The sequence below is a fragment of the Dryobates pubescens genome, chromosome 4 (assembly GCF_014839835.1).
Source record: "Dryobates pubescens isolate bDryPub1 chromosome 4, bDryPub1.pri, whole genome shotgun sequence".
Classification (NCBI taxonomy): Eukaryota; Metazoa; Chordata; class Aves; order Piciformes; family Picidae; genus Dryobates; species Dryobates pubescens.
Window position 1 is genome coordinate 11,409,777 of NC_071615.1, and position 134,039 is coordinate 11,543,815.

General features: G+C 56.8%; 7 protein-coding genes across 14 annotated transcripts in view; 3 read left to right on the plus strand and 4 right to left on the minus strand.

Annotated features, from left to right (window-relative positions):
• The first annotated feature begins 1,653 nt into the window (after positions 1–1,653).
• Positions 1,654–83,057, plus strand: TNRC6A (trinucleotide repeat containing adaptor 6A). 7 transcript variants are annotated; one of them, XM_054180562.1, is made up of 27 exons: positions 1,654–1,792; positions 29,010–29,057; positions 31,432–31,467; positions 42,087–42,177; positions 45,297–45,318; positions 55,647–55,979; positions 60,447–60,494; positions 64,346–66,925; positions 67,678–67,842; positions 68,005–68,180; positions 68,854–68,934; positions 69,554–69,605; positions 71,115–71,257; positions 71,598–71,744; positions 71,909–72,046; positions 72,526–72,654; positions 72,766–72,840; positions 73,087–73,297; positions 74,045–74,077; positions 76,579–76,710; positions 78,346–78,504; positions 79,374–79,514; positions 80,413–80,520; positions 80,723–80,944; positions 81,625–81,695; positions 81,827–81,966; positions 82,657–83,057. In XM_054180562.1, the coding sequence occupies exons 4-27, from the start codon at positions 42,118–42,120 to the stop codon at positions 83,030–83,032; spliced, it is 5,742 nt and encodes a 1,913-aa protein (XP_054036537.1). In that variant the 5' UTR covers positions 1,654–1,792; positions 29,010–29,057; positions 31,432–31,467; positions 42,087–42,117; the 3' UTR covers positions 83,033–83,057. The 7 variants fall into 7 exon arrangements, with proteins under 7 accessions (XP_054036537.1, XP_054036534.1, XP_054036536.1 ...); XM_054180559.1 differs by lacking the exon at positions 1,654–1,792 and adding an exon at positions 28,132–28,303; XM_054180561.1 differs by lacking the exons at positions 1,654–1,792; positions 60,447–60,494 and adding an exon at positions 28,132–28,303.
• Positions 83,058–88,239: 5,182 nt separating this feature from the next.
• LOC128899995 (proline-rich protein 36-like) lies at positions 88,240–95,711 on the minus strand. The gene is made up of 12 exons (XM_054180712.1): positions 95,693–95,711; positions 95,317–95,523; positions 94,427–94,546; positions 92,584–94,287; positions 92,285–92,397; positions 92,142–92,200; positions 91,846–92,003; positions 91,536–91,698; positions 91,270–91,461; positions 90,155–90,382; positions 88,982–89,135; positions 88,240–88,785 (listed from the first exon to the last, which is right to left on the minus strand). The coding sequence occupies exons 1-12, from the start codon at positions 95,709–95,711 to the stop codon at positions 88,711–88,713; spliced, it is 3,192 nt and encodes a 1,063-aa protein (XP_054036687.1). The 3' UTR covers positions 88,240–88,710.
• Positions 95,712–96,899: 1,188 nt separating this feature from the next.
• On the minus strand, positions 96,900–100,945 carry NDUFAB1 (NADH:ubiquinone oxidoreductase subunit AB1). Its single transcript, XM_054161336.1, has 5 exons — positions 100,758–100,945; positions 100,534–100,656; positions 100,262–100,349; positions 98,984–99,095; positions 96,900–97,069 (listed from the first exon to the last, which is right to left on the minus strand). Exons 1-4 carry the CDS (start codon positions 100,908–100,910, stop codon positions 99,004–99,006), a joined length of 456 nt encoding a protein of 151 aa, XP_054017311.1. The 5' UTR covers positions 100,911–100,945; the 3' UTR covers positions 96,900–97,069; positions 98,984–99,003.
• Positions 100,946–102,038: 1,093 nt separating this feature from the next.
• PALB2 (partner and localizer of BRCA2) lies at positions 102,039–111,908 on the minus strand. Its single transcript, XM_054180565.1, has 13 exons — positions 111,831–111,908; positions 111,670–111,729; positions 111,484–111,568; positions 109,141–111,015; positions 107,596–108,407; positions 106,937–107,020; positions 106,673–106,834; positions 106,124–106,209; positions 105,696–105,857; positions 105,410–105,526; positions 104,983–105,070; positions 103,651–103,799; positions 102,039–102,270 (listed from the first exon to the last, which is right to left on the minus strand). Exons 1-13 carry the CDS (start codon positions 111,906–111,908, stop codon positions 102,039–102,041), a joined length of 3,990 nt encoding a protein of 1,329 aa, XP_054036540.1.
• A 150-nt stretch (positions 111,909–112,058) lies between these two features.
• DCTN5 (dynactin subunit 5) lies at positions 112,059–116,845 on the plus strand. 2 transcript variants are annotated; one of them, XM_054180566.1, is made up of 7 exons: positions 112,059–112,160; positions 112,323–112,391; positions 112,845–112,963; positions 113,358–113,469; positions 114,041–114,143; positions 114,337–114,428; positions 116,489–116,845. In XM_054180566.1, the coding sequence occupies exons 1-7, from the start codon at positions 112,113–112,115 to the stop codon at positions 116,507–116,509; spliced, it is 564 nt and encodes a 187-aa protein (XP_054036541.1). In that variant the 5' UTR covers positions 112,059–112,112; the 3' UTR covers positions 116,510–116,845. The 2 variants fall into 2 exon arrangements, with proteins under 2 accessions (XP_054036541.1, XP_054036543.1); XM_054180568.1 differs by lacking the exon at positions 116,489–116,845 and adding an exon at positions 115,069–116,478.
• Positions 116,846–118,484: 1,639 nt separating this feature from the next.
• Positions 118,485–123,920, plus strand: PLK1 (polo like kinase 1). The gene is made up of 10 exons (XM_054161337.1): positions 118,485–118,874; positions 118,991–119,159; positions 119,278–119,422; positions 119,742–119,835; positions 120,359–120,578; positions 120,967–121,125; positions 121,317–121,394; positions 121,886–122,040; positions 122,439–122,621; positions 123,659–123,920. The coding sequence occupies exons 1-10, from the start codon at positions 118,485–118,487 to the stop codon at positions 123,863–123,865; spliced, it is 1,800 nt and encodes a 599-aa protein (XP_054017312.1). The 3' UTR covers positions 123,866–123,920.
• Positions 123,921–125,577: 1,657 nt separating this feature from the next.
• ERN2 (endoplasmic reticulum to nucleus signaling 2) overlaps positions 125,578–134,039 on the minus strand; it is a 12,278-nt gene continuing 3,816 nt past the window's right edge. Inside the window, exons 5-22 of the mRNA XM_054180718.1 lie at positions 133,809–133,881; positions 133,589–133,711; positions 133,402–133,503; positions 132,904–133,165; positions 132,718–132,796; positions 132,491–132,641; positions 131,205–131,326; positions 130,845–131,018; positions 130,126–130,356; positions 129,748–129,866; positions 129,097–129,286; positions 128,368–128,467; positions 128,075–128,274; positions 127,272–127,419; positions 127,052–127,179; positions 126,478–126,601; positions 126,217–126,284; positions 125,578–126,147 (exon numbers count right to left, since the gene is read on the minus strand). Coding sequence (XP_054036693.1) covers positions 125,956–126,147; positions 126,217–126,284; positions 126,478–126,601; positions 127,052–127,179; positions 127,272–127,419; positions 128,075–128,274; positions 128,368–128,467; positions 129,097–129,286; positions 129,748–129,866; positions 130,126–130,356; positions 130,845–131,018; positions 131,205–131,326; positions 132,491–132,641; positions 132,718–132,796; positions 132,904–133,165; positions 133,402–133,503; positions 133,589–133,711; positions 133,809–133,881 — 2,586 coding nt within the window. The 3' untranslated portion in view covers positions 125,578–125,955. The remainder of the gene's footprint in view (positions 126,148–126,216; positions 126,285–126,477; positions 126,602–127,051; positions 127,180–127,271; positions 127,420–128,074; positions 128,275–128,367; positions 128,468–129,096; positions 129,287–129,747; positions 129,867–130,125; positions 130,357–130,844; positions 131,019–131,204; positions 131,327–132,490; positions 132,642–132,717; positions 132,797–132,903; positions 133,166–133,401; positions 133,504–133,588; positions 133,712–133,808; positions 133,882–134,039) is intronic.

Consider the following 134,039-nt stretch of genomic DNA (forward strand, 5'->3'; position numbering starts at 1 on the left):
CCCGGCCCACACCCAAGGCTCTTGCCACCAGCAAGGTTGCTCCTGCAGCCTTTGGTCTCCTTATTTGGTGTTTCTTTAATAATTAGTGGCAGATTTCTGTACTTATGTTTGCAATTATCTCAGTGCCTCTGGGACATGTTCTGGCAGCTAATTGATTCTCCTTGGTCGGCGCTGCTGAGGATGCTGGCAGCGGGCGCGGGCTGGGGCTGGGCAGTGTGCTGGGGTTTGGTGTCCAGGCACATCAGGCTGCTCCCTGCTGCAGGACGGCTGGAAAGGAAGAGCTTGGCTTTGCTGTGCTCAGCGGAAGCTGTGCAGGGAGAGGGCAAGACAAGGCTGTCAGTAATTAACTGGCTGCACGTTTTAATCACCCGCAGTGGTTGCTTCCCGGGTTGCAGCGAATCCTCCCCGTGCTCAGTGCTGCACCGACTCGGGAAGGGCAAGAGGTGGGGAGGAGCACTGGGGAGATGGGGGATGGGACAGAGGGGCCTCTGGCTGGACAGACAGACACTGTGTGTGAAGCCTTGCTGGGGGAGGCAGGAGAGAGGGTCCCCGTGCCCAGCACGGGAGGTGAGGAGGCTGAGGGGAGAACTCACTGCTTTCTGCAAAGCCCTGAAAGGAGGTTGGAGCCAGGTGGGGGTTGGTCTGTTTGCAATAGTCTCAGGTGGTAGGAGGAGAGGAAATGGCCTGGAATTGTGCTGGGGGTTTAGGTTGGAGATGAGGAAAAAGTGCAAGAGTGGTCAGGGATTGGAACAGGCTGCCCAGGGAGGTGATGGAGTCCCCATCCCTGGCAGTGTTTAAAAGACACCTGGATGTGATACTGAGAGGCCTTTGCTGGGCTCTGTTGGGGCAGGGGTGGTGAGTGTCAGAGAGTCACAGACTGGTTTGGGTGGGAAGCTCATCCAGTCCAGCCCCCCCTGCAGTCAGCAGGGTCAGCTGCAACCAGAGCCCCAAACAACCTGACCTGCAATGGTTCCAGGGATGGGGCAGCTCCCACCTCTCTGGGCACCCCGGGCCAGGCTCTCACCACCCTCAGTGTCAAACATTTCTCCCTCCTCTCCACTCCGAATCTCCCTCTTCTAGTTCAAACCATCACCCCTTGTCCTGTCACGACAGGCCCTGCTCAGGACTCTGTCCCCAGCTCCTTCCATGTTCCCTCCTGTATGAGCTGTGACATGTTACACTGGGGAGAGCCGCAGCCCCTGGCCCCCGAGGCCTCAACTTGGTTATTAACGACGGAGAGACTCCAGCAGTGCTGGCACGGCTCCAGGGAGCTCCCCAGGAGCGTGGAGGGGGGGTTCCAGCATTCTGTGACTGAATTCAGCCACAGCTTGGCGTCTGGCTCCCGTCTCTCGCTCTCCCACCTCCCCCTCCCCAAAATGCTTCGGTCCAGAGGCTAGGTGCCTGCCTCACAAACGAGCGGATTCATCAGCCCGTGGCAAATGAGGTTTCCACAACCAAGTTGTGTGTAGGGTTGGCGCCAAGCGGGCATTGGTGGCACCTCCTCAGGTTTGCTCATCACGTGAGGCCTGACCCCGGGCACGTGACGGTGCCACCCGGTGCTGGCAGCAGCAGCATGTGACCCCAAATGCTGCCTGAGCTCCAGAGAGAGGAGAGCAGAGCGACCACCAGCTCAGCACCAAAATGTGAGCAGCTCGGGCTGCCGCCTTGCTCTGCCCTGCTGCCCGCCGGCCGGCCCTGCCAGCGGAGCGTGGCGGCGGGCACGGGAGCTCCGCAGCCCTGCCGCAGCATCGCCAAGCCCTGCCCTCCCCCCTGGCACCGCGGCTGCCGCTGGGTGAGTGAGCAGAGGCTTCCAGCAATTAATTGGTGCTGCTCGTTAGCATGCGGGGCACGGGGCGGGCGCTCGCCGCGTGCCGCCTCGCCGTGCCAGGGGAAGGGCTCCCCGGCCCCGATGCCCGCACTGCTCCCCTCCGCGGGGGCCTGGCCCCGGGGGGTGGGCTTGCAGCGGTGTGTGGAGCCGGCGGGCGGTGTTGGCATCTTCATCATCGCACCTGGCGCGTCGCTGCCAACCGTCGCGATGTCCCACAAAGGGCTCCCTGCGGGCACGGGTGAGGGTGTGCCACGGCTGCCAGGCACTGCCGTGTCCACGTGAGGATGGAAAAGTGACGTGTCCTGAGTGGGGTGGGTCTGGGAGGGGGGGCTGCTCCCCTTTCCTTCTGCATCCGAGGGCTGGGCGGTGCTGGCAGCGCTGTAGGTCCGTGCCCGCCGTGCTGCCGGCAGCTCCCACACAATGCGGATCTCACCCGGGCGCTCGCGCGGTGCCTCGGTGCCCCCTGGCACTGTGTCCACCGGGGTGGGGTCGGTGGAGCAGGGGCTGAATCCCTAATGCCGAGGTGGCCAGCGGCAGCCTGGAAGGGGCCGGATGGGTGGCCGCGGGCGCTGCCGGCCCCGTCATTAAGATGCAGGTCCAGAGCCATCTCCCTGGAGACGCCGGCAGCGTGAGGCTGGGTGGCCGCTGGCTGGCACGGCTGGCAGCCACGCTGGGAAGAGAGCAGCTGAGTGCCGGCGCCCCGTGAGGGGCACGGGTGAATTACTGCCCCTGCTCGGGAACCAGCCGTCGAGCCTTTGTTCTTGTCACTGTCACAGGGAACAGGGCAGGGACACGAAGCAGCCTGAGCACAGCCCATGGTGAGGGGACCACGGGCCTGGCCCCTCGCCCATGCCCCACCGTGCCCCGTGTACAGGCATCACTGTCGAGTTCTTTTTGCCCATCCTTGAGCTAATTCTCCAGAAAGCCTCTTTGGGGCTGCCACCCAACATGTGCTGCCATCCAGAAGGGGACCTGGGGGTACTGATTGACAGCTGGCTTAAGATGAGCCAGCAGTGTGCCCAGGCGGCCAAGAAGGCCAGTGGCATCCTGGCCTGTATCAGGAATAGTGTGACCAGCAGGAGCAGGGAGGTCATTCTGCCCCTGTACTGGTTAGGCCACACCTTGAGTCCTGTGTCCAGTTCTGGGCTCCTCAGTTTAGGAAAGATGTTGAGATGCTGGAAGGTATCCAGAGAAGGGCAACAAAGCTGGGGAGGGGTTTGGAGCACAGCCCTGTGAGGAGAGGCTGAGGGAGCTGGGGTTGCTCAGCCTGCAGAAGAGGAGGCTCAGGGGAGACCTTCTTGCTCTCTACAACTCCCTGAAGGGAGGTTGTAGCCAGGTGGGGGTTGGTCTCTTCTCCCAGGCAAGCAGCACCAGAACAAGAGGACACAGTCTCAAGCTGCACCAGGGGAGGTTTAGACTGGAGGTGAGGAGAAAGTTCTTCCCAGAGAGAGTTGTTGGCCATTGGAATGTGCTGCCCAGGGAGGTGGTGGAGTCCCCATCCCTGGAGGTGTTCAAGAGGGGATTGGATGTGGCACTTGGTGCCATGGTTTAGTAGTCCTGAGGTGATGGGTGACAGGTTGGACTTGATGATCTTTGAGGCCTCTTCCAACCTTACTGATGCTATGACCCCGGCACGGCATGGTGCCAGCAGCGATCCCGCAGGGCTGACCGGGGGCGGTACCGGGCGAGCCGCGGCCTCTTGGCGCTGCTGAAGGCAGCCACACGGCTCGCAGGCAGCTCTAAGACGCTTGCCGAAGCGGCACCAACAAAAGGGGTTTGGAGCCGCGCTGCATGCAGCTGCCAATCACCCGGCGTCCCGCCCGGCTCCCCGGAGCTCACCGCGCCGCGGCTTCGGCGCGTCCAGCATGCTCTCTGTAGATTTGCTGGCTGGGGGAATGAGCTGTGCCAGCTTTTAACTGGCACCAAGGGCTGCCCCTTTCCTCCCCCTCTGCTGGCTCTCCCCAGCTCGCCCAACGCTTCTTCAGTTCCATGGCGGGGAGGTGGCCGCCCGGCTGGAGAGTGGCTTTGCTCAACTGCTCCCGCAGGCTGCAGCCGGGTAGGGGCTGGTCTCACATGCAACAAGTGAGAGGACAAGAGGAAGCGGCCTCAGGTTGTGGCAGGGCAGGTTTAGATTGGATCTTAGGAAAACATTGTTGTCAGGCACTGGAACAGGCTGCCCAGGGAGGTGGTGGGGTCACCATCCCTGGAGGGGGTTAAGAGATGAATGGATGTGGTGCTGGGGGATGTGGTTCAGCAGTAGTGGTGGGGGTGTGAGCTCAAGGTAAGTGGTCGGACTTGATGATCTCGGAGGTGTCTTCCAACCTCACCAGTTCCAGCAGCAGCTGTCCCCTCAAAAGGGCATGAGATGAGTGACCCAAACCCCGCAGTGCCAACCCCCAGCTCTCCCCACAGCAGTTTGCTCACACCCACCATCTCTCTCTGGCTTGACTGGCCATTTCCCTCTTCATCTCTCTCTTCAAGATGTCCTTCAGGGGCACCTTCAGCTGGAGCAGGTTGCTCAGAACCCCACCGAGCCTGACCTAAGGAACACCGACAGAGCTCCTAGCACTGCCCCACCAAAGGCTGCACACAGAGGGGTGAGAAGCCATGGGACAAGCCCAGGGTGTCCCATGCCTGCCCCCAGCGCTGGGGTGGTGGCTGTCATCCTGCTGCTGTCCCCCTTGCCTTGGTGTAATCATCGTTTCTGTGTTGGTGGTGCCTCTGGAAACCCAGTCTGGTGGGCATGGGTTGATGGATGACGTGTGAGAGCCAGGTCAGCACATCCAAGTGTTACTGCCTCATAATTTGCTGCACCACAGAGGCCAGCAGAGATGCTTTGTGTTATTAATTACACCAGTGGATTTTCATGAGCAAAGTGATTAATTAGCTGTGCACACAACGGTCACAGGCCGGCTCTGGGGCTGTTTGCTCTGGGATGGAGCTCAGGGAGCAGCAGTAGAAGCTGTAGCTTGGACTTGGTCTCATTTCTTCTCTTCCAGAGCACTCAGGGGGAAGCATAATTCCACAGCAGGATTCCCTGGGTAGGCAGGAAGGGAACTGGGGCTGCCCCCGGCCATGGTTGAGGGTCCTAGGAAAGGCTGGACACTGCCTGGGCTGGCCCCAGGGATGCCACCAGGCTTCAGCATCAGCTTCCAGGACCAGGAAACTCCTTAGAATGATGGAATTGTTTGGGCTGGAAAATCCCTCTGAGATCATTCAGTCCAACCTTCAACCCAACACCACCATGGACACTAAACCATGTCCCCAGGTGCCATGGCCACAGGTTTCTTGAATGCCTCCAGGGATGGTGACTCCACCACTTCCCTGGGCAGCCTGTTCCAATCCCTGACCACTCCTGCAGCAAAGAAATTGTTCCTGCTTTTTTTTCTTAGCAGGAGCAGGATGAGCAGGGAGATGCTGAACAGGCTGGAGCAGGGGTCCTGGTGGGATCCCTGCCCTGGGGCTGTGGGAACAGGCAGGATCACACCCACCACAGGATGCTCCCACCAGCACCTTGGAGCCTGGCACCATGCTGGCCTCACTTTTAGCACTGCAAGGTGGGTGACATCTCAAATGCATAGCAGAGGCTCCTCTGTTCTCCCTGAGCTTCTGAGATGTGAGCACCAAAATCATCCCTCTGACTCGTTTCTGTTTTCCCTTCCCAAGTTCCATGTGCAGGCTCTGAGGGGTGCTGAGCATGATCCCCCAACACCAGCAGGGTTCAGCTTCACAGAGCAGCCTTAGCCCTGGTGAGCTGCTCTCAACCTGCACAAAGTGTTTGCAGCTTTGCTGCGCTGTGAAAATCTTCACAGAAAAGCAGATTTTGGACAAAAGCAGCAGTTCCCCACCTGCTGGCCCTGTCTGCTCCCTGGCCAGGCTTCAGCCTCCCTGACCCTGTCTGCTCCCTGGCCAGGCTTCAGCCTCCCCGGCAGGGCTTCAGCCTCCCCAGCCGGGCTTCAGCCTCCCCAGCCGGGCTTCAGCCTCCCCAGCAGGGCTTCAGCCTCCCCAGCCGGGCTTCAGCCTCCCCAGCAGGGCTTCAGCCTCCCCAGCCGGGCTTCAGCCTCCCCAGCCGGGCTTCAGACTCCCCAGCAGGGCTTCAGCCTCCCCAGCAGGGCTTCAGCCTCCCCGGCAGCAAGCAACGCGTGTCCCTCATGGCCACACTGGGACCTGGGAGGTCCAGGGTCCACCAGCTCAGCATTCTGAGAGCTCCACAAAGCTCATCCAAGCTCTGCCAGTGGGGTGAGAGGAGCCTGTGCCCCCCGGAGCTCTGCTCCCAGCACCGCAGCAGAGCTGAGCCCTCTTCTGTCTTTTGTTTCCATAAAGGTCAAGGAAGAGTCATTGTCCTTTAAGTGCCAAGAAGAGGCCTCCCACCCTCTGCTGCAAGAAGCCTCTGCACAGTAAGGCAGCTGCTTTTCTCCTGGTGCTTGCTGCTCAGTGCGTGTTCATTGATCTGCCTCTGGCTGGCTCTACCTTCTTGTCACCACCTGCACTGCAGGAGGTTGGGTCTTTGCTTCTTGATGCAGTTTAGCCCTGGCAGCCACAACCCCAAGCCTGTTGTTGATGAGGTCTTGTCCTCCCAGTGATGCTCCAAGATCTCCATTTGCAATGTTTCCATAGAGTTTTTCCTTCCCTGGGAATGGCAGGAGCTGGGGGAGGGCAGTCCTGGCTTCTCTGGAGCCTTGCTGACCCCTCTGGGAGCAGCTCTGGCACAGGCAAGGGACAAATTGTAGCTCCATTGACCTGCAAGGACCTAGCCTGGTTCGTAGGGTGAGTTTCAGGCTGGGAGACCCCATCTCTGTCATCACCATCTCTGTGTGGCTTCACTGTCTCACTGGAAGGGGGAAACTGTGCAAGTCCCCACGTTGGGGGATGAGGGCAGTGAGTTGGCAGGGTGCAGGACCAAACCCAGTGAGATGGGGGTGGGCAGAAGCTGCTCCTGGTGGTCCCTGTGCATCCCTGCCTGCAAAGGGATGCAGGTCTGTGATCCTGGTGAAGTCTCTGACGTTACCAGAGTGCTCTTCTTGCACTCTGGGGTGAAGCCCAAAGACTCTGTGGTTCTTTAGTGGACCCTGGGGTGGGCAGAGCCTTGATCACTGGAGCCCAGTGCAGGAGGGTGGCACAGCCCCATCACAGGCTGGCTCAGAGCTGGAGCAGCAGCAGCATAGGGGATGTTCATAGAAAGTAGAGAGCAGCACAGACACACCATGGGGTCAGCTGTGGCTGGCTGGCCATGCAGGACCTTGATTTAATTCTGCCAGTGGCTGCAGCTGGCAGCCAGCCCGACTGGTGCAGTCCCTGCCAGATTGCTGGCAGGTTTCCAGGAGCAACCTGCAGCCATCCAGCAGCCTGTGCTAGAGGATTGGGTTCCTCATGAGCTGTGCCATCAGCTAGGGTCTCTGATCCCATGTGGAGGTGGGAAGAGGGCTGGAGCAGCACCTGCATCCTGCAGGCCAGGAAGGGTGTGTGCTCCTGTGTGCACCTAAGGGTGGCTGTGAGGAGATGGCAGAAAAGGGGCAGGTGTGGGGTGCTGGGATCACCTGGCACTGCCAAAAGCTGCCCATGCTGAAGCCACACTGTGCCCACTGCAGCCATGCCCCTGTACTGGGCAGGGGGTGCAGGAAGCCCAGGAGGAGCTTGGTGGCACAGCAGCACACAGCCCCCAGCAGCCAACAGTTCAGTGTGGTGAGGGCAGGCTGGGACAGGCTTGTGGCTGATGAGCTCTGTCCAGGTCCTGCTGAGTATTTACCTGTGCTGGGGCAATGGGGAGTGTGACCCCCCCTGCCCAGCAGCCAGGGGCAGGCACTGGTGGGGTCACAGTTTGGGGAGCCTGGGGAAAAGCAGCGTTTGTGTCTCTCACCAGGCCTCTGAAGCAGCCCCTGTCCTGTCTCTGGGCTCCATCTGCACCTCCTGACAGTGTGGTTCTGGGGGCATCTCTGAATGAGTGACCCTCTATGCAGGGACACCAGGATGGCCACCTCTATGCCATGAGCTTCAGAAGGCTCCAAGGAGACCTTCTTGTGGCCTTCCAGTATCTGAAGGGGGCTACAAGAAAGCTGGGGAGGGACTTCTGAGGGTGTCAGGGAGTGATAGGACTGGAGGGAAAGGAACAAAAATAGAGATGGGTAGATTCAGATTGGATGTTAGGAAGAAGTTCTTCCCCATGAGGGTGGTGAGAGACTGGCACAGGGTGCCCAGGGAGGTGATGGAAGCCTCACCCCTGGAGGTTTTGAAGGCCAGGCTGGAGGTGGCTGTGAGCAACCTGCTGTAGTGTGAGGTGTCCCTGGCCATGGCAGGGGGGTTGGAACTGGCTGAGCCTTGAGGTGCCTTCCAACCCTGCCAGTTCTATGACTCAGGGAAGCAGTGCTCCTGGTGCCGGATCTGCCCCAGCAGCCCGCAGCAGCTCCCCGCCAGAGCAGCTCCCGTGGGGAGCTGTTTGTGCTCCCTGCCGCTCTTGTTTCCCCAGCAGCCCTGCGCCGGGGATTCGCTCCCTAATGATCTTTTCTTCTGGCGTTTGCATCTTTCCTCCAGGAACCGTGCACCGAACCTGGTGTGAAGTCAAGCACAGACCCTCCTCCCAGTTCACGCAGCCACAAAAGGCCCCCTCATTATCCCCCCCTCCACGCGCTCCGACGCTGTAATTAGCTGCTTAGGCTGTGATTGCCCCATTGTCCGCCGGATGGCTTTAATCATTCTTTTCTCCTACAGTGGCAATTTTGTTCCAATTAATTATTTCGGTTTGAACGGCAATAGCTGGTTGAGTTTGGAGAGAAATTAAAAGGGTAGAGGAGGATAATGAAGAGTGAGCTAACAGGGGAGGGACTGCAGCAGGGCTGTGCCACTGCTGCCTCGCTTCCAGGCTCTTGCTTGCTCTCCAGGGAGTTTTCCAGGGCTGGAAAATGTTCTCCCCGGAAACAGGGACCCTGCCTGGCTTCATCCCTGCCAGGAAGGGTCCTTGCTGGCTGTGATGGAAGCGAGGGTTTGCTCCCAGCCTAGATGGGAGAGCAAGTGTCACTCGTTCATGTGTTTCAGGCTGGCAGAGGCAGGGCAGGTTTGGGCTCACTGTGCTGTCCCCCCTGGGGTGTTCTGAGGCAGCTCAGTCCCACCTGAACAGGACCTGTAGCTGCTTCCCACGGGAAGCAGCTGCACAGAGAGGTGATGGTCTGGGTGGGAAAGAGAAGAAAGCCAGGGTCTGGTCCAGCTCTCCTGGCAGCACCTCCCAGGGAAGAGGAGAAGCTTTCTGCAGTCCAGCTGCAGGTGGGCAAGAAGGCCAATGGCATCCTGGCCTGTATCAGGAGCAGTGTGGCCAGCAGGAGCAGGGAGGTCATTCTGCCCCTGTGCTCAGCACTGGTGAGGCCACACCTTGAGCACTGTGTCCAGTTCTGGGCCCCTCAGTCTAGGAAAGATGTTGAGGTGCTGGAAGGTGTCCAGAGAAGGGCAACAAAGCTGGGGAGGGGTCTGGAGCACAGCCCTGTGAGGAGAGGCTGAGGGAGCTGGGGTTGCTTAGCCTGGAGAGGAGGAGGCTCAGGGGAGACCTTCTTGCTGTCTGCAGCTACCTGAAGGGAGGTTGTAGCCAGGTGGGGGTTGGTCTCTTCTCCCAGGCAAGCAGCACCAGAACAAGAGGACACAGCCTCAGGCTGTGCCAGGGGAGGTTTAGGCTGGATGGTAGGAAGAAGTTCTTCCCAGAAAGAGAGATTGGCCATTGGAATGTGCTGCCCAGGGAGGTGGTGGAGTCCCCATCACTGGAGGTGTTTAGGAAGAGACTGGATGGGGTGCTTGGTGCCATGGTTTAGTTGATTAGATGGTGTTGGGTGATAGGTTGGACTTGCTGATCTCAAAGGTATTTTCCAACCTGGTTAATTCTATTCTATTCCATTCCATTCCATTCCATTCCATTCCAACTGCTCTCCAGCCCCAGGTGTCTCTCAAGGCAGCATTGCTTCCTCCACCCAGGTGGATCCAGCTCTGGGCTGGAGCAGAAGCAGCAGGCTGGGACTTGCTGCTGGTGGGACCCTGTAGCTCTGCCAGCCCTGCAGCCCTCCCTGCCAGCTGAAGGTGGCAGGCTGCTGGCAGCAGCACTCGTGGCCATGCCATGCCCACGCTGTCAGCCATGCAGCCTGTCCACAGCACCTGCAGGGCAACATCTGGTGGTGTCCCTCCCCTGCCTGGCACATCTGGCCACTTGGCCAGTGAACAGCTTCGAGCTGCCAGCCCAGGGCTCCTGCCCAGCACAGGTTGCCATGGGGAGGCAGCAGCTGGCAGTGGGCACAGGGCTGGGCACGGCAGCCATGGCAGCAGTGATTGTGGATCCTTCCGTGGTTCCTGGAGCAGTGTGAAGAACCACCCAGAGCCACAGCCCACCTGTGAGTCCATCTGAAGTGTTGCTGCTCTTGATGGCTTGTAGACAGCTGTGGTTTTCATCCTGGTGTGGGCAGAAATGAAGCCATGCCCAGCACTGGCAGCAGTTTACCTGGCTCAGGCTTGGGAAGGGTTTTGCTTTAGGGCTCACTGGCTGGGACAGAAGGTCCTTTGGTTTGAGGTCTGCTCTGTGGTCTTCTTGGCCAGCACAAGGGCTGAGCACCACTGTGGATACCCAGCGCTGGTGCTCAGCCTCTTGCATGAGCACAGCTCCATGAGCTTTGTGTCCCAAAGCAAGCCCTAAGGTGGGCATCAGTGTGCCAGGGCCCCCCAATGCAGGGTGCTGCCCATCAGTGAAGGGGGTCTGCAGCTGGGGGTGCTGCCCTGGCCGGTGCTGGGAGGGGCCCCCAACAGGGGGACAGGGCCTTGAGGAGCTTCCTCAGCATGCCAGACTGACCCTAAAACATGACCCTGAAATCCATTACATTGCAGCCAGCAGCAAGCTGTGCTCACCAAATCACTGCCTCATTTGGGGTGCTTAGCAGGCAGGGCACCCTTCTCAGGGTCATTTGGGCTGTGACTGATTTGGAGTTTTGAAAACTGAGGTTAGAGAAGGCTTGGAAGGGGGAGAGAGGGGAGGGGGGTGAAAACCCCTGCCTCCAGGAGCTGAGAAATGCTGCCTGTGCAGTTCATGTTTAATTCAATGGATTCCAGAGCAGTCTGAATATTTAAATTATGAACGATCAAAGCAATTCAGAAATCTGCATTTCCTCACTGTGAGCCCCCCCCAGACACCACGCTCCCAGGTGTCCCCTCCCCAGCAGGCACCTCCTGCCCTGCACACTCCCAGCGGCTCCGCGGACCGGAGCAGGGCTGCGGGAGCACAGCCGCCGCTCCTCCCGCAGCCCCTGCCGCATCCCAGCCCCCGGCAGCGCCGTTGCCAGGGTGATGGCCACTGCCACCACCACGGGGCGAGCCTGGGCAGGGCTGGTGGGCACAGTGTGGGGGCTAAGGAGCCCCCAGCACAGGCAGCTTCCTGCTCGGGGGAAGCAAAGCTCTTGCCGGGGAGGGTGGTGAAAGGCAGCTGGGCTCCCACTGCCGCCACAGGAGGGTGCAGGGGCTCTTGTCCTTTCCGGCCTCACTGTGCAGCCTCCTTGGTCCCTTCCTCCAAGCTCCCCTAGGTGTTCTTTGTAGAACTGGAAACCTCTTCACATTTTTGTCTTTAAGAGAGTATTTACCCACAACCTGAGCAGGTGTTGTTCTGAGCACTGGTTGGTTTCCACACCTCCCTCTCCTGTGCTCTTTCGAGGTGCTGGGCACCATAAACTCTCCACTTACTGCTGTTCCCAGGTGCCTCCAATGGCACTTTGTCTACCCAGCTCCTACCTCCTCCATGGAGTGGTGGAGCACAGGGATAGACACCTGCAGAGTGTAGCCAAGGGAAAGGCCAGCTCCAGTGCCAAGGAGTGCCAGGGACATTTCTCACCTCCTGAAACTTATCAGAGTTTGAAGAATCATGGAATCAATAAGGTTGGAAAAGACCTCAAGGATCATCAAGTCCCACCTGTCACCCAACACCTCAGGACTGCTAAACCATGGCACCAAGTGCCACATCCAATCCCCTCTTGAACACCTCCAGGGATGGGGATTCCACCACCTCCCTGGGCAGCACATTCCAATGGCAAACAACTCTCTCTGGGAAGAACTTTCTCCTCATCTCCAGCCTAAACTTCCCCTGGCACAGCTTGAGACTGTGTCCTCTTGTTCTGGTGCTGGTTGCCTGGGAGAGGAGACCAACCAGGAGCAGTGAAGCACCTTCTGTGCTTTGATGTTGATTTGCATCTCTTAGGTGCCCATACCTCCTTCTCTGGAGACTTTCAAGACCCATCTAGATGTGTTCCCATGTCACTGCCCTAGGAGACCCTGCTTTGGCAGTGGGGTTGGACTGGGTGATCTCCAGAGCTCCCTTACAACCTCTACCATTCTGTGATTCTATGATCCTGGCTCCTGGGCCAGGAGGCAGCAGTTCACCTCCTCCAGCTGCAGCCTTGACCAGTCAGGCCAGGAAAGAGGAAAACCAACAGGGACAGACCAAACAAAATGCTCCTCCTGCCCCTTCCCCCCCCAGCCCTTTTCCAGCTGCTGTAGGTTTTCATTAGTGTTCTGTAATTTAATGATCTATTCACCAGAGAAAATTAGATTTCCATTAACAACAACAAATCCCCATTAACTGAAGCAAAATAGTTGGAGAGCAATGAGTGTGGGAGCTCCTCCCCTCCAAGGCTGAGTCCAACCATCACCCCAACACCACCATGGCCCTCCAACCCTGTCCCCAGGTGCCATGGCCACAGGCTTCTGGAACACCTCCAGGGATGGGGACTGCTCTCTGCAAATACCTGAAGGGAGGTTGTAGCCAGCTGGAGGTTGGTCTCTTCTCCCAGGCAAGCAGCACCAGAACAAGAGGACATAGTCTCAAGCTGTGCCAGGGGAGGTTTAGGCTGGATGGTAGGAAGAAGTTCTTCCCAGAAAGAGAGATTGGCCATGGGAATGTGCTGCCCAGGGAGGTGGTGGAGTCACCATCATGGAGGTGTTTAGGAAGAGACTGGCTGGGGTGCTTGGTGCCATGGTTTAGTTGATTAGATGGTGCTGGGTGCTGGGTTCTAGGTTGGACTTGATGATCTCAAAGGTCTCTTCCAACCTGGTCTATCCCATCCCATCCCATCCCATCCCATCCCATCCCATCCCATCCCATCCCATCCCATCCTATCCTATCCTATCCCATTCCATTCTCCACCACCTCCCTGGGCAGCCTGTGCCAACCTCTGACCACTCTTGCAGGAAAGGATTTTTTCCTCCCCTCCAAGCTAAAGCTCCCCTGGCACAATTTCAGGCCACTTCCTCTTGTTCCATCACCTGAGGGTAGGGAGAAGAGACCAACCCCCACCTCACTGTAGCCTCCTTTGCAGAGCTGTGCTGGGCAGCACACCCCTCCACCAGCCGCAGTGCAGTCCCTAGGATGGAGAGGCACCAGGGCAGCTTGTCCCTGGGTGCCAGCTCAGTCTGGAGAGGCTGCAGCTCCCAGACTCAAGGCTCCAGGCTCACCCTGCCAGCACTGCCCACCATGGGACGAGGTCAAGGGCATCTCCTGCCCACCCCAGCCCCATGCTGCTCATGCCAAGGTTGGCAGGGAAGTTCTGGGTGTCAGAGGGAAGCCATCTCCTCTGCAGATATTGAGATAGATGGTGGAGGCTTTGCTCATTAGAGGCTGTGGCAAAGGGTAGGTGCTGGGAGTCTCTGCTCTGGGGAAGAGCTGCACAGGGAGCTCATTAAGTTGAGGGATTGGGTCCAGAGGCTCATTTGTCTGCTGGCAGCTCACTGCTCTTCCTACTAATGTGGAAAATGAGGGAGGGGGATCTGAGCAGCTCCTCAGTGCCCTACTCTTTGATTCACCCTCTTCACATCCCTCAGTGCTGTTTATTTTCCACAGAGCTGAAGCCTACCCAGGTGGAACACCACCCATGGGATGCTGCTTACTGGGCAGATCAGACACAGGTTTTCACCCTGGCACCACGGAGGTGCTTCTCAGTGGCACAGGAGATTGTCCTGGTCAGGCCAGGGGGGTCCAAGAGCAAAGCCTGGGCAGGGTGGAGAAGGCTTTCAGCTCTCAGCAAGCAAAGCCTTGGGTGGGCCAGGGAAGGGAGAGTTCTGGGTGGAACATCCTTGTCTCACCATGGTGGATGTCATCCTACACCACGGGCTTGGCACAGCGCCGACTGCCAGGTGCTGCTGCACAGACCTGCACCCTGGGTTTGTGAAGGAGCCTGATCTGTGTCCCCTGCTTCCTCTCCTCCTTTCATGGTCTTGTGGCAGGTGGTTGGTGGGCAGAACCTGCTCCAAAATGCAGAATGCAGAATTAACCAGGTTGGAAAAGACCTTTGAGGTCATCATGTCCAATCTATCACCCAACACCATCAGAAGATCAGCCACAGCTGATCCTAGAGCTCCAGCAGGACCCCTCTTTATGGGGAGGGGTTGTAAGGTCAGCTGAACCCTCACCTGCTGCCTTCTCGTGGTTTTCTGAGGGAATTTACAGCAGAGATGGCTGAAGGACAGCTCCCCAGCACCCCTGAGCTGTGTAGATGCAGAATTCCCCATGGACACAACAGCTGCCTTCCAAGGCTCCCCTCATGCAGTGTTTGCTGCCAGCCCCATCCACGGAGCACCCTGTGCATGGGAAGCTGAGCTGGCAGCCAGCCTGCTGCCCCTGTGCCACCTCCTCATCCCACACCTGCTTGGGGGTCAGGCTCTTCTCCCAAGGAACAAGTGATAGGACAAGAGGAAAGGGCTTCAGGTTGCCCCAGGGCAGGCTTAGGGTGGACAAGAGGAACAATTTCTTCTCCTTGAGGGTTGTCAAGGCCTGGCCCAGGCTGTCAGGGCAGTGGCAGAGTCCCCATCCCTGAAGGGGTTTCAGAGCTGTGGAGATGTGGTGCTGAGAGCCATGGTTTAGTGGTGACCTGGCAGTGCTGGGGTAAGGGTTGGACTCCATGACCTTAAAGGTTCTTTCCACTCAAAACTCTGATTCTGTGATTGTCTGAACCCAACCCAGATCCAGCTGAACCCCTCCTTCATGGTCACCCTCCCTGGCTCCCTGCAGAGGCAGGAGCTGGTGTGACCCTCCCTGAGCCCCACAGCTGTGGCTGGGTCCAGCTCATCATCCACAAGAGGGTTTGGAGCCCAGGGGATGCAGATGCCCTCCCCTCACCCACCCCCTGCAAGACACCCAATTAACTCGAGCTGTTAACAGCAAGCACAGTAATTGATGGAGCCATTCACCAAGGCAGAGCTGTCAAACCACAGCAAACACCGGAGGGGAAGTCTGCAGCCAGCCCCTGCCAAGGTGCTGCCCTGGCCTGCAGTGGGGAGGGCGATGGGGGGGGGATGGATGGATAGGGGGTGAGTGGTGATGGGGGGATGGGGTGGGTGATAGGGTGGGCAGTGGGGTGAGTGATGATGTGGGTGATGGGGTGGGTGATAGGGTGGGCAGTGGGGTGTCTGATGGGGGTGGGCAGTGGGGTGAGTGATGATGTGGGTGATAGGTTGGGTGATGGGGTGGGTGATGGGTTGGGCAGTGGGGTGAGTGATGATGTGGGTCGGGTGATGGAGTGGGTGATGATGTGGATATAGGTTGGGTGATGGGGTGAGTGATAGGTTGGGCAGTGGGGTGGGCAGTGGAGTGTCTGGTGGGGGTGGGCAGTGGGGTGAGTGATGATGTGGGTATGGGTGGGGTGATGGGGTAGGCAGTGGATTGGTTGATGGAATGGGCAGTGGGGTGGGTGATGGGCTGCGTGGTAGGGTGGGCAATGGAGTGTCTGGTGGGGTGGGCAGTGGGGTGAGTGATGATGTGGGTGATGGGGTGGGCAGTGGGGTGTCTGATGGGGTGGGCAGTGGGGTGAGTGATGATGTGGGTGATGGGGTGGGCAGTGGGGTGGGTGATGGGGTGGGCAGTGGGGTGAGTGATGATGTGGGTGATGGGTTGGGTGATGGGGTGGGCAGTGGGGTGAGTGATGATGTGGGTGATGGGTTGGGTGGTGGGGTGGGCAGTGGGGTGGGTGATGGGGTGGGCAATGGAGTGTCTGATGGGGTGGGCAGTAGGAGTGTCTGATGGGGTGGGCAGTGGGGTGAGTGATGATGTGGGTGATGGGTTGGGTGATGGGGTGGGCAGTGGGGTGAGTGATGATGTGGGTGATGGGGTGGGTGATGATGTGGGTGATGGGCTGAGTTTCTCTCAGGGCACACAGGAGCAGGACACACTTTGAGCTGAGCTCCCCTGGGGAAGGGGCAGGCCCAGGCTTGGCCACAGCTGCCAGCCCCAGGCAGCATTGCTGTGTCCCTGCTACAGCCGGCAGAGCGCTCAGGGCTGCTCTGCTCGCAGGCTGCAGGGCAATGAGAAGGGAAACCTCTTCCCTGGTTAACAAAAAAAATAGAAACAACACACCAAAACAAGGCCAAGCAAGGCAGGCAAGCAGAGTCAGAGTTAAATATAGATATCTGCTGTGGAAGTGGAGCTGACAGGGGGGGATGAAAAATGAGGGTTTGAATTATTGAAGGGTAGGAGGAGATGGCGCATGCAAATAGCACTGCTGTGGAGAGAGGCAGCTCTCTGCAGGGCCCAGGGAGGGCTTGCAGCATAATTATTTCTTTTAAGGACAGGGCTATATTAAAGAGAAGCCAATAGAGCCAGCACATGTTTATTTCAAAGGCCCTTTCTTCCCATCCCGGCACTTCATTCTTCTGGCTGTTCTCTTTCTCTCCCTCCCCCTGCAAAGCAAAGCACTGAGAGAGAGCAGGGGAAGGCTGCTGCATTGCTGAAGCTTTCATTAAAATAAGATGAATTAAGTTTTGATTGCTGCAGGAGAACAAACGAGTCCCGGGGCTGGCTGATCACAGGCTGCTATCGAGGGGGCTGGGAGAAGGTGTTTGCTGATGGGATGGGTGGGGAGGGGGCTCTCTGGCCACCAGAGCCGCGCCACTTGCAGCCTGCTTCATCACAGCCCCCTACAAGCAGCACTGGAGATGCTGTGAGCTTGCTGTAAACGGAGAAATACCTGCCTGGAGGTGCCAGCTGCCAGCAGGAGTTCATGCCACCCACGCTGCAGACACTCTGCTTGCTTTTGCTCTGCTTTCCCAGGGTGCTGCAGAGGGTACCAGGGCTGGGCTGAGCTGCCTCCTCTGCAGGAGCATCAGCAGCTCAGGTTCAGCTCCCTGCTTGGTTTTATCAGCAGCAAAGCTGAGCAAGAAATTCTGAGGAGCAAATGTCCTCCTTACCTTCCACCAGCTCTGGCTGTGCCTCTGGGAGCTCCCCCAGGACTGCCAGGGCAGGGCATGGCTTCCCTTTTCCTGACTCCGTGCCCGATGCCTCAAGAGGAGTTGGTAAAGCTGTAGATCAAAATGGCATTTATTGGGCAAGTGCCTCCCCAGGGACTCTCACCCTTCAGTTGTTTGTTGCATGCTGATGTGGTGCTCTGCCCTGTCTGTCTGCCCAGCTCCTCACACAGCCCTCACCACAGCACCACCCCGGTGTTCCCATTGCTGCTTGGCTTCCTGCTCCCTTCCCTGCCTCACCACAGCACCACCCCGGTGTTCCCATTGCTGCTTGGCTTCCTGCTCCCTTCCCTGCCTCACCACAGCACCATCCCGGTGTTCCCATTGCTGCTTGGCTTCCTGCTCCCTTCCCTGCCTCACCACAGCACCACCCCAGTGTTCCCATTGCTGCTTGGCTTCCTGCTCCCTTCCCTGCCCTGTGGAGCCAAGGAGGGAGTTGGGTTTAATGAGAAGTGCCAGGGATGTATTTTCCCATCTGAGTTACCTGTGGTGAAGGGTCCACCTTGTCCCACACAGCAAAGGGGGTCTGGCCCCAGGTGATGTCCAGGAGCTCTCCCTGCTTCCCATCTCAGGTGAGCAGAGATCCCTGAGTGGCCCTGGCATCCTCTGCATCATGTCAGTCTTGGCTGGCTTTAGCCCCTGCCCGATTTGGGTCTTGGGCAGGCAGACAGTGAAGGCAGGAGGGTTGCTTCCATGTTCTCACCCAGCAGGAGCCATTTGTGTGGTCTCAAGTTGACCCAGGGGAGGTCTAAGTTGGACACAAGGAACAATTTCTTCCCCTTGAGGGTTGTTAAGGCCTGGCCCAGGCTGCCCAGGGCAGTGGTGGAGTATTCATCCCTGGAGGGGTTTCAGAGCTGTGGAGATGTGGTGCTGGGGGCCATGGTTTAGCGGTGACCTGGCAGTGCTGGGGCAAGGGCTGGACTCCAGGAGCTTAAAACTCTTTTCCAGCCAATATGATTCTGGGAAGCTTCTGGGTAAGTTCCCTTCCTGACTCTGGGAAGCCTTCCATAGGATTTCTGTCTCAGCTTTAATCACTTGCTGCTGCTGAACCTTTGGGAAGCTGTCCCTTGGTCAGGCTGCGAGGATGCTGGAAAGCCAGCGCTGCAGCTCTGCTGCGGGCACACGGCAGCCTGGCTGCTCTGCTGCACCCCTGGAGAGCTGCCCAGAGTTTGGAGAAGCTGCTGCTCCTCCATGCTGAGCCTCGCTTTGCCCTGCCCACGTGAGAGCTGCTGTGGATCCTCCATGCTCAGCCTGCTTTAGCAGATGACCCAGCCTGTCCTCCCGCCTGCTCCCACAGTGCAGAGAGCAGAGACGAGAGCCACGCTGGGACACCCGGTGAGGCCAGCCCAGTGCCCAGCGGCCACAAAAGCCCCACCCCGGGTCTCCAGCTCCCTGTCTCAAGCACGAGTGCTTCTGGACAAGCCCTTTGTCCATCTTCACCTCCCAGGACAGCCCGGCTCTGGGGCACCCACGGGACAAAGAGCCAGCATCCGGTCCCGCCTGTGGGTGCAGCCCCGTCTCTGGAGGTTGGGCCGGGCGCTGGAGGGAACAGTGTCGCTGTCTCTCGGCTCCCGCGGCTCCCGGTGCATCCCAGCACCGGTCCCTCCTTGCCCCAGTTCGGCCGCCGCGTCTCCATGGCGACGCAGCTCTCCCTGCCGCAGAGGCGTGCAGGCATCCTTGGCTCTCCCCTTCCAGCTGCATTTGTATTCCCAGCCTTTGTCTCCTGCTCGGCTGGCAGCCGGCCAGGCCAGGCATCCATTTCAAAGCAGCCTTTGTTTTCCCGGTGAAAGGGCCGGTCGGAAGGACCTGGGCTTCAGGCAGGGCCAGCACACTTTGTTCCTCTGCCTGTCTCCCTCCCCAGCCAAGGTGAGGCTGCTCGCTGGAGCTGGCTGTTACCTGCGCCCCAGGGACAGAAAGCCAGCCTCAGAACCCGCAGAAATGGGTCTGCACCAGCTGCAGAGTGTCTTGACTGGCAGGGGGAAGCAGCAGGGAGACATTTTCCTCTCTAACTCCCTGCCCAGAGATGTCCTTCCACAGCCAGATGAGTCCTTGGTGGGTGTCTCCTCCCTGGAGGTGTTCAAGGCCAGGGTGGATGAAGCCTTGAGCAACCTGGGCTAGTGGGAGGTGTCCCTGCCCATGGCAGGGGGTTGGAACTGGAGGATCTTTCTGAGGTCCCTTCCACCCCAAGCCATGCTCTGAATCTATGATTTCAGAGCAGTCCTGCCCAGGGGGTCAGACACAGCTGCATTAGCTGGAGTGCAAACCCCAGGAGCTGAGATCCCAGCCCCTGGGCAGGGGGAAAAGGCTGCCTGGAGGGAAGGAGGAGCTCAAAGCCCAGATGCTGCCAGCAGCTTATTGCTTCTTGCCTGCCTTGGCTGCCTTCTTCAGCCTTGAGCTGCAGCCTGGCTGTGCAGCTGGCAGTGAAGATTTTGACCTCCAAGGTCTCACAGGAAAGACCTTTTGATCTTGCTGAACCTCAGACAGGCTTCTAAGTAATTTGGTGCATCCCTGTGGGGACAGCTGAAGCGCTCTGGCACTGCAGGGCCTGTGCCACCTTCCCCTGGAGTCACGCTGTCAGCCTGGGTGTGTTTGCTATGTCCCAGCACAGGACTCTGCCCCTGTGCAGGAACAACTGAGGGCAGGGCTGTGGGCTTGCCCTCACTCCCCTCTCAAGCACGTGGGGCTCATGGGTGCAGGTCAGTGTCCCCAGGGAACCAGGGCAGAGGCACTGCAGGGACAGCTCAGCTCTGAGTAGCCCAGGCTGCTCTGAGGGACCAGCAGAGAGGCTGTGTGGTTGCTTGGTGGAGCACTGTGGTGGGCTGAAGTTATCCCCCCCAAACCCCAAATTGCCAGACCAGCTCAGATGGAAGCAAATGAAGCTGTATTTATACAAGCAAAACTACCACCTAGAAATATGGAAGGCAATGGAAATGTACAAACCAGACAATGTTCACAGGTACTTACAACTTATAAACACAAGAACCTCCCCTGGGCCAAACCAGGGGGTTACCAACAGCTCCCCCCTCTCTGCTCCCTTCCCCCTGTACATGGGGCAAGAGAAAGGAGAAAAGCAGAGAGAGAGCCTGTTAGTACTTAGCCACAACCAGAAATGCAGCCAAGGTCAGCAACAGCTAAGCAAAAGCCACCAGCTAGCACCTGCCAGAGTGAAGACATCAACAAGAGAGAGAGAGTTAGCTTACACAGCTAATTTGATGTTAGCTATCAGACCAATGGGATTGTTTAGACCTTATCATTGTTCTCCTTCTGCATCCCAATGGTAATTTATTTACATTCTATCACTTTCACTCAAGATCTGTGGAAAATTTTCCTAGGGACAGCCTAAAACTAACCCAAGCACCCCTGAGAGGTGGGGAAAGCTGCTCTGGGTTTGTACAGATGGGCAGAAGCAAACCCAGGCCAGCAGGAGCAGAGCCTGGATCATAGAATCATGGAATTGTCAGGGTTGGAAGGGACCTCAAGGCTCAGCCAGTTCCAAGCCCCCTGCCATGGGCAGGGACACCTCACACTACAGCAGGTTGCTCACAGCCACATCCAGCCTGGCCTTAAAAACCTCCAGGGATGAGGCTTCCATCACCTCCCTGGGCACCCTGTGCCAGTGTCTCACCACCCTCATGGGGAAGAACTTCTTCCTAACATCCACTCTGAATCTATCCATCTCTATTTTTGTCCCATCCCCCCAGTCCTATCACTCCCTGACACCCTCGAAAGTCCCTCCCCAGCTTTCTTGCAGCCCCCTGCAGGTACTGGAAGGCCACAAGAAGGTCTCCTTGGAGCCTTCTCCTCCCCAGACTGAACAGCCCCAACTCTCTCAGTCTGTCCTCACTTAGACAGGGCTGAGGATTAAAGTCACCTTCCTCAGCACTTGAACTTGTTTGCCTGGAAAAGGGACTGGAGAAAGGCAGTGGGGTTGGAACCAGATGATCCTCGTGGTCCCTTCCAACCCTGACTGATTCTATGATTCTAAAGCTGAGGGAGGATCTCATCAATGCTGGTCAGTACCTCAAGGGTGGGTGGCAGGAGGATGGGACCAGGCTGTGGTCAGTGGTGCCCAGTGCCAGGACAAGGGGTAATGGGCACAAGGTGGAACATCAGAAGTTGCAGCTAAAAATGAGGAAGAACTTCAGTAGTTTGAGAGCGATGGAGCCCTGGAGCAGGCTGCCCAGAGCGGTGCTGGAATCTCCAGCTCGGGAGACGTGCCAAACCCGCCTGGATGTGTTCCTGTCTGACCTCCTCTAGGTGACCCTGCCTTGGCAGTGGGGCTGGACTGGATGATCTCCAGAGGTCCCTTCCAGCCCCCACCATGCTGTGGTGTGTGTGCAATGAGCTGTGGAGCAAAACTTCATTTCAGTTTTTGCTCTCCAGGCCGGGCAGTGACCTCTGCAGATACAGACAAGGTGAGGAGCCCTGGGTGGTTGTGAGGTGTGGTTGACCAGGGCCACGTACAGCTGGGAGAAATGGGAGCACAGGAGGTCAGAGCTGCACAGAAAGCTTCTGGCAGGTGCCAGCTGTGACCCAGACATGATGGCTGCTGGCAGTTGCCTCCCTGGCAGCACCAAAGTGACTTTGCATGAGGACACTTCCCCACCTGGAGACAGTCCCAGGAGGTGACAAGTGCCAGAGGTCAGGCTGTGGTCTATGGTGGTGCTCCATGAAGTGTGTCCTGCCCCTGTTTTCTTCTCTGCAATTAGGAAATTCAGCAGCTGAATCACTTTCTGAAGCCTAAACCAGAGAACATTGCTGGCACAAAAAGAAACAGTGTGTGGCAGAGTAGAAATCGTTTGTGCTATTGTCAATGGGAAGTGCAAAAGGAAGAGGAGAAATTTTCTGCTAATGTGGTGCTGTGTTGAGAAAAGGCAGTTGCTGAGTTAGAGGATCAATAGGCATTGATTCCAGAGCAGCTCCCTCCTGTTAAACACCATGGAGAACAGCAGAAATATCCACAGACAGCAGCACCTGCCTGGGCAGGGTGAGAGCCGCCCAGCTGCGGGCACAGCACTTCTGTGGTCTCTGCCCCAGGGCAGCACATCCTCCCACATCAACCTTCTGCGCTGGTCAGCACTGCAGCTGCTCCCATCCCTCCTCCTGGCTCCCTTAGTTTCTCTGGAGCAATCCTGGAGGCAAGGCTGAGCTCTGCTGGCTGCTCAGGGGCAGAAGTCGTTTCCTCCGTGAGTTTGCACGAGTGTTTGCAGGAGTCTGTGGCAAACTCTGGGGCCTGGAGGATGGGAAGAAGAGGCAAGCACTTTCCCCTGCATGCTGTCCACAGCTTCTTGCTGCTGGTGAAGGAGGACAGTGCTTTGCAGCTCCAGGGGCTCTCCAAACGGGTGCTTCTCTGCTTTCTGAGGTCGTCTTTCTATTTAGCAAAAGGCTACAAACTAGCTGAAAAGAGCCTTGCCTGGGAGGGGACAGCAGCCTGGGGGACTCTGTGTGAGCAGAATCAGCTGAGCCAGTGGCAGGGGATGCCCAGGGGGCACGGTGGGCAGAGCCTAACACTGTGGCAGCATCTGGAAAACGACCTTCTAAGAGCCGCGGGTGTGGTTTGCTTTTGAGGTGCAGTGCAGCCCAGGAAAGCCTGGAAAGCTCCCTTGCACTGCACCACTGAAGGGAGCAGGGACTTGAGGAAGGTGGAAGTGGCTGGCTGCAGAGTGAGATCCAGGCTCAGGGATTCAATTTTGCAGTTGGCAGCCTTCCCAAAGGCAGATCAGGGGTAAGCAAGTTGGACTGGCTTTAAAAGGCAGGGCAGTGCTTTATCTCTCATCATTTTTTGCTGATTTGAAGGGCAGGATTAAATTCTCATTTAATAACCCCAAGTGCCTGCTCTCCCCTGCTCTGCTCACCATGTGAGGGTGGTAATGCTGCAGAGGCATCAGGAGCCTGCAGGGGAGGTGCTGCATGTCCTGACCCCCAGCACAGATCTGCTGCTGCTGCTGCTGCCACCTGTGCAGCCAGCACCGACTGGGCTGCGGAGTCTCCTTCTCTGGAGGCTTTCAAGACCCATCTGGATGCATTCCTGTGCGACCTGCCCTACATTCTATGGTCCTGCTCTGGCAGGGGGGTTGGATCAGGTTAAGAAGGACACTGAGACCCTTGAAGGTGTCCAGAGAAGGGCAATGAGGCTGGGGAGAGGCCTCAAGCACAAGCCCTACGAGGAGAGGCTGAGGGAGCTGGGGTTGCTTAGCCTGGAGAAGAGGAGGCTCAGGGGAGACCTCATTGCTGTCTACAGCTACCTGAAGGGAGGTTGTAGCCAGGTGGGGGTTGGTCTCTTCTCCCAGGCAAGCAGCACCAGAACAAGAGGACACAGTCTCAAGCTGTGCCAGGGCAGGTTTAGGCTGGAGGTGAGGAGAAAGTTCTTCCCAGAGAGAGTTGTTGGCCATTGGAATGTGCTGCCCAGGGAGGTGGTGGAGTCACCATCCCTGGAGGTGTCCAAGAGGGGATTGGATGTGGCACTTGGTGCCATGGTTTAGTCATGAAGTGTTGGGTGACAGGTTGGACTTGATGATCTCTGAGGTCTCTTCCAACCCTGGTGCTTCTGTGATTCCATGATCTCCAGAGGTCCCTTCCAACCCTCTGCACAAGATCTTGCTCGCTGCTGGCCAGCTCTGCTTGGAAGGCAAGCCCAATGCTTGCTGTGAGCAGCTTCCACCTTGGTTGGTGTATTTTCCTCCTAATGAAGGGTTCTACAGAGCCTCAGATGGCTCCTGGCTAGCAGGAGCAGTTGCCTTGACTCAACTAAACAGCAGAGATGTTCTCCTGCCTGCTCCCAACCTTCTCACCACCACCCAAGCTCTTTTTAAATCCCTTCACTGAAGCCTCTCCAATGGCCAAGGAAAGGAGGCTGTCTTAGGTTTAGGGAGCCAGACAGATGCTCTTTATCTCTCCCCCAAAGGAGAGATGCTCCACAGGATTGGAAAGAATTGGAAGTCCAAATGGAAGTACTGTTCACAACTATGCAAATATGAAACACACAAATCCACAGTCAAGCCTGGCCCAGCTCTTCAATCTGGGCTTACCACAGAACCCCATTAAGCCAAAGCTTTCCACAGCCTCCCCCCAGACCCAGGCCAAACAAACCCCCAGCCCTCATACGCCCCCCGCCATACCTCCCATACCTCCCTACCCAGCCCCAAACGATGCAGTAGCAATTAGCTCTGGCAAGGTCTAGCCAGACCCACAAGAGCAGGGTGGCTCCCAGGGCCTATGTGCCAGCACAAGGCTCCTTTTCCCTGGCCTGGCAGAGCAGCTCCTCTCTGTTCCCGAGCCGAGTGCAGCCTGGCAATCGACCCGCGCTGCTCGTGCCAGCGCCTGCCCCCTGAGCAGTGATGCTGAACGGAGCAGGCAGCGGAGGGTTGTGGATGGCAGATCCTCCGCAGCCCTGTGCCACCAGGGAAAGCTAGCCCTCTGCTTGCTTTCCCCCCACCCCAGACACCCAGCACAAAGTCCTCTCCAACATGTCTGCTTCCCAGCTCCAGGCTGGAGCCCTCGTTTCTTGGGCAGCCTTGACAGCAAGCTGCAGCTACAGGGGAAGGGTGGAGGGGATGGGGAATGCTGAACCGGTGCCAGCTCCTTTTTAACTCTTTTCTCTCAGAAGGCTTCTCTCTCTCTCTCTCCTGCAGTTTATCCTCTTGCTCTGGTGAGATGAAAAGCCTAATGAAAACGTTAATGGGGAGGTGAGGAAGGGAGGACTGGGGTGCGTGGCAGGGGGCAGGTGGTGGCTGCTGTTGCTGGGAAAAGGTGTCTGGGGATCAGTGCCCAGAAGGGCATGTTGACAGAGTGGTGAAAATGTAACAGCAGAGAGCCACCTGGGCAGCTGCCTGAAGGCAGGGCAGGTTGTTTGCCCTTGAGTAGCTTTTCCCCTTACTTCTGACACCCTGGCTGACCACAGTGACATTCAGATGCACCGCAGAGGAGTGGCTGGCAGCCTAGCCATGGTGCCAACAGCCCAGCCATGGTGCCAACAGCCCTTAAATGCAATTCCCCACATCTCCTGCTCCTTCCACCCAGCTGCCACCACTCTTTGCATGGGTGATGCTCAACCTTCTCCTTCTTCTTGAAGGAAATGTCCTCCCTGCTTGAGGGGCCCCAGATTTCTCTAGTGCAGCCAGTCCCATGTGTGTGACTGAAAAGTGGCTGAAAGGTGGCTGAAAAGAAAATGCGAGGGTGAAAGAGGCAGGATCAGGATGTGGATGGGAGGAGATGCTGAGAACCAGGGGGTCAGTTGCTGCAGCAGGTTTGCTGGCAGTGTTCAGGCAGCTGTAACACTTCCAAGGCAGAAGGGAAGCCGTGGCTGCAGCAGTGGAGTGGCTGGGAGCATGTGCATCAATAAAATCAGAGACCCAGCTAAAACAGTACAGGGATTTGACTGACAGGGACACAATACAGTTCAGCTGCCAGAACAGGAGTACATCAGGCACTTATCAGCCTTTTCAGCTGAGGGCAGACTTAACAGCAGCCCTCCTACGCTGAGGGTAGTGTCTTCACAGCCAGCTAAAGCAGGAGTGCCATGAATGAGATGCTGACAGGACACTGAATCAGCTGTCAGGAGATAAAGGCTTTCAGTTACCCTCTCTGACATGGCAATGCAAACTTTTCACATGAAGAGAAATAAACAAGGCCACAAATAGCTTAGGAGTTATTTATAGAAGCTGAGAAGCCCTTTTGAAATTGTCAGTGCCCTTTGGAGTACCTCAGAGAGAACCCAGGCCCCTGATGCATGTCTGTGTGGCCAAGAAGGCCAGTGGGATCCTGGAGTGCAATAAGAGGAGTGTGGCCAGCAGATCCAGGGAGGTTCTCCTCCCCTTCTGCTCTGCCCTGGTGAGGCCACACCTGGAATATTGCATCCAGTTCTGGGCTCTGCTGGATCTGCTGGAGAGAGTCCAGCAGAGAGCTTACCAGGATGATGAAGGGACTGGAGCACTGCCCTGTGAGGAGAGGCTGAGAGCCCTGGGGCTGTTTAGTCTAGAGAGGAGAAGACTGAGAGGGGATTTAATATATGTCTATAAATATCTGAGTGCTGGGGGTCAGGAGGGAGGGGACAGGCTCTGCTTACTTGCACCCTGGGATAGGCCAAGGGGCAATGGATATATATACAGCACAGGAGGTTCCACCTCAACATCAGGAGGAACTTCTTTGCTGTGAGGGTCACAGAGCACTGGAACAGGCTCCCAAGAGAGGTTGTGGAATCTCCTTCTCTGGAGCCTTTCAAGAGCCATCTGGATGCATCCCTGTGTGACCTGCACTAGGTTCCATGGTCCTGCTCTGGCAGGGGGTTTGGACTCAATGATCTTTGGAGGTCCCTTCCAAACCCTAACATCCTATCAGCCTGTGACAGTCATGCTGGGCACTGGAGTGACCCAGCCCTGGCACCAGACAGCAGACAGCAAAAGCTAAGATCACTCAGAGAACATCTTAAAGGTGGTTTTGCAGAGCTATAGCTACAAGCATGACACATCCTCACTGCTGGGGGACCTGCTGTGGCACCAGCTCCTTCTGGGTTACATTTTCAGGCAGAAACTCATCATCTGCAGTCACTCTTTGATTATCAGTTTGCTAAGAGAGGTGCATCTGTGTCTGCACCATTTTACCCTCTAGGTGTTGGAAATGGGAAGCAGGAATCAGCCACAGTGTTTGGAAATGCAGGAACATTAACTGGAGGAAGTTCTGCACAATGAGAGGGGTGAGACAGTGGAACAGGCTGCCCAGGGAGGTGGTTGAGGTCCCATCCCTGGAGACATTCAAGACCAGATCTGATGTGGCCCTGGGCAGCCTGATCCAGTTGGGGATGTCCCTGCTGAGTGCAGGGGGGTGGTGAGGACAAGATGACCTTGGAGGGTCCCTTCCAACCCAGTGCAATCTGTGAAGCTGTGACTCAGGAGTTGAAAAGCTGTGTTGTAAGCAAGCTGCTTGCTCTTTTGTGCTGCTGTCTGTAGCAACAGTTTAAAAAGCTAAAACCACGTGAGCTATTTAAAAGCCTTCCATGCCACCATTTATTCTGTGGGCTTGGATGAGGAAAACAAACCGATTTCCCTTCCATGCTGAGGCATTTCCCAGTTCTCACCGTTGGCAATGTGGGGCTGCAGCGGGCTCATGGTGACACCACGGTGACACCAGCTCCACCGGCCCCACGGGGCAGTGCTCTTGGCAAGGCAAACCTGGTTGCTGCAGGGCTTGCCTGCTCTCAGCTTTGCTCTTTCTTGCCATTACCATTCTTAACCCTCTCCCATTCCTCCTCTGAGTGGTTGCAACGTTCTAAATGAGTTTCTGGGATATTCCTCCTGAAGTCAAGCCCAGCAGCACGGCTGAGACATTCTTCACTCTTCATTTGGTGTGTTTGAAGTGACAATCTCCCTGTGTGCTTTTGGGATTAAGCTGTTTGTTCACACAAATCCATTTCTAGCTAGGTTTGCAAGTGCTGGGTACTCCTCCGCTCCGTCCCTCGTCCTAATAAAGTCAATGGAAGGGTAAGAGCAAGCCCTTTCTTACTCGGTGGTGTTTACACATTAAGGTTTCTTTTCCGTCGGTGATTGAGCCCCCACAGCTCAGCACAGAGCTGAGCATGCCTGCAGCGCCCGAGGCTTGGAGGAGCTGCCCCACACCGGGCAAAGAAAGCAGAGATGCCTGCAGCCCCGTGCTCTGTTCCTGCAGTGCCTGGGGACGCGACTGGTCACGCCTGCGGGATGTTTGATGGCGTGGCGATCGGAACCCCGCGTACGCTCCGGGGATAAGTAAGAAGCACAGCGATACCCGAAACCCCAGAGGGATTCCCCGGGCAAAGGGGTCGGCGCACCCCCGAAGGTCACCCTGGCGCCGTGCCCTGCCGTGGCAGCCCCTGCCAGGCCCGAACTCGTGGGGAAGGGGCTGGGGGTGGCGGCGGAGGGTCGCCGCCGGTTCCGCTGGAGGGCTGGGCCTTCCCCCGGCTCGGTCGCAATGCCAGGGCGCCGACGCTCGGCCATCCCCGCCCCGTCGCCGGGGCGGTTGCTAGGGCGCCATGTTGGGGCCGGCGGCGCCCCGGAAGCGCTGCTCGGGGCGGGGGTTCGCTTCCGGTACGGCGGGGCCGGACCCGGCCGGGTTAGGAGGCAGGAAATGGCGGCGGTGCTGCAGCAGCAGCTGCCGGGCCCTCCCGCTCCGCAGTGCCGGGCCCAGGCTGCCTAGAGCCGCCGCGCCAGCGCCGGGCCCGGGCCGCAGCCTCGCCGGGCCGGTCTCCGAGCACTTTACATACATGAGGTAGCGGGCGGGGCCGGGCCGGGCGGCGGGAGGGGCGGGCGCCGCCGAGCAGAGGCGCCGGCGGGGGCCCGGGCGCCGGGGGCGGGGGAGGGGCCGGGCGCCGGGGGAGCCCCTCTCGGTGCCCCGGGGACGGCGAGGGGAGCGGCGGCTTCTCCGGTGGAGGGCGGCGGGGAACGGGCTGCGGCGGGCGGGCGCCCCGCAGGAGCGGTGCCCGCCCGGGCGGGAACCGGCGGCAGGGACTCGCCCCGGAGGGGCCGCGGCGGCGGGCGCAGGGCAGCCTTCTCCCCGCGGAGCCGAGCTTTGACCCGCCGTGCTCGGTATTGTTTGCTGTTGCGGGGCTGGCGGCGCTTTGTAGCCGCCGATGCGGGCAGGCTTGGCGGGGCGCGGAGCGCCGGCTCGCTGCTGGGCTCGGAGCTGTCGCTCGGGCGAAAGTGATGCAGCAGAATCCTTTTCCTTAAAGTACCTGAAAGGCTTCGGCGGAGGGTAGCCGGCAGCCAGGGCTCGCCGGCCTCGGCTGTGCTGGGCTGGCCTCGCCGGCCCGGGGTAAAGGCAGCCCTGGCTGTCCTGGCAGGCTGTGGTCCCCCCGTGTCCTCCTGCCGGCTCCCCAGATGGAGCTCGCTGTGCTTCTTAACCCTGCTCCAGCTTCATTTCTTGCTTTGTGCTGCATGACTGTTGACATGGAAACCAACACCGCTTTCTGTTCCAGAGAATTGGAAGCTAAAGCTACCAAAGAAGTCGAAAGAAAACTAAGCAGGTAAGATGCTCATTTAAATGCACTCCTACAGCTCAGCACCGGAGTTGGCCTTGGGCTAGGAATCGTTGTGGGCTTTATCTGGAGCTTTAATCTCATGTTAATTGGGAGGATGAAAAAAAAAAAGCAACAAAACACACAACCCCAACAACCAGCCTTGAGTTTGGAAGTGGCCTTTATTGCATAGAGCAGCCTCTGCAGGCTTAATGCAGCCTGTAGGCTAAACACCTTTTAGTTCTGCACAGTGACAACATCAGGTTGTGTTACTGGGGGAGGGGGGGCAGATCTTTGAAGAGCTTATTCTGTCCTGAGTTGCAGTACCTGACTGAAAAAATGAATGAAAGCTCTGGTTGGGGTTTTGGTTGGGGTTTTGGATTGGGGTTTTGGTTGTTTTCCTCCATGGAGCTCAAGCAAATAATGTTGGGAGGGCAAGAAGTGGTTGGTTTAGGCAAGAAAGGTGCTTTGAACTCAGCTAAGCTAAGCTCAGCTCCACATTGCTCTCTAACTGTTAGGCTTTTGCCTCTGTTTTACCCCAGAGGTAAAGGTGGGGAGCCTGCCCTTAGGCTGAGAGCTTTGTGGGATGGGCAGTGCCTGTTTGGAAGTCCTTAGCTCAGGAGCAGAGAGTCAAGGGGGATGCTCAGCCAGGCTCCTGGGCCAGTGCTGGGTGTCGCTCTTGCCTTTGAGAAGTTCTTTCTCCTGCCCCCCTGGTGTGTAGCACAGAGGCTTCTTTGCACCTGTCCACCCCTTCTGGTGTTTCCATTCCTGGGTTGTGACTCTCCTCCTGCTTTCTTTTTGTGCCCTTTTGCACTCAGACCCTATAGAGATTGGCTTTCTTTAAAGGGAGTTCTGTGAGGGCTGTTTGCAATCTGCTGAAGCCCTGAAGGTGCCCAATAAAATCAGCTTCTGCTACCTTGCTCTGAGTCAGTCTCTCAGCTTCCAGACTGCTTGATTGCTGGTTGCACTGTGAAAACTGCTTGGCTCTCCCCTGCTGCCAGTGTGTGTTTGTTGTGGTTGTTGATATGCTGAAGCATGGAGAGTTTTCTTCCATTTCCTAGCTGAAATCCAGGGAATCTTTCAGATCCAGATCACTTGTGAGAGAGCATCAAGGTCAGCAAATGGCTTTGACTCGAAGAGAATGCTTTCAGATTGCAGCTCTTGAAGTCACCTCTCCCCCAAAGGCACCAAAGTGCTGTGTGAGGAAAGCAAAGCCAAGCCAAGCCATCAGCTCAGTGTTGCTGTGTGGAAAGCCCTCAGGGCTTGCTTGATGCCAGAAGGGATCTCGGAACTGTTGCTCAGGTGGACAGAGTGCAGAGCTCAAAGCAAGGCTCTGGGAGGGGGTTAGGAAGCCAGCAGAGCCTCACATTTCCCTGCCCTCCAGAGGCATCTCCTGTCACACTGGCAGGCGTGGCAGAGGGTGACACAAGTGGCAGAGGAAGTGAAAGTAAACTCTTGAGCTGCCTGAGCTGAGAGCTCTGGGGGCTGGGGACAGAGCAAGGGTCACTGATAAGGGCTGCTGTGCCATGGGCCTCTGGCTGTGCTGCCACAGAGGAGGTGTTTCAATGGGAAGCTTCCCAGCTGCTGTTGACATTCACCCACCAGGGGCTGGGTTTGAAGTGGCTGATGTTTAGTGAGGGAGTTCTCCTCATGTAAGCACATAGCCTGCTAAAGCCATGGCATGCCTGCTCTGGGCAGAGCTGCCCAAGTGCTTTCCTGGGGAACTCAACAGCACAGGCTTCATCCTTCCTCTCTTGTCATCATTTAAAACCTTATGAAGCCCACAGTGACCAGGCTGGAAAAGGGCAGAGCTCTTCCCTTGGGAAGGGCAAACAGCCCCAGCCTGCAGCTTTGCTCCATCTCAAGTGGCAGAGGTGCCTGGAGTGGAGCTCCACAGGGTGCTGGCACTGCTCATGGCTGTTCTGAAGTCCCCTTTGGAGTTCAGAAGTGCCTGGGCAGCAACTGTTCTTTATCTCCCCAGGGCTGTTGGGCCAGGCTGTGGGGTTGTGCCAGGAGAAGTTACTGCAGCTTCTCCTGCAGCCTGCTTGGGCAGTGGGAGTGATTCCTGCTTTAAACTCAGCACTTTGCCTCTGGAAAAGAAGCCTCCTGTGGTGTGGTTAACTCCCACCCATGCCCAGTCCTCTGCAAGTGTGGCTGGACTCCAGAGTCAGTTCAGTGCATGGGTTGGGAGAGTGGCTCCAGCAGGCCTGTTGCATAATGTGACAAGTGAGGTGTCAGCTGTTTCACTCTGCCAAAGCAGAGCTGCCCCTGATCAGCTGGAGGAAATGCCAGAGGGGGATTTGGCTCCAAGCAGGAGCAGTAAATGGCACCATGTAGTTCCTCTGCTCTAAGAAATAACCTGTCAATTCTGTTTGGTGAACAGGGCTGTCCTGCCTCATTTATGTGGAGCTGAGAGAAGGTAAAGAACTCTCTTTGCAATTCCTCCTTTGAAGAGCTGGACTCTGCCTTCCCCGTGGCAGGGCAGCTTCACACACTGCTTGCATTCACCTGTGTCCCACTTCAGAGCTTCCATCTCATCAGCTGCAGCCTGCCCATGTTCTGGGAGAGCAGCAAACCTTTTCTTTTTGCCTGAATCATGATTCCATCCATGTGTGCTCCACTCAGCTCCTGCTGTGCAGTTTGCTTGCCTTTCCATCCTGGAGGAGCTGCCACGTTGCCACCAGGCTTTTCCTTAAGTGCTGTAGAAGGAGGATGGGATGGCTCAGTGATAGAGGCAGGGAGAAGGGGAGCTGTTTCTGTTGGTGTTTCAGCAGCTGACTCTCTGGTGGGTTTCTAGGGGGTTGCTTTTCCTGGGAAAGCTCATGGGGATCCTAGAATCCTGGGATGGCTCAGGTTGGAAGGGACCTCAGAGCTCATCTGCTCCAACCACTGCTGAACTGAACTGTTTGCAGTGGCCTGCAGGGACAGGATGAGGGACAATGGTTTGACATGAGAGAAGAGCAGCTTTAGATTGGGTGCTGGGAGCAAGTTCTGCACCATGAGAGTGCTGGAACACTGCAGCAGGTTGCCCAGGCAGGGACACCTCTCAGCTAGACTCAGCTGCTCAGGGCCTCATCCAGCCTGGCCTTGAACACACCCAGGGAGGAGGCAGCCACAGCCTCCCTGTGCAACCTGTTCCAGAGTCTCCCCACCCTTGTACAGAAGAGCTTCTTGCTCAGACCCAGTCTAACTCTGCTCTCCCTCAGCTTCAAACCCTTCCCCCTTGTCCTGTCTCTGGACACCCTCATGAAAAGTCCCCCTGCAGCCTGCCTGGAGGATCCCTTCAGGTATTGGAAGGCAGCTCTAAGGTCCCCCTGTGCCAGCAGAGCAAGAGAGGGGACTCTGCCCCTTGCTCTGGTGAGACTCCACTTCAGATACTGTGTCCAGTTCTGGTGTCCCTGTCATAAGGACACAGAGCTGTTGGAGTGAGTTCAGAGGAGGCCACAAACATGATCCAAGGGCTGGAGCACCTCCTCCATAAGGACAGGCTAAAGGAGCTGGGGTTGTGCTGCTTAGAGAAGGCTCCAGGCAGACCTTGGAGCAGCCTTCCAGTACCTGAAGAGGGCTACAAGAAGGCTGCAGAGGGACTGTTTGCAAAGGGCAGCAGTGAAAGGCTGAGGGCCAATGGTTTGACATGAGAGCAGAGCAGATGTAGATTGGATGCTAGGAGCAAGTTCTGCACCATGAGAGTGCTGGAGCACTGCAACAGGTTGCCCAGGGAGGGAGCTGGGGCCCCATTCCTGGGGATCTTCAAGGTCAGGCTGGGCAAGGCTCTGAGCACCCTGCTCTGCTGGCTGCAGAGGAGCTGGACTGCATGGTCTTTGAAGGTCCCTCACAACCCAAACTGGTCTGTGATTGTTTAGTGTTGCTGCTGCAGTCTGCTGCATTTGGATGATAAAGCTCCTGGGAGAGAGATTTGCCTTTTGCCTGCTCAGGGAGCAGTGAACAGCTCAGATGAGACTGCAGGTAGAGCTGCCAGGGAGCTTCCCCCCAGAGCTGGAGCTCATTTCTTGGTGCTGGTGCTTTGAGCCATGCTGGGCTTGAGTTAGCTTCTGTGGTGGGCCAGGAGCAAGCTGCACTGGGAGAGGGAGAGGTGGTGGTTGGAGTTCTGTCACTGCACTTCCAGGGTGAGAATTTAAGCCCTGAGGCATTAAAAAGCAGAGAAAAAGAAAGTAGCTGACACACATTTACTAATTAATTATTCATGGCAGTAATTGGTTAGTTTGGAGCCTGGCAGCACCCCTTGCATGCACTAATAGCTGGAAGGGATCAAGCCAGCCCAGCAGCTGGAAGGGAGTGGAGCTGGTGTGTTGCAGTGCCTGAGGCTTGCCTGGCTCCTGGGCAGTGTGCTGGCAGAGCATTTCCAGCACCCAGCATCACAGGGTGCTGCCTGGAGAAGAGCAGCCCCAGAGGGGACCTGCTCAGTGCTCAGCAAGAGCTGAAGGCTGAGGAGCAAGAGGCTGGGGCCAGGCTCTTGTCAGTGGTGCCCAGGGACAGGACAAGGGGCAGCAGGCACAAACTGCAACCCAGGAGGTTCCATCTGAGCAGGAGGAGAAACTTGTTTGGTGTGAGGGTGCTGGAGGCCTGCAGCAGGCTGCCCAGAGAGGTTGTGGAGGCTCCTTGTGTGGAGAGCCTCCACCCCCTCCTGGCCATTGGGGTTGCCCTGCTGGAGCAGGGTTTGGAGTGGGTGATCCCCAGAGGTGCCTCCCAAGCCCAGCTGGACCTTGTGCAGGGTGCTTCAGAGTGCTGGTTTCTGCCTCCCAAGCTGGGAGTGCTCTGTGTTGCAGCCTGCAGCTGCACTGAGGGCAGCACTGACAAAGGAGTTGGAAGAGGTGTCTTCAGTGCAGAATCCACACCTGCTGGTTGCTTTGTGGTCATGCTGGGGGGGTGTGCATGCAAACAGAAGCTGCTGGCAGTTGTGTGCCCTTGCATCAGTTCCAGACACTGAAGGAGCAGGGAACTCCTGTAGGTCATAATACAGGTTATCAGAACCTCAAATTCACAGCCACAGGCTGCAGGGCACCCTCCAAGGTCACCTTGTGCAGCCCCCCTGCACTCAGCAGGGACACCTCCAGCTAGAGCAGGCTGCCCAGGGCCACAGCAAGGCTGATCTTGAATGTCTGCAGGGATGGAGCCTCAACCACAGCCCTGGGCAGCCTGTTCCAGGGCCTCCCCACCCTCATGGTGCAGAACTCCCTCCTGGTGTCTGCCCTGCTCCAGTTTCAAACCATTGCTCTTCCTCTCAACACCACAGGCCCCTCTCAACCAGTGCTCCCCAGCCTTCCTGCAGGCCCCCTTCAGGTACTGAACTGCAGCTCTGAGGTCTCCTGGGAGCCTTCTCCCCTCCATGCTCTCTGATGGTGACCACCTCTGCCCAGGAGCTCGTCCTGCACTCCCCTGCCTGAGCAGGGAGCTGGCAGCTGGCTGTGTGCCTGTGGGGATGCCCTGCTGATGGGAAGGACACAGGGCCCAGCAGGCAGCCAGCCTGCTCTGCTCTCAGAGCACAGCTCTCCCAGCCTCTCCCCACAGCAGAGGTGCTCCAGCAGCCTGTTGGAAGGTCTGTGTGGAGCCTTGTCACAGGCTGATTCCATCCTGTTTGCATCCACCCAGTGACTCTCCTTGCAGGCTGTGGGAGACCTTTCCACTGCAGATCCCTCAGGGAGGCTCTCTGGCACTGCCCCAGCTGCAGCACTGTGAGTTAATGTGTCACCAGAGCAGGAGCAAATGGTGCCCAGGGTCTGCTTCTGGTCCCCAGAAGAGTTCTTGTAGGTGTTTGGCTCTGGGACTGTTCAGGGTGGTTTGAAAAGCCATCCTGGGGGGGCACTTCTGAGTCTTCCTCGTGTGGTTACTCCTTGTAGTGTGTGGGTAGGAGGTAAAGATCCATAGGTAGCTCTTCAGCTTCAGTCAGTAACACAGGGCCAGGAAAAGCTTGGCCACTGTGTACCTGCTCCTCTCTGGGCAGCAGCAAGGAGCTTCCCCTGCTGCTGCTGCTGGGACCAGGTGGTGCTTGGGCTCTGGATGGGTTTGGTGTGGACCCTGTCCTGCTTCAGAGGACACTGGGACATGGGAGGATCCTTCCCAGCCCCAGGGCTGGAAGTGAGCTGCCTTCAGAGCTGTGCTAGCACCATCTTGTGGGGCCCTGTGCCTTGGGGTGGCTGTGAAGGCATCTGCTCCAGGAGCTCTGCTGCAGGGGCAGCTCCCAGCCTCAGGGCTTGGGGGTGCCAGGAAGTGGTTGTGCTGTGGAGGTAGTTTGGGTTGGGTGAGCCCTGGGAAACTGGCCCTGAGAGCTGAGCCTTGTTTCCCTTCAGTGCTGAAGTGCTGCTGAGTGCAGGTCATGGAGGAAATAAGCCCTGAGCTCAGGACAGCAGTGGAGTGCTGGGACTGAGACCTTCATCCATGTCTGGCTTCTCCTCCTCACCTTGGGGGCCCAGAGCTGTGGTGTTACTGTGGCACCCCAGGGTTTGCTTGTGTGTTAGACCAGCACAGGGAGCACTGACAGCAGCTCCTGTGCCCTCAGTGGCCCTGCCAGGGAGTTGTGGCTGTGCTGGCTCCTCCTCATCTCTGATGGAAGGACACAGCCTCAGTGTTCCTTCCAGCCCAGGTGGGTTTTGCAGTGCCCAGCTGGGAGCTTTTCTCCAGGATGAATCAGTTCAAGGTGATCTGATAGCAGCATTGCCTGAGCTGCTGGCATTTGGGGCATCAGGTGGCAAATGGAGCCACACAAAGCCCAGACTGGCACTGGCAAGGCTTCAGTAGCAGTGAATGCTGGCTGCAGGGCAGGGGAGAACCTGGCTGCTTGTCCTTTAATGGCCTGTGGTGGTGACAGTCATCATCTGAAAGGCTTCATGTCCAAGATCACCCAGCATCACAGGGTGCTGCCTGGAGAAGAGCAGCCCCAGGGGGGATCTGCTCAGTGCCCAGCAGCAGCTAGGGGCTGGGGAGCAGGAGGCTGGGGCCAGGCTCTTGTCAGGGGTGCCCAGGGACAGGACAAGAGGCAACAGGCACAAACTGGAACCCAGGAGGTTCCATCTGAGCAGGAGGAGAAACTTGTTTGGTGTGAGGGTGCTGGAGCCCTGGCCCAGGCTGCCCAGAGAGGTTGTGGAGTCTCCTTGTCTGGAGAGCTTCCAACCCCTCCTGGCCACTGTGATCCTGGGCAGGCTGCTGTGGGTGCCCTGCTTGGGCAGGGGCTTGGGGTGGGTGCTCTCCAGAGGTCTTTTCCAAGCCCAGCATGCTGGCAGGCTGGACTTCTGTCTTGCCAAAGTGGCAGCTTGTCCTGGAAGAGTCAACCCCCTCCAAACCCCCTCTATACTTGACAGCTAAATGGATGGGTTGAGGAAAATGCTTTGGGGGTTGGTTTGTTCCCCTCACACAAACCCCTCCAGCCCTGGGGGTGTTCAGGAGGGGACTGGATGTGGCACTTGGTGCCATGGGTTAGTAGCCAGGAGGTGCAGGGTGACAGGTTGGACTGGGTGGTCTCTGGGGTCTTTTCCAACCTTAGTGATTCTATGCCAAGGGGCAGTGGGTGCAGGCTGGAGCAGAGGAGAGGCCACAGGAACAGAAGGCAAAACCTTCTCACTGTGAGGCTGCTGGAGCCCTGGAGCAGGCTGCCCAGGGAGGCTGTGGAGTCTCCTGCTCTGGGGGCCTTCCCAGCCTGCCTGGCTGTGTTCCTGGGTGGCCTGCCCTGGGTGATGCTGCTGGGGCAGGGGGGTTGGCCTGGGTGGTCTCTGGAGGTCCCTCCCAACCCCTGACCCTCTGTGAGGGACCAGCTGTGCTGCTGCAGACACTTCCAGCACCCAGGCCTGATGGGTCCAGGCCTGATGGGTCCAGGCCTGATGGGTCCAGGCCACCCAGGAGCAGGGCAGGGCCCCACTAAAGAGCTCTCTCAGCTCCTGATTTGCCTTCCCCTCGTCCCTGCTTGTGGGGCGCTGCGGGGCATTGCGGGGTGCTGGGCACTGCGGGATGCTGCGGGGCGCTGCAGGGTGCTGGGGGTGCGCTGCAGGGTGCAGGGTGCTGGGGGTGCTCTGTGGGGTGCAGGGCGCTGGGGGTGCGGTGCAGGGTGCAGGGCGCTGGGGGTGCGGTGCAGGGCGCTGGGGGTGCGGTGCAGGGCGCTGGGGGTGCGGTGCAGGGCGCTGGGCGCTGGGGGTGCGCTGCAGGGCGCTGGGGGTGCGCTGCAGGGCGCTGGGGGTGCGGTGCAGGGCGCTGCAGGGCGCTAGGGGTGCGGTGCAGGGCGCTGGGGGTGCGGTGCAGGGCGCTGCAGGGCGCTGGGGGTGCGCTGCAGGGTGCAGGGCGCTGGGGGTGCGCTGCAGGGCGCTGGGGGTGCGGTGCAGGGTGCAGGGCGCTGGGGGTGCGGTGCAGGGCGCTGCAGGGCGCTGGGGGTGCGCTGCAGGGTGCAGGGCGCTGGGGTGCGCTGCAGGGTGCTGCAGGGCGCTGGGGGTGCGGTGCAGGGTGCAGGGCGCTGGGGGTGCGCTGCAGGGTGCTGCAGGGCGCTGGGGGTGCGCTGCAGGGTGCAGGGCGCTGGGGGTGCTCTGCGGGGTGCAGGGCGCTGGGGTGCGCTGCAGGGCGCTGGGGGTGCGGTGCAGGGTGCAGGGCGCTGGGGGTGCGGTGCAGGGTGCAGGGCGCTGGGGGGCGCTGCAGGGTGCAGGGCGCTGGGGGGCGCTGCAGGGTGCAGGGCGCTGGGGGTGCTCTGCGGGGTGCAGGGCGCTGGGGTGCGCTGCAGGGAGCTGGGGGTGCGGTGCAGGGTGCTGGGCGCTGGGGGTGCAGGGTGCAGGGCGCTGGGGGTGCGGTGCAGGGTGCAGGGCGCTGGGGTGCGCTGCAGGGCGCTGGGGTGCGGTGCAGGGTGCAGGGCGCTGGGGGTGCGGTGCAGGGTGCAGGGCGCTGGGGTGCGCTGCAGGGTGCAGGGCGCTAGGGGTGCGGTGCAGGGTGCTGCAGGGCGCTGGGGGGCGCTGCAGGGCGCTGGGGGGCGCTGCGGGGCGCTGGAGTGTGCTGCAGGGTGCAGGGTGCTGCAGGGCGCTGGGGGTGCGCTGTAGGGCGCTGGGGGTGCGCTGTAGGGCGCTGGGGTGCAGTGCGGGGCGCTGGGGTGTGCTGGGGGGCGCTGTAGGGCGCTGGGGTGTGCTGGGGGGCGCTGCAGGGCGCTGGGGGTGCGCTGTAGGGCGCTGGGGTGTGCTGGGGGGCGCTGCGGGGCGCTGGCGGTGCGCTGCGGGGCGCTGGGGGGCGCTGCGGGGCGCTGGGGGGCGCTGCAGGGCGCTGGGGGGCGCTGCAGGGTGGAGCTGCTGCTGGGCTCCTCAGGCAGGCAGCAGGAGCAGGCAGCAGTGCTGAAGCTGAAGCTGACAAACGGCTGCTCCTCAAGGGGCAGCCCTGGAGCTGAGGCTGGCTCGGTGCTTGTGCTGGGGGTGGGATCTGGTGCCTCACTGCTGGCTTCTGTGGTCTGCTGGGAGCCCCCTGCAGGCATGGGCTAGGGTAAAGGAGGCTGCTGGCAGAGGAGGGAGTTGAGGAGCTCTGCCCCAGGCTGGAAGGACCTCAGAGGCACAGCTGAGGTTTGTGCAGTGGGAACAGGACTGCCTGCATTGAAAGCTCCTCTCCTGGGGGTGCAGTGTGGGCAGGAAGGGCTTTGCTGTGTCACCCAACTGGACAGGGAGTCCCTTCTGTAGCACAGAATCCTAGCATGGGTTGGAAGGGACCTGCAAAGGGCGTGCAGTCCAACCCCCTGCAGGCAGCAGGGACACCCTCCCCTACAGCAGGTTGCTCAGAGCCTTGTCCAGCCTCACTTTCAGGGAAGGGGCCTCAGTGCCCTCCCTGGGCAGCCTGTTGCAGTGTTCCAGCAGCCTCATGGTGCAGAACTTGTTCCTCACATCCAATCTCAGTCTGCTCTGCTCTCATTTCAAGCCATTGCCCCTCCTGCTGTCCCTGCAGGCCTTTGCAAACAGTCCCTCTGCAGCCTTCTCCTAGCCCCCTTCAGGTCCTGGCAGGCTGCCCTAAGGTCTGCCTGGAGCCTTCTTGAGGCTGCACACCCCCAGCTCCCTCAGCCTGTCCTCACAGCAGAGCTACCCCAGCTCCCTGAGCATTTTCATGGCCTCCCCTGGACCTGCTCCCTCAGGTCCATGTCCTTGCTGTGCTGAGGGCTCCAGAGCCAGACACAGCACTGCAGGAGAGGTCTGACCAGAAGAGAGCAGGGGGGCAGAATCCCCTCTCTCCATCTCATTCCAGTCATGGAGATTCAACCTCACTCTGTGCAGGGGCTTGCAGTGACAGGATAGGGGCAGTGGCTTTGAGCTGGGAGAGAGGAGCCTGAGGCTGGAGAAGTTCCTTATAGTGAGGGTGGGGAGACTCTGGCACAGGGAGGCTGTGGATGTTCCCTCCCTGGAGGGGTTCAAGGCCAGGCTGGATGAGGCCTGGGGCAGGCTGGGCTGGTGGGAGGTGTCCCTGCCCATGGCAGGGGGCTGGAGCTGGCTGAGCTCTGAGCTTCCAGCCCAACCCATTCTGTGCTTCTCTGGCAGCACTTGGCCTGAGCTCCAGGTGAGCTGTTCCACTGCAGGGGTTGCCTGGGGTCCTGATGCTGCTCCTAGGGAGGGCTCTGTGCTCTGGGCTGCCTTTGTCATGGTTTGCTTCTTAACCAGGTGAAACCAGAGGAGTCACAGGCTCACAGCTGAGTTGTTTTATGGCTCCTGCCTGGAACCAGCAAGGTGATGCTGGGGTGGAATGTTCCAGAGGTCTTGGTGTGTTGGTTGTTGGTGCCTGTCCTGTACAGGTGCAGTGTTCTCTTGGTGATTTGGCTGCAGCAGGATTCCTGAGTCCCTCCTTCCAGGCTAAGTGCTGCTTTGCCCTCTGCCTCTGCTTGCTTTGCAGCCTGCTGCAGCAGAATGCTTCCTCAGTTGGTGCAGCCTCTCTGTGTGCCACTGGCATCTGTTACACAAACCAAGGCCCTGGTGGCTGTCTCAGCTCCTAGGGTTCTCCTCAGGTGGTTGGCAATGCCATCAGTACCCTCTTGTTCCAGTCACAGCCCCTGGCAGTGCCCCATCCTGCAGCAGAGGTGGGGAACCTGTGCCCACAGCCCTTGCTCAGCTTGCTGCAGCAGTTCATTCAGGTGGCAAGCAAGCAGGAGCTGGACTCTCTCCCCAGTGCTCCACAGCCTGGCAGGGCCAAGTTGCAGATGGGCTGGCTGCCTCTGGCAGCAGCAGCCTGGCCCTGGGTGTCCCCTCCTGCTGAGGGCTGGCAGCTCAGCCCTGCTCCTCTTGGTGTGCACAGCCAGTGCTGAGCAGCCCTGGGGATGGCAATCACCTGGGCTCAGGCTGCTGCTTCCCAGCCACCACTCTGGCTCACAGCTTGCTCCCTTCTTGGCTCTAAGCAGCCCCTGGAAGAGAGGCTGTCATGGGCAGGTGCCAGGAGTCCCCCCTGCACAGCCTGCTTGTGGTGGAGCTGCTTCCTGGGCTGAGCTGGGCACAGGGTGAGCAGGCAGCTGCCCACAGGCAGTGCAGGGAGGTGGCAGCCCAGCAGCACATGGGAGCTGTGCCACACACAGGGCTGTGGAGGCAGAGGAGGGGGGCTGTGGGCTTGAGTTCTGGCCATGGGAGGAAGAGACAGGACTTGGCCTTTCCAGCCAGAGTAGGTGTGTCTCCTTCTCAGTGGTGCTTGAGGAAGCAGTGTCCTCCTCCAGAGCAAGGCAGTGACTCCTGGCCCAAAGGCCACTGGAGGTGAGTGGTGTTCCTGTGAGGGAGGCTGGTTCCTGCTGACCCTGACAGCCTGCAGTTCCTCCTGCTCCCTGTCTTCATCTTCTCCCTCTTGAATTGCCTTTGCTGCAGGCTGTTTGTCAACAGTGGAGCTGCTGCTGGGCTGTCTGCTGGGGCACAGGAAGCTTGGTGCTAAGGGAGTGGTTAGGGTTTGCTGTCCCCTCTGTCACTCACTGAAGGTGCCAGCCAAAGCTGTGCTCTGAGAGCAGAGCAGGCTGGCTGCCTGCTGGGCCCTGTGTCCTTCCCATCAGCAGGGCATCCCCACAGGCACACAGCCAGCTGCCAGCTCCCTGCTCAGGCAGGGGAGTGCAGGACGAGCTCCTGGGCAGAGGTGGTCACCATCAGAGAGCATGGAGGGGAGAAGGCTCCCAGGAGACCTCAGAGCTGCAGTTCAGTACCTGAAGGGAGATACCTGGGGAGGGTATGTTTAGAAGGGCCTGTGGTGACAGGGTGAGAGGCAGTGGTTGGAAACTGGAGCAGGGCAGGTTTAGGTTGGCCATCAGGAGGAAGTTCTGCACAGTGAGGGTGGGGAGACCCTGCAGACATTCAAGATCAGCCTTGCTGTGGCCCTGGGCAGCCTGCTCTAGCTGGAGGTGTCCCTGCTGAATGCAGGGGGGTTGGACAAGATGACCTCTGAGAGTCTCCTGCAGCCCAGAGCAGTCTGTGGCTGTGTGATGCAGGTTTCTGCATGGCTGCCCAGGAGCCAGAGTGGATGTGTGGCTGGGGGAACCTTTCACCAGGCTGGGCCCAAGTGCAGGAAACTCTGTGGGTCACAGAGTCACAGACTGCATCAGGTTGGAAGGGACCCTCAGAGGTCCTCTTGTGCAGCCCCCCTGCACTCAGCAGGGACACCCCCACCTGGAGCAGGCTGCCCAGGGCCACATCAAGGCTGGCCTTCAATGTCTCCAGGGATGGAGCCTCAGCCACATCTGAGGGCAGCCCCCTCTCAGTGCTGGCTGGGTGTGCCTGGGGAGCTGTGGGGGTGAGGGCTCAGTCCCAAAGCCATCACAGCAGGGAGAAGTGAAGTAACAGCTGAGTTTGTGCTGGCTTTTGAGTCAGGCTCAGGTCTGCTCCTTCCTCCTGGATTCTGGAGTCAAGGGGCTCTCACACCCAGCTCCACACTGCAGCTGCTCCTGGATTGTGTCCCTTGTGCTGTGCAGTGGCAGTGCAGAGTCTCTGCAGGAGGAGGCTCCAGTCAGAGGGGGGGGAATCCCCCAGTTCCTTTGGTGCCTTTGTGAAATAAGTGTTCAGCAATGAATCTTGAGTGTGTCTGGGTTGTGCTGTGGGAGAGTTAATGACAAACTGTGTGGTGCAGGGATTTAGTGCAAGAAGAGGAAGAACAGTTGATGGAAGAAAGGAAAAAGAGAAAAGAAGACAAGAAGAAGAAGGAAGCTGCTCAGAAAAAGGTAAGTGGAGCATGAGGGAGCCTCCTGCTTCAGCACCAGGAGCTGCTGCTGCTGCCCTTGCTCTCTGGAGTGCTTCAGCCTCTTAAAGCTCTGCCAGTGGTGCCCCAGCAGCTGTGCTGGCTTCCTGGACAGCTCCTGCAGGTGCTCAGTGTCCTCCAGAGGTGGCTAATGGGCAGCTGAAATGGCTTCCAGAGGGCAAACTTCCCCAGCCTTGCTGCTGGTATTGGGAGAAGAAAATGGCCTTTTTGGTCTGTTTGGAAGATGAGAGCTTTGAGCTGTATTTTAACTTCCTCCCTGGCTTCCTTCCTCCCTGGCCTGGCCTGCCCTCCCCCTTCCTTCCTCCCTTCCTCCCTGGCCTGGCCTGCCCTCCCCCTTTCTTCCTCCCTTCCTCCCTGGCCTGCCCTCCCCCTTCCTTCCTCCCTTCCTCCCTGGCCTGCCCTGCCCCTTCCTTCCTCCCTGGCCTGCCCTCCCCCTTCCTTCCTCCCTTCCTCCCTGGCCTGCCCTCACCCTTCCTTCCTCCCTTCCTTCCTCCCTCCCTTCCTTCCCTCCCTCGCCCTCCCCCTTCCTTCCTGGCCTCCCCTATAGAAACCTGTCCTCACCCTTTGTTAGGGAAGGGGAGTGGACATGAGAGTATTGACAGCAGAGGTGCTTTGGGATAGACACATCAGGGAGGTGCTTGTAAACACCTCAGGCTTTCTGTTCCCTGTCAGGGTATTGCTGCTGGCCATTGACTGAGTCTCAGTATTGACCCTGAGCTGCAGTGGAGGTCCTGAAGCTGGGTTTGAACCTGTGTCTGTTTTCAGTTCTGGCAGCAAAGTGAAGTTGCTTAACAGCTTTGCTTTGATTCCATGGGCTGATGCTGGATAGTTGTGGTGGAGTCAAGCAGCCTGGAGCTGGCTCTCCCTGCTTGGCCTAACTGCAGGTCCTTGTTGTGCCCCTGTGCTAAACCAGGGCTGGCTAAGCCTGCCACACACCCAAACAGTGTGGGGGGATGCTCCTAGGAGAGGCATTTGCTCACAGGCACAGGAGAGGTTCTCTTCAGTAGCTGCCTTCAAAGCTCCTGCATCATTTTTGGACCTCACTTGGAAATGTGTAGCTCATTTGCCTCTGGGAGTCCTCCTTTAGTCAGAAGTTGCAGTGGGCAAGGAGCTTGTTGGTCACTTGGGGGGCTGGAACCTTTTCAAGCAGTGAGCCTTCAGTGCTCCTTCAAAATTCCTTCTCCAAAATTGATCTTTGCCATGGGTCTGAGAGTGACATTTGCAGAAGAACCCAAAGCACAAATGCTTTGTGGGCATGGAGGGAGCAGAGCTTTGCCTGAGCTGGGAGGCTTTGCTGTGAAGCACTTCCTAGACTGCTCTTCAGGAGCTCTGGGGCTTCGCTGATGTGCTGCTGGACTCCCAGAGGAACAGAAGCTGGAGTTTGTCAGCTCCATTTGTCAGGAGCTGAAGCAGCTTCTGTGGCCAGAGGAGGAGGAGGAGGCTGCAAGGATGCTTGGGTGCACTCCTGGTGGAGTTTTAACCTTGATCCAAGAGAAGATAGCTCTGCAAACCCATGGCAACAAACAGCTGGGCTGGTAGAGAGGACATCCTAGTGCAAGTGTATCTAGGTAGCAATAAGAGGCCCCAAGGAGAGCAGCTGAGGAGGGGTCAGTGGTAGAGAGGAGTTGAGGCTAGGCAGAGCTGGCCATGAGCAGGGTGAGGGTGTTGTGTAAGCAGCCAGGGGCTTGATTTTTGCTTCCTCAGTCCCAGGGGCTGGTGCTCTGCTGGTGCTGGATCTCCTCAGAAGAGCTTCCACAGGCATCTGAGGCTGCAGCTATTTTTAGCAATCTCTGGGAGCATAAAGAAAGAAAGAAAATCTTCTGCTCAGGGCTTCTGGGCAGCAAGATCCTTTGCCAGCTTCAGGTGATGGAAGGGAGGGGTTTCTGTTGGTGTGCTTTGGGTTTCCTTAGGAGCAGGGAGGCCACAGCACCGAGGAGTCACTGATGACGTTGCAGCAGTCAGCCCTGAGGTGCTGCTGGCTGGGTGCAGCCTGGTCTTACACCACCTCAGGCAATCAACACATTTGGGTTACATCCACAGCTGCTTGGGTTTCCCCCCCTCCCCTTCTCACAGCTCTCACTGCAGGCAGTCAGAGCCTAAGCAGTGACACAGAGCTGTTGCCTACTCTGAACAGCTGCAGTGTCAGAGTGAAATGGGCTGTGCACAGCTACCTCAGGGACTCAATTCAGCCACATCTCCTCTTGCTTTGGCTGTGCTGTGTTTCAGAAGTGCTAAGAAAACTCCCAGGCAGGAAGATCCAGAGTTGTGCTTTTGAGAGGCCCTCTCTGAAGCAGATCTCCTTTGTTTCAGAGCTGCACTCCCACAGCAGAAAGGTTTCTCTCCCCCTTTCTGCCCCGTGATAACCTTTTGCTCCAGCAGATCTCTCATCTTGACCATACCCTAGGTGTACCCAGTGCAGCCTTGAAGCTTGAGGAGGGGAGATTGAGACTGGAGATAAGGAAGAAATTCTTACCAGTGAGGGTGGGGAGACCCTGGGACAGGTTGCCCAGGGAGGCTGTGGAGGTGTTCAGGGCCAGGCTGGATGAGGCTTTGAGCAGCCTGGGCTGGTGGGAGGTGTCCCTGCCCATGGCAGTTGGGGTGGATGGAACTGGATGATCTTTGAGGTCCCTTCCAACCCAACCCAACCCATTCTAGGATTCTGTGAATCTTGGAAATGAACAAACCTGAAGCTTTGCCTTAGCTCCTCTCAGTCTCTGAGTCCCTCCCTCCCCCCCTGCCCTCTCCTGCAGTACGAGTGGCGATGGCTCTGTGCTTCTAGGCACAGTTTGGAACTGGCTTCAGGCATCTTCATTTGCAAGTTTAATTCAGGGCTGTTCCATGCAGTTATCTCTCAAATTAATTTTTGGGCTCCTCTACCCTTTGAACAGCTTTCTAGGCACGAGGGATAATAGGCAGGGGGGGGTGGTGAGAGAGGCACTTCTGGAGCAGATAATTAAATAACTCTTGAAACACTTGAAAAGAGGAAAGGCAGAAGCTGCTCTCTGGCACATGTGGTTTTCTCTGCACCAATCACTGACTCTTCTTTTTGTTTTTTTCTTTCTTCTTTTCCCCTCCTTCTAGGCCATTGAACAAAAAATCAAAGGTAAGTTACTTGACTTTCTATGCCTGGTGTTATTTCTGTGGGTGGAAGTCTGGGGAAGCAAAAGGGGCTCACCTGAAAGCTCACCTCAACATCAAAAAGCTGGGCTCCTGGAAAACTTCAGCTGCACTTTCTGAGGCCACAAAAGGCCAGGAGAGGAATGGAGCAGGGTTTGTTTCAGGGCTTGGAGTCTCCTGCTCTTCCCTTTTCCCATTCTCAATGACTTGAGCAGCACCAGGCACATCCAGAGCACCCTGAGTTCTTTTCCTTACTTGCCCTTTTTTTCCTTCCCTATTTCAGCTTTATCTGGGCAATGCCCAAACACCCCAAAGTGTGCCCATGTGGAGATCCCACAGTGGGGCTGTTGGAAGCTTCATTTCCACAGGGGCCCAAGTGCAGCTGGGCTTGGGAGCTCTTGATGGGCAATTGCTGTGCCCAGTTTTAGCTACCTAGTGCCCGTGGAGGCTCCATCCTGCTCCACCAAGGAAGTGCCTGAGAGCACAGCACAGTGTCTGAAAGCTGTGATGGGGATGCCCAGTGGCAGACTGGGAATGCTGCAGTCATTTTGAGTAGTTGTGGAGTGGAGATCTCCTCCATTCCCACCAGCTTCTGCAAAGGATGCTTTTGGCTTTCTCCTTTCACTCTCCCTGCTCCTAACCTGTTAGTTGGGATGTGGATCATAATTGCCTGAGTGATCCCATGGAGTGCTGCTGAATGCCTGTCTTCTGGGGACATGGGCTTTCATTGGGTACTTTCTGGAGCAGTGGTGAAAACAGAAGCCTTGGGAGCCCTGTGTGGCAGAGCTGCAATTACTGCTGGAAAATCAGAAAGTGTTTGAAGTGCTGCTCTGGCATGAAGGTAATGAGAGGGTTGAGGGCATCCTGTGCTTGAGAAGAGGCAAGGGAACAAAGGGTGACCATCACAGACATGTGTTTGAAGCAGCATCCTGGTTTGCATGTGGTTGAAATGGAGGAGGCAGGTTCTCCACATCACAAGTGGGCTGCTTCTGCTGCCAGGGCCTGCAGCACCAATTACAGCTGCCAGAGACACCTTCAGCTCTCATTGATTTCAGTGCAGTGGGGACTGCAGAGAGAGCACTTCACTGGAGGATGAGCAGGGTTTGTGTCTGCCACTGCTCTGCAGAGGGAAGAGGGCAGCCTGGGTTCTGTGTCTGGGGGAGTTCTGCTGCTGCTATTCTGGTTGTGGGGTGTTGATGGCTGGAGGTGCAGGGAGCTGCTGCAGTGTGGTGGCTGCTGCCATCCCCATCGCTGCTGCCAGGCCTGGACACTCACATTCCATCTGTGCAGCCACCATGTGGCTTTCACTGGGCTGCCTTTAGCTCCTGGCACCTCCAGCCTGGCTCTGGGCAATGAAATCAGTTGGGATTTCCATGGCTGTCTCTAGGCACAGGGCTGAGTAAGAAAGTAAGTTGCTGGGGGGGAGTTGCTATCGTTAATAAATAGGTTTGGGTTGAATGCTCCTTTGTCATGGAATTGCATTTAGAGGTACAGGTGAGGTGGTGGTTGGAGTCACAGAGTCATAGAGTGCTTTGGCCTTGGAAGGAGCCTCAAAGATCAGCCAGTTCCAAACCCTTGCCATAGGCAGGGACACCTCCCCCTGGACCAGGTTGCTCAAGGCCTCATCCAGCCTGGCTTTGACCACCTCCAGGCATGGAGCCTCTCTGTAACTTCTCTGGACAGCCTGTTCCAGTGTTTCACCACCCTCATGGGGAAGCATTTTTTCCCATGTCTGACCTAAACAGAGCTTCTTCCAGCTTGAAGTCATTGCCCTGGTCCTGCCACTACGAGCCCTTGTCAAAAGTACCTCCCCAGCTCTCCTGGAGCCCCTCTAGGTGCTGGAAGACTGCTCTAAAGCTTCCCAGCCTGTCCTCTTAGCAGAGGTGTTTTCTTCTGTATTCTCCTGCCCTAAGGCTTCCAAGCTAATATCCCCCCCTGAATGTGCAGGTGCTTGGGGTTCTTCTGAAGCAATCAAACACATCTGAGAAGCTAGAGAGGCAGGAAGGTGGGAGAAGGCTTCATCCATTTGGAATGAACATTTGACCTGTGTACTTAGAGCAGCCTGGCACCCCCGTGGCACAGCAGGGACAGGCCTGCAAGAGCCAAACCAGCCTGGGGAGAGCAAGGCAGCCATGCTCAGTAGCACCTGGTGGTCATCTCCCCATGGAGAGAAAATGCCTGCCTGTGCTAGGACTCAGAAGATCTTTGGGGTCCTTCTCTTCATTATTTTCACTCTCTGCTGACAGGCCTGCTCTTTGACTGTCAGATTCCAGCTTTAATGTCCCACCACTGCTAATGGCACATTGCAGGAAGGGGAGCAGGGGCCTGGAGCTGTCACAAGAAGCAGAGGCTGGCAGGCCCGAAGCAGAGCGGCAGGGTCAGAGCCAGGACTCCCTGCAGCAGCTCCAGTAGGAGCAGAATTCCTTGCTCAGGTTGCACAGAGCTCTGCCATGGGTTCACCAGGGCTGCCTGCTTGTGTTCAGGATGTGAATGAATGTTTCATTAGCTTCCAAGTTTCCATCACGGTGCTGTCTTCAATAATTGATTCTGTGCACGGGCTGGAGGTAAAACACAGGAGTGTAGAATCTCTGAATTATTCAGAATCAGCTTCCTTCCTTCAGAAAGGCAGCTGGTTAAGTGGTGGAGGGAGCTGGTGCCTCGGGTCTGAGCTGATGCCTCGGGTCTGAGCCTAGTTTGGATGGTTCCAAGGATCAGTGCTGGGCCCCATGCTCATTAATATCTTCATTGATGATCTGGAGGAGGGCATTGAGTCCATCATCAGGAAATTGGCAGATGACACCAAGCTGGGGGCAGGTGTTGGTCTGTTAGAGGGCAGAGAGGCTCTGCAGAGGGACCTTGCCAGGCTGGGCAGATGGGCAGAGTCCCAGGGTGTGAGATTGAACACATCTAAGTGCCAGGTTCTGCACATTGGCCACAGCAACCCCATGCAGAGCTACAGGCTGGGGACAGAGTGGCTGGAGAGCAGCCAGGCAGAAAGGGACCTGGGGGTACTGGTTGATAGTAGGCTGAACATGAGCCAGCAGTGTGCCCAGGCAGTCAAGAAGGCCAATGGCATCCTGGCCTGTGTCAGGAACAGTGTGGCCAGCAGGAGCAGGGAGGTCATTGTGCCCCTGTGCTCAGCACTGGTTAGGCCACACCTTGAGTCCTGTGTCCAGCTCTGGGCCACCCAGTTTAGGAAAGATGTTGAGGTGCTGGAAGGTGTCCAGAGAAGGGCAACAAAGCTGGGGAGGGGTCTGGAGCACAGCCCTGTGAGGAGAGGCTGAGGGAGCTGGGGTTGCTTAGCCTGGAGAAGAGGAGGCTCAGGGGAGACCTTCTTGCTGTCTACAACTCCCTGAAGGGAGGTTGTAGCCAGGTGGGGGTTGGTCTCTTCTCCCAGGCAAGCAGCACCAGAACAAGAGGACACAGTCTCAGGCTGTGCCAGGGGAGGTTTAGGCTGGATTTTAGGAAGAAATTCTTCATAGAGAGATTGGCCATTGGAATGTGCTGCCCAGGGAGGTGGTGGAGTCACCATCACTGGAGGTGTTTAGGAGGAGACTTGATGGGGTGCTTGGTGCCATGGTTTAGTTGATTAGATGGTGCTGGGTTCTAGGTTGGACTCAGTGATCTTGAAAGTCTCTTCCAACCTGGTCTGGTCTGTTCTATTCCTCTTCTATTCCTATTCTATTCTATTCTGTAATAATGCAGTGCTGGTTTTGGCTAAGGCAGAAGTTGCTTCTGGAGCAGCTAGCAGTGTGCATGTGAAAACTACACAACTGCCTTCCAGGGAAGTTATTGCTGATATTTTATTATTTTTTCCCCCTCTGTTCAGGACTAGGAATAAAAGTAGATAAAAGTAAATTGAAAAGTCAGTGGAAGTCACAAAGCTGATGGCAGAATGAGCACTGCTGGTCCAGGCAGCGCCTGAGTGCTGTAGGACGGCGATGCACAGTGCCTGCCTGCCATTCCTGTGGGCTTCAGGTACTCTAAACCTCCCTGCTTTTGTCCAGCTGGTTTTATTGCCAAAGGGAAGAGGAAGTTGCCAGGGCTTGGAGATGAGCATACCCTTGAGTAGCTAAGTGGAAGGCTTCTGTGTGCAGCAAGCAGCCAGCAGCACAAACTCGTGCATCCACAAGTGCCCTCCCAGAGCTCTTCTTGTACAGCGGTGTTTGGGAGCAAAGTAAGCATCACTTGTTTGTGGAGAACACTGGGGAATTGTCAGTGGTTGTGGTATGGCAAAAGAGGTATTTTTGCTGTGTTTCATGTCAGTGCTGTCAAAGCCCAACCAACCCTTCCATTTGCCCTGACCTTCCCCTCGAGCAGGATGCTGCAAACCACTCTGTGGCCACCAGAAGCCAAGCGCTGAGGAAGAGGCTCTCCAGGAGGAATGTTGGGGGTTTGGTTGTGCACACTGCAGCAGTCCTGGTGTGCTTCTGCAGGGTGGGATTGCACTAGGAGGTGAAATAGCTTTCTGCAGGCTTGACTCTCTGCACACAGCTCCCCTAACACTAAGCAGGAGCGCTGATGGGGTTGGTTGTTCTGAGGGTGTCTGTGGAACAGAGCAAGCTGGAGCTGAGGGCAGCTCTGAGCCCCCCAGCTCTGCCTTGGTGGAAGCAGAAGGCACTGCTTTTATTGCAGGAGAGAATCATCTTGGACTCCCTCACTGCAATGGAAAGTGCTTTAAAAATAGCTGGGTGTGGAACTGAAATCCTTGACTCACATTTCCCACCTTGGAAACTTGGTTTTCTTCTCGGCGGAGCAGAGCCGCCTGAGCGCACCGAGGCTGGCCCTGCCTGCTCCGCTTCGGGGGCTTTCCTAACTCTGCCTTTCCTGCCTGGAAAAACTCTTCTGCGAGCTTGAAAGCCTGGGAAGCAAAGAGCAGAAGGAGCGGGAGGGCAGCGGCTGGGGCGGGGAGCGCCGTCGGGGAGCTCACCTTGGCGCGGCTCAGCAGGGGTTAACGCCTTGGCAAACAGCGAGAGATTTTCCAGAGCCGCTCTCCCGGCTTCCAGCTGCGGCCATTTTTCCAGCACGAAAATTCTAGCACCACATCTTCCCTGGGGCAGCTCGAAAAGCAGGCGGGCAGGCAGGCAGCCTGCCTCCCTGCGCCCTGCAGCATTCCAGCACTGGCAACTCTTTGGGGCACGGCGTGCAGGGAGAGAGAGAGAGACTGAGCCGGAGAGAGAGACTGAGCCAGAGGGAGAGAGGCTTTGCAGAGAGCCCTTTGGAAGAGCTCAGCTCCAGCAGCGAGAAGAAACCTTTCAGTGACAGCTTGGGTGCTGCTCTTTGTGTGGTTTAGGAGGCGATTTGAGCTTTGCCCGCGGGGGTTTTGAGCGAGCCAGGAAGTGTTTTCCAGCTGCATTAAAAGTTCCTGGAGCAGCTGCTGCCTTTTTTTTCCCCCTCCCCTTTCTTTTTCTCTTTCTTTTTCTCTTTCTCTCTTTCTTTCTCTTTTTCTTTTTCTCTTTTTTTTTTTTTTTCCCTTTTTCTTTTTTTTTTTTTCCTTTCCTTGGCTGAGTCCTGGGCCCCCTGCCCCAGGAGGAGCTGGCAGGCGGCTCCTGAGCCGTAAAATGACACCATGCTGCTCCTCCATTTTCTCATGCAATCCGCAGAGTGGGGAAGCAACACGAGTTGGAAGCGCCTGGCTCTGGAATCTCTAGCCCTCTAACTTCAGCCACCCCCCCTTGCTCTGTGGGTTTGCAGCAGGTTTGTTCTTTTCTGGGGAAAAAACACCCCACCCCCCAAAAAAAAGCCCCAACTCTTGTCCTGGTTTTAATCCTCCTGGCTGGAAACTTGCTGGGACCGGCGGAGGAAGTGAGCTGCCAGGGGCTTGCATGGCTGCTGGTGTTGTGTTTGCTGCCTGTAAATGACAGCTCGGTGCTGTGCAAGGGGCAGACTTCTCTGGAGCCACTTGTCTGGGAGAAAATGTGGCAGAGCATGTGGAAGGGCTGTGGGAATAGGGATGTGTTAGTTAAGGCTCTGGAGGAGCTGTCGGGCCAGCAAATGCTGGGCGGGAGGAGCGGTGCAGCTCTGTGGTGCCTGAGGGGGAAGCACAGGCGAGGGCATTCTGTTGGCACTTTGCTAATTGCAGCTTGCAGGCGAGCAGAGGAATGGAAATTCTGCAGATTTCCTGGAATCCCTGTGTTTTCTGGTCCATTTCTGTTTTGCTTGCTGGTGAAAGAGCTCCCATTTGCTAAGGAAGGGAGAAGCAGGACGTGGGGAATAACGTTCTCTTAACCTGCAGCCTTGTGTGTGTCGTAGCCTAGGGGCTGCCTGGGCAGAAAGCAGCTGCTGTCTTGCACTCTGGTGTGGTCTGAAGTCGTTGATTCCCTGCAATCCCTGTGCAGCCTTTTCTCATGCCTACTTTGCCCTAGCTCAGCTTCAGTTAGGAGGGGAAATCTGGATGTTGCTGTGTTGCAGAGCTGCCCTCAGTGTGCTGCCGTGGCTCTGGATGTCCTGTGGGATGGCACAGAGAGAGGATTTCAGCTGAGAGGGGAGTTGTGAGTGGAGGAGAGCTGGGTCTCTTCCAGTGCCCATGCTGGGGGGGTGGGGGTGTGCTGGGTTGACAGGGGCTGCTTTCCACTTCAGCTGACAGCACATAAAACCCTTTAAATGCAGTGTGCAAGGTTGAGGGGTGTCTGTGTCCAAGTGGTGTCGTTCCTGACTGCTTTGGTGGCTTGGTAGTGTCACGCTGGCTGCAGAAAGGGGCTGGCTTCTGCATGTGACTGTCAGCACCCCTCAGGTGTGGGCTGAACTCTGGATTTGTGCATGTGGCAGAGCTGCAGCAGAAGGCATGGACAGAGCAGAAAGTGAAGCTTTGGGCAATAGTGACACAGCTAGGGTATGCAAAGAATTCCTCTGGTTTTGATTTCAGAGCCTGCTGCGGTGCCTAGGCCACAGCAGGGTGCTGAGTGCTCCTGCATTCACTTGGTGGCCAGTTCTGAGCTGCTTGCTGAAGCAGCCCCCCAAAGGCTAAGTCATTGCCAGTTCTTCTCATGCCTCTGAAACCAGGAGAAGCTGAAAGATGATGAGTGGAAGGGGGTTTGTGTAGGGCTTCTTCGTGGTTGTGAGCCTGGGGGTTTGATTGGGATTTGTTGTGGTGTTACATGCGCCAAAACATTGTGCAGGGGATCCCTGTCTGTTCACGCAGGGAACCCGAGCTGCTGGCAGCTGAGGGGGTGGTGGTGAGTTTTATCAACCTGCCAGTTTCTCTCACAGCTTTTTGAACACCTTCTCTTCCCCCTGCTCCCTCCATTAAATTGATGGATGGCTTGGCCATGCCTCTCCTCAGCTCTGGCCTTCTCCACTCAGCTGTGAAATGGAGAGCGCTGGGTCACTGCTGGCGGGGCAGGGGAGTCAGCTGGGAGCACCTGAAGCTGGGGCTGTTTAGTCTGAGAGAGACTTGATCAGTGTCTATAAATAGCTGAGGGGTGGGTGTCAGGATGGAGGTGCCAGGCTCCTTTCAGTGGTGCCCAGTGATAGGGCAAGGAGCAGGGGGTACAAGCTGAAACCCAGGAGGTTCCTCCTCAGCACGAGGAGAAAATTCTTTGCTGTGAGGGTGCAGAGCCCTGGAGCAGGCTGCCCAGAGAGGTTGTGGAGTCTTCTTCTCTGGAGACTTTCAAGACCTTCTCTTGAATAGCCTGAACACAAATACTCCATTCCAGCCCAGCTCAGATGGTGACCCCTGGGTGACATTTTATTCCATGCTTGTGCCTTTTGAAATAGGGAATGGGATGTTAGAGCAGAAGTAGGAAGACATTCTAGTCCTGAGTGACAGTGCTCCAAAAGGGACTCCTCAAGCAAAGCCCTCAGGAGTTTGTTTATATTTTTTTATGCTGCATTCAGGTCAATCTGTTCCTGCAAGGGAATGCTAAGCTGGTCTTTAAGCAAATGTGGAGAGCTGCAAAAGGCCCAGAAAGTGCCATTTTCAGTCAGGTGGGAACCACATCCCTGCTGCTGGCACGCCAGGAGGTGGTGAAATGGGGCACAGCAGGGGAATGGTCTGAGGGTGCTGCTCCAAAGCCTCCAGGTGGGGGTGGTGAGATGCTGCCAACCAGCAGAACTACTCTTGAAAGTTAAAACAGCCCTGGAGCACCTGAACTGTAGCCCCAGCTGTGCCTGGGAGCCACCACCCCAGCGGTGCAGGGCAAGAGCTTTACTGCTCCTGCCTGCCTCGCTGGCCCTCTGCCCCAGCACATAGGCTCAGGCCTCTCCCATCACTGTGGAGCAGGCTGGTGGAGCTGTGTCCTGAGCTTTCCTCTGAGGATCTCAATGGAAAACAAACGTGGGGATGACTTTGACCTGGGTCACTTTGTCCCCCTGGCTGTAGAGGCCCAGAAGGGTGGTGTTACTGGGGAGGGAGTGACCTGCAGCTAGGAGGAACCTCTCTGTTTGCCACCAGAGGAGTAGTATTACCAAGCTGTGCCCTTGCTGTGGGCAGTGGGAGTGCCACACAGCTTCTACTGTTTTCCTTCAGGAACTTCCCCAGCTGCCAGTTTGGTTTTGTGAAGCTCAGAGCACCTAGGTGGGTCAGTGCTGCGGGAGGGCAGCGCCTTGGGCAGGTCACAGGACGTGTGGACATGCTTTGTGTGGGTCTGTCATCCAGGAAAGCTGGAAAGTATCAATCATGTAAGAGGCTGGAGGTGCAGCTCTCCTGTCAGGGTGGTGGTGGGGAGTGGCAGGAGCACCAGGAAGCACACATCCAGTAGCTCCCAGTATTCCTTGCCACCTGCTGAGCCCAGTTACCTGCACCTGAGCACCTCCATTCCTTGCACCTTCACTTCTGCCTGGGGGGGAGGTGTTCAGCTGAGCATGTTGTGGTTTTCCCTTTATTCAGCATCTGATTCTGGGGGGGGGGATGGCTCACAGCTGACCCCTGCCAATGCCATGACCTTCACCTTGCCCTGCAGAGGCTGAGCTGCCAGAGCTGAGGGGTGCTGTAGGGCTGTGCTTGGCACTGGACCAGTGCTGGCAGCATCCTGCCAAGCTGTGCACAGGGCTCCCTGTGCTGCTGACTCTTCTGCTGGCAGCAGACTGGCTTGAGGGTGGGGTGTGTGTGGGGTCCTGCATCTCTCTCTGCAGGCTGGGGGCTTCACAGAGCTTTCTGTAGGGCCTCTTCACCTCCCTTTCTTTTGGGGCAAGAGCAGAACACATCTCTCTAGGTAATACTTCAGTTTCCCACTGCAGTGAGGTTATGGGCTGTAGCACCTCAGTGTTTGGTGAGGGTTTAAATGCTGCAGGAGCCTGGCAGAGGGGCTGTTTGCCTGAGAAAGCTGCTCAGAGCTTGTTAGCAGGAGCAGCCTTTAGCTGGGGTATCCTAGGAGTGCCAGCAAGGTGCTTCTGCTGAAGCTGGGGGCTTAGGGGAGAATTCACAGATTGAGAGGGTTGGTTGGGTTGGAAGAGACCTCAAAGACCATCCAGTTCCAGCCCCTCTGTAATGGGAAGGGACACTTCCCACTAGACACCAGCTTGTTCAAGGCCTCATCCAACCTGGCCTTGAACACCTCCAGAGAGGAGGCATCAACAGCCTCCCTGGGCAACCTGTTCCAGTGTCTCCCCACCCTCACTATCAAGAATTTCTTCCTAATCTCCCCTTCTCAAGCTTCTATCCCTTCCCTCTCATCCTGTCACTCCTAGCCCTTGTGAAAAATCCCTCCCCAGCTCTCCTGCAGCCTCTTCAGGTACTGGGAGGCTGCTCTGAGGTCTCCCTGGAGCCTTTTTTTCTGCAGGCTGAACAGCCCCAATTCTCTGAGCCTGTGCCCATAGCAGAGGTGCTCCAGCCCTTGTGGCCTCCTCTGGACCCACTCCAGCAGTTCCCTGTCCCTCTAGCGGAGCTTTGGATGGGGAATGGGTTAGAACCCGCAGCAGGACAGCTTCTGGCCTTGCATGACCCAGATGTGCCTGCGGAGCTTTGCCTTAGCCCTGGAGTTCTGAATGCTGGAGTTGCTGTTCTCCTTCCAGTGTCTGAAGGGGGCCTACAAGGAGGCTGGGGAGGGACTTCTCAGGATCTCAGGTAGAGATAGGACTAGGGGAATGGGATGAAGCTGGAAGTGGGGAGATTCAGGCTGGAGGAAGTTCTTCACCATGAGAGTGGTGAAGGCCTGGAATGGGCTGTCCAGGGAGGTGGTTGGGGCGCCGTCCCTGGAGGTGTTTAAGCCCAGGCTGGATGAGGCTCTGGCCAGCCTGATCTAGTGTGGGGTGTCCCTGCCCATGGCAGGGGGGTTGGAACTAGCTGATCCTTGTGGTCCCTTCCAACCCTGTCTGATACTGTGATACTATGAATAACTTTGTCCAACTGTTTCTTTTTCCTGGGGGTGGGGGCAGTGCCAGAACAAACCAAGACAAGCTCAAGCCAGCCTCAGCCCCTCGCCTCTGCCGGCACTTCCCCAGTAACCAGCAGCAACAATAATGCCAAGCGGGCCCCAGCCAGCAGCCAGCAGCAGCCCTCGCCTCGGTACCCTCCTCGGGAAGTGCCGCCTCGATTCCGCCACCAGGAGCAGAAACAGCTGCTGAAGAGAGGGCAGCAGCTGCCAGGCATCGCTGCAAACCTGGGAGCCGCTCCGAAGGCACTGGGCGGCCAGGCAGGAGGCGGCGCCGGCGCCAGTCAGCAGCCGGCGGCCAACGGAGAAGCGCCCAACAGCAGCAAAAAGCAGCCAGGTGAGAGGGGGCAGCGCTGCTGGCCCGGGGGGAGGGGGTCTTGGAGCTGCCAGTGTGGAAACTGCGAGCTGGAGCGTGGGGAGAGGCTCTCCTCAGCTGGATGGGGAGCTGGAGCGTGGGGAGAGGCTCTCCTCAGCTGGATGGGGAGCTGGAGCGTGGGGAGAGGCTCTCCTCAGCTTGGTGGGCAGCTGGAGCGTGGGGAGAGGCTCTCCTCAGCTGGATGGGGAGCTGGAGTGTGGGGAGAGGCTCTCCTCAGCTGGATGGGGAGCTGGAGCGTGGGGAGAGGCTCTCCTCAGCTTGGTGGGGAGCTGGAGCGTGGGGAGAGGCTCTCCTCAGCTTGGTGGGCAGCTGGAGCGTGGGGAGAGGCTCTCCTCAGCTTGGTGGGGAGCTGGAGCGTGGGGAGAGGCTCTCCTCAGCTGGATGGGGAGCTGGAGCGTGGGGAGAGGCTCTCCTCAGCTGGATGGGGAGCTGGAGCGTGGGGAGAGGCTCTCCTCAGCTTGGTGGGGAGCTGGGGTGTGGTGAGAGGCTCTCCTCAGCTGGATGGGGAGCTGGAGCGTGGGGAGGGGCTCTCCTCAGCTGGATGGGGAGCTGGAGCGTGGGGAGAGGCTCTCCTCAGCTTGGTGGGGAGCTGGAGCGTGGGGAGAGGCTCTCCTCAGCTGGATGGGGAGCTGGAGCGTGGGGAGAGGCTCTCCTCAGCTGGATGGGGAGCTGGAGCGTGGGGAGAGGCTCTCCTCAGCTTGGTGGGGAGCTGGAGCGTGGGGAGAGGCTCTCCTCAGCTTGGTGGGGAGCTGGAGCGTGGGGAGAGGCTCTCCTCAGCTGGATGGGGAGCTGGAGCGTGGGGAGAGGCTCTCCTCAGCTGGATGGGGAGCTGGAGCGTGGGGAGAGGCTCTCCTCAGCTTGGTGGGGAGCTGGAGCGTGGGGAGAGGCTCTCCTCAGCTTGGTGGGGAGCTGGAGCGTGGGGAGAGGCTCTCCTCAGCTTGGTGGGGAGCTGGAGCGTGGGGAGAGGCTCTCCTCAGCTGGATGGGGAGCTGGAGCGTGGGGAGAGGCTCTCCTCAGCTTGGTGGGGAGCTGGAGCGTGGGGAGAGGCTCTCCTCAGCTTGGTGGGGAGCTGGAGCGTGGGGAGAGGCTCTCCTCAGCTGGATGGGGAGCTGGAGCGTGGGGAGGGGCTCTCCTCAGCTTGGTGGGGAGCTGGAGCGTGGGGAGAGGCTCTCCTCAGCTTGGTGGGGAGCTGGGGTGTGGTGAGAGGCTCTCCTGTGTCCTTAGCTTGATGGTCAGCATTGCAGGGCGGTTTGGGCCGTCGCTGTGTGAGGTCCGTGCCGACACGTAAGACCTGGCAGCTGCTCCTTGTTGCAGCACTCTAGAGTAGGCCTGGCTGGCTGGGTACAGGTGGTGAAGCCAACACAGAACCATAGACTGAGTTTGGTTGGAAGGGACCTTAAAGATCATCCAGTTCCACCCCTCTTGGAATGGGCCAGGACGCCTCCTGTTAGAGCAGGTTGCTTGAGGCCTCATCCAGCCTGGCCTTGAGCACTTCCAGGCTTTTCTGGGCAACCTGTTCCAGTGCCTCACCACCCCCATGGGGAGGAATTTCTTCCTACTGGCTGATCTAAATCAAACTTCTTGCAGTTTGTAGGCACTCTGGAGCCAGGGTACTGCATGGACAGCAGCTGGCTTGAGCTGGTTCCCAGCACATGTGGTTCGTGCCAGCTGCTGTCCATGCAGTCTCCAGGCCTTCAGAGATGACCACTGCTGTCTTCTCAGTTTCAAGTCTTGATCCAAATGATCAGTCCAAGCACAGTCATGGTGTGAACCATCTTCTCTGCACCCAGTTTTGATGCACAGGTCTCCCAGGGAAGGGGCTCACCTCCCCAGGGTGTTCTGAGCAGCACCTCAAGACTTTGGTAGGGTTTTTAGTTCCTACCTAGAGACACAGCCAGGGTGCAGCTTGTTTAGAACATCAGGATTGCTCTTTGTTGTTGGGTCAGAGCTGTCCTTTGTTCATCTACCTGAAGCTTAGTTGTCTTCACAGAATGGATCCACCTTTCCCTTTATTCCTGTTTGAATGTAGTTGGCCTTTATTCTTCTGGCCTGCTGTGCATTCTCTTCAGACAGCCTTCCAGGAGCAGCAGCTCTATCTGTTCCAAGGGGTTGCTGTGAGTGCCCCAGCATGCAGTGCTGCTCATCTGGGGGGGAAGAAGGGCAGGCTGTGTTGGGCTGGGGCAAAAAAACCCCACACATGGTGGTTTGGACACACACTTGCCTAGTTTCTGGTGTGCACATAGCAGTAATGAGTGAAGCTGTTCCCACAGGCAGTTTCTTCTGGAGCTTTGCTGAGTGTTCCTCCAAAGGATTGGTTTATCCACTACAAAGGATGAGGCTCCAAACCCCTTCACCTCAAAAGAGATTCCTGGGAAACAGCCTGAATCTTTCAGGTTGTAGTTGCTGAGCTGCCCTGCTTGCTGGATCCTGGAGCTGCAGTGTTTGAAGTGAAGTCAGCAGAGCAGTGGAAACACTGCAGCCACGTGGCTCTCCAGGAACGTTTCTGATGCTGCTCTCCAGTGTTTATTTTTGTAATGCACTGGCAGGACTCTCCATTCCAAGAAGGAGTTTTGAAGTAGTTCAGTTGGGTTTTACTGTGTCATCTTGTTCTTGTCCTGTGGACAACAGGATGCCCAGGAGCCAGCAATGTGCCCTTGTGGCCAAGGCGGCCAGTGGCAGCCTGGGGGGGATTAGAAGGGCTGTGGTAAGTCTAGAGAGGTTCTTCTCTGCCTCTACTCTGTCCTGGTGAGGCCACATCTGGAATACTGTGTCCAACTCTGGGCCCCTCAGGTTGAGAAGGACCTCAGGGAACTGCTTGAGAGAGTCCAACACAGAACCACAGATGATGCTGAAGGCATCTCCCATGTGGGGACAGGCTGAGGGAGCTGGGGCTCTTTATCTTGGAGCAGAGGAGCCTGAGGGGTGCCCTCATTCACGGTTATAAAGAGGTGCAGAGCAGTGTTGGGAGGATGGAGCCAAGCTCTGCTCAGTGATGTGCAGTGACAGGACAAGGGGTTTACTCCAGGAAGTGTCTTGTGCCTTGAGCATCTAGTGGAGATGTCCTGCTACTGCCCTTCACCTGATGGCACAGGTGAGCAGAGGTTGGAGGTGGTGGTGGTGGCACTCCAGCTGCAGGTTGTGTTTTCTGGATAGTATTAGTAGTTTGATCATGGAGTCGAGGGGATGGGGCCAGGCTCTTCTCAGTGGTGCCTAATGGCAGGACAAGGGGCAGTGGGCACAAACTGGAGCCCAGGAGCTTCCACCTGATCAGCAGGAGAAACTTGTTTGGTGTGAGGGTGCTGGAGCCCTGGAGCAGGCTGCCCAGAGAGGTTGTGGAGTCTTCTTGCCTGGAGACATTCTGGATATGTTCCTGTGTGGCCTGCCCTGGGTGATCCTGCTCTGGCAAGGGGGTGGTGGACTGGATGATCTCTGGATGTCCTTTCCAACCCCTATCACTCTGTGATAGTCACCTTTCAGATACTCTCTTGTTTCCAAGATGAAGCTTTCCCCAGTCTGTATCCTCTGCTGGTCAAACTGTGCTACCAACTAGGGGCTGAAATCTACTCATTTAACAAGTCTCTGTGACCTGTTAAACCTCCCAGAAGACTTCTGGGTTACACCAGCCTTCATTTCACTGCTCTTGTGACCACCAGCCCAGTATTTCCTCAGCTGGGTCCCATCTGCATTGCATCCTGCCCAGTTTTGCCTGGCTGTGCTGGTGTGGCTGGGAGATCCAGCGGGTCCCTGTGTGCTGCAGCCACCAGGCTGGACTGGGAGTTGAGGCAGCTGCTTTACTGGGAGTAGTTCTGTGGGTTAAAAAGTACCTGAGTTAGTTGAATAATATCATGGGTCCAGTTCTGGTGTCCCCAGCATAAGAGCTGTTGGACAAGTCCAGAGGAGGCCACAAGGATGATCCAAGGGCCTCTGCTGTGAGGATAGGCTGAGGGAGCTGGGGCTGTTCAGCTTGTAGAAGAGAAGGCTCCAGGGGGACCTTAGGGCTGCCTTCCAGTACATGAAGGGAACCTGCAGGAAGGCTGCAGAGGAGCCAGGTTCCCTTTTCATGAGGGTGTCCAGAGACAAGACAAGGGGGAATGGTTTGAAGCTGAGGGAGAGCAGAGTTAGACTGGATCTGAGCAAGAAGCTCTTCAGTACAAGGGTGGTGGGGCTCAGAACAGGTTGCCCAGGGAGGTTGTGGCTGCCTCCTCCCTGGGGTTGTTCAAGGCCAGGTTGGATGAAGCCTTGGGCAGCTGAGTCCAGCTGTGAGGTATCCCTGCCCATGACAGGGAGGTTGGAGTAGGTGATCTCTGAGGTCCCTTCCAACTGAGCCATTCTAGGATGGCAAAGCAGGGAGTGGTTTGGGGCTGTTCTCAAGGTGCCAGCTCACTGCAGTGACTCTCCTGTGACTTTCTTGCTCTCTGTTTTTTTTAGGCATGCCTCCCATTCGGGACTTGGTGAGCCACTCCCCTAACCAGTCAGGTCAGCTATTCCCATCTCACCCTTGGTTTGCTCTCCCTGTCTGTAGCAGTTCACTTCTTGCACACCACTGTGTCTGAGTTTGAACTGATTTGGTTTGCTCTTTGGCTTCTGTTTTTCACTGGCATGTGCTGTGTGAGTGCCTGACCTTCATTGTGCCATCACATCCTCCACTTGGCTTCACATTTTGGGTGTTCTTCAGTCACCTCACAACTCAGCCCATAGCAGATGGTTTGGGCTGTGACACCTCAGCTTTAAAGGACTAAGTGTCTTTAATTCTGATTTCACCTGGGTGCCTCCATGTCCCCTCGGTGTGGTACTGAAGGGATCTGTGCTGTGCACCAGGGACACCTCACAGCATTGTGCAGGATGTTCTGGACCTTTCTGTGGTGAATGTGGAGGTGATGCTGGGGGAGGGTAGCAGGGAGGTGGAGGCCTGCAGCTGTGTGTGGTGCTTGCTGGATTTGATTGTCAAGAGCATTTGCTGGTGAACATTTTGGAGTGGATGTGCTGCCTGAGGGCCTGGGGACAGGCTGGATGGAATGAAACACTGCAGGTAGCACTGTGGCATGGGTGGTACCGGCCATGGCCCCTTCAGGCTGCTCTGGGAACCTTGCTTAGGAGATCATTTCATCTTGCATCTCTCCTCTTTACCTTGAAGATGGACTGATGTTCAGCCTCCTCTGCACTCCCCTCCCTTCTTTTCACTTGGCTTGAATTTGGCCACTGCAGGGGTGCTTGTTCCAGCACAGGATGGGGCCAGAACCCTTGGTGGGGGAGAGAAGGAAGATGTGCAGGACAGTTCCCTCTGGGAGAGCACCCCTTGTGCTGGGTTAGGCATGAGGGACACCACATCCTTGTCCTGGCACCTTTCCTGTCCTGCCCTTGCAGTTAGGAAGCCGTTGTGGAGGCAGCTACAGCTACTTGTTCTTGGTTTGGAGTGCTTTGGGAAGACAGAGACTTGAAGACCTTTTTCTCTTCCCTAGACAAACCATTCTGTGATGGTAACCAGCAGGTCTCAGCTGTTTGGGTTTGACATTTCATACTCAGGGTGCTTTTGAGCTTGCTCAGTAGAAGCTGCAAAGCTGCTTTACCTGCAGTGCATTTCTTCATGAGGAGCCATGGGATGGTAACTGACAAGGTACTGCCATTCTGGGGGTGCCAGGATGGCCTGGGCCTGGAAAAGGAGACAGAGGGGGCAAGGTTCAGGTATTTCTTAACTTACCCTTCTCAGTCCTGCTGGTTCTATGAGGCTGTGTGCAGACACTTCCAAACAAACCCAACTACCGTAGAAAATCCCTTCAGTTTCTTGCAGGCATCTCCTGTGGGGGTCACTCCTAGCTAGAAGGCATTAAAGTGCTGCATTACAAATTGCTGAGCACAACCTTAACAGCTTACTGGCACTGCAGATTCTCAGCTCTGTGTAAACAAGTTTGATTTTGGTTGGGGTTTTTGGTGCATGTCCAGGATTCGAGCAGCAAAAGTTGAGTTGCAACTTCTGAGTAGTCTGGGGGAGTAAGCTGAGAGTGGGCTGTTCCTGGCTTGTTTTGCTGTGCACCAAATGTTGTCAGCTGGAATTGTTTGGCCTTGAAGGTGTTTTTGTGGTGTCTGCCAGATCAGGAAAGTCAGAGCTAATACCTTGTGTGTGTCTGTGCTCGATGTCAGAAATGGATGGGGTGTGGAGCTTCAGCTGGGGATAGTCCTGAGCAGAGGCTCCCATTTCTGTCCAGCAGGAAGATGTTAGTCAGAGGAGGTTTGTGTGTGAGAGGATGAAGCTCTGAGTGCCTGGGAGTGTGAATCACCACTTGCTGTTTGTGTGTTGGCTCCTCACAAACCCTACATCTCCTCTGAAGCAGAGGCAGAGGATATCCCCCAGTATCAGTTTCTTTTCCTCTCTTCTCTTGTGCAAATTAGGTTTCATTTCCCTTCTGCCCCTGGCCTGGAGTCGTGGCCTCTCTCCCTGTCCCTCTCTCCACACACAGCCCAGGCTGCTGGCCATCTCTGTGCTTTGGGTTTGAAGCTGATCTCCTGTTTCGGGGGTGATGTTTGGGTAACCAACACTTTGGGTTGCTAGGGCAGCATTGATACTGTTGATGCTCTGCTTGGTGAGTGCAGGCACCTCAAGTCTGTCAATTTTGGTTAAATGCCTCCCTAAAATAGCATGAGAGTTGAACTCTTGGGGGTTGTTGGCATTGCTCAGGTACTGCAGGGTTTGTCCTTCTGAAAACATCCAGGAGCAGGTTCTGGGCTATGTTCAGCTGAAGGTGTGACTCCCAGCTCTGGGCCAGGATGCTCTGTGGATCTCTCCTCCAAGCCCATGGAGCTGGCAGGCAGTGTTTCTGCTATTGGGGTCCTGTCTTCACTCCCTGTTGCACTCTTCTGCACCAAGATCCTTGTTTCTCACCTTGTGGTTACCAAGTGAAGCTTAACTGTTTGCTTGGCTTCTCTCAAGCTTCCACCAGCCTGGTCACTGGAGGAACAGGAATAGAATAGAACAGAATAGAATTAACCAGGTTGGAAAAGACCTTTGAGATCATCAAGTCCAACCTGTCATCCAACACCATCTCATCAACTAAACCATGGCACCAAGCACCCCATCAAGTCTCCTCCTAAACACCTCCAGTGATGGGGACTCCACCACCTCCCTGGGCAGCACATTCCAATGGCAAATCTCTCTTTCTCTGAAGAACTTCTTCCTAACGTCTAGCCTAAACCTCCCCTGGCACAGCTTGAGACTGTGTCCTCTTGTTCTGCTGCTGGTTGCCTGGGAGAAGAGACCAACCCCCACCTGGCTACAGCCTCCCTTCAGGGAGTTGGAGAGAGCAAGAAGGTCTGCCCTGAGCCTCCTCTTCTCCAGGCTAAGCAACCCCAGCTCCCTCAGCCTCTCCTCACAGGGCTGTGCTCCAGACCCCTCCCCAGCTTTGTTGCCCTTCTCTGGACACCTTCCAGCACCTCAACATCTTCCCTAAACTGAGGGGCCCAGAACTGGACACAGGATTCAAGGAGCTGTGGGTGATCCCTGCTCTATGTGCTCATGGAGGCAGGGGCTTTGCCAAGATTCTCTTTTACTGTAGGATGAATAATGTTGATATTGATTACAAATGAATTACCAATAGACCAGAACTGGTGTGGTACTCAGCAGTCTGTCCCTGGTAACTTTGGTGTAAGCTTTCTTGCTTTGCTCCTGCCTGTTTGCTCCTAGATCATCAAGGTCATGCATCCCAGACTTGAGCAGCTTATTTATGGAGACAGCAGTGATAGTGCTTGAGTAAATGAAAGGGAAAAGTTCTGGGCTTCTGCAGCAGCAGGACTTCAGGTGGCTCTGGGGGATTTGTGTCGTGTTGCTACTGTCTAGAAGGAGAGAGCTCAGATCCTCTGTACCTCAAGCAGTGTCCTTAATGGGGGTGGCAAGGTGTGTGGTCTGCTGCCACAGAGCAGCTGGCACTCCCAGGTCATTTCAGTGTCCTGCCTATATTTAAGGAGGTCTTGGGTTTTACCTGGGTTTGGTTTGCAATGTGTGTACCCTTTAGCAGATGCTTTGCATGTGCTGATGCAGAGTCTTTGTAAAACCCTCTCTTTCTCTGGCCAAAAACTGTACCTTCAGGGGTGCTCCTTGGTGCTCTCTGTGAGAGTGCAGCTCTGCATGGTGTGGAGTGCTGGAGGTGACGTGTGGCAGTGTGCTGAGCAGCTGGACCTTTCTCTGGCACCTTCTGTGCCTGCAGCATCAGAAGAAGCAAAACCGTTCCTGGCTTAGTATCTTTATGCTTCCCCCTCCCCACCCCCAGCTTCTGCTCAGTGCAGTAATAATGCCAAGTTTGTAATAATGCCCTTGGACTTTTCCTTCTTCCCTTTAGATCTGAACCACAGTGGTCTAGGATCCCATTATGAAAATTCTCACTGGGGACCAGTCTCTTCGAACAGTGACTCCAGCACAAACTGGGATAAAGTTATTGTAGACGGCTCTGACAAAGAAGCATGGCCATCAATCACTGGCAGTGACCCAGAGCTGACATCAGAATGTATGGACACTGACTCTGCCTCTAGCTCTGGGTCAGAGAGGAACCTGGTGATCATGGCTTCAGGGAGCGCAGGTGGTGACGGCGAAGGCATTCGGAACGGCGTCGGACACGGTTCTCAGAACAAGTTTGTGGTTGGTAGCAACAGCAATAATGTGGGCAATGGAAGTATCAATGGGCCCTGGGGCTTGTCCCATGGAACCATAATAAGCACATGTCAAGTTTCTGTGGATGCTCCTGACAGCAAATCTGAAAGTAGCAACAATAGAATGAATGCTTGGGGCACCATAAACTCTTCATCAAATGGAGGGTTAAATCCAAGCACTTTGAATTCAAATGGCAACCATGGTGCCTGGCCTGTAGTGGAGAACAATGGACATGCCCTGAAAGGGTCTGTAGGGAGTGGTAATCCTGGCACAAGTATTCAGTGCAGTACCATAGGTCAGATCTCTACCAGTCAGAGTATTAGCTCCAAGGTGGGTGGCTCAGCCCATGGTTCCTGGGGAAGCCTTCAGGAAAGCTGCGATGCTGAAGTCAATGGTACAAGGAAGGTTTCATTCAGTGGGCAACCTCAAAACCTTAACACTGAAATGAATGGACCAAATAACACTAACTTTATGACCTCTAGTTTACCAAACTCTGCTGGTTCAGTGCAGATGAACGAGCTGCCCAGTAACGCAGGGCACGGGGCCTGGCGCTTGAGCACAATGAACCACCCTCAGATCCAGGCCTCCCCGCTTCCAAACGGCACTTCCATGGCTCACCTGAGCAACGGGGAGGCCAAGACTGGCGGCTCTTACGGTACTTCCTGGGGTGCCTATGGTTCTAGTTACTCTGGAGACAAATGTCCAGGCCCCAACAGCCAAGCTAATGGTGACACTGTGAATGCAACTCTAATGCAGCCGGGCGGCAGCGGGCCTGGCAGCACTAACTTTCAGCTCAACGGGAGTAAAGCAGGAGGGGTGTGGGAGGCAGGGCCAGGCGGCTCCCAGAACGTGCCCTGGGGAAGTGGAAACGGCGGAGGCGCCGGCGGGAGTCGAAGAGGGTGGGGAGGCCCTGCCCAGGCCGGCGGCGGCGCCGTTGCCAACGGGGAGTGGAGCAAAGCGCCCAGCGGTCAGCACTCCGGCGAGAGCGCCGGCGGCAGGAAGTTTACAAACGGCTGGAAGCCTGCTGAGGAGGACGAGCTCGGCGGCCAGGGCCCCGCCGCCCCTCAGCTGCCGGAGCAGGGCAGCGCCTGGGCCAAGGCCGGCGCAGGGGACGGCGAGGGCGGTTCAGAGAGCACTGGATGCCACGAGGAGAGAGGCGGCGCGGAGGGGCAGAGCCGCGAGAGGAGGAAGGTCGACCAGCACGCGCTGCTCCAAAGCATAGTGACCAGAACTGACCTAGACCCACGTGTCCTCTCCAACTCGGGCTGGGGACAGACTCCGATCAAACAGAACACTGCCTGGGACACCGAGACGTCACCGAGGGGGGAGCGAAAAACTGACAATGGGACAGAGGCCTGGGGAGGCTCTGTGACACAGACTTCCAGCTCAGGGGGATGTGTGGATAGACCTAGCCCTAATAATAATGATACCTCATCTGTGTCAGGGTGGGGAGAGCCAAAGGCTGCCACAAGGTGGGGAGACTCCAAAGGGTCAAACAGCCAAGGGGGGTGGGATGAAGATTCTGCTGCTACAGTAATGGTCAAGAGCAATCAATCGTGGGGAAGTGGCAAAGAGGAAAAGTCATCTTGGAATGACTCCCAGAAGCTCAAACAGGGATGGGTAGATGGGCAGAAGGCCAGCCAGGGTTGGGCAGTTTCTGCCGGCGATAGCTGGGGTGAGAATTCGAGAAGCAACCATTGGGGTGAGTCGAAGAAATCCAGTTCGGGAGGTAGTGACAGTGACAGATCAGTGTCTGGTTGGAACGAGCCAGGTAAATCGAGTTCTGCTCCCTGGGGAGGGAATAACACAAACCCAAACAGCTCTGCAGCGTGGGATGAGCCCGCAAAGCCTAACCAGAGCCAGGGCTGGGGAGAGCCTCCTAAAGCCAACCAGCCTCAAGTCTGGGGGGATTCATCAAAGCAAATCAACTCTCCAGAATGGAACAAACAAGATGCTGGCTCTTGGGGGGCCCCCTCTGCCACGACCAAAGCCCCGGGGTCGGGCTGGCTGGGCGGGCCGATGCCGGCAGCAGCGAAGGAGGAGGAACCCACGGGCTGGGAGGAGCCGTCCCCGGAGTCCATCCGCCGCAAGATGGAAATTGATGATGGAACTTCTGCTTGGGGTGACCCGAGCAAATACAACTACAAAAATGTGAATATGTGGAATAAAAATGTCCCAAACAGTAGCAGCAGTTCAGACCAGCAAGCACAGGTACATCAGCAGCTACTGTCTTCAAGTGCCATGTCTAGCAAGGAGAGCGGTTCGGGTTCTGGTAAGGCTTGGTTTTATGCACCTCTGCTTTCTCTTCTTTGTTCTTGCTTCAGTGGAGAGGATTGTAGCTGCAGGGTGGCGAGGGGAGAGTGCCAGTGAAGTGCTGTTTATATTTCTCAGCAGCAGCAATAGTGCTCATAGCCATTTTTATCCCAAGTGGAAGTGCTGTTGTCGTTTGAACAGCTCCAGTAATAACAACTGGACAGCTCTGCTGGAGCTCCGGGCTGTGGGGAGAGGGGAGGGCCTCAAATAGAACCTGAGGAGCAAAAGTGGGGTTTTTCATTTGATTCTAAACCAGTTAAAGCTTCATGTTGCTCTCTAAATGAGAGAGAATGAAGGGGGGGGTGGTTGTAGGTGGGTTCTAGATCAGCCTTTCTGCTCTTGCAGTTGTGGGAGCAGTGAATGGCGAGCCTGCAGCTGAGCCTGCGTGGTGGCCTCGAGGAGCTTTGTGCTCTCTTTTCCACATGTGAAGGGGAGCAGCTTAAATATAATGAGCAGCTCTTAGGAACTTAATACCTTAGACATTTCTCTTACCAAAATGCCAGCCCTTCCATGTGCCATTTGGATTCTTGTAATTACTTTTGCTACTGGAAGGGCTCCCAGCTGTCATAGTTCACACAGCAGATCAGTGTCCATTCCTGTGCCCTTTGGTGTGTGTTGGGATGTAGAAAAGGCAAAGCACCTGAGTCTCTCTAGACAGCTTGTTGGAATCCTGTTTGAAAACATGCCAGTAACTCATGCTGCTTTCAAAAGGTTGGGGAGAGCCTTCTACGCCAGCCACCACTGTAGATAATGGAACTTCAGCGTGGGGGAAACCCATGGATACTGGTACTAGCTGGGGAGAGCCCATCAGCGATGCAGCAGGCACCTCTGGCTGGGGAAATGCTTCTCTTGGTCAACAGGCTTCAAATAAACCTGGTGAGTGCTTCCTGCATCATCTTTGACTAAGTGAGGATGGGGAAGTGAGGATCTTGACGTGATTGAGGGCTTTTTGTCTTAAACATGAAGCCAACTTCGTGTTAAGGGCAGTTGGTTGCTACTGGAGTGTTAATGTGCTGGGTTTTTTTTCCCCCTGCCCAGGGCCTAAATCTATGCAAGATAGTTGGTGTGGAGATGATATGCCATTGGCAGGCAATCGTCAGACCAGCTGGGAGGAAGAGGAGGATGTGGAGATTGGAATGTGGAACAGCAGTTCTTCACAAGAAGCAAACCCATCTTTGAACTGGCCACCATACATGAAAAAAATGCCCACAAAGGTAATCACAGAGACACAAAATGGGTTGGGTTGGATGGGACCTCAAGGATCATATCCAGTTCCAGCCCTCTGCCATGGGCAGGGACACCTCCCACTAGTCCAGGCTGCTCAAGGCCCCATCCAGCCTGGCCTTGAAGGCTTCCAGGCTTGGACCCCTCCCCACTTCTCTGGATGACCTGTTCCAATGTCTGACCACCCTTGTGGGGAAGAGTTTCTCCCTAATGTCTGACCTAACTGGAGCTTCTTCCAGTTTAAAGCTATCCCCCCTCATCCTGTCACTCCAGGCCTGTGTCAAAAATCCTCCCCAGCTCTCCTGTAGCCCCCTTCAGGCACTAGAAGGCTGCTCTGAGGTCTCCCCGGAGCCTTCTCTTCTCCAGGCTGAAAGACCCCAACTCACTCAGCTTGTTCTCATAGCAGAGGTGCTCCAGCCTCTTACTATCTTTGTGGGCACTCTCTGGATCTGTTCCAACAGTTCTATGTCCTCCTTGTGTTGGGGTGAAGGCTGAGTGAAGCCTTCTGCACCACTGTCATTTCTGGAAGCTAGGTCAGAGCGGATTGCTGCACTCAGTGAAGCTCCACCAGTCTTTAGCCTTCATCCACAGCCCTTTGTGGTGTGATGGAAGCAGCAGGTAGTGAACATCTGAGTCTCACAGGAATCTCTTTCTGTTTTGAAGGGAATGATGAAAGGTGGAAACAAGCATGATGAAGCATGGATCAATCCATTCCTTAAGCAATTCACCAATCTCAGTTTCTCAGTAAGTATTTGCCTTGGCCTCAGCCTTCACTGCCTCCACCCAGTGCTGCTTTCCATGCAGAGCCTGAAAGGCTTCATTGCCTAGAGGTCACTCTCACTGTCCCTATACTTGTCTCTTTACCCTCTGTCACCCATCCATCCCTTTTATTTGCATCCTCATTACAAAAAGCCTCAGTTATTGATCAAAAGTGAGGTTGTAGACACTGTCCAGGAGCTCATGGAATATTTGAATGGTTTGGGTTGGAAGGGACCTTAAAGACCATCCAGTTCCAGCCCCTGCCATGGGCAGGGACATCTCCCCTAGAGCAGGTTGCTCAAGGCCTCATCTAACCTGGCCTTGAACATCTCCAGGGAGGAGGCATCCACAGCCTCCCTGGGCAGCCTGTCCCAGTGTTCATCCAGCAGCCTGGTGGTTTACCTAACACTTCATAGGGATTCTGGTGGATCCCTGTTTGCAGCTGGGAAGCAACTAAAGGGAGAAAATGTTTTCAAATAGCATCTGGTTAGTTTCAAGAACTTGCTTTATTTTCCCTTGCAGGTTTGCACTGAAATAGGGTGTAGGAATCTTTGTTTAAGCTTACATTATTGCTAAATACTTGTCATTCATTCTATTACTGCAGAGAGAATCACCAGAAGAAACCATACAGAGCAATAAGATGGACATGTCTGGAGGTAAGGAGAGGAGAACCTAACTGGGGGGTTATTGGTTTCCTTTCCAGTCTCTCTTTTAGTTTATACACTTCATGTTGCCTTCAACAAACCATATATCATGTCTGTAGATCTGCCTATAAATGGTTAAACAATTCCCCTAAAAACCAGGAGTGGTAAAAAAGGAATAGAGTGGAAAAAAAAACCCAACTGTGGCTGTGAGCTGCTGCACAGCTGCATCACCTGGCTGCTGCAGTCACATCATCTGTAGGTCAAGCTGAGCTGAGCTGCATTAACCTGACCAGAAAGGAGGTCTTCAGGCTGTGGTGGGTTTGTTTCATGTAGTATAAACATCTCAGTTACCTTCTGGACACCTGCCCAAAAGAGCACCAGAAATGTGCCCAATGCCACACTCACTGCTCATGGCTCAGCCTGGGAAACACATTTTTGGTTCCAAGAGCTCGGTTAATACTGAACAGTTGTGTTAGAGGTGTGTAAACCTGGGTGCAAAATGATCTGTGAGCAGATTTGGGTCGGTTTGGGTCCCCTGACTGTCAGGATTCCTCTAGCAAATCAAACCCAGTAGAATTCTTTTGTAGATTAATAACAATATCTCCTGATAACAGACTACCGAGTTCAAAGGAATGGTAGCATTGGAGTTTTTCTTATAGGTGCACTCTTTATTCCAGTTTAAAATTGGGTGTTTGCACTCTATTCCAGTTTAAAAGTGAGGCTGGAAAAGATCTCAAAGATCAGAAAGTCCAACCTTTATCTCAGCACTGCCAGGTCACCACCAAACCATGGCCCTCAGCACCATGCCTCCACAGCTCCAGGGATGGGGACTCCACCAGTGCCCTGGGCAGCCTGGGGCCAGGCCCTGACAACCCTTTTGGGGGAGAAATTTTTCCCAATATCCAGCCTAAACCTCAGGACTGAGAGGAGATCTCATCAATGTGTATAAATACCTGAGGAGTGGGTGTCAAGTGGTGGGGGTCAAACTCTTTTTGGTGGTGCACACTAATAAGACAAGAAGCAACAGGTTCAAGCTTGAACATAGGTGGTTTCACTTCAACATGAGGAGAAACTTCTTCACAGTGAGGGTGACAGAGCCCTGGAACAGGCTGCCCAGAGAGGCTGTAGAGTGTCCTCTGGAGACTTTCAAACCCCACCTGGATGCATTCCTGTGTGGACTACCCTGAGTGATCCTGCTTTGAAAGGTTGGGTTGGACCCAATGATCTCTTGAGGTCCCTTCCAACCTCTAATGTGCTGTGATACTGTAAAGCCCTCCTGGGGCAACTTGAGGCCATTTCCTCTCATCCTGTTGCCTGTTATGTGGGAGAAGAGCCCAGCCCCACCGCAGCCATCAATTGGCGGTGTCCACTCTCCCTTCCCGGTGGAGCCCAGAGAGCTCAAAGCTAAAGGGATGGGCTTTAGTATCAGGCTTGAGAGCAGGAGCAGTTCAACTCTTGCTGAGCAGAGCCTGGCAGAGGCAGTAAGGCCTGGCTGTGGCCCACCCCTGCTGTCCCCCCCAGGGTTACTGCAGGAGAAGCGGCTGGAGCTGGAGAAGCACGGGCTGGGCGCTGGAGATTACAACCGCGCGGTGGGGAAGGGCCCCGGCTCGCGCCCGCAGGTTCCCAAAGAGTCTTCCATGGAGCGCGGTCCTTACTTCGATAAGGTCAGTGTGGCTCTCGCTGCTGGGCACCTGTGGGCATGCAGGGGCGATGCAGTTAGGCAGCTGCGTGCTCCTGGGCTGCCTGCCTGGAGTGCAGAGGGCGGTGTTGGGTGGGGGTGTCGGTCAGTCCCTCGGGCAGCTCTGTTCTCCGATAGATAGCCACTAAACACTTGGGGTAGCCCCTTCGCGGTGCCGACGACTAACCTGATCTCTTTTGTTTTCTGCCTATCTCCTGCTGGTGCTGGACTGTCCTGTGACTCTTCCCTTCTGCTCCTGGCAATGGTTTCTCCCTTCTGCTTGCTTGCTGGCTGGCTCTTGCGCATCGGTTTGTGTGGCCGAGCAGGATGGCATTGTAGCAGACGAGTCCCAAAACTTGCAGTTTATGTCCAATCAAAACCTGAAGCTTCCCCCTTCAAATAATGCACTACCTAACCAAGCCCTGGGCTCCCTAGCAGGGCTGGGTATGCAAAACTTGAATTCTGTTAGACAGGTAAGGCTGGGGGCACATCCTTGGTGTGATACTGACAGCATTCGATGCCTGTTGGTGTCACATCCCAGTCCCTGTGGGGTTGAGGCCTGGTTCGTTCAGATGTGTTGGGGTGGGAAGAGCAGCAGCAGAGGTCTCTTGTCACTGACTGTCCATCTTTTCCCTAGAATGGCAATCCCAGTATGTTTGGTGTTGGTAATATAGCAGCACAGCCCAGGAGCATGCAGCAGCCTCCAGCACAACCTCTTAATTCATCTCAGCCTAATCCACGTGCTCAAGTGCCTCCTCCATTACTGTCCCCTCAGGTAATCGAGTCCAGCAGACCTTCTGTGTGTGAGCCACCAGAATACTGCCTCAGGGAGTGGGGCTTGCTTTGGTGGTGCTGGTGGTTGTTTAAGTCTTTGAAGCCATGCTTGGTGTGGTGAGGATTTCAGAAACTGGGCAGCTGTTGACCAGATGTTCAAGCACCCCACATCTAGTATGAACATTTGAACATCAGAAGTTCCATCTAAACATGAGGAGGAACTTCTTCAGTTTAAGGGTGATGGAGCCCTGGGGCGGGCTGCCCAGAGAGGCGGTGGTGGAGTCCCCCTCTCTGGAGGCATTCCAGACCCACCTGGATGTGTTTCTGTGTGACCTTCTCAAGGTGACCCTGCTTTGGCAGGTTGGTGGGGGGGGGGTTGGGCTGGATGACCTCCAGCAGTCCCTTCCAACCCCCCCTCCATTCTGTGAGGACTAGCTGCAGGTTGCTGTTGGTCACTCCTCCTCTGGCCCCGTTTTGCAGGTTCCAGTTTCATTACTGAAGTATGCACCAAACAACGGTGGCCTGAGCCCACTTTTTGGCCCACAACAGGTAGCCATGTTGAATCAACTGTCCCAGTTAAACCAGCTTTCTCAGATCTCCCAGTTACAGGTAAGCTAACAAAAGCCTCCTCGCCCTCTGCTGGGTTTGAAAGTCTTGAGTAGAGACTTGCGGCAGCCGTAGCTGTTCCTCCAACACCCACCCCCACACACTGTCTCCTAGCGGTTGTTGGCTCAGCAGCAAAAAGCCCAGAGTCGAAGCATGCCTTCTGGTGGTCGTCAGCAGCAGGAGCAGCAGGTAAGGAACCACCTCTCTTCATTCACCTCCTCCTGGGCTGCATTTCTGTTCACCCGTTGTGTTAAAAGGGTCCCGGGGCGGCTGGGGGGGTTGACCGCCTTTGAAGGGGTGACTCAGCCTGAGGCTGGCCCTGTGCTGTGCAGAAGTGCACGGAGCCCAGAGCTGTGTTTTGTGACCTTCTGGAGAGGTGGAGAGGCTGCTTTTGGTGCCTGTTGATGGTGGGACTGCTCTCTTCTCTTTTCCAAGGGTCGATCTCTTAGTATGCAGCAACAGATGATGCAACAGTCCCGTCAGCTTGATCCAAACCTGTTAATGAAGCAGCAGACTCCACCCTCCCAACAGCAGTCACTCCATCAGCCCTCCATGAAATCCTTCCTTGAGAATGTCCTGCCCCACGCTACTCCTGAGCTGCAGAAAGGCTCTTCGCCAATCAATGCGTTCAGCAGCTTCCCTATAGGTAGGTTCTCCGTCCTCACAGCCTGCTGTGGCACAGCCTTGCTCTCCCTGGGGCCTGTCTCTGGGAAACACGCAGCTGGAGAGTCCTGTTTAGCACCTGGGGGGTTGGTGGCAGTGGTGGTTCCTTGTGGGGTGACCTGGTTACCTTTGTTGACCAAAGAATGTTTTTCACAAGGGCTTCTTTCACTGTTGAGGAGGGGAGGTTGAGAGTGGAGATCAGGAAGAAATTCTTGAGAGTGAGGCTGGGGAGACACTGGGACAGGTTGCCCAGGGAGGTCATGGATGCTCCCTTCCCTGGAGGTGTTCAAGGCCAGGTTGGATGAGGCCTTGAGCAACCTGGGCTGGTGGGAGGTGTCCCTGCCCATGGCAAGGGGCTGGAGCTTAGATGGTCATTTGAGATCCTTCCTAACCCCAAGCAGTCTGTGATTCTATGAATCCTTCTGTTTCCTTTTTGTCCTCTGGGTCCCAAGGGTGATCCAAAGTCCTTCTGCAGTTTGTATTTCCTAGAGCTGAAGGACTTTTAGAAGCAGAGTGCAGTGCTGTGGCCTCATTTCATTAGACTGTCAGATCCTTGTCAGTGACTCTCCAGTCACACAGGCAGAACAGACCCTGCATTTCCCCTCTGGTGGTGTCCAGGAGAGGAAGCTTTTAGCTCTGCCTTTTGAAAGGTTGCTTCTCTCATTCAGGCCAAAAGTCTGCACATTTCTGAACACAAACATCTCCTCTCTCTTTCTCCCTACCTTTCCAGGCTTCTGTCCAATATCTACTTCAGAAATTCCAGGCTTGTATATTTTCTCCTTACTTTAGGTCCCTTTTTAATGCTGTCCTGTACTTAGTACAGCCATGCACCATTTGCCTCCTGTTCCTTATTCTACTCCTCTTTGGTTTGCTTTTCTCCTACATTGATCTGATCCTTTCTGCTGGGCTGACTCCCTTTGCACTCTCATTACCCTTTGTAGGAAGGTTTCTTTAACACAGGCTGCTGCTGCCTTCCCCCTGCTTAGGGAGGATGCTGTGGAGCCAGTGGGTGGCTGCAGGCCCTGCTGCTGTACTGTGTGTGGCACCGTGCAATTCTGCTTCTGGCCACTTCCCTGCAGGCTGCTGCTTAACATTTGCTGCTGCTGCTGACTGGCATCAAGATCTAGCTCCTGCTTTCATTCAGAGGGCAAGGCAGAAAACTGGAGTTTGTTTGGCTGTTGGAGACTCTGTGTTAGGACTGAAGGAAGGGATATTTGTCACCAAACTTCCTGATGAGCACTTGCAGCCTGCCCACCCTGGGTTCCCATGTGTTGCATTTCTGCAGTTGCACTGTTGTGTACCACTGTTCAGTAGCTGCTTTCTCACCTTAATCATTGCCACGTTTCAGGAACCTGCAGTTTGTGTAGGGTTGCTTTGAGGTCCCTCAGGAACCTGCTGCAGTGTGCCTCAGGCTTCTTCGGGATCCCTCTGGAGTAGTGCTGTAGTGATCTGAGGAAGTGGAGCCACACTCAGACCACAGATAAGAGCTTAAGGGTAGAAACAGGAGATTTCTGGAGCTTCTTCACCCTTGAGTGAAACACAGAGTCCAGAGGAGTGTTGGTAGCATCCTCCAAGTGCAGAGTGTAGTAGCCTAGGAGTGAGGAGGAGCTGAACTTCCCCAGTTGTCTTCTGCAAGGTCTCAGAGCTATGTTGTTCTGTCCACATTCTAACAGTAGTGCCAGGAGACCTAGCAACAGAGGCAGGAGGTCCTGTTGACGTGCTGGGGAGCTGAGCCTGTGGAGAGTCTGTGGGTGTGTGTTCCTCAGAAGCAGAGATTGGGGGTGGGTGGAGGCCGCCAGCCAGCCAGTCCTGCAGCCACATCCCTAACTCCTGTATAGAGTTCAGTGTTTCTCATCATAATAACAGCCTTCTTCCACCAAACAGTGAGCAGGGGAAAACCTTCCACAGCTGGCTGTGAAACATCCCTCCTGGGAGGGCTTTCAATGACAGATTCTGCCCAGGGACTGATGTTCAGCCCCCAGTCCACAGGCTTCAAATGTGGAGCCCTGGACAGAGGCCTGTGCCTGCCAGGGGGCTAGCATTAACCTGGTCAGCTGGCTGTGCCCATCCACTAGCTTGTCATCTTCCTCACTTTGCTTCAGATCTCTGACCTGTGCAGGCTTCTTCAGAGGCAAGGTTGCTGTTGTGCTCAGGTGATGGCTGTGACAGCAACAGAGTGCCAAAGAGAGAGGTGTCAGAAGCTGCACTGGGCTGACTTACCCTGTTTCCTGTGGCAGCTCTTGGTAGTTGTTGTATTTCTCAAAGCTCAGCTGTCCTATCCCTGGGCACTTCCTCTGAGGCTTCTCCAGGGGCTGCTTTCCTGGCATCAACCTTTGCTGGTGCCTTTATGGCAGCTGCTGCAGCTGTGGACTCAGGAGCACAGCTCAGCACTCATTTGCAGTGCTGCTAAAGGTGTTCCTGGTAGATCTGAGAAGTCCCCTGGGTGGCCCTGGCCCTACATTGAAATCTTGGAGTGGTTTGGTGTCAGAAATGGAGTAAGTGGATCTGGAGGGCTGGGAATGTAACCAGCTCTGTTGTGAATGAAGGGCTCTTACAGACCTGGGAGGAGAGCAGGTGTGCCGAAGTCCAACGTGTGGGCACGTTGTGCCAAGGGCAGAGTAGCTGATCCTCACAGGTACTTGGGTTGGCATCATGTAGATTCTCTGGCAGATAAACTTGCTGGAGTACAACAGCTTAGAAAGGCCAGGGCAAGTTGGGTTGGTTTCCTCTTAGTGAGGCTTTTCTCCAGGGTGAGCAGGCTGAGCAGAGGAGGAGCAGCAGCGTGGCTTGTGCAGTTCACACCACGGGCTGCTGCAGCTGTGCTGGTGTGGTCCAGCAGCTGGAGGAGCAGGACTGAGGTGGTGTCTGTAGATAGTGACCAGGGTTGGGTACAGACATCCTCCTGCTGAGGAAAGTGTCTGCTGTAGGTGAGCACAGCTCCAAGGCCAGAGCCCCTGCTTTGCACAGATGGGCTCAGCTGTGCTGCTGGCACATCTTCAGCTGCTGGCATGTCCTTCAACCTCCTCAATGGCTTCTTCCTCTGACACCTTTGTGTGAAGACATCATCTGAGAGCTCTGAGTGCTTTGCATTGCTTAGCTTAGCAGCTCTCTGTAGCAAGCTGACTGTGTTTAGTGCTAGAACCTTTCTCCAGAGCAGGCTTGGATGCATGAGGCCACCCCAGCAATCTGCTCTGCGCTGTTTGGGAGGACAGCAGCGGTGGCAGTGCTGGGGGTCTGTGTTTGTGAAGCTGTGTCTCTTTCCAGGAATGAACTCAAACTTGAATGTAAACCTGGACATGAGCAGTATTAAAGAGCCACAGTCTAGACTGAGGAAATGGACTACAGTGGACAGCATCTCTGTGAACACCTCGTTAGAGCAAAACTCCAGCAAACATGGTAAGCTCAAGCTGTCCTCAAGAGGATTGGACACTGCACAGCAGATTGGGATACTGCTGAGGGTATTGGGGTTGTTCAGACTGCAGAAAAGGGGGCTGAGGGGAGACCTGGCTCTCTGCACCCCCCTGAAAGAAGGCCATAGCCAGGTGGGGGTCAGGCTCTTCTCCCAAGGAACAAGTGATGGGACAAGAGGAAATGGCCTCAGGGTGCCCCAGGGGAGATTTAAGTTGGACATGAGGAGCAATTTCTTTCCCTTGAGCAGTTTCAAGGCCTGGCCCAGGCTGCCCAGGGCAGTGGTGGAGTCCCCATCCCTGGAGGAGTTTCAAAGCCATGGAGATGTGGTGCTGAGGGCCACAGTTCAGTAGTGACCTGGCCAGTGCTGGAGTAAGTGTTTGACTCAGTGATTTAAAGGTCTCTTCCAAGCCAACCATTGTGTGATGACACATCAGGTGTTCACCCTTTGTGTAGAACACAGGTTTGCTGTCCTCCAGGTCTGTAGTTGTAGCTGGGGTTGTTGTCTTGTCTGTGACAAGCTTGCTGCTTGTCTCCTGCAGCAGCCCAAAGCTGGCTTGAAGCTTACAGCAGTGATCTGATGAAGAGATGTAAGAGAACTGTGAGAGACAATTGCTGTCTTGAAGGGTGGCTGCTGCCCCTTCTTTCACCTTAGTCTGGTTTGGAATGCTTCATACATGTGTAAACCAAGAGCTTTGCATTTCCTAGCTTGCTTTCCCCCCACCCTGCTGGTTTCTGGTGGTCTAAGGGGAGTTATCTCTGTGTCCATGTGTTCTGGTCCTGCCTGCTAGCCTTAGTTGCAGGTTTTGGTCGTGAATGTGAGGAGTTGAATTGGGAACATGGGGAGAGGGCCCAGAGCAGTAGCACTGCTGTGCTTCATTGGAGAGGAGGTAGGTTTGAGTGCTCCATGTTTCCTGGCAGCAGTCAGGACTCAGATGACATTTCAGCTGTTTCAGTTGCTTGAAATCTCATCCAGTTAAAATCTGAGTCTGTAGCACAAAGGTTCTGTGTCTAAAGATAGTCCCAGAGTGTCTCTGGGCTCCTGTTTCTGTCCACTCTTCAGATGGTTTGGGTATTTTTAGCTTTGCCAGCTGGTTTACTCTTGGCTTGTGCCTTGAGCATCTAGTGGAGATGTCCTGCTACTGCACTTCTGAGCTTCACCTGGTGGCACAGATGAGCAGAGGTTGGAGGTGGTGGTGGCACTCCAGCTGCAGGCTGTGTTTTCTGGATGGTATTAATGGAGTCGAGGGGATGGGGCCAGGCTCTTCTCTGCTGTGCCTGGCAACAGGACAAGGGGCAGTGGGCACAAACTGGAACCCAGGAGGTTCCACCTGACCAGCAGGAGACAATTCTTTGGTGTGAAGACTCTGGAGCCCAGGAGCAGGCTGGCCAGAGGGGCTGTGGAGTCTCCTTTGGAGACTTTCAAAACCCATCTGGATGTGTTCCTGGGTGGTCCTGCTCGGGGGGGCGGGGAGGGTGTTGGATTTGATCTCCATAGGTCCCTTCCATCCCCCACCATGCTGTGATTCTCTGCTGCTCTGGCTGGGCCTGGGTTCCTGTAGCTGCAAGAGGCTTGCCTGTGTGAAACACCTGATGCTCCTGGCTGTTGTTTCGTTTCCCCAGGTGCTATTTCAAGCGGTTTCAGGCTGGAAGAGTCTCCGTTTGTCCCCTATGACTTCATGAACAGCAGTAACTCACCAGCCAGTCCTCCTGGATCGATTGGGGATGGCTGGCCCCGTGCCAAATCGCCTAATGGCTCTAGCAGTGTTAATTGGCCACCAGGTGGGTGACACCCAGCTCTGCCCTCCGGCTGCCTGGGCGCCGCGTGGGGAGGGACCTGGAAATGGCCTGCAGAGAAGCAAGAAGGGAGGGTTAGAGCAGGGCAGCAATGAGGGGAGGCTGAGAGAACTGGGGCTTTTTAGGCTGGAGAAGAGCAGCTTGAGGCAGAGAGCTCATCAGTGCTTCAAGGGTGGGTGTCAGGAGGATGGGACCAGGCTTTTTGTTCAGTGGTGCCCAGTGAGAGGACAAGGGGCAGGGGGTGCAAAGTGGAACATCAGAAGTTCCATCTAAAAATGAGGAGGAACTTCTGTAGTTTAAGGGTGATGGAGCCCTGGAACAGGCTTCCCAGAGAGGTGATGGAGTCTCCTTCTCTGGAGACATTCCAACCCCACCTGGATGTGTTCCTATGTGACCTTCTTTAGGTGACTCTGCCTTGGCAGTGGGGCTGGACTCAATGTTACTTCCAGGGGTCCCTTTCAGCCTTCTTCCCCTCCCTTGTGGTGGAGTCACCATCACTGGAGGTGCTTAGGAAGAGACTGGATGGGGTGCTTGGTGCCATGGTTTAGTTGATTAGATGGTGTTGGATGATAGGTTGGAATTGATGATCTTGAAGGTCTCTTCCAACCTTGTCTGCTCTCTTCTGCTCTCTATGACTCTGTGGAAGCTGATAGCAGTAGTGAGAAGTGAGAGAGGTTTTTGTCCTGGTAAGATGGGACCAGAGAAACTAGGAGGGAAGTGGGTAAAGAAGCCAGAGTGTTAACAGTGCTGCAGAGGGCTGGGATCTTCAGGCTTTAGGAGATGTGTTGCTTAGACAGCTGTTTCCTGTTCATGAAAACAAGCAAAATGAGCTGCTTCTCTGAATCTGTTCCTAGAGTTCCGTCCTGGTGAGCCATGGAAAGGTTATCCAAACATCGACCCTGAAACTGACCCTTACGTCACTCCTGGCAGTGTCATAAACAATCTCTCAATTAATACTGTGCGGGAAGTTGACCACCTCAGGGACAGGAACAGTGGTATGTGGGGTGCTGCCTTCTCCAGTTAGTGCTGTGTTTACTTGGAGATGGGTTTGCCTCCCACTCGTCTCCTTGCCCAAACATCTCTCTGCGTCGCGGATTGGCTGCCGCGGAGCTCAGCCCTGGCTCGCTCGACGCAGCACCGCAGCGACGGCAGGGATGCAGCCTGATGTCATCGTGTGCAGGGACAGGCAGAGCCTGGCAGCCACTGCAGCAGATGGAGCTGCCTCTGCTTGCAGCCACTCTAGGGGGCTGCCTGCTCCTGGCTGTGCTTCTCAACAGTGTCTTCGACAGCAGGGATTCTGCCCCTCTGCTGTGCTCTGCTGAGACCCCACCTGCTGTGCTGGGGCCAGCTCCAGAGTCCTCAGCACAGGAAACAGGGACCTGTGGGAGCAGGGCCAGAGGAGGCCACAGCAATGCTGGGAGGGCTGGAAGCTCTCTGCTGTGAGGCCAGGCTGTGAGTTGGGGTTGTTCAGCCTGGAGAAGAGAAGGCTCCAGGAGACAACCTGGTGGCCTTTCAGTGCTGAAAGGGGCTGAGCAGAAAGCTGGGGACAGACTTTTGAGCAAGGCCTGATGTGACAGGACAAGAGAGGATGGTTTGAACTAGAAGAGGGAGATTGAGACTGGAAAGAAGGGAGAATTTTTTTTTACAGTGAGGGTGGTGAGACACTGGCCCAGGTTGCCCAGAGAGGTGGGAGATGCCCCATCCCTGGAGCTATTCCAGATGAGGCTTTTCAGGGCTCTGAGCAGCCTGCTGTAGCTGGGGCTGTCTCTGCTGACTGCAGAGGGTTTGGATTAGGTGACCTTCAAAGGTCCTTTCTCATCCAAACCAGTCTGGGATGGATGCCTTTGAATTCTCCTGCATTTGTGCTGTGAGTGACTGCTGTCTGTGTCCCAGGGTCATCCTCATCTTTGAACACCACGCTGCCTTCAACTAGTGCCTGGTCATCCATTCGTGCCTCCAACTACAATGTTTCCCTCAGCAGTACAGCACAAAGCACTTCAGGTGAGGTCTGCTGCCGTTGCTCAGAGCTGGTGTCTCTTCCCCTGCTTCAGGGGAGCGTTAAATGCACTCTGAGGTCTCTGCTGTCCCTTCCCTGGTGTCAAAGGGGCTGCCCTGAGTTCACTCTGATTTAGCAGCTTTCATTTGTAGCCAGGTGCCAGTTCCAGCAGCACACTGATGGTGGTTGTCTCTCTTTGTCTTTCAGTAGCCAGAAACAGTGATTCCAAATCAACATGGTCTCCTGGATCAGTCACTAACACCTCTCTGGCTCATGAGCTGTGGAAGGTCCCTTTGCCACCTAAAAGCATCACTGCTCCGTCCCGGCCCCCTCCAGGGCTAACAGGCCAGAAGCCACCGTTGTCCACTTGGGATAATTCCCTTCGTTTGGGTGGAGGATGGGGGAATTCTGATGCCAGATACACCCCTGGTAAGATGTCTGCCTGTCTGTGGACAGCCTATGGGCTTGTTGGCAAGCTGGGGAGTGTCCCACAGGTTTGGTTAGACGATCTGTCACTGTCAGCTGGCATCTGGAGCCAGCGCTGGGCTTGCCAAAAGCAAAGGCTGCTCTCTACATCCTGCACTGCACTGCAGCAGATGTCCTCCTGGGTGGGAGAGGGAAGGGACAGGTGTGTGTGCAGTGGCAGCACAGGTGACACTCCGGGCTGCTCTGTCTTTAGTATGAGCCATGCCTCCATGTGTTAGGGGCTGAGGTCTGAACACCGTTCCCTGTTCAGAGCAGCTCACACCAGAATGAGCTCCCTCAGCGGAGCTCAGCTCAGGCAGGCTCCAGACCTGTCCTGAGCTTGCAGAAGAGTCAGAACAAGTCTCTTTGTATTTTGGCTTTGTTATCTGACCAGTGTAGCTACCTCTGGCTGTATTTCCCTCATCAAAACACTTCAGAAGGTAAATGAACAGAGGGGATCCAAGCATGGAGTCCTACAGCATCCCCAAGCAGCCTTGCGATGGCTCTGGGTCTGCAGAGGCCTGGCCCCACCTGGGGTTTCCTTTGCTGTCAGTGTTGCTGTTGGCTGCCATGCAGCTTCTCATGCTCTTACACCCAGTGTGCAGGGTGGCAGGGCATTGACCCCTTCCTTTTCCCTCACTCAGGTTCAAGCTGGGGTGAGAGCAGCTCAGGGAGAATAACAAATTGGCTTGTTCTGAAAAACCTTACACCTCAGGTAAGGCTGCAGGGTGGTGGGTGGGCACGAGGCAGGCTGGCAGAGGGCTCTGGGAGCCCAGCAGCTGCCCTGTGCTGGAGCTGGGGCTTTGCAGGAGCTGTCCTCATGTCCTGCCTTGGTTTCCTCCTCAGATTGATGGCTCAACCCTGCGTACTCTGTGCATGCAGCACGGCCCACTAATAACATTCCACCTTAACCTCCCGCATGGGAATGCTTTGGTCCGTTACAGTTCAAAAGAAGAGGTAGTGAAGGCACAAAAATCTCTGCACATGTGAGTGCTTTCTTCTGTCTCCACCCTGAATGTTACAGACAAGTGTTTGGTGGGGTCTGAAGTGCTGCCCAGGGCTGCCAGGGATTCCAGGTGCCACATCCTTTGTGTTCAGGTTTGGGCCCCTCACTCCAGGAGGGGCTGGGGCAGGTCCAGGGAAGGGCAGTGAAGCTGGGGCAGGGTCTGGAGAACAGGGCTGGGGAGGAGCAGTTGAGGCATCTGGGAGTGTGCATTCTGGAGTAAAGGAGGCTGAGGGAGGACCTCATTGCTCTGTACTACTCCCTGAAGGGAGGCTGCAGCGAGGTGGGGGTTGGTCTCTTCTCCCTAGTCTGAGGTGATAGAAGGAGGGGAAGTGGCCTGCAATTGTGCCAGGGGAGGGTTAGGTTGGACACGAGGAAGAATTTCTTCACTGCAAGAATGGTCAGGGACTGGAACAGGCTGCCCAGCGAGGTGGTGGAGTCCCCATCCCTGGAGGTGTTCAAGAAACCTGTGGCCATAGCACTTGGGGGCATGGTTTAGTGGCCATGGTGGTGTTGGGTTGAAGGTCTGGGCTGGAGGAGGCCTCTGAGCATCCAGTCTGGGAGTTCGGTGATCCTCTCCACGGGGCTTGCGGCAGGGGTCTGCGGCGCCTGCCGGCCTGGAGGGGAGGGCAGGGGCGCTGCCAGTGTCTGAAGTGGCTCTCATCCCCTGCAGGTGTGTTTTAGGGAACACTACCATCCTAGCTGAGTTTGCCAGTGAAGAGGAGATCAGCCGCTTCTTTGCACAAGGCCAGTCCCTGACTCCGTCTCCTGGCTGGCAGTCTCTGGGGTCCAGCCAGAGCCGACTCGGATCCATGGACGGTTCCCACTCGTTCTCAAACCGTAATGATCTAAATCACTGGAATGGTGCTGGGCTGTCGGGAACTAGCAGTGGAGACCTTCATGGCACTTCACTTTGGGGGAGCCCCAACTATTCCACGAGCCTGTGGGGCACCCCGAGCAGCAGTGACACCCGGGGAATCAGCAGCCCGTCCCCCATCAACGCTTTCCTTTCTGTTGACCACCTAGGTGGAGGTGGAGAGTCCATGTAAAAACCTTCCCCCTTCTCCTCTCCCCATCCCCTCCACCCCCTCCCCCCCGACCTCCCTTTGGGTTTTTTTTTCCAGCTGAGAAACTGTGACCTCAAGATGTAACAAAGCAGCACTAATTTGGACTTCTCACCTACAGCCAGGGGGGGTCACCTGTGGAAACAGTTACTTTCTGCACATTTTCCACTTTGTTTTAGCCCAAAACATATCAGTTTGAATACTTGAATCATGCAGGCCAATAGTATAATGTGAAAAGAAAGACAAGAAATGATCTATATTTACACTTCCAGATAGTGCTATCCGTATGACAACGCTTGGAATGAGCTCATTTGTGGCTGTTCATCATGGGTTTGAGTCTTTTGGGGTTTGTTCTTTTTGGGGTGGTGTTTTGGTTTGGTTTCCTTTTCTTTTCCTTCTTGTGTTGGATTCCATTGTAGTTTTCTTTTTTTGAGTTTCTCTTTTGTTTTGGTTTGGGGTTTGGGGCTTTCAGTTTCCTTTCAGGGGGGGTGGTGGTGTCGTTTTCATTTGGGTTTGGCTGACGTCGGAGTTTTCTGAGCTTTGTACCTTTGCACTGAATGATGTCCTCTCTGTCCCAGTTGGCACTCGGGGGGGAGGCAGCAGTTCACGTGTAAATGTTTACTCAAGGATGTCCCTTAACTACAGGCAGTTTTGTGCTCTCTACTATTGCCTTGCTGTATTGCCTACCTTCTCGTGCTGTCCGTGGCGTTGAAAGATCCCAGTCCCCCAGGATGCTGACCCAGCGTTAATGAATGAAAGTATTGCACCAGTTGTTGTTCTTCTTCTTCTTCTTCTTCTCGTTGGGTTTTCCCCTTCCCCCCCCCTCCCCCCCCGGCCCCCTTCCCTTCCCCTCCCCCACTTTGCTTTTATTTTTTTCATGTATTAAAGAAGAAAAAAAAGCAAACAAACAAACAAAAAAAAACCCCAACCCCACCACAACTAAAGAATTTTAGCTCTGCAGTTTAAAAGAAATGATTAAAGGAAAAAAAAAAAAACAAAGAAAGAAAAAAAAACAACAAAGAAACAAAAAAAAAACACAAAAAAAAAAAAAGCAAAAAAACGAAAAAAAAAAAAAACGGACAAAAAAAAAAATACAACACAAAACAAAACTGTGGCCACAGCTGTGACTTTGCAAACCCAGCCTGCAAGCCAGGGAGGGTTCCTGCACTTTCAATAGGCTTTCAATATTATTTTGTTGTTGTTTGTTGTTGTTGTTGTTTGGGTTTTGGGGGTGCCTGTGGTTGGGAACCACCTCCTTGTTTACAGACTATTTTCATTTATTTTTTTTCGGGGGGGGGGTGGGTGGGGGGTGTTGGTTGGGTGGTTTGGGGGCTTTTTTTGTTTTGGAGAATAAAAATAAAGAAGAAAATGTTTAAAAAAAAAAAAAAGAAAAAGAAAAAATGTTTACTCTTCCATCATTTAAAAGATAAATACATTTAAAAGGCAAAAAAAAAAAAAAAGACAAAAAAAAGTGGATGAAGAAAAAGAGGGGAGGGGGAAAGGTTAAAAAAAAATGAGAAAGATGAAAAGAAAGCCACAAAAAAGAAAGGAGGGAAAGAAGAAAAAAGAAAGGAAAAGAAAGAAAAAAGAAAGGAAAGGAAAAAAAAAATAAAAAGAGATAGGAAAGGAAAAAAAATAAAAAGAGAAAGGAAAGGAAAAAAAAAAGGAAAGAAAAAAAAGAAGAAAAAAAGGAAAGAAAAGAAAAATATTTTAAAAGATTTAAGAAAAAGAGAGAAAAGAAAAATATTAAAGATTTTTAAGAAGGAAAGCAAAAGATTTTTAAAAGAAGATTTTAAGCAGAAAAGGAAGAGGGTTTAAAAAGAAATGGAAAAGGGTTTAAAAGGAAAAGGGTTTAAAGAAAAGGAAAAGGGTTTAAGCAGTAGAGGAAAAGGGGTTAAAAGGAAATGGAAAAGGGTTTAAAGAAAAGGAAAAGGGTTTAAGCAGTAGAGGAAAAGGGGTTAAGCAGTAGAGGAAAAGGGTTTAAAAGGAAATGGAAAAGGGTTTAAAAATAAATGGAAAAGGGTTTAAGCAGAAAAGGAAAAGGGTTTAATAGGAAATGGGAAAGGGTTTAAAGAAAAGGGAAAGGGTTTAAAAGGAAATGGAAAAGAATTAGAAATGGAAAAGGGTTTAAGCAGAAAAGGAAAAGGGTTTAATAGGAAATGGGAAAGGGTTTAAAGAAAAGGGAAAGGGTTTAAAAGGAAATGGAAAAGAGTTAGAAATGGAAAAGGGTTTAAGCAGTAGAGGAAAAGGGTTCAAAAGGAAATGGGAAAGGGTTTAAAAAGAAATGGAAAAGGGTTTAAGCAGAAAAGGAAAAGGGTTTAATAGGAAATGGGAAAGGGTTTAAAGAAAAGGGAAGGGGTTGAAAAGGAAAAGGGTTTAAGCAGAAAAGGAAAAGGGTTTAAAGAAAAGGAAAAGGGTTTAAAAGGAAATGGGAAAGGGTTTAAAAGGAAAAGGGTTGAAAAGGAAAAGGAAAAGGGTTGAAAAGGAGAAGGAAAAGGGTTTAAGCAGAAAAGGAAAAGGGTTTAAAAGGAACTAGAAAAAGGTTTAAAAGGAAATAGAAAAGGGTTTAAAGAAAAGGAAAAGGGTTTAAAAAGAAAAGGAAAAGATTTTAAGCAGAAAAGGAAAAGATTTTAAGCAGAAAAGGAAAAGATTTTAAGCAGAAAAGGAAAAGATTTTAAGCAGAAAAGGAAAAGATTTTAAGCAGAAAAGGAAAAGATTTTAAGCAGAAAAGGAAAAGGGTTTAAAAAGAAAGGATTTAAAAATGAAATCATTAGAAAAAAAGGCTTTAAAAAAAAAGGAAAAATTTAAAAATAATTTTAAAAAAATTATTAAAAGTGTTTAAAAAAAAAAAAAAAGATAAAAAGAAAACTATTTTAAAGAAAGATGCTTTTATCTCTGGGAATAATGAACAGTGTTTGGCCATGTCCTTTTGTGTTTTCTAGTCCTGTATCCTAAATCAAAGAGCATGGCTCTCAGGAAAACCAGTTCCCCAGTTCAAAAAAAAAAATCATAGAAAACCGACCAAAAAAAAAAATTTAAAACAAACAAAAATAATTTTAAAAAAAAAATAATCAACTCCTTGTAGTTTCTTATAGGAAAACAACAATAAAAAAGAGAAAGACAGAAAAACTCGACTTTTAGCACTGATCACACTCTGTAAGACTTTTCTCTGCCAAAAAAAAAAAGAAAACGCGTTTTAAAAAAGAGACAAAACAAAACAAAAAAAAACCAAGAGAAGAAATCTGCTTGAAGCTCTGGAGTTTGCCCATTCTGCTTTCTGTCCTTAGTGGTGAGTGGTGGTGGTGGTGGTGGTTTGCTGATGATCTGTAGCTCCCTTGTTCTGCCCGCCTCCCCTCCCCTCTCCTCCCCTCCTTGGCCCCGCAGCGGCTCCGTTCCTCGCTCTCTGTGACTGTGTTGCCGTTAACTCTGTCGTACCTTAAAAGCCCACCCGAACTATGCAGACTGTAACCAACCTCTGGGGCTTGCAGCAGCCTTCGGGTTGGACCCGACTCGGAGCTGGCTCTTGCAGAAGTGTAACGAGTTACATCTCCCTTTTATATATATATTTGGGGGGGGGGGGGAGGGGAGGAGGAGGGGAAAGGAGAAGGGGGGAGGGGGCTGTGTTTTGCCACGCAAAAGGCGCCGGGGGGGGGGTGTTGTTGCTTTCGTTTGGGGGTTGCCTCCCCCCCCCCTCCTCCTCCTCCTCCTCTCTGAAGCTTGGCTGGTCCATGAACTTTTTTGGTTGGTTGTTTTGTTTTCAAGACCAGGCAAGGGTAAAAAAAAAAAAACAAACAACAAAATAATCAAAGGAAAAACAAAAAAAAAAAGAGAAAAAAACTTACAGAAAGACCAAAAAAAAAATAAAGAAAGAAAGAAGAAAAGAAAAGAAAGGAGAAAAATAAACCCCCCACACCCCCCCCCCCACCGAGCTGGACCAGCGCAGCACTCGCCATCATTTCATTGCCTTGATTCTAACTGTTTCCTTGTGTCCCACGATGCAAAAGAAGTCAGTGGCTTTTTAACTGTTTACAAATAGAATGTGATTGTAAAATGTACAGTTTGGGTGTGTTTGGACTATGAAGTTTCGGTTTGGGTTGGGGGGGGGAGGGTGGGGGGGTGTTGGGGAGGGTTTGTTTTGGTTTGGGGTTGGGTTTTTGTTTTGTTTCTTTTTCCCTCCAGATATGAATAAAAGGAAAAAAAAAAAGAAAGAAAAAACTCATGATGTTTTTGGCTGCTCAGCATCTCGCTGTCTGGTTTGGTTCTTGTGGTGGTGGTTGTTCTCATGGGGCTTTTCTTTGTAGGCTCTTTTCTATGTGAAGACCTCCAACCACCCCCCCCCCCCCACCCTCCAGGTGATACAGCAGCTCTGTTAGAATGGCCCCTCAGTTCAAGGAAGATGTGGAGGTGCTGAAAGGGGTCCAGAGAAGGGCAACAAAGCTGGGGAGGGGTCTGGAGCACAGCCCTGGGAGGAGAGGCTGAGGGAGCTGGGGTTGCTTAGCCTGGAGAAGAGGAGGCTCAAGGGAGACCTTCTTGCTGTCTACAACTACCTGAAGGGAAGTTGTAGCCAGGTGGGGGTTGGTCTCTTCTCCCAGGCAACCAGCACCAACAAGAGGACACAGTCTCAAGCTGTGCCAGAGGAGGTTCAGACTGACTGTTGGGAGGAGATTCTACACAGAGAGAGTGATTGCCCATTGGAATGGGTTGCCTGGGGAGGTGGTGGAGTCACCATCCCTGGAGGTGTTTAGGAGGAGACTTGATAGGATGCTTGGTTGCATGGTTTAGTTGATTAGGTGGTGGTGGATGATAGGCTGGACATGATGATCTTGAAGGTCTTTTCCAACCTGGTTTATTCTATTCTAAGAATAGAATAGGAGTGGAGGGGTGTTGGGTGATAGGTTGGACTCGATGATCTCAAAGATCTTTTCCAGTCTACCCTACCCTATCCTATCCACAGCTCTGCTTTATATTCTAGTGGAGAGCTCCTTCCCAGGAGGAGAGGAGAACCTTAAATGTGAAAAAGAAATGCAGCTTTCCTTTTTCCTTTTCTATTTGAGCCCCTTCAGGGACCCCCTTGCCCTCCAGCTGCCCAAACACTGCCCCCCCACCCCCACCCCATTTGTGCCCAGCTAGAGATGCTCGAGAGGACACCTGCAAAGGAGAGCTTTCTGGAAAATAAACTTTAATGCTGACAAGGTCCTGGTGTTCGAATCGATACCTCCTTGACGGGGACCGTGGCGGACGATGCAGCGGCGCTCACCTTGTGCCCGGGGGCTCGGCTCAGTTCAGCTCTGAACTGGCTGCAGGGCAGCAGCCCCTGTGCCTACAGGAGACAGCCAAACAGCTCCCAGCTGCTGGATGTGAGTCCTCAGGTCTGTGGGCTGCCAGCTCCGTGTGTTCCTGGACACCGCTCTGTAAGCGACCAGCTCTGCCCACGCTGTCCCCGGCCAAAGCCTGGCTCCTGTGGGCTGCTCCCAACGTGGTGCTGAAAACCTTGGCAGGGGGCCCTGGGGGCCCTGCCTGGGGCGGAGCTGACATCACACCTGCCTCGATTGTATTGTCCAAGTGTTTTTGAGATCCCTTCACCCAGCTTGGTAGGTGGAAATAAAAGGTGGTTGGTTTGAAAAGCTGAACCTTGTCCTGCCCCTGCTTCCACGCTGTGGCCTTCAGGCCGTCCAGCTCCTCTCCAGGTTGCCCAGCTCCATCCCCTCGCAGTAGGAGTGAGGCCGCCTGGCTTTGTGCTGTGGAGAGAGAGGTTCTGCCTCGTGCCACACGCCTGCTGCCCTCCAGCCAGGCTCTCAGCGCTGCCTCTGAGCCTGCTGGCACCCTCCCACCATGCAGTGGCACCTGCACCCTGGTGCTGGAGAGGGTGGGCACGGCCCTTTCGACCCTCCCACACCTGCAGACCCAAAGCCAGGGCCCCAGCACTGCACTCACGGGTCGCTGCCTGGACAGCTGGTGGAGGAGGGGGAATGGTGTCCACTGCAGGGGCTCCATGGGCCAGCTCGACACCGAGATGTCACTGGCCTTCCCCGAGTCCACCATGGGGTCATTCATGCTGCTGGAGCTTGTGTCCCACTCGTAGTGGAAGCTGGGAAGACAATTAATTGGTCATTCAAAGAAGGGGGAAGAGGGGGAGAAAGCCAAGGTGCTGCTGCTGCAGCAGCCTGGGGAGCTTGGGAGCAGGACCCTGCTGGCAGGGCTTTGGCTCCCACGGGTGAGGAGCTGGCTGCCGTGCCTGGCTCTGCCTGCAAATGGTTCTCAGTCCCCAGAGCAGCACAGGCAGTTGCTCCCCAGCCATGACTGAGCTCCTGGTTTGCCTGGCTGCAGACTGGAAATTTCCAGGGCCCTTTTTCCATTTACACCCCTGGTAGCTGATTGTGACACTCACACTGCCACAGTTTCCTGCAGATGTGAACCCTGCTCCCGTTAAACCAGCTCCCACCACACAGAGCTCCTGGCAGGGAAGGAAAGAACTCACTCCTTTCTCCTTGCCCACCAAAGGACCCTGCAGCTTTTAAGCTCCTAGGTGCTGGCCATCAGCTCAGGGAGACCAGCACTTGGCTGGCAGTGGCTGCAAGGTGCAGAGGTGCCAGGCCAGGCTGTGGCGCCTCACAAATCCCCATGCTCCTCTGCTTACAGATTCAGACTGCATTGGGTTGCAGGGGACCCTCCAGGGTCATCTTGTCCCAACTACCCTGCACTCAGCAGGGACACTTACAACTGGATCAGACTGCCCAGGGCCACATCAAGTCTGAATTTGAATGTCTCCAGGGATGGAGCCTCAACCACATCCCTGGGCAGCCTGTTCCAGTGTCTCACCACCCTCATTGTGCAGAACTCCCTCCTGATGCCCAACCTAAATCTGCCCCGCTCCACTTTCAAACCATTGTCCCTTGTCCTATCCCCACAGGCCCTTCTGAGCAGCCCCTCCCCAGCCTTCCTGCAGGTCCCCTTTGGATAGTGAAATGCAGCTCTAAGGTCTCCCTGGAGCCTTCTCATCTCTGGGCTGAACGGCCCCAACTCTCCCAGCCCATCCCCATAGCAGAGGTTCTCCAGCCCTCTGATCATCCTCGTGGCCCTTAAACCCCCAGGCAAATGAAACCAAACCTGGGCTGGCGCCGCGGGCGGGCAGGCAGATCAGGGTGCTGCTGCTTGGTGCCATCGGCTGTGCCCGAGTCCTCCTGGCAGCCGCAGCAGCCGGCGTCCAGGACCTGCAGGTGAAGCAGCTCCTCCGAGGTGCTGAAGGCTGGGTTGTCTAGGGAGCTGGCCGAGGGCAGCCAGGAGCGCGACCAGTACTGCGCCGAGACATCGTCCAGCCGGCAGAACCGCCGGTAGCTGCGGGCACAGGGGGTGGCTGTGGCGGTGCCAGGGACGCCCGGGCACGCACAGCTGCAGGGACTGCACCACGAGCACGGCTTGCAGGCGTCCACCCGAAATGGCCAGCGCTGGGACTGGGTGGGGACGGAGCCGTGACACCAACCAAGGGCTGCGGCTGCTGGGGTGGTTTCCTCGGGAACAATCCCCACGGCCCCTGACGCAAGAGCCTGTCCTGGAGGGCTGCGGGGCCAGGACCGGGTGGCCCCCAGCCCAGGGGAGCTGCATTGGTGGGGCTGGGCTGAAGCCCAGCTCCCCACCCACAGCCCTCCCAGTGTGCCCAGCCCAAGCAGCTGGGACACCGCTCGGCAAACAGGTCCTGTGCTCCCCACAGGGAGGTCTCTGGAACCATGACAGGCCAAGAGGAACCAGCCCCAAGCTGCCCCAGGGGAGGTTTGGGTTGGACATGAGGAACAATTTCTTGCCCTTAAGAACTGTCAAAGCCTGGCCCCGGGCAGTGGTGGAGTCCCCATCCCTGGAAAGGTTTCAAAGCCACGGAGATGTGGTGCTGAGGGCCGTGGTTTGGTGGTGACCTGGCAGTGCTGGGGTAATTAAAGGCCAGGTCTCCACGAGGTGCTGGGGTCAGCCCCTCCTAGCCCCTACACGTGCTCCCCCCTGGCCCGACACCTCCTGCCTGCCGCTATCGGCCCCCGCAGAGTGTTTGTCTTGGCAGAGCTCAGCCCGTCCCAGCCCTGCTCCACACCCAGCCCCACTCCGCACCCAGCCCCGGCCTTCCCTGAGGCCGGGTGGGCACCACGCGTGGGGCCAGAGCTGCTGCCCACTGCCTCCCTCTAGAGCCACCCTGCCCGCCGCCCCCCTCATGCCGCCCATCCTCTCATGCCCCTCACCTGCTGCGGGTCTGGTCAGCCCTGGCCTCCAGCAGCAGCACCTTGAAGCGCCGGATAGCGACGGCGGCGATGACGGCGGCCAGGAGAACGATGCTGAGCAGGATGCCCGCGGCCATGCCCAGCAGGCTCTGCTGTGTCACTCGGTAGTCACAGCGCAGCCCCACGAACCAGAAATCGCTGCCAACGGGGCACCTGTGCCAAGGGGGAGCATCAGCTGCCGCGGGGGACAGCACCTGTCACCCTGGGGCTGCTCTGGGGACACTCACTGGCAGAGGGGCCCGCGGCCCCGGGGGTGGGTGCAGATGCCATGGTTCTTGCAGTAGTCACGGTGGCACAGCGAGGTGCAGGTGGCATTCCTGCCCTCACTGGCCACGCAGACGAAGCCGTCCCGGCAGGAGAAGAGCACAGAACAGGGGTCCAGCGGCCACCCTGCAGAGGTGCGGGGGTCAGGCTTTGCCACCCCCTCCCCACCGCGCAGAGATAGGGCCAGGCACGTGCCCAGCCCCCGACCGGCTCCAGTCAGGGGCCACAGGAGGCTCTGGTGATGGCACAGACCCATGCAGACCCCACACTCACCCAGAACCACGTTGCTCAGGACAGGGGCAGTGCCCACCAGCAGCTCTGTCTGGGCACCACCAGAGCCCAGCACGGCATTAAGGAGCTCGCCCAGCCCTGGCACCGGCACCTGCTCTGCTGCGAAGAGTGCATCGTACTCCAGCACCACGCTGCCCTCCCTGCAGGGACACCCACGATGTGGCTGGGGAGGCTCAGACCCTCCAGGGCCAGCACCCTGCCACTGCCAGCACCCCTCAGCGTGAGGCTCCCCACGTCCCCCGTGACAAGGAGCATCCCGGGGCTGTGCCGGCACCCACCTGATGCCTGTCACCTCCAGCCGCAGGAACCCTGGCACCGCCGCGAAGAGGGGCGAGACCTGTGCAGGGGGGAAGCTGAGCGATGCGGGGCGGCCCCCAGCCCCCCCCCCCCCCTCCCCCCGGCGCCCCCGGCCCACACTCACCGTCCGGTTGAAGCTGTGCAGCAGCCCCTGGCGCTCCTGGGACACCGGGTCCCGCAGGGCGGGGACGAAGCCCATGTCCAGCACCAGCTCACAGGGGATGCGCAGGAGGGAGGCTGAGGGGCGAGAGGTGAGGGGCGGCACAACATAGCCCTGCACTGCTCACCCCGGCGGCCACCACCACTGCTCCCCTACCTCCCCACCCTCTCCACCTCCCCTCTCCCCGCTCAGGCTGATGGCTCCCGGCTCCTCTCCTCCTCCTCGCTGTGTCCTGGCAGAGCGTCCCGAAGCCCCAGACCCACCTCTCAGGACAGGCGGCTGATCCTCCACGACGAACACCCGGGGCGCCGGCGTCACTCGCAGGGTGCCAGCGCCCGGCCGCCCTCCGGGGCTGCTCGATGGCTGCCCCGGGTCTGTGTCCGCAGCAGCTGAGGGGAACCCGGGATCCCCACGATGGGCCAGGGTGCCGAGGGGATGGGTGGGCTGCTGGGGGAGCTCTGTCACCGCGGTAGGCAGAGGAGTTGGCGGCCTCCGTGTCAGCCCTGCCACATCCCCCCGCAAGACCACAGCGCTGGGCTCTGGCGTGGCGGCCCCCTCGTCCCCGCGGGGAGCTCGGATGGTGGCGGTGGTGACATCAGGAGCTGCGGCTGATTCCAGGGAAGATGCAGGCTGAGACGGAGCTGGCTGCTGGGGGGGGCCAGGGGCTGCTGGGGGTGCCAGGCTGTCCGGCTGCCAGCTTGGTGGGGAAGTCACTGCCCAGAGCCCAGCATCACCCAGCAGGGTTTGGGGGCTCTCAGCAGGATTCCCCCCTGAGCCAGCCTGGGGCAGCTGGTACCCTGGGGATGGCCTTGCCACAGGGGTCCCCGCAGCAGGGCTGAGCCCCGGGACCCCTGTGGAGGGCTGTGGGGTGGGTGATGGGGGTGCTGCAGAGCTGTTGGTTGGAGCTGGCTGTCGGGACAGGGGCACAGGGGGGGACTCCGGGCTGGTGTAGGGCATCTTGCCCTGTGCCGCTGCAGTGCTGCTGGGGGTCACTGAGGTAGGGGGCTGCCCTGCCATGGCTGGCAGCTGCCAGGTCTGGTCCAGAGGGATATGGCTGTGCTCAGGGGGACCTGTGGTCGAGTCCAGAGCTCCCTCCAGGCCAGAGGATGTCATCCCTGGGGTGCCAGCCGTGGCAGTGGGGACAGGCAGCCCCGAGCCCTTGCCTGCAGCTGGCAGCAAGGTTTTGCCTGTGCCCATGGCTGGCCGGGCTGTGCCGGCCATAGGACCCCCATGGCCACCAGCCCCCAGAGAGGAGTGAGGGGCAGAGAAGGGACCCTGCTGGTCAACATCCCCCCACGTGGGGCTCAGCACCCTTTGCAGGCCCCCTGCCACGGGTGACGTCCCCACGGTGCCCAGGGCAGGGCTATTGGCAGCTGGAGCAGTGCCCGGATGGGTCCCTGGGTTGCTGGCACCCAGCAGGATGGTGGCACCCAGACCCTCCCCAGCCCATGGTTCTGGGGATGAGGGTCCGTGTGAGCCCCCCTGGCTATGCACAAGCCCTGTCCCCACGGGGCTCCACCCTGGCAGGGTGCTGGAGAGCCCCCACTGTCCCCCAGCAGAGCTGGGCACCGTCGTGAGGGATGGCAAATGCGAGAGGGTCCTCTGTGGGGCTGTGGCACCTTCTGCTGTCACATTTGCCCCAGGGCCAGTCCCAGGGGCAGACCCCATGGCAGGAGCAGTGCCCAGCTCCAGAGGCCCTGGGGCAGGAGTTGGATGGTCGCTGCCCACAGCTGCCAGCTCAGCAGTGCCTGCAGAGAGCCCCAGGCTCTCGGTGGCTGTCCAGTCCTGTGCCACAGGCATCGACCCCTCCCCACCTGCCCGGGGACCTCCAGGGTTCCCCTGGGGGCTGGGGAGCTCGGCAGTCCCGGTGGGAGTCTCAGGGGAGGGCAGCAGCTCAGTCTCTGTCCGCAGCTGCCCCACAGCCTCTGGTGTTGGGGCCTGCCCCGTGCCAGCTTCTCGCTCTGGATCTACAGTCAGACGCAGAAGGAGAGGGATGCTGAGCAGGGCTGACCGGCAGCTGGCACCCCACAGGTGCCAGCTTGCCACTCTGGGCCCCAGCATGCCCAGCGAAAGGCAGCAGGAGGGACAGTGCCAGCCCGCTGGTACCTGTCTGGCAGCGCTCCCCCGTCACTGTCCCCAGGCGGGCACAGGGGATGGCGGTGCCCAGCGCGGGGCCCGTTTCACTGCCAAGACTGGGGCAAAGCCAGGAGCAGCACTCCACGATCACTGAGGAGAGAGGGGGGTGGGCAGCGTGCACCGGTGTCGGGCATCACGCACCAGCACTGGGCACCGGCACCGGACACGCCCCCCCCCCCCCCCCCCCCGAGCTGCGGGCACAGGCTGGGAGGCTTTGCACTCCCCACTGCTACCCGCAGGCAGCTCTGCCCAGGAGATGCTGGGGAGTGACCCAGACCCGGCTGGACTCCACCTGCCTGCATCCCAACAACAGAACCAAACCCAGTCCCACCGGACCACGTGCGGGGAGCGCCCGGATCGCCCCGGCCCGGCCATCGCCCGGCAGAGTCGCCATGTGCCAGCGCTGGCACCGCCAGGTCCCCGGGCAGGGCGCCACACCAGCGCCAGGCCTGTGCCGGACTGGTGCCAGGGCAGCACCAGGCCGGTGCCGGACTGGTGCCGGGACGCCGGGTGCCCGCTGTGGCCCTGGCCGCTCTCCGCGGGGTGCGGGCGGCTCAGCGGGCCCGGGCCGCCCCTCTCCCCGCGGGCACAGTGCTCCCCGCCGTGTACCCGGTCCCCGCTCTCCACGGCCACATCCCCGCGGGGTGCCGCTGACGCCCACCGCAGCCCGCCCCGGCGCAGCCGGGGAGCCCAGCCCCGCCCGAGCCCGGTGCCGATGCTGGCTCCGCCGCAGCCCCCGGACCCGGTATCTCCCACCGAGGCACCGTGCCCGCCCCGCCCGTCCTGCCCGCCGCGCCAGTCGCCCTCCCGGCCGTGCCGCCGCCACCAGAGGGGTGGAAGCGGCGGCCCCCGGTGCTCACCTGCGGCGGCCAGGAGCCGCGGGAACCAGGAGAACCGGAGCCGAGGCCGGTACCGCTCCATGGCGCTGCCGAAGAGGCGGCAGGAAGCCCCCGCCCGCCCCCGCTGCGGCGGGGCGGAGGCACCGGGGAGCCGCAGCCCCCGGCCCGGTCCCGCCCCACCGGTACCGGCACCGGCCCTGCTGCTCCACCCACCGGGGCCGGCGGCGTCTGCGGACCCCGGGGAGCATCGGGCGGGTCGGGGCTCGTCAGGCGCAGAGACCACTAAGGGACCCGGCCCCCCATCCCTGGCCGCGGCTCGGAGCGGTCCCGCAGGGTCAGGCGCCGAGCACCGGCACGGCGCGGGGCCGGGCCGGTCGCTGCTCCACAGGCTTCCCACCGCCCTCCTCCGGCGGCATCAGCCCACAAAAGCCCCCCAGGAACTGCGGGGCCTTGCCCCTGCCCCAGGCTGTCCCCAGGGCCACCCCCAATCCTGCCCAGCTCTGCCCCAGCCTGGCCCCATCCTCTTGCCCCCCACCCTCTATCTCTTGCTGAGCACTGATCAGATCCCCTCTGGGGCTGCTCTTCTCCGGGTTCAACAGCCCCAGGGCTCTCAGCCTCTCCTTCTCACAGAGATGCTCCAGGCCTTCAGCACCTTTGTAGCTTCCACTGGACTCTCTCTCCAGTAGTTCCCTTTCCCTCTTGCACTGTGGAGCCCAGACCTGGACCCAGGATTGCAGCTGTGTCCTCAGTGAGGCAGAGCAGAGAGGAAGAACCTCCTGGCCCTGCAGCTGTGAGCAGCAGTGAGGAGCTCCCAGGGGCCTTTCCCACAGAGAAAGTGAAACGTGGCTCCTGGAGGCCAGGGCTGCCCTGGCTGGGAAGCCTTGGCACAGGGTTGTGGGGTTCAGAGGAGCAGTTCCAGGGGAAGCCCCAGGAACACCCACCCCATGCTCTGGCCCCACAGGCTGCCCAGCAGAGCCAGCTCTGCCCTCCATCCTCTGCCGGCCCTGTTGCCAGGAGGAGCTGTTATGGATGACACTTCCTTGGCTGGCAGCACCTCTGTGACCCTGGGAAGTGTTTCTTGGCTCAGAGGAAAAGCTGAGCAGTGTTCAGATAGCACAGGAGTAAGTCTCAGGAGAGAGCCCAGGCACGGCTCCCATGTGGGGATGAGCTGGGCTCACAGCAACACCAACTGGATTCTGCTCCTTGGCAGCAGGAAAAGTCCTTCCCTGCTTTATTTTCCATCAGGAAGGCAGAAGCCTTTCAACTCCCCTGGCTGCTTGCTCCCAGCAAGCATGGGGAGCAGAAGGGTGGATGATAAGATGGGTGGACACCACCCACAGTGAGGTCAGGGAGCAGTGGAGTGCCAGCAGCACAGGATGTGCTGGTGCTGCTGACACTTCCACACACAAGGGAACAGCAGCAGGACGTGCCTGGAGACCCCCACCCCTACCCAGCAGATGGTACTGCTGTCCCCAGGGGTGACAGAGCCCTGGCTATGCCACCCACCAAGGCCTGGGCATGCCTGGTGAGGGCAGCCACCCACCCTCACACACAGCAGCAGCAGCCACCCGCAGGATGGAAGGCAAAACGCAGCCACAGCAGCATGGCCTGAAGATGTTTTTATTCCTTCTTCTCTGGTTGGTGAGGAGGAGATCCTCAGACAGTTTAAATACAGTGGCCATGCACAACTCTCAGGTGAAAGCAGCAGTGGGCAGCCTGTGCCCTCACAGCCTGCCCGCTGCCACCAGCCCGGCCTGGGTGGTGGAGACAGCTCCTGCAGAGACACAAAGGCCAGGGGTCAGCATTCCATCATGAGAACAACCATCTCAAGGCACAGAAGAAGTGGGCTGGGCAGAGACAAGATGAGCTGAATGCCAACCAAAGCCCCTGGGTCAGTATTCCATGGTGTGAACAACCATCTCAAGGCACAGAAGTGGGCTGGGCAGAGACAAGATGAGCTGAATGCCAACCAAAGCCCCTGGGTCAGTATTCCATGGTGAGAACAACCATCTCAAGGCACAGAAGTGGGCTGGGCAGAGACAAGATGAGCTGAATGCCAACCAAAGCCCCTGGGTCAGTATTCCATGGTGTGAACAACCATCTCAAGGCACAGAAGTGGGCTGGGCAGAGACAAGATGAGCTGAATGCCAACAACAGGCACAGGAGGAGATAGGAGGAGAGGAAATGGCCTGAAATGGTGCCAGGGGAAGGTTAGGTTGGGGAGGAGGAACAATTTCTTTGCTGCAAGGGTGGTCAGGGATTGGCACAGGCTGCTCAGGGGGTGCTGGAGTCCCCATCCCTGGAGGTGCTCAAGAAACGTGTGGGACCTGCTGTAGGCCATGGTGGTGCTGGGCTGATGGCTGGGCTCAGTGGTCTTAGAGGTCTCTTCCAACCCAAACCATTCTGTGACTCTAAGGAGCCCATGGGCCCCTCACATCCCCCAGACTCTCCTCTTGGCACAGAGAGCAGCAGAGGGGCACAGCCCCCCCTCCCTGAGCGAGGAGGGGCGCGTGGGGGAAGCCAGCGGCACACACAGGAACAAACAGGGCCACGGATGTGGCCTGAGGCCACCGCTCATTTCCCCTGCAGCCCCAGAGCCCCTCTGAGCACTGGCTCCAGTAACCCTTTCCTGCCTGCTTCCTTCCCTGCTCCAGTGGGGAGGGAGGGAGGAAATGTGGCAGCTGGGAGCTGTGTGGTCACACCCCTCCGGAGGTGCCTCCCCACAGGCCCTGAGCAGCACCAAACCGAGGGACCTGCAGGCTTCAGGGCAAGCCCTGGCCTGAGGAAAGCCCTGGGGAGAGTCTGAGTGCTTCAAGGGCCACGTGGGGAGAGATGGGAGGTCACCAAGCCCCACAGCCACCTTCTGACAGCAGATTCCTCAGAATTCCCAGCATCCCAGCATGCTGGGGTTGGAAGGGACCTCTGGAGATCACCCACTCCAAGCCCCTGCCCAAGCAGGGCACCCACAGCAGCCTGCCCAGGATCACAGTGGCCAGGAGGGGTTGGAAGCTCTCCAGACAAGGAGACTCCACAACCTCTCTGGGCAGCCTGGGCCAGGGCTCCAGCACCCTCACACCAAACAAGTTTCTCCTCCTGCTCAGATGGAACCTCCTGGGTTCCAGTTTGTGCCTGTTGCCCTTTGTCCTGTCCATGGGCACCCCTGACAAGAGCCTGGCCCCAGCCTCTTGCCCCCCAGCCTTCAGCTGTTGCTGAGCACTGATCAGATCCCCTCTGGGGCTGCTCTTCTCCAGGCTCCACAGCCCCAGGGCTCTCAGCCTTTGCTGCTCACAGAGATTCTCCAGGCCCCTCAGCACAGGACTCTCTCCAGTACTTCCCTATCCCTCTTGACCTGGGGAGCCCAGAACTCCAAATGGGATCTCATTAGGGCAGCCACAGAGGGAGAGAATCTCTTCACCTGCTGGCCATCCTCTTCTTCATATCCCCCAGGAGACTATTTACCTTCTTGCCATAAGGACACATGGATGGCTCATGGGCAACTTATTGTCCACCAGGAAAACACCCAGACTTCAGCCTTCCTGCTTGGAGAGGGCAGCTGTGGCCAGCTCCCTCCCAGACCTGCTGGACTCCCACCCACCACACAGCCACACCATGTGCTGCCACCTCACACCAGGCACCCACCACGTGCCATCATCACCCAGACACTCACAGGAGCACCCTTCTAACTCACCTGGCTTTGCAGAACTGTGCCTACTCATAGACATCCTTCTTATCTGCAATGTAATCTACAATCTCTTGTGGACACATCAACTTCTCTGCATCTCCATCAGGAATCTCAAAGCCTGGAAGCAAAGGCAGATGTTCAGCCCCACACAAGGGAAGCACAGCTTCTGCTGGCTCAGGGGCTGCTCAGAGCCAAGGCTGCAGCGCTGCAGCTGCTTCTGCCTCTCACTACGCTGCTGCTGCACAGGGGACCAGGCAGATGGGGCAGGCAGCTGGGCTGCTGCTGCTTTAAAAGCCACCAATGCCCTCCCAGAGCTCCAACAGCCATGGTGTGGGACAGGATGGGATGCTCCTGGTAGCTCCAAGCAAGATGAAGCCTGAAACCCACAGGTTTGGAGCCTGCTGTTGAGGCTCATCGACCAACAGCTCACACAGAACCACAGCCAGAGGACAGGAGAACAAAGCTCTTGGAGGTGGAACTGGTCAGAAATGGATTGAAGACAATGAAAGTTCTTCTTTCTAGTCCTCAGGGAAGGAGAAGTCCACCCACAGTACCCAGTGGTGGATTAAACACAGTGCTAGGAAATGCTCTGAAAGCTTAATATCTGCCCAGGCTGTAGAGTGACCAAACCCCAAGGACTTCTGTGCCCCAGTGTGACATATCAGGCAGCTACACCAGAATGTCACAGCTGTAAATGACAGCAAGAAGCAAGCCACAACAAATTAAAAGAGAAACCTGGAAGAAAAGGAAGGGAAAAAGTCAAAAACCACCTTTCACTCCCCAGTAGCATCAAATGTTGCAAGAAATTCTGGTGAGGGAAAATGTGGAATATCTCTGCTTTCACAAGGAGAAGCCAAGACCACCACAGCCTCACCCCTCACAGCAGATGCAACATCTGCTGGCCTCACAACACACTACTGTTCCCACTCTCCCCCTCCCCAGCACCACAAGGGATGATGCCCAGGGGGTGTGGGGAGGACAGCACCCAGTGGTCCCAGGGGCAGACAGAGGCCTTCTGACTCTGCTGGTGCTGCCCAGGGAGGTGGTGGAGTCACCACCCCTGGAGGTGTTCAAGAGGGGACTGGAAGTGGCACTTGGTGCCATGAGGTGCTGGGTGACAGGTTGGACTTGATGAGCTCTGAGGTCTTTTCCAACCTATTGCTTCTATGAATGGCACTGTTTTCTGAGAGCCACACCAGAGACAAGCCGAGGTGACTGCTCACAGGGAGCTGCACCCAAGGATTAGTCAGGAGGTGGTGGTGAGAAGGAACAACTCTGAATTACCAAATTCATCTTCCATAGCCATGATGATTTCCACTTGGTCCAAACTGTCCAAACCCAGGTCTTTCATAAAGTGGGATTCAGCTGTGAGCTGGGGGAGGGAAAACCGAAAATTATCTGGCTGCAGCCATTTCAGTACAGCAGCAACTATCCTCACAACAGCCCCTCGCTGCCCATCACCCGCTCAGAGGCACCGGCGCCGCTTCCGAGCTCCGCCGGCGAGCAGCGGCTGCCCGGGGCCGTGCGCCCCCCGCCCCCGGCCCGGCCCCACTCGCCTTCTCGGGGTCGATCTTGTCGTACAGCTTGAGGACGTAGAGGACGCGTTCCTTGATGTCAGACAAGGTCAGGGGCGGCAGCTCGGAGAAGCGGCGGCACGTCGGCCAGGCCGCCCGCGGTACCTACGAGAGACCGGGCAGCAGCTGGCAGCGGCGGCGGGGGGCGGCAGACCGCCCTCCCCTCGCCGCCCGCCCGCTCCTGCCCGCCCCGGCCCGGCCCTCACCTGTGCCAGCAGCTGCGACAGCGGCGGCACCGCGCACGGCGGGGCCCGGGGGCGGCGGGCGCAGAGGGTGGCGAGCGCGGCGCAGCGCGGTGCGGGCGGCGGCGGCCGGGGCAGCAGGCGGCGGACACAGGCCGAGAGGACACGGGCCGCCATGGTGACCTGTTCCCAGCGGGCACCGCGCCGCGACCGGCAGCCCCCGCGCCGCGGCAGGACGCGGCCGCCACAGCGGCCCCTGGCGGCCGGAGGAACACGCACCGCCCGCCGCGCCTCGGGCAGGGCGGCGGGCACGGCCCGCAGTGGGGCAGGTCACTGCACATGGCACGGCCCTGGGCACAGCCCCGGGTGCAGCACGGCCCGCAGTGGGGCAGGTCACTGCGCATGGCACGGCTCTGGGCACAGCCCCGGGTGCAGCACAGCTCAGGGCACAGCCCCGGGTGCAGCACAGCCCGCAGTGGGGCAGGTCACTGCGCATGGCACGGCTCTGGGCACAGCCCCGGGTGCAGCACGGCCCGCAGTGGGGCAGGTCACTGCGCATGGCACGGCTCTGGGCACAGCCCCGGGTGCAGCACGGCCCGCAGTGGGGCAGGTCACTGCGCATGGCACGGCTCTGGGCACAGCCCCGGGTGCAGCACAGCTCAGGGCACAGCCCCGGGTGCAGCACAGCCCGCAGTGGGGCAGGTCACTGCGCATGGCACGGCTCTGGGCACAGCCCCGGGTGCAGCACGGCCCGCAGTGGGGCAGGTCACTGCGCATGGCACGGCCCTGGGCACAGCCCCGGGTGCAGCACGGCCCGCAGTGGGGCAGGTCACTGCGCATGGCACGGCTCTGGGCACAGCCCCGGGCACAGCCCCGGGTAGAGCACGGCTCTGGGCACAGCCCGCAGTGGGGCAGGTCACTGCGCATGGCACGGCTCTGGGCACAGCCCCGGGTGCACCACGGCCCAGGGCACAGCCTCGGGCACGGCCTGGCCCTGCTCGGGGCAGAGACGGCACAGCCTTAGGCATGGCATACTCTGGAGCAGAGCCCACAGGCATGGCCTTGGGCACGACAGAGCACTGGGCATAATCCCAGCAAAACCCTCAGGATGGTATGGCCCTGGGCAGAGCCCTGGGCATGGCACAGCAGCAGGCACAGACTCATTCCAAAGCCAACAGTTTTAATGTCATTGCACACACCACAGAGCCCGATAGCACCCTCCCGATGCCCGTCCCGACTCCTGCCCAACAGCCCCCGTTACCCTGAGTTGAAGTGCCAGGCTCCACCAGCAGCGCCAGTACTCAGTCAGGCCACCCGTGGCCAGGGCTGCCGGTAGCGGTACAGGCAGACGGTACCATCCTGCTGCCCAGCCAGCAGGCAGGCACCAGCAGCGGCCCAGCGGGCCAGTGCCCAGTTGCCTGCTGGGCCTGGGGGCAGCAGGGCCGTGCACTGCCCCAGCAGCAGGTCCCAGACCATGATGGCACCCGAGGTCAGCACGGCTGCAGCCAAAGCGTCCTTCACGTCCCCCTCCAGGTACCTGTGGGCACACAGAGGGTCAGCTGCTGCTGGTCAAGGCTCTGTCACATCCTTCCTGAGAGTGAGGCAACTGATAAGGGGATTTGAGCCAGCTGCAGGGAGCCAGCTTATGGCACCTGCTGTGCCTTCAGGACAGCTGGGGGTGAAGAAGGTCAGGACAACCTGGGCAGCCCTTGGCACCCTGCACTGCCAGCCCAGCCCCAGCCCTGTTCTGGGCTGATCCCCAGCACTGTGGGCAGCAGGGGCAGGGAGGGGATTCTGCCCCTCTGCTGTGCTCTGCTGAGACCCCACCTGCTGTGCTGGGGCCAGCTCGAGTCCTCAGCACAGGAAACAGGGACCTGTTGGAGCAGGGCCAGAGGAGGCCACAGCAATGCCGGGAGGGCTGGAAGCTCTCTGCTGTGAGGCCAGGCTGTGAGTTGGGGTTGTTCAGCCTGGAGAAGAGAAGGCTCCAGCGAGACCTTCTGGTGGCCTTTCAGTGCTGAAAGGGGCTGAGCATAAAGCTGGGGACAGACTTTTGTGCAGGGCCTGTTGTGACAGGACAGGAGGTGATGGCCTGAACTGAAAGAGCGAGATCCAGGCTGGAGAGAAGGAATTTTTTACAGTGAGGGTGGTGAGACCCTGTGCAGGTTGCCCAGGGAGGTGGGAGATGCCCCATTGCTGGAACTATTCCAGGTGAGGTTGGTTGTGGCTCTGAGCAATCTGCTCTAGTTGCAGATGTCCTTGCTGACTGCAGAGGGGTTGGAGTAGGTGACCTTTAAAGGTCCCTTCCCACCCAAAGCAGTCTGTGACTCTGTGAGTCCTCCCTCAGCCTCAGCACACAAACTGCTCGACAAGCCCAGATGGCCATCCGCTCATTTTTGTGCGCATCCATCACCACGCCTCCTGCATCAGAGCATCCCAAGGCCGAGCCCTCAAGCCCTTACTCTTCAAAAGCCTCCTACTCTTCCTTCAAGTCATGGGAAGGAAAAGCTCATCTCCCTGCAGACAGCTGCAGAAGCACAGCACAAAGGCTCAGCACACCTCACCCACGGACGTTTTCTTGAGGGGCACTGCCTGATGAACCCAGCCACAGCATTTCCACAGCAACTTTGTGGGGGGGACACAGACAAAAGCAGCAGCAGCAGAGCACTGCTGTTTGTGAGCAGAGCCCCTGGTGAGGCCAGAGCACAGGGGTCAGCCCACAGCTGGGCTTGGGAAGCAGGCAGGAAGCAGCCAACTCCCTCACCCCATGCCCGCAGCCACGGATGCGGCCTCCTTATCGCCAGCGAGATGGCAGCTGGCTCCCTGCCAGCAGCACTGCTCTGCTCCTGGGGCAGTTCTCCCCCACAGCACCTCACAGGGGTCACACAGCCAGCCCCAGCAGCGTCCCCCAGATACTTGCCTTCCCCTGTGGCCCCGTGGGAGGGAGGAGGCCATCACCCCCCTGCTCCTGGCTGTGGTGGGGTTGAAGGCCAGCAGGTGGAAGGCAGGGTTTCCACAGGCCTCGCTCTCTTTGGCATGGGGGTGACTTACAACAACAAACAGAAGGCCCTGGTACACAGAGGGGGGGGAAAAAAAAATATGCATCACTCAAAACAACAGCAGGAGGGGGAAAATAAAACCAAACCCACAGAGTTTTCCAAAGCTGAATTGCCAGCTTCTCTCTGCAATCACAGCCCTGGGCACAGCCAGGCACAGGACACAGCTGGTTTGCTTTCCTTATCAAATTAGAGAGCTAAGCCAAAGCAGCTGCTGACTGATAAGGGCTGGTGCAATCCAGCAGAATGACAGCTCGGGCCCCAGTGGATTTGGGCACTTATCTTTCTGCCTGAAAAAGCTAAACCTGCTGGAGGATGAGAGGGACATTCAAAGTAAAATCTCTGGGCCTCACTCTAATCCCGAGGCGCTTCGAAAGCAGCAGCTCTCAGAGCAGCCACAGAACACCCTGGGACAGATATTCCAGGGAAGTTTCCAAAGAGTCTGACTCAAGCCATCATTATCAGGCAAGACATTCTTGTCCCCAGAGGTTAAAATGCCCACTGAAAACAATCAAATCCTTGATAAACCACAAAAAATTCCACCGGGGATCACAGCATGGGGGGGAAGTGAGCGGCAGAGAATCGTGAGCAGCAGTCTGGGTGCTGAGCAGTTCCTGGCCTCAGGGAGGTTAAGTAGATTACAACCACTTCCCATCAACAACAGCAGCTACCCACTGGGAAATGGAAGAGGTTTCCCAAGCTTCTCAGTGCTTCCCACATGCAAGATGCTGCTGCTTTGGGACACTCCTTGATGCCTCACTCTCATTGTGTTAGCTCACTGGAGGCTGGAGGTTAGGAGGTAGTTTTACACAGACAGAGTGATTGCCCATTGGAGTGGGCTGCCCGAGGAGGTGGTGGAGTCACCATCACTGGAGGTGTTCAGGAGGAGACTTGATAGGGTGCTTGGTGCCATGATTTAGTTGATTAGGTGGTGTTGGATGATAGGTTGGACACGATGATCTTGAAGGTCTCTTCCAACCTGGTCTAGTCTAGTCTAGTCTAGTCTCAGTGCAGCAGGGCCAAGGATTCCAGGTGGCTGCTGGTTAGCCTATTTGCCTTTGAAATCTCTTCAGTGTATCTAAAGAGAGCTGGTGCTTCACACCCCCCTCCTCTAGAGAGCCCATTCCTTCCAGTGCCCACCACAGCTGGCCAGTGCAGCACAAGCACGGCCCCCCGGCCAGGTTCCAGGTACGTACAGAGTCGGAATACGCTCGATGGCAGATGGAAGCCGGGTAGGAATAACCAACGTGCATCTTCCTCAGGAGCTGGCCTGTCTTCAGATTCCTGCAGTTGGTGAAAAGCCAGTTGCTGACTACATTTCCATCCTCTGCTTGTTGTTTTCTAAGCACAGCAACACCACTACACGAGACAGAGACGGCTTTGGTGCCGCACTAACCAAGCAGGAGAAGGGGCCAAGGGAAGAGAGGTGATGCCAACGACTGTGATGCCCAAGCAGGAGGGATTCTAGCTGTGTAGCTCTGTCAGCCTGGCTGCACAGAAGTCAGGGCCCTTTGTCAACTGCCATTCACAGGTAAGTCAGCAGCCCCCCACACCCCTCTACACCGTGTGCAGCTGTCACAGCCCCCCACAAGCTGAATCCTTTAATGGCAAGGGAGCACTGACCAAACAACGATGCTGTTCACTGCAGTGGTGCCAACCAGGGCCTCTCTCATCCCTTCCACTTCAGCAAAAGCCAGAACAGTTTCTTCAGGGGGCATCAGGGTCTGTCCATCTGTGCTCCTGAATGGATTAGCAAGGGAGAACAGGCAGTCAGAACAGTAAAGTACATGATCCATACTCAGCACAACTCCAGGAAGAAGAGGAAACTCAACTCTTTACTGCAGCTGAAATGTTTCCTGAGTTGACTTCTGCCTGCCACATGGAGACACTCCAGAACCAGAGGACTCACCTCCCTGTCTCTGTAAGTGACACTATTTCCACTTGCTGCTCTTGCATGGTCCTGCTGCTGCTGACCAGCCTCCTGTCCTTCAGCCCAAGAACAGCTTTTATGGTCCCAGATTTAACTACTGATTGCTTGAATGAGTCATTCTCAGCAGAGTAAAGCAAGAGCCTGCATGAAGAGAGAAGCACACCTAATGACAGAAGGAAGAGTAACTCAGGCCACAGCATAGAGAAATAAGCACAAAGGCAAGCAATCTGCCACCCCTTGAGGTAAGGACAAGTCTTCAGAGTTGATTTCAGAAATCCCTCCCATATTTTCCAACTGTTAAAGCACCCAAAGGTGGTAGCAAGAGATAATTTGAGCCACTACACAAGAGGAGAGTTAAGCTGCAGCTGCTCAGGGTGCAAAAGGCTTGCAAGAAACAAATACAAAACCTTATTTCTCCAATCTCCAGCTCTCCCAGTGCTACACACACGAGATTACAGGTGTCTGGCAGAGGAACAATCTGGATTACAGAGACCTAGGACAGCAAAACAGGAATTCAGTGTCAGCCACAACCTCCCTTTGACTTCACTTCCATTTTCTGGTGTTTCAAGCAAAATGACACAGAGCAGAACTCAAATCCCTCTCCTTGAACAGCTGAAGCCTCTGGTGATTCTTCACCTAATTAAACAATCCTTGTTGGTTCAAGAGACAAAAGTGCCCTCAGGGAGCACAAGGGGAAAGAGCAGAAGCCTGTGGCTGTAGGGCAGCCACCATTCAGTACATGGAACACCTAATTGCAGCAGGAAACACACAGCCACATGAGCTGCTGGCCTTCTCCAGCAGCCCTGCAAATCTTTCTCCTCTGCTGCCTGATGGAATGAAAAAATTCTGCTACCTAAAGAACTTAACTTGGACCCAAGACTGCAAGTTCCTTGTAGATCTAACCCATGGGACAAGAAAGTAGCTCTAAACTATAGAAAGAAGGGTTATGTTTGTACCTCTCCAAGCTGCCAGGTGTGGACCTTTCCCCAGCAGTCAGAGGCCAGAGGCTTCCACAGGGAGACACAACTCTCACAAGCAGTCACCACACACAGCTCCCTGCAGCCAGCTGCTTCCCACCACGTGGTGCTCACATCCACGGCACAGGAACTGGAAGAATCCTGTCCAACACAAACCCAGGGCTGGTTTTCATCTGACACACATGGTTATCCAACCTGGAGCTTCAGTCCAACCCACTGAACACTTATCTGAGGAGATCCCACCTTTAGCTTGGATACAAGCTGCAGGTTCTCCTCTGCTGGGCCATGATGCAGCTCTGCAGCCAGCTGTTCTGCTTCATCTGTTCTCTGCATGAACAAGTAAAGAAGGAGGACAACTCAGCTTTAAGACTACATTCAGCACCTGCAAGAAGAAGGCACAAGTGGGAATTCAGGCTGCATGCCCTGCCTAGCTGGAGAGCAGTGGCAGGAGCACCTCTTTCTGTACTCTCATGTCTTGAGAAAACAAGAAACCCTAGGCAAGGTATTTCCTGGTTTCACCTGAAAATTGTCTGTTAGCACCACTTTGCATCTCTCAGCCTTCAGAGAGAAGTAATTCCCTCAGCACCTCCCTGCATGTCAGTCATTTCACCTCCTTTACCAGCTCCTAGTTGAAAACTTCCCTTAAGGTCCCACTATCACCAGGTGGGACCACAAACTCCTTGTTCATACACACATTGCACAGATGCCTGCTGCACTGAAACCCCAGATCCATCACACAGGACTGCTCTTGGGGGTCAAAAGATGAAAGCCAAAACATTGACTAAGTCAGCCAAAGGACAGCCTGCAGGGCTGGCCTGCAAAGACGTCAGGAGAGGCTCTGGAAAAGGGAATTCACCCTCAAAATCAATGATTTGTTCCCCTTGGCAGAGGCCAGCTGTTACCTGCCCAGGAGACGCTCTGCAGGAGCTCTGCTCTTCACCCTCTGACAGCTGATCTTTCTCCAAGGCCACAGCCTCACCAGGTTTATCATCAGGACCTCTTTCATCTTCTGAAGGAAACCTTGTACCTTGTTCCTCCTCTTTTCCAGCAGATCCCACAACACAGCGGTCCAAGGGCAGCAGGATGGTGGAGTCTTTGCACTCCCCATCACCCACAACCTGGACAGATGCTCCTCTGGAGGAACTGGGGCTCACCAGCAAGGGGGGTGCAGAAGGGGCAGTGGGGAAGAGCTCACCCTGCACTGATGGTAGGACAGCTGGGGATGCCCCCAGGACAGGGAAAATGGATGAGGAGATCTGAGTCTCAGGCTGGGTGGGAGCACCAGGCAAGACAGTCCCCATGGGAGTAAACAGCAGTCCATGGGTGGAAAGCTCCTTCCTGGAAGTTGGGCTTTCTGTAGGAGGTAACCTGGGCAATTCATGTTTGAGAGGTGAAACCAGATTACTTGTGAGAGTGTTCAGTTCTGGATTCATTTGTGCATCTTGCCTGTCCTCTGAAGCCACACTATCCCCAGCCACACTAGGAACAAAACCCTCCAACTCTTTCAAGGGGGAAGATTCTAATTTCTCAAGTTTTAGTTGTCCAAACTCCTCATCTGGCAAGTGGAAGTCTCTGATACCCAGCTTGGAGGCCAGCCACTGGGGACTGCGGAAGGAGAAGGGAGAGCTGCAGGTACTGGAGTCCAGAGCAGGGAGGCCAAGGGAAGCAGGACCCTCTGAACCTGCTGGAGAGCTTAGTCCTCTTTTGCTGACATCTAGACAAGGAAGTGACAAGAACAGAAGAGAGAACATCACACCATGACATAACCAGGAACAAACCATTCCAGAATCCCTCACCCAGTGCCATTTAATCTGTTTAAACAAAACTAAACCAAGCTGTGTTCATCTTGGCACATGGCAGTGGCAGTTTTCTGGCAGACACCACCCCCCACAACTGCTCTGCATCAAGCCTTCAGCCAAAACAGCATGGCCAAAGCTACCAGCACTGACCAAGCACTGGGGCAGTTTGTTTGCTTTGGATTTCTCCCCACTCTCTCTTTCTACAACAGTCACAGCCCCTCAGGCTGTGATGCTGCTCTCTGTAGCACTGAAATCCTCCCAATCACTGATGGGCAGATTCAGCTAGAGAAGCAAATTCACACTCAGGTGCTGGAAAAACCAGCTCCAGCATGCACCAGAAGTCCCTCCAACAGCAAAGGCAGCTGAAGAAGTTCTCAGCCCTGCTCCTCACCCATGCACTGCTGTTCACTCCCTGTCACTGTGCCAAGGCAGAAGTGTCTGTTGCTGTTCAAAGCTCATGGACACCACAATCATCTACATTAAAAAACAAACCCAAACCCACAACTCTTTTTTAAAGAGAGAACCCACATCAGATTTTGTTGGAGGAAAGGGCATGGCAAGGTGTGAAGAGCAGTGCCCACCCTGCCTGGGAGGCTTCTCTGCTTGCTCCTGGGCTGTAGTTTTAGGAGTGCTGCCATGTGGTGGTACCTTTGGAGGCTTGGTTGGCTCTCTGCCTTGTGGAGGAACGTAGAGAGCGGCGTGGAGGGACAGGAATCAGTAGTGGCTGCTCAGCCCCACAGGCTCCTTCCACATGGTGATTCCTAACATGCTCCATGGGCTGTTCACCAGCCTGACACACAGCTGCATTGGCTTCCAGATCTCCGATGTGGTTGGGAAAAGTTTCATTCCCTGGCTTCAGAGAATCTCTGCTCTGAAGGGGATTTTGGAGCTGTTCTGACAGAGTCCTACATTTGCCAAGCCCTTGGCTTGCCCCAGGAGGATCAGAACCCGCCAGCTGCGTAGCACAGGTCCCTCCTGCCTCTCCAGCCCCAAGAGCTCCAGCAGCAGATGGCCTTCTCTCGTCTGAGGATGGTTTCTCAGGGTTAGCTTGCCAGTTTTCCTTCTCCCTCTGACCCTCATTTGACAGCAGACTGCTGCATTCCCCCGGTGCCGGGAGCTTCAAACTCTCCAGAAGCTCCTGTGACAGCTGCTGCACAGGGGGGCTGCAGGCAGGCCTTCTGCTGCCCTTCTGCCTCCGCTGCGATGGTCTCCGGTCTGGCTTGGCGCTGCTGCCGCCGCTCGGAGCAGCTGATGCCAGGGAAGCGCTGCTGCCGCTGGACACAGGAGGTGACCTGGGAGGACTGCCTGGGTTTGCTGGCTCCTTTTCTGCTGCACAAAAAGGGAATGGTGTCTCCACATTGTTTTCAGCTCTTTCCTGAGAGGGGAGATCTGAACTCGCATCTTTCTGCTTGCCTTTACTTCTCTGTCCTTTCTTACTTCTGCCCAGCTGGCTGAGGATCACAGCCTCCAGGTCCGGTTTCCTCTGGCAGCTGGACATGCGGCGCGTAGTCCTGACGTAGTACTCCACTGGAAACAGGAGTCCCTCAACCACAGTGCAGGAGTTCAGTGTGCTTTCAGCTGCCACCTTGTCTGGGCAAGAAAGCTTGGGCTGAACTTCAGGCTGTCGATTCTCCGGCAGCTCTCCAGCAGTGCCCGCAGAAAGATCTGCAGGAAAGGGATTTAAGCTCTCAGCGCCCCTCTGATTTCCTTGGTGGCTTGTGCTCTCATTGGTCATGGTGCTATCTCCATCAGAAGGCAGCACTTCATTTTCTGACATCAAATCCAAGAGCCCCTGCAGCTCTCCCTGATCCTCACACACACTCTCACCATCTGTTTGGTTTATTACACTGAAGGATTCTTTTCCTCTGTCCTCCTTGGTGTCGAGCGAAACAGAGTCCCTGCTCTGCGAACACGGCTCACAGTGATCAGATGTGGGCACAGCACTGGGGGACTCAGGCTGCCAGACATCCCTTGGTGCAGACAGGAACAGCTCAGGCACTCCTAGGTCAACATCATCAGTCACATCTTGGGTAATGCCCAGCGCCGCCTCAGGAGGTGTGGAGCTGCATCCTTCGCTCTGCTTAAGGGCTGCTCTGGAAGCACTGTCAGCGTTCTCCTCAGCCTTCAGGAGGCTGCTTTGCCTGAAGACAAGTGACTGAAGCTCCTCTGTCCTGGCCATTGGATCTCTCAGCGTTTCATCAGTGCCAGTGCAATCCACACGAGGTGCTGCTTCCCTTCCCTCCAATACCACAGCCTTTGGCCGTCTCCTCAGCTTCAGCAAGCTGCTGGAGCTTTGGGGTTTTTTCTCCTCAGGGGTAGGCCTCACAACTCCCCAGCAGAGGCTTTGCTGGCTGGGCTCTGAGCTAGCCTGGGGCTTAACATCAGCCTCATCACTGCAGCAGTCAGGAACACCTTTAGACGTCACAGATGTTTGCTTCTCTGTGTCAGGATCAGAGCAGGCTTTAGTCTGTAACTGAGAGGTTGCATGCTTGTCAGCACGAGGAGATACCTTATCTCTAGAACCTGTGGGAAAAATGTCACATGTGCCAAGTACTCCCAGCAAAGTCCTGTCCAAGAGAAACATCACATAGCAAATAAAAGGCAGTTTGTTAAGGAGGGAAAGAGTGGGACTGTGCAATGGGGATCAGAGAGGAGCGAGACCTGAGGAGGACAAAAGCCGAGATGTTATTGCTGTTGATGACTCAGGAGCACTGGAAGGGCTGGGGGTGGGTTTGGGGACAGTGGATGTGGCAGCAGCCACAGAAAGCATAGCAAAGCAAGGACCTGGGTGGGCAGCAGAGCTCGGGTCCCTCTTCTGCTCGGGCGCGGGCCACGGAGGCACAGAAGTGAGATAGGGGTTAGACTGTTCCCCCCCATGCCTCGCCCGACCCCACCGGTGGCCGAGCACAAGGGCAGCACAGGGAGGCTGGCAGGGCCTCCGGGGATCCCCCTGACCCGCCCTGGAGCGGGCGGCCACCTGTCGAGTCCTACCTGCGGGGCTCCGCTCCTCCCACCGGCCTCCTTCCGCCGCCGTGCCCTGGCCATGGCTCCTGGCTCGCTCTGCTCGCCGTGCCCGCTGCGGACACAACACCGGCGTGGAGCTAGGACCGGCCTCCCGGTACGGCCTCCCGCTCCCGGCTGGGCCGAGCTCCCCCTGTCCCAGCCTGTCCCGCTCACCCGCAGCCGGCTGACGGTCTCGCTGTACTCCCTCCGCAGCAGCGCTAGCTTCTCCCTCAGCTGCAAGACACAACGCACCGGGCTCGAATTGCCGCCCCGGGCACGAACTGCCGCCCCGGGCACGCCGGAGCGGCCCCGCTGGCTCCCGCCCAGCCCCGCACCTTCTCCTTCTCGGCGCCACTGAGGGAGCCTCCGCCCGCCGCCTGCCCTGGCCCCTCTGAAGCTGGCGGTCCCGCCATGGCTGCGGCTCCCCGCGTAGCCGCCGGTTCCCTCAGGGCCGCCGCTCCCGCCATGGCTGCCGCACGCGGGGAGCGCGCGGTACGTGGGCAGTGCGTTCCCATAGCGACCGAGGCGCCATAGGCCGCGGCGGCGGAAGTGACGTCTGTGGACGGAAGTGACGTGTCGGAAGGCGGGAGTGGCTGTGCGGAAGCGGCGCAGCCGTCATGGAGCTGAGCGAGATGCTTTACAACAAGTCCGAGTACATCGAGACGGTGCGGGGGGGCTGGGGAGTGCTGTAGGGGGCCGGCTGGGGTGGCGGGGACAGTTGAGGGGACAGGATCGGGCCCTGCCAGCCTCGTCTCGTTGAGGTGCTGGGGTATCGGGCTGCGGGAGGCGACAGGGCCCAGGCAGTGACCCGCCCGTTCTCCCCACAGGCATCCGGCAATAAGGTGAGCCGGCAGTCCGTACTGTGCGGCAGCCAGAACATCGTTCTTAACGGCAAGGTAGGTGGCGAGGAGGGAGGGAGCTTCAGGATCCCCCCGCCCTGGTACCTCGCGCATTCTGGCAGCTCGGGTGGGTGGGAAGGGAGCGGGGCCGAGCCGGGCTGTCCCTGTCACCTCTTCATTGGCACCCACGCTGCTCCGCTATCCACTGACAGCCGCTGTAGCTGCGAGGTACCAGAGCTCTGTTCACTGAGAGCACCAACAGGATTGCTTCGCTGTGCAAGCAGATCACTGTTTGTGCTTTAGCTTTTCTTTCTGTCTTGGCTCACTTTGTGCAGCTTACTGGCCAGAACACAGCTGATGGCTCCAGGCTCCTTTGCCTTTTCTTTGTTCTCACTTTTCATTTGACTGAAAGAAATAATCTCGCTGGAGCAGCCTGATCTCTGCACAATTCTGCATGATAACTGGTAACGGGTGGAAGCTGGAGCTCATTTGTCTCTTCTTCTCCTCCAGACCATAGTTATGAATGACTGCATCATCCGTGGTGACCTGGCAAACGTTCGGGTTGGCCGGCACTGCGTGGTGAAGAGCCGCAGCGTCATCAGACCACCCTTCAAGAAGTTCAGTAAAGGGTAAGAGGTTCCCTCCTGTTAAGGAGACTGAAGTGAAAATCCATATACCCACGAAAATACACCAGCTTGGCTGAGATCTGTGCTCCTTTTGCAGTGATTTGCAGAGATATGTCCCTCTGAAACTGCCTCTGCCCTTCAGCCCCTGCGAGGGAAGGGCTGGGATGTCTGAAAATAGAGAAGTGAAGGACATGTCTCACTTGTTCTCTGTTTATCCTCAATGTCTTCCTGTGGCTACTTTAGGTTGGCCTTTAGACACAACTGAGGAAGAGCAGTTACTCTCCTAGGCACCTCTGTCAGTCCAGCTGGAGGTGGAAGGCTCCACAGTGTGATCTGGGCCTGATAGTGAGGTGGGTCAGCCTGGTGTACACCTGAACAAGTAACTCTCCTGTCACAGGGTGGCTTTTTTCCCTCTGCACATTGGTGATCACGTCTTCATAGAAGAGGATTGTGTTGTCAACGCGGCCCAGATTGGCTCCTACGTCCACATAGGCAAGAACTGTGTCATTGTGAGTGCCATTCCTCAGTCTCTCCTTTGAACTCTGAGTACTCTTGAGGCTTTGTAACAGCAGCAAGAGGCCTCTGCACCAGCTGTGCTGTTTCTTCTCCTTTTCCTTCTCCACAGGAAACGATGCTTTCAGTTTGGCTTGTCTGAGGATAGTGGGTTCAGCTGAGTGTTGTGTGGAAAATCCATCCCATAATGTTGTCCCTCTGGCTGAGGGAACGGTCTGGGGAAGGCCTCTCCGTGGAGTACAAGCGCAGCTGTTTGTCAATAGCACAAAATACTGAGGGTTGCTGGCTGCTAAGGCAGAGAAGGCTTTACTACCTCACTGCATGGCTCAGGCTGTAGGCTGCAGTTTCATAGGCTGTGTTAGTGGAGAGCAAAGGGAAGGTTCTGCTCAAGAAAGAAAACAGTTCCATTCTGCTGGGAAGAACATTCTGCCAGGGTGATTCTTCCTGTGATCCCTCACGCATAACACGTTCTGAGCAGTTCAGCTTGCTGAAGTTCAGCTCCCTTCAAACACTGAGTGCTTCAGCCTGTTCCTGATAAGTAGTAACTTTGCCTAATCCCTGCTGTAGGGTCGGAGGTGTGTTCTGAAAGACTGCTGCAAGATCCTAGACAACACAGTGCTACCTCCTGAGACAGTGGTCCCACCTTTCACGGTCTTCTCGGGCTGCCCAGGTATGTTGCCTCCAGCTTCCCTCACGTGGCAGCATGGCTAGCATCAATATTGCTGTTTTAAGAGAAGGCTGTGACAAACTTGCCTGTTGGCATTTAGTGCCAAGATGTGAGGATAGAGGGCTAGGGAAGTCACCTTGTTTCTGCTTTCTCCTGTGTAATGCTGATGGTCAAACTCTTCTTCTTCTTCTTGCAGGACTCTTCACTGGTGAACTCCCGGAATGCACCCAGGAGCTTATGATCGATGTTACAAAGAGCTATTACCAGAAGTTCTTGCCTCTCACTCAGGTCTAGTAGCCTCTACCACCTTTCAGAGCAGTAAAGTCACACAGGAGCATCCTGGGGGCAGGGAGGGAGATCTCCTTACTGGGACCAGGGCACGACCCCTCCACTGGGTGTCCAACACTTAACGGTCTGGCCAAGCTGTCCCTGGTGAAGCTGCTGTGTCATGTTGGTTAAACTTTGTACACCCATCTGAATGTAACTCATCCCATCCTGTCTGAACTGTGCTGTTAAATGTTCTAGAGCTGAGGAAGCTGATGAATTCCCTGCAGGGCAGCATCTCCTCCTTGCAGCTGGGGAACAAGGCAGTTGACAGCATCTACTCTGCAGCCTAAGTCTTTCATGCCAGCTCTGTTCCTACCCCAAAGCCAGGGGCTTGATGTGTACTGGAAGCAGTCTCACCCTAGTGTAGCAGTGCTGTGGCTGAGATGTGGGTTACAGGCAGTTAGTTGCCAGTGCTGATCACATCCAGGGCTTTCCTTTGGGAAAACACTTGCTCCTTTCCACCTGCATGGGAGGTGGTTGGATAGGCTCTTCCTTTTTTCCCAGTGGACTGAGATTCTCTCCTGTAGGGACAATTCAGCATCCTGGGATTGGCTTTAGGACTTTTGGCTGACATTAAAATCTTTCTATGCCTTGCTGACAGGACACTACTTAGCTTTGAGCTCTTCCAAGCATACATCTGTCCTGTGCTCTCCTCCACCACCTTCTTGTGGCTAGTGCATGTTCTGCTTCCTGAATATTGCAGACCTTAAAGAGCCAAAGGGCTTTGAAGAGAGGATTTCCATGTCTCTCACAGAATTCAGTGCAGCAGAAAGTGGAGAATTCAAAGCAGAAACTGGAGATGGGGTGAGAGAAAGCTGCAGTTGCTTCCAGTTACTACCCACAGTGTGTATTTGCAGCAAGCCCTTTGGTGCTTCTTTGCATTACAAAACTTAAGAATCAGACTTGGTGGAAAGAGGGAACATTTCACTTTGGACTTGCAGTAGTGCAGGAATAACTCTTGCTGGGAGCAGCTCTGTGGAAGCTGGAGGCCACTGACTCTTGTGTGTCCCTGACTGGGTGCCAGACAAGTGGATCTGCCTGCTCTGGATGTGTTCCACTCAAGCTTAGCATTGTCCTTCTCTAGCTCTTGAAAACGGGGCTCCTGCGTGTTGTAGTGTGGCAGTGGGGGGCCAGGAGGTGTAATAGCTCTGTGGTAGGAGTGTGGCTGAGGACCAGCAGCCCTGGAGCTTGCAGCTGCTCTGTGTGATGCAAAGTGCTGGAACACCTTCAGTAGGAAGAACCCACAAGTGCCAGAGCGTGTAGTGACCTCTGCTCGTCCGATGTGAGCCCCCTGACTGGTTTGTTTGTGTTTTTACTGTGTGTAAATTAAAGCCTCCTCAGTTGTTCAAGTGACTCAAGGTTGTGACTCTTCCAATCAAACTCTAGAGCGAGGTCTCTGCTGTGCTGAGGCACATGGGCCACAGTCTCTTGGGCATTCTTGCAAGGTTTATAGAATAGAATGGAGTCCCAGACTGGTTTGGGTTGGAGGAGACTAGATAGTGAAGCCCCCAGCAGTGACCAGGGACAGCTGCAACTAGAGCAGGTTGCTTAGAGCCCCAAACAACCTGATGTGGAATGGTTCCAGGGACAGGGCATCTCCCACCTCTCTGGGCAGCCCAGGCCAGGGTCTCACCACCATTCCCTTTGGGAACATTGCCATCAGCTGTCTCCTGTGGCCGGGCAGCTGCCTGTGTCGGTTCAGGGGGACTGTGTGTGCCATGTGTCTCACCTCAAAGTTTCAACACCACATAGCACGTTTCACTGGGATTGCTTGAGGAGCAGCCACATCTGGGCAGCATGGAGCTGGGGTGGGACAGGGGTGGGAGGAGGCTGCCAGGTTAAGGGATGTGAGTCTGAGAGGGGAAATGGGCTGGCAGCTGTAGAATTCTGAGTGATGCCTTTCCACAGTCCTTGGAGATGTGTGACTGCACCATTACTTGAGCATTTCTTGGCCTGCTCTTCCAGCAGGCTGAGCCAACCTGTCTGGCTGAATTAAACCCTCTTCTGTTGTCTCTGTTAAGGTGGCCTCGGCCAGGGCCTAACACCAAGCTGCCACTGAAGATCTCAGGCACCCAGCACTGTTAATGTTCCTTAGCTTTGGCCACTTTGTCCTGTCCTCTGAAGCATCCCTCTGACCTGGGCTCACCTCTACGCCTCTGCCAGCTCTGGAAGATGGAGAGTCAGTGGGTTGCAGCATCCTGCCCAGTTCCCCATGGGCCATTTACTCCAGTGCAGCACACTAAACCCTGACTTCCAGGGGAGGCCTCTGTGTAGCCACAGTGGAGCTGCAGCTGCATGGGGTGGCATGGTCCTCAGGGAGGGAATTCCCAGGAACCCCCTTCCTTCAGGAATCCTGTACAAACACTGAGCACTCCAAACACCAACTCGCTGTTGCGTCATCGATCCTGTGCGCTTGGCTCCAGTTGCTCGGAGCAGGGCTGATCATAGAATCCTAAAGGGGTTTTGGTTGGAAAGGACCTCTGATCATCGAGCCCAGCTGTCAGCCTAAGACCACTGGAGCCATTAAACCATGTCCCCATGTGCCAAGTCCACATGTGATGGGCTGTGCTGCTCATACCTCGGGACATTCTCACACACCTCTTTGTCCACCCCATGTCCACTCTGGGCTGTGAGAGGCACAGATCCTGATGGCTCTGTAGATTTGCAGCCCTTGGTGTAGGAACAGGCTGTGCAGGAAGGTGAGGAAGCTGCCAAGTGAGTGGAGGCCACGTGTGCTTGGTGTGGAGCAGATCCCAGGGAGTGACAACTCAGCTTGTTCCTGTGGCTGAACTCTAAACCACCCCGGAGCCATGGATGGCTCATGTCACTAGCTGAAGGCCAGCTGGGTGGTGGCAGCAGCACCCACAGGTCCAACACCTTGCCAAAGGGTGGGAAGTGCTGGCCAGGACCATCTGTTCTTGTTAGCCAGGGATGAAGGAATTTGCTTTCACTGCTGGGCAAAGGAGGCCATGTGTGGTGAAGGCACTGTCGTCATCCTGGTGACAGCCCTGTGGGGTCACCTGCCCCTGGAGGCTCAGAGGCCAGGGTGCTGTCACTGGTGCTGTGCTGGTTTGGGTTATTGGTGTTCTGCTGTGCAGTGAGACCAGGTGAAGTGCTGAGAGCATCCCACTGTCACTGCTCGTGGCGAGTGGTGTTGGGAGCGCAGAGCTCTGTAAGGCTGAGGCAGGCGGGGGTCACCGGGCAGCGCAGGGAGTCTGGGGAGAGGAGGTGGAGACACGGTTCATGAGGTCAGACGTGGCCGTGTTGAACTGGGAATGTCACCCTGGGTGACGAGGGAGAGGCTGAAGGTGCCACCGAGGGTGTGTGTGTGTGTGTGTTTCATAGAATGGAGATCAGCAGAGTGGGTCCTGGGGTGAACGAGGAGACCTGCTAGGGGTCTCCCCGCGCCGGATCCCGGCCTGGCTCCGGACAACTGTCACCGGAAGCCGCGGGGAAGCGCCCGGGCGAGTTGCAGCTTCTCTCCCATGAAACTCCCGTCGGGTACAACCCTATCACGAGTGTCCCGACGCAAACCGCCTCTCGCCATGCGCTCGGGACTCCCCGCCGCTGTCCCGGAGACTGCGGGCTCCCACTTCTACCGGAGCCGCCTCCGTGTGCGCCGAGAAACGGCCGCAACCGGCGGGGCCGCACCGACCCCGGCTGGAGCCGCACCGACCCGGGCTGGAGCCGGCCCACGGGGACCGCGCGCCCGCCGGTGGCCCCGCGCGTGTCCCGCTCGCACCGGAAGCAGCGGGCCGCGAGCTGCCGCCACCAGCGGCCCTCCGCGCAGGCGCCCGGCGCTCCCGGCCCCGCCCCCGGCGCTCCCATGGTGCCCCGCGGCGGGCGGCGTGGATTTTAAATCCACTCAGCCAATAGGGAGCGGCTGCAGGCGCGTAACGTCCCGGAGCCGCGTTTGAATCGGGCAGCGCCTCCGCTGCTGCGCTCCTCTCTGCTGCCGCCGCTCCTGCTCGCTCCCGGCACGCAGCCCGTTCCTCAGCACCCCGGCCTGAGCCAGCCATGAGTGCGGCGGTTGGGAAGGCGGCGGCCGTAGTTCGACCTACGGCCGTAGTGGAGCCGGCCCGCACGGGCAGCTCGGCGGCGACCGGCGGGAAGGAGGTACCGAAGGTTCTGGTGGACCCGCGGACCCGGCGTAGCTTCGTGCGCGGGAGGTTCCTGGGGAAGGGCGGCTTCGCCAGGTGTTACGAGCTAACGGAGGCAGAGAGTCAGGAGGTGTTCGCGGGCAAGGTGGTGCCCAAGTCGTTGCTGGTGAAGCCGCACCAGAAGGAGAAAATGTCCATGGAGATCGCCATCCACCGCAGCCTGGCCCACCGCCACGTTGTCGGTTTCCACGGCTTCTTCGAGGACTCCAACTTTGTCTACGTGGTGCTGGAACTCTGCCGCCGCAGGGTGAGGGGCTGGGGCCGGGGGGGGGGGGGGGGGGCGGCGGGACACCCCTCGGGGAGGGGAGCGTGTCGGCTTCCATCGGTACTGACGGTTCCTCCCGGTACTGACTGTTCCCGCAGTCGCTGCTGGAGCTGCACAAGCGGCGGAAGGTGCTGAGCGAACCCGAGGTACGGTACTACCTGCGGCAAACCATCCTGGGTTGCCAGTACCTGCACAGCAACCGCGTCATCCACCGCGACCTCAAGCTGGGCAACCTCTTCCTCAGCGACGACATGGAAGTCAAGATCGGTAGGCGCTCCTGACACGATGACCCACCAGCCCCACCGCGCCCCCTGGCTGCTCCGTGGCAGAGACCCCAGCCCTTCTGGCAACCTCCAGTCATGCCTTATCTCCCTGTTTCTCCCAGGTGACTTTGGCCTGGCCACCAAAGTGGAGTACGATGGCGAGCGCAAGAAGACCTTGTGTGGGACTCCCAACTACATTGCCCCAGAGGTGCTGGGCAAGAAGGGGCACAGCTTCGAGGTGGACATCTGGTCCATTGGCTGCATCATGTGAGTCAAAGCACCTCATGTGGCCGTGGGGCTGGGCAGTCCCTGTGATCATGGGTTCCTTGGGCCTTCTGGGTTTTGGTATGTGCCAAAGCTTTGGGTGTGCTGTCTCTGGAGCACCAGCCCTTTTGTCAGGGAGCACCAGATCCCAGCATTCCCTCTCTGGGGGCAGGAGCCGGGCGCACACCACGTGTGCTTGTGCTCCTGCGTGGCCGATGCCGAGTGCATTCCTTCTGCCAGGAAAACCCTGGGGTGTGCTTAGGATGGGGTCCCTTCTGCACACAGACCTCATCTGCAATCACATTTCCCTGTACACATACAGGTACACTCTGCTGGTGGGGAAACCACCCTTTGAAACCTCCTGTCTGAAGGAGACGTACATCCGCATCAAGAAGAACGAGTACACGATCCCCCAGGTATGCTCCTTCCTGTGGGAAGGCTCTTTCTGTACCTTCCTGACCCCCTTGCAGCAATTCCTATCACCTTCTACTGCACAGTCCTCTTTCCTGGCACTCAGTGGGCTCTCACATGTTGGTGAGATGGTTCCTGTTGTGCAGTGTTGGGAAGGGGAGGTCTCAGTTGGTGGAGCGAATCCATAGGGCCACAGCTTCCTCTTGGAGAACCAGCAGCTCCTCCATAATCCAGCAAAATCCCAGCTGGGCAGTTGGTATGTGGGGTTAAATGGCAGTGATCAAGACCACGAGGTCCAGGCCATGTCTCCAGCTCTCCCTGCTGCTGTTGGTATGGTTTTGCCACAGCTGATTTTTAGGCTTTGCCAGCTCTGTCTCCACCCATTCCCATTCCCCCGATGTGCATCCTGCTCGTCTCGCTCCCCCCAGGAGCTCTGCTCCAGGCACAGCTTCCCCCAGGTTGCCACACTTGCTGCCGGTGCAGGTTGATCCCCTGAGCCTTTTCTGCCACCTGCTTGTGTCCCCTCAGCACATCAACCCTGTAGCTGCTAACCTCATCCAGAAGATGCTGAGGTCCGACCCCGCCACGCGCCCCACTATTGACGAGCTGCTGAGCGACGAGTTCTTCACGTCGGGCTACATCCCCACCCGCCTGCCCACCAGCTGCCTCACCATGGCTCCCAGGTTCTCCCTTGCTCCCAGCGGGCTGGATCTGAATGGGAGGAAGCCACTGACTGCTCTCAACAAAGGTGAGGGGTGGGACTGAACCACGGTGCTGGTGAGAGCCTGCTGGTGCATCCAGCACCATCAGTGGGGGGGCGTGGTGCTGCCTCCCCACTTCTCCCACTTCCTCTGGGGAAACTGGAGCATTTTGTGAGGAGGGAGGTCTCCTTGCCCCAGAGCCAACACAGGGAGAAGTGGCAGCACTAGCTTTAACACTGTGTGGCCCTGGGCAGCCTGCTCTAGTTGGACATGTCCCTGCTGACTGCAGGGGTGTTGAATGGGATGACCTTTGAGTGTCCCTTCCACCCCATGAATCTATGGTACCTAACATCTCTCCTGTAGTTCAGGTAAAAGGCAACTCTGGTGCCCTGAGGACCCTGCTCACACCTCTATGTGCTTCTCTTTCCTGACCAGGACCAGACAGCCCTGCACGAGAGAACCTGCCTGAGAAGGAGAATGCAATGGGACTGCAAGAGCTGGGAGATACTGTGAACTGTCACTTGGCAGACATGTTGCAGCAGCTGACTGCACTCAACTCAGCCAAGCCCTCTGAGAGAACCATAGTGAGGCAAGGTGGGTCTGGGGACAATGCCACAGCTACTGCCCTTCCTGGGGAAGTTACTTCTGTCTCTGAGACAAGCTGACCTCCAGCTCAAATTGGAAGGCTGAGGGGCACTGTAGTAGCTGCTTGTCTGTCATTCTGCCCTGCTGGGATGCACAGGGTGCTGTGAAATATCTTCTAACAGCTCCTTTTCTCTTTGCAGAAGAAGCTGAGGACCCAGCCTGCATTCCCATCTTCTGGGTTAGCAAATGGGTGGACTATTCAGATAAATATGGACTAGGTAAATAACATGTGGCAGCAATTCAGCCTTGTCTGGCTTCTGAAGAGGCTGGGGGAAGTGTTGAATTTGGTATTGCAATGGTCTGGTTCTTTAATCACAGAATTCCAGGGTATGTGTCCAAGATCACCACTAGGAATGTTCCCAGTATCCAGTGAATCCAGAGCAGTGGTCACTAAGCATCAGCTCTGGTCACTTTAAGGTGGAAAATGGCTACCTGCTGTATGAGATGGCTGCTCTGGCTCCACAGTGAGCTCAGGTACCTGCTGAGGCAGTCCAAGGTGCTTCTGCAGCTGGTGATGCAGCCAGAGAAGGACAAATCCAGTAAGGAAAAGTGTCCCCAGATCCCCACAAAGAGGAGATTCTTTGACCTGGCAGAGAATTGGTGGGGTGGCTGTTTGGGAACCCCTAGAAGACTCAATCCTCTGCTGTTGTATTTCACACAACCAGTGGTTCCCTGTGTCTGAAAGCCTTCTGGCTCCCTTCTGACCTAGGTTACCAGCTGTGTGACAACAGTGTGGGCGTTCTCTTCAATGACTCCACTCGTCTCATCATGTACAACGATGGGGACAGCTTGCAGTACATTGAGCAGAACAGCACTGAGTCCTACTTCACTGTCAGATCCTACCCTTCTGCCCTCAACAAGAAGGTCAGTCCTGGGGACAGGAACCCTCAGCTTGGGGGATGGCTGCTCCTGGTGAGGCTTCTGCCAGGCTGCTTGGGCTTTGGCAGGGTGGGTTCCAGGGAGAAACATCTGCAAATTGGAGACACTGGTGTTCCGTGGGCATCCTTATAGCTGGTTAAAATGTGGCCCTATGGACAGACACTGGCAGCTCTGCTGGGTTCTAACTGAGGCTGCTTTGTGAGCAGCTTCATGGAGCTGAGTGCTCACAAGGCTTGCACATGGCGGAGTCTCAGAGACCAGGCTGTGCAGGTGTGCCCACAGGTGTGCGGTGACACCGCTGGCAGAGGGGATGGTGGCAGCAGCCCCTGCAGGTGGGGTCCTGCTGGGCCTGCCTGCTCACAGCCCCTGCCACCCCCCTGCAGATCACACTACTCAAGTACTTCCGCAACTACATGAGCGAGCACCTGCTGAAGGCGGGCGCCAACATCACGCCGCGGGAAGGGGACGAGCTGGCACGGCTGCCCTACCTCTGCACCTGGTTCCGCACCCGCAGCGCCATCGTCCTGCACCTCAGCAACGGCACCGTGCAGATCAACTTCTTCCAGGTGAGCCTCTGCCCTGCCAAGGCTGCCCAGGGTCTGGCTCTGTGTGAGGGCAGGACCTGAGCTGGAGCTGCCCCACGAGCTGGGCACCGGGAGGTTCCTCGTCCCCCTTGCTGGTGCCAGCCACCACTCCTTGCCTAGCAAGGAGCTCTCTCCTTTATTCATAGATCCATAGAATGGCTTGGAAGGGGCCTTAAAGATCATCTGGTTCCAACCCCCTGCCATGGACAGGGACACCTCCATTAGACCAGCTTGCTCAAGGCCCCATCCACCTCCAGGGAGGGAGCCTCCACAACCTCCCTGGGCAACCTGTTCCAGTGTCTCACCACCCTCACTGGAAAGAATTTCTTCCTAATCTCCAGTCTCAAGTTGCCCTCTTCCAGCTGAAATCCATTGCCCCTCATCTTGTCACTCCAAGCCCTTGCCAAAAGTCCCTCCCCAGCTCTCTTGTAGCCCCCTTCAGGTACTGGAAGGCTGCTCTAAGGTCTCCCTGGAGCATTGCTTTCTCCAGGCTGAACAAGCCCAACTCTCTTGGCTTGGCTTCACAGCAGAGGGTTTCCAGCCCTCCCAGCATTGCTGTGGCCTCTGCTGGCCCTGCTCCAACAGGTCCCTATGTCCTGTTCTGAGGACTCCAGAGCTGGTTCCAGCACTGCAGGGGGGTCTCAGCAGAGCACAGCACAGCATAGGGGCAGAATCCCCTCCCTCCCACTGCTGTCGGGATGCACAAACAAGCAGAATGCACAGAGCTGAGGAGCCAGAGCGGGGCTCAGTAAGACAAGAACCATTTCCCAGCCAGAAAATGTCAGCCCCAACTCCCTCAACCCTAGGGGAGGTGCTCCAGCCTCTGCTGGTCTGTGGCCTCCCCTGGCCCCACCCCAGCAGCTTGACGGGAGGCTGCTGCACAGGCAGAGTTGGCCACTTGCGGCGCTTTGCCAGCGCGCTCCTGGGTGCCCCCGGGACGCCCCAGCCGCTGCCCTAGATGGTTCCCCCTGAGCAAAGGCAGAGTGCTCCGGGGGTGACGGCGTGTTGTCTCCCCACAGGACCACACCAAAGTCATCCTGTGCCCCCTGATGGCTGCTGTCAGCTACATCGACGAGAAGCGAGACTTCCGCACGTACAAGCTGAGCCTGATGGAGGAGCACGGCTGCTGCAAGGAGCTGGCCACGCGCCTGCGCTACGCCCGCACCATGGTGGAGAAGCTCCTGGCTTCCAAGTCTGGCCCCATCCGTGTCAAACCCACTGCTTAGCCCTTGCTCTTCAGGGACTCAACACCTGTCTGTGCCAACCTGTCCTGGCTGTGTGGATGAGGGGGACTCTGGTGGAAACCCCTGCTCGTGTCGTAACCTCTCCTCGCAGCTGGGCTCTGCTGCTGGTTCTGATCCAGCTGCCACAAGGAAGCTCCTGGTGCTGTGGGGACAGCATTGTTCCTTCTGACTGTTACCCAAAGGGTTTTTGTTTCCCCACTCCTAATAGTCTGTTTTTTAATTGCATTCACAGTTTTTTTCCTAATACTCCGAAGCCTGATGCCAGCACCAAGCCTCTGGTTTGAGGCTTCTGGGCCTTCTGTACTTTGTTCTCTCCAGAGGAGAGCAAGGACTATCATGTAAGTTATTTGTGTGTGGCCATGCTCCTGCTCCAGGCCTCTGTTTCCTCTTGTGGATGTTCAGGTGAGACCTTTTTAACAGGCCCAGGGTGAGACTGAGCAATTAGCCTTTTACTATTGAAATTTATCTACCTGGAACCTAAACATTTTTGTATATTGCATTACTTGATTAAAGATTGTTCAGTGCAGTGTCCAGCCTGGTGTGGCTCTCTTCAGCTTGCAGGGAAGGAGCAGCACCTCACCTCTGGCTTCTCCTCCATGCAAGAGCTGTCCTCATGCTGTCTGATTGCCCTTGGCTGAGCTGAGCCCTGCCCCACCTCATCACAGAGCAGATCCTGACAGGAGGTTATGGGTTAAGCTTAGCTGAGAGATAATTAGCTGAAGGAAAGAAAGGTCTGTGAGCTGTCAGTGCTATGCTGCAGCAGGGCAGACCTTGGAGGTGTTGCAGGAGGTGTGCTGAAGCTCTCAGCCTCACTGTCCCATGTCCCCTTTCCCTGTCTGCATTTACTACACAAGATGCTCACAACTATGACTATAGAATTAGTAGAAGACTTTAGCAAGAGTCCAGTACCCTGCTCTGTGTCCTCTCCCAGTGTTCCTCACTGCCAGCACCCTGTGGTGCTCTAAGGTCAGTTTATTTTTAAGCAGATGAAGCTTTTTAGTGTTTTTTTAATCACATTTTGTATAAAATGCTCTAGGCCAGCCAGTGTTCTGAGCCCCAACCACATACACCCCCACCCCCCTTCCTTGTGTAACAACTTCCCCAGCACACAATCAAAATGTACAAAATCATTGCTGCTCTAACAAGGAGCTCCAGCTGCCTAAGGCCCTGTGGGGTGATGCTCCTGGATGCTGGCTTCTGTGAAACATGCCTGTGGGGATGCTTGGAACCAGAGCACCCATGGGCCCCCTGCCCTGGGGCAGCAGGAGTGGTGGTGGGAGCTGCAGGCTCAAGGAAGGGATTGCTGAAAGAGAGGTTCCCTACCTGTGTGTCCTGGGCCGACTGCTCCTGAGTTGCTGCACAAGCTGCTTGGGGCTGCTGGGCACAGGAGCTCTGACCTGGCATGATCACAGGCTCCTGGTCACCACAAGGGAGAAAAGTCTCAGCCCAGCTGAGATCAAAATCTTCCTTCTCAGGAGGCTGCTGGGGGTCCCAAGCTTCAGCCCTGATGCACACAGCAGGTCCAAGCCCTGGGGCAGCTGCACAGAGCCACCCTGCTGTGCCTCAGCCCTTGCTGGGCTCCAGAGTCAAGACTGCATCAGTTCTGGTCAGGAGCAGGTTTGACACTGCTCAAAGAGCTGCTGTCCCAGAAATGTGGCTCAGGAGGATGCACAGGACTGGGCTTCACTGCTGCCTGGTGGAACCTAGCTCCATCCAGCTGCCCTCAGGAGAACAGGAGGTGCCTTTTCTTCCTTCTTCCCAACCACTGTGTCCACCACAGGGAGCTTTCCTTCTCTGACACAAATGCCTCCAGGGTGCTGGGTCGGAGTGTGAGTGGTTGCACAGGGGAGTACCCAGAGGGTCCCTCTTTGGCACAGGAGACCTCAGGTGAGAGCCCAGTGCCACCCTATGCCCGTCTCTTCTGGACCTGTACCCCATGCTGGGTGACCAGCTGTTCCTGGGGCCCCACCTCACCCCACGAAGGGAGAGAAGGACACCAGAGAGTCCAAGGGGCTGTGGGTCTGGGCAGGGAGGAGCAGCCATGCAGGTGCCATCCTGGTGTGTGTCCATGGTCACATGCCATCATCCCCTGGTCCCTGGCAGTAGTAGGGCTGGAAGAGTCGCTCGTGGGCACAGACCCTCATGGCCCCGTGCGTGTGCAGCAGCAGCTGCGGGAAGCGGGAGGTGAAGTACTGCACAAAGCCATCGGGGACAGAGCCCAGGGCTGCCCTGACCTCGGCTGGCAGCTCGTGGTAGTGGTGCTTCTGCAGGAGAGAGGGAGGTGAGCAGGGGTGGGGGATGCTGGGGACAGGGGGGAGCTGGGGTGGCCCTACCTTGTTCCTCATGGCCCGCAGCAGGTCCCGCACCGAGGCTCCCTTGTAGCTTCGGAACTTCCTCAGGTCTGGGGAGAGCAGGAGAGACGCTGAGCGAGGCAGGGTGTGGCTGAGCCAGGGGCTGCCAAGGCCCCCTTGGTGCCAGCCCGACCCTGAGCCCTGGCAGTGCACTGGCAGGGCAGAGTGAGCGGCAGGGTCAGGCTGCAGCAGGGTCGGGCTGCAGCAGGATCAGGCTGCAGGTGAGGCTGGCCCCACGCTCACCTGTCTGCAGGGGGAGGGAGATGTGCATCCTCCAGTTGGTCCTCACCACCGCCCGTGCCCCCCGCTCCAGGGCAGAGACCATGGCGCCCTCTGCAGGCTCCCTCTCGATGCGGTCACTGACGTCCTGCATCAGCAAAGGCAGGCACCACGGGGGCTACATCGCTGGGCCTCACCCTGTGACACCCCATCCAGTGCCAGGGAACAGAGCCAACGCTGAGGTCTGGCCCTGACCCCAACCCCAGGGAGCCTTCCACCCCTTCCAAAATATCACAGTCTCACAGTATAACTAAGGTTGGAAGAGACCCCAAGGATCATCAAGTCCAACCTGTCCCAACAGACCTCACGACTAGACCACGGCACCAAGTGCCACGTCCAATCTCCCCTTGAACACCTCCAGGGACGGCGACTCCACCACCTCCCTGGGCAGCACATTCCAATGACGAATGACTCTCTCAGTGAAGAACTTTCTCCTCTCCTCAAAATGAGCACAGTGACCCAAACAGGGCTGTGCCCTGCAGATGGTTTACAGAGCCCCTGGAGCACACCTGCATGCCCTGATGGTGGGACAGCTCACCTGGAAGAACTGCAGCTGCTTCTCCTGGCTCCAGAAGAAGGGGTGCACAAGGACCATGGGGGCCGAGGGCCGGCGCTGGGGCTCAGGGCTGATCATTGCCACAATCAGCTCTCGAGCAACGACCTTGTCTGTAAGGAGCAGCACAGCAGGGAGCTCACCCCCAAAAGGGCCCTGGGATCGGGGCTTCCCATGGGCACCTGTCTGTGGGGCAGTGTCTCACCATGAGTTTCCTCCTGCAGGCAGCTCAGCTGGTAAGAGCCCGCCAGGATGTTGGCCTGGCGCCGCAGGCTGTCCCCGAACGGGTGCTGCCCCTCTGACACCACGTAGTAGAAGATGCAGCCAGCTGAGAAGATGTCCACAGCACACGTCTGCAAAACACCAGCGAGGAGATGAGCCCCTGACAGCAAAGGGCAGCAAAAGCTGTCACCTCCCACCTTCACTCACTGATGTGAGCGCTTGGTCACTGGCTGGGGCATGCCTCATGCCAGGCTCCTGCCTGCCCTGCTTAGTGCTGCCAAGTGGCTCCAGACCAGGGCTGAGGGTTTCAGAGGCACGGGCAGAAAGAAGGACTCCATAGTCAGATGGACACACCAGGGCTGCTGGTGTCTCACCCAGCTCTGCAAACTGACCCCAGTACAAGGGTATGTGGACCGTGCTGCCAGCACCAGTATGTGCCCTGCCAGGGACCACTACAGCAAGTGGCTGCCAGCAGGAACAGGATTCTCTGTGCTAAGTAGCTGAGAAGATGTCAAGGGCTGAGCTGCTAAGCCAGCAGAGGCTTCCTTCAACCTCCCACCCTGGCTTTCCAAGGACTGCAGCCAGAGAAGATGCTCTGTACTGAACAGAGCTGGGCATGGAACCCATGAGGGAGGTCCTCAGCACCCAGGCTGGATTTGGCTGCTGGAGCCTTGGTCTGATTTGTGCATTTCACCAGCACGCAGCAAGATCGCTGCCGGCACAGGGGACGGTCAGCGTGGGCTCAAGGAGCGCCCGAGGTGAGGAGAGCATCCACAGCTGACTGACCGGGTTCTCCCTTGGGGCCTCCTGCAGCACCTCAGGAGCGATCCAGCCCTCGGTGCCAGGGATGCCCGAGCGGAGGCTGAAGCTGTGCCGCCCCCCCTGCAGCTTCTTGCAGAGGCCGAAGTCCGAGATGACAGCTCGGATCTGCCCCTGGCGGTTGGGGACAGAGATGAGGATGTTGCAGGGCTTCAGGTCACGGTGGACTAGAAGAGAAGGATGCAGGGTGTCACCCAGCAGGGCTGGAGCAGGGCAGCGCTCTGCCTGCTGCCCCGCACTCTGCCAGCCCTGCTGCTCACCGATGCTGAGGGAGTGGAGGTGTGCCAGCCCCGACATGGTCTGGCGCAGCACAGACACCGGGTCCAGGCCGCGGCGGTCGAAGCTGGGGCTTTCCACGTACTGCAGTGAGGCAGAAAGAGATGGACTCAGGCCTGATGGAGCGGGCAAAGAAGGCAAGGCTTGCCCAGAGAGACTTTTCAGTCTCTAGGCTGGCAGAGGTTGAAGGAGACAAGCCCATGCAGCAAACTGCCCTCACTGGTGCCCTCACACCCCACAGCTTTTGCCCTGCTTTATGGAGAGGTGAAAGGCTGCTTCTCTCCCTTGCTGAGCCTCTTCCCAGCAAGGGAACAACAGCTCTGGCTGATGCCAGGGCTTGGAGCTGCCATGTTCCTCCTGAAGGTAGGTAAGCAGGGGCAGAGCCTTGGCTGGCATAGGAGCAGTGCTGCTGCCAGCTGCTTGGCCTCTCCAAAGCACCTTGAAGCCTGCCAACTCCCAATCCCACCCATCCCTTCTGAAAGCTGGGAAGGGAAGCAGGCTGGGAGCAGGACTGTGTGCCCATGGCCAGGCAGGAACCCCAAAGAGGGCTTCAAAGCAAGAAGCTGCCGGCTGCCAGCCCTGCCCACAAGCACGCACAGCTCCCAGCTCCCGTGGGCACACACAGCACTCTGCTGCCAGCAAGGCCCTGGGGTGACAAGACAGGGCCGGGGGACAGCCTGGCCTGATGGGCACCCCCGCGGCCCCGTGCCCACCTGCTGCAGCGTGGCGGCGCAGAGCTCGGTGGCGATGTAGTGGAACTGCCGGTCCCGCTCGGTGCAGAAGTAGCGCACCACGTGCGGGTGCTCGTCCGACTCCCGCAGCAGCTGCACCTCGCGGTCCACCAGATGGAAGCACTCGGGCAGGAGCCGCTTCACGGCCACCTTCCGGCCGTCGAACTGGCCCCTGCGTGGAGGCTCGGCGGTGGTGTCCATGCACGACCCTCCCCAGCCAGAGCAGAGCTGGCAACTCAGGGTCCTCAGCCTGGGTCACCTTGGGGTGACTCTCAAAGACAACGTCCCCTTGCTCCATGCTCTGAAAGGGGCTCGGCCAGACCCAGGGGAACCTTAGGAGGGGCTGGAGCTGCTGAGGAGTACCCGGAGCAGGCACAGCCCAGCTGCCTGAGAGCCCAGTGCAGGCAGGAGGGGAAGGGGGCATTGTGTGTTGGTGTGAGGGGACACCTGCCAAAGACAACGAGCCCAGCTCCCAGATGGCTTTGAAGAGGACCGTGGGAAGGAGAAGGTGACAACCCATTCTCAAATGCCCCTGAACCAGCAGCTTCCAGCCAAGGAATGAGCTGCTGGAGCTGTCCTTGTGGCTCCTAGGAGAGTGGTATGAGGGCAAGGCATCCCAGGGGTGCCACTCACCTGAAGACAAAGGTTCCTCCAGCTCCATGTCCCAGCACATCCTTGGGGTTAAAAGAAATTTTCCCAACTACAACCATATCTGGTTCTGCATCTGCAGAGGAAGAGGGACAGAGCCACCCCTCAGCCTGTGAGCCTTAGCCCTTTACAGGGGACACCCAGACCTTTAACCACCTGGCCTGTTCTGTGGCCCTGCTCTTGCAAGGCTTTTGTAGCCCAAGGTGATCCAGGAGCAGATCTGTATTTTCCCCATCTCAGCTGGGCTGCAGCCCTCTCATCTCTGGGGCATCTCTGCCCCAGCTTTGGGTGACACATCCACAGACAGAGCCACTCACCTCTTGCCTGTTCCCCCCTGCACACACCTTCAGCAGCTGCTGGGACATCTGGATCTGGGCTGTCCAACCCATTAGGCAGGTCCTTCAGGTGATCTGAGTGGCTGGAGCTCTGAGAGACCTGTGAGAGGCTGCCCTGGCCCAGCACCAGCTCCCTGGGCTCCGCAGGAACACTCTCTTGAGACACCCTGCCCGGGAGCAGCTTCTCTTGCTGCTGCTGCAGGAGCTGAATCTGCTTCTCTAGCTGCTGCTGCTGTACCTCGTGCTGCTTCTGCAGCCTCTGGAACACAAACCAGGGCAGCACTCAGCTCCCATGCCCAGAGCAGAGCTGGGGTGTGGGCAGAGCCGGGCACAAGCCATGAGTCTGTGCCCTGGCCAGCCTCAGCTGGGTACCACAAGCAGGTACAAGACAGCACAGGAGCTGCAGGGCTCATCCCACCCATGGCACTGATGTTTGTGCTACAAGGATGGGAAAAAGGGAGGTCCCAACCCTTCACAGACCCCCCAAATCCCAGCATAAGGGGGTTGGAAGGGACCTCTGGGGATCAGTCCAACCCCCCTGCTCAAGCAGGGGCACCCATAGCAGCTTGCCCAGGATCACAATGGCCAGGTGGGGTTGGAAGCTCTCCAGAGGAGGAGACTCCACAACCTCTCTGGGCAGCCTGCTGCAGGGCTCCAGCACCCTCACACCAGAGACATTTCTCCTCACACTTTGGTGGAGCACTGTTAGAGCTCCTGCAGCAGGCTCCTCCAGTGGCCACCACTCACCGTGACCAGGAGGAACAGGATGCCCCCACCCAGCAGAACCGTGCCAATGCCAGCCAGCACCAGGTCCCAGGTGCCAGCCTCGGGGTACACCTCCATCTGCTTCGGCGCTGGGTCCAGCTGGGAGTGCTCCTTGCCACGCAGAGCTGGCTCCTCCAAGCTGCTTGGGGCCAGGAACTGCAACACATGCCAGGCATGGGTGACACCAGAGGGGCAGATCTCGAGGCACTCAGGTTTGGGACCCCTTCCCCATGCTACCCCATGCTGGGGACCCACAGCTGAGCCCCAGCCCTTCAGTAACCCAGCAGTGCCTGAGGTGCTTCCCGGTGCCAAGGTGGGGCCCAGCAGAGCTCCACCACTCACATCATCGAACATGGTCCTGGCAGGAGGAGCCCTGAGGATGATGGTTTCCGTGGTCTTCCTCAGGTTCTCTGGGAAGGCTCGCAGCATCGTGGTGTGCACCACAGGGGGCAGCTCGTGGTGCCCTGTGGTGGGAGGAGAGTGAAGACAACCATCAGGGGATCTCTGGTCATGGTGTCATGCCCTCATCTCCCCAGCACCAAGGTGGGCTAAGCACACAGCTCTGCTCTCCTGGAGCAGTCCTGCTTCTCATGGGACACACGATGTCATGGCTGCAACTTGCTGGCTCCATCTGCAGAGAGGGGCACCTGGAGCAGCAGCAGCCAGCAGAGAAATGCTGAGGGCAGGAGGCTGACTGTGCCCCTCTGCCTCCCTCCCACGACCCTGAGACACCATCCCGACTTCCAAACACACCACTGCATCCATCACACCTGTGACAGCAACCATGGGGTGGGGAAGGGTCACAGTGACAGCAACCACAAAGCATGGAAGGACCCTGGTGACAGCAACCACAGAGTAGAGTAAGGAACCTAGAGCCTGCATGCCAGGCTTGGTGTGCAGTGGCACACCCACAGCAGCCCTGCTTCAAAGGGTCCCCTCGAGGGGAGGGGACAAGGATGGGCTGCAACCAGCCCAAGCCAGAGTCACCACAGTCCCCAGGAGTGAGTCACAGCCTCGGTCCATTTACCCCAGTGAGCAGAGCAGGTGGGGCTGCTGCCACCCCAGAACACACTGGCAGCTCCCTGGGGCACTCCGTGGGAGCAAGGACACAGGGAAAGGCCTTGGCATGGCTCCAGCTTTGGAAAGATTCCTGAAGGCAACCTGAGACCAGAGAGACTCCAGGCCCCTCGCACAGTGTCACTTGCTAAGCACTGAAACTCTTAGAGGGTGTTGCTGAGCCAGGAATCTGCTCCTGGGAGTCAGGCACCCACTCTTGGGAGTCGGGGACCTGCTTCTGGGAGTCAGGGACCCATTCCTGGGAGTCAGGGACATGTTCCTGGAAGTCAGGAACCCATTCCTGGGAGTCAGGGACATGTTCCTGGAAGTCAGGAACCCATTCCTGGGAGTCAGGGCTTACAAAATGCTTCATTTGTGTCCTGAAAGCTGCTGCTGATTCAAGCACTTCCAGAAGTGCTTGGCCAGCTCTCCCTTGTGGTTGAGACCTCAAGGACAATGCTGCTGCTTTTCTTTTCCCGGGCCATGGATGCCATGGATTCACAAGGGGTTCAGCAGCCTAAGGCAATGGAAGGGCACAGGGATGGCCTGGGCTGCCCACCGCCGGTGCTCACCTATGAGCAGCCACTGGTTGCGGGGCGAGGCGATGCTGCCCTGCGGGTACTTGACTTCGGTGCTGGGCGTGATCTCGCACTCCCCCGACTCCCTCATGGTGACGTCGTCGGTGGTGGGGCCGTCGATCCTGGCCAGGGTGATGCTCTGCGGCTGGGGACCGACAGCTCGTGGAGCAGCGGCGGCTGGCAGCGGTGCCCGCGGCAGCCAGCCCCGAGAGCGGACTCACCACCAGCGCCACGCTGCCGTGCACCAGCGAGGTCAGGGCGTAGAAGCTGGCAGCGTGCTTCCCCACGTAGAGCGCTGGTCTGCAAGGCAGGGACAGGCATCAGCCCCTCCATTCGTCACGGATCAGGGCAGCCCGGGCGCCCGCAGGGCCGATGCCACCGTCCGCCGGGGCGCAGGGACCACGTACAGCAGCTGGGTCTTGGTGGCAGAGAAGTCCTTCAGGGAGTGGTAGCTGCCCTTGAGGAGGTGGATGTCCTGCGAGTGGAAGGTCAGGTAGCGCAGGGTCTCCATGGCCAGGTTGAGGTGCGGGACGCGACGGAGGCTGTCCTGGTGCCACAGGTAGATGCCCACCACGGGCGAGCCGTAGTTGTGTGCCCACAGGACCTCGCCGCTCTCCTTGTCCAGCGTCACCAGCAGCCCGTCGCCGCTCGAGGCGAAGTGTGCCATCTCTGGGAGGAGCAGAGGGAGCTGTCCGGGGGATCCCTGCCACAGCCCTGGGCCCTTCCCTGCTGCTCTGCTCCCAGCAGAGCCGTGCCCAGCGCAGCAGACTTTTTTCCCAGCAGTTGGCAGGCCAAGACCCGCTGGCCACGGCAGCACCTCCCTGGGTCCCTGCACAGCCAGGGTCCCGCAGGGAGGGCTGCCTCCTGTAGCTCCCCTGGCTGCCAGGAGCCTGGTGGCCACTCACTGTAGTGATGGCACTCCTCGCAGAGCGGGGCCGAGTAGTCAGAGAAGGTGGCATTCCAGCGCAGCTCCCGAGACTTGGTGTCGTACATGGTGATGACATACTCTGGGGACCACAGCAGGGCTCCATGTCATGCCCAGCACCCCGGTCCTGCGGCTGGGAGGGCAAACCGGGAGCGGGGCTGGCTTACGGGTGCGGCCGATGTAGAGCAGGGGGCTCGACGGGCACAGACCGTCCCAGGCTTCTGTGGAGAGCGTGGTCTGCTTCTCTCCTGACTTGGGGTCCACGATGAACCAGGTGTCCTGCTTCTTCCCTGGGAAGGAAAATGCAGCGACCGTGAGTCCTCACAGCCCTGCTGTCTGCCCCCAGCAGCCCAGCTTCCTGCCGTGTCCCCTCCTCGCTCTCCCTACCGGTGTAGAGGACACCATCCGAGCTGCGGCACGGCGAGGACTGCACCAGCTCCGGGATGGTGAACGGCAGCTTCTGCAACAGACAGCGGTGCGCATGTGGGGCAGAGAAACCTCCCCAGGCTGCAGCCTTCCTGCCTTCAGCAGTGGGGTGGGAAAGAAGAGGTCCCTGGGACAGCTTCCCCCACCTCCCTGCCTTCACTGCTCAGCCCAGAGCAGGACAGGACAGAGTGG

Bases quoted from the DNA above. Each gene is read 5' to 3' on its own strand.
- TNRC6A (XM_054180558.1), top strand. From the start codon at position 28,912: ATGGAGCTCGCTGTGCTTCTTAACCCTGCTCCAGCTTCATTTCTTGCT. The intron at 55,980-60,446 runs GTGAGAGGGGGC...TGTTTTTTTTAG, and splicing joins CAGCAGCAAAAAGCAGCCAG to GCATGCCTCCCATTCGGGAC. The intron at 68,935-69,553 runs GTAAGTATTTGC...CTATTACTGCAG, and splicing joins TCACCAATCTCAGTTTCTCA to AGAGAATCACCAGAAGAAAC.
- LOC128899995 (XM_054180712.1), bottom strand. The intron at 90,383-91,269 runs GTGAGGGGCATG...CTGTGCCCGCAG, and splicing joins GCTGACCAGACCCGCAGCAG to CTACCGGCGGTTCTGCCGGC. The intron at 88,786-88,981 runs GTGAGTGCAGTG...CTCTCTCCACAG, and splicing joins AGCTGTCCAGGCAGCGACCC to CACAAAGCCAGGCGGCCTCA.
- NDUFAB1 (XM_054161336.1), bottom strand. From the start codon at position 100,910: ATGGCGGCCCGTGTCCTCTCGGCCTGTGTCCGCCGCCTGCTGCCCCGG. The intron at 100,657-100,757 runs GTGAGGGCCGGG...GGTCTCTCGTAG, and splicing joins TGTCGCAGCTGCTGGCACAG to GTACCGCGGGCGGCCTGGCC. The intron at 100,350-100,533 runs GCGAGTGGGGCC...TCCCTCCCCCAG, and splicing joins ACAAGATCGACCCCGAGAAG to CTCACAGCTGAATCCCACTT.
- PALB2 (XM_054180565.1), bottom strand. From the start codon at position 111,908: ATGGCGGGACCGCCAGCTTCAGAGGGGCCAGGGCAGGCGGCGGGCGGA. The intron at 111,569-111,669 runs GTGAGCGGGACA...TTGTGTCCGCAG, and splicing joins AGACCGTCAGCCGGCTGCGG to CGGGCACGGCGAGCAGAGCG. The intron at 106,835-106,936 runs GTGGGATCTCCT...TGTGTTGGACAG, and splicing joins AGCTTGTATCCAAGCTAAAG to GATTCTTCCAGTTCCTGTGC.
- DCTN5 (XM_054180566.1), top strand. From the start codon at position 112,113: ATGGAGCTGAGCGAGATGCTTTACAACAAGTCCGAGTACATCGAGACG. The intron at 112,392-112,844 runs GTAGGTGGCGAG...CTTCTCCTCCAG, and splicing joins ACATCGTTCTTAACGGCAAG to ACCATAGTTATGAATGACTG. The intron at 114,429-116,488 runs GTCTAGTAGCCT...GTCTCTGTTAAG, and splicing joins AGTTCTTGCCTCTCACTCAG to GTGGCCTCGGCCAGGGCCTA.
- PLK1 (XM_054161337.1), top strand. From the start codon at position 118,485: ATGAGTGCGGCGGTTGGGAAGGCGGCGGCCGTAGTTCGACCTACGGCC. The intron at 119,160-119,277 runs GTAGGCGCTCCT...TGTTTCTCCCAG, and splicing joins CGACATGGAAGTCAAGATCG to GTGACTTTGGCCTGGCCACC. The intron at 119,836-120,358 runs GTATGCTCCTTC...GTGTCCCCTCAG, and splicing joins ACGAGTACACGATCCCCCAG to CACATCAACCCTGTAGCTGC.